The following is a 144,179-nucleotide window of genomic DNA, read 5'->3' as shown; positions in this document are numbered from 1 at the left end:
ACTATGGGTTAGATTATTGTCTTTATTCCGACACCATGCAAAATACACGAGCAAAGCCATGGGAAACCACTAGTAAGGTAATAAAGGGGGGAAAATGACTTCTGATTTCTTATGGTGGCTGCCTCACCTGGTGCACTTTTGGGTGGGATGAAGTAATGACTCTGCGGTTATCGATTATTTATCATTTCCTTTTTTTTATATTGAGTAGTGCACCAATGTGTATCGTATCCAGGTATTGCTTATCCTACCATCTTAACCTATGTATTGCGTATAAGACTTCTGCTGGGGTATGGGTAAAATCCGGAATCGGAAAAGACACCGGAATGCCGGACTGGACATCAAACTCTGCATTCCGGAGCTTGTAGTATCCGGTCCGGGGGTGTCCTGTCCGGGGGTGCTCCATCTGATGGGACTGCTCTCGCACCTGTCACCTGGGAGAGGAGAGGGGGGAGAATACAGCCTCACCGCATGGTCCGGGGGTATAATAAAAACTGGAACGGTCCAGACCACACGGGGAGGCTGTAATCTCCCCTTCCCCATTTCCCTGGTGTAAGCAATCACAGGCATCCCCCCGGACAAGACACCCCCCGGATGGGACACCCCTCGGACCAGACACTATAAGCTCCGGAATGCAGAGTTTGATGTATGGTCCGGCGTTCCGGTGTCTTATCCGGGTCCGGTTTTTACTTAGTCCCCTTCTGCTGTCAATTAACACCCCCGTGCTGTTGGATGGGCTTTATCACACAGCGCTCTATATGAACAAGGTGCCCGCTGCTATACACTAACTGCCCCTATGTACGATCCCGTGTAGAGGGTGGGGATGCCCGGAGAGCAGGCTGGCTGTACATAAGAGGAAGGTAGCCCCGACCTGAGCGAAAGCCCTGGCTCTCACCTTGTCCCTGTCCGCGCAATGCCAAGCTCAGGTCACCAGCTGCAGCTGCGTCTCTTCCTGTTCCGCTGCCCGCACATCATTTCCTGCTTACAAGTACAATCCGTCTCTCTGACCTGCAGCGCCCCCTGCTGCCCGCCTGCCAGAAGCGCAGCAGCAGAACTCATGCTCATCTGCTGCAGTGCACATCCCCGAGAAACCAGCTGATACATAATGGGGCCTACACACATTAGGAGTGTGCTGAGCGGTTCTGAGCTATGCTAGATTGCTTAGCACACAGCGCTGCTCAGCACACACACACAGCGATGTGTAGTGCTGCGTGCTGAACGAGCTGTCAGCGCCAGTGTTGCCTACCCTCCCGGAATGACCGGAGGCTCCCGAAAATCGGATCCCCCTACCAGCCCCCCGGGAAGGTGGTCAAGTCTTCCACTTGCTCCTCAAAGCCCCCTCCTCCCCCCAGACTCGCTGAAACAAATTTGCAGGACCACAGGAGGGGGTGGGACTAAAATAATACGAGTTGCGTCACTTCCCATCATTTTAGCTCCACCCCCCCTCACGGAGATTGTGTGGATGGGGGGCAGGGCTTTATAATGCCAGCCTTGTCCCTGCCTCCGAGGTGCAGATTTGGGTCTCCTCTCCGGGCTTCTCCTGGAGAGGCAACTTCAATAGTCAGCAAGTATGGTTTTGGGGGAGAGCAAGCAGCTTCCCCACTCAGCGCTGCTGCTGGTGCAGGGGGAAGGGGGACAGAGCTTGATCGCGCAGGCTTGGTGGGGAGAAGAGCAGCAGCAGCGGGTTATCAAAATAGAGGGAGAGTCAGACTTTGTGGTGGCTGTCTGTTTCGCCCCCAGGAGACCTGCGCTTTGTGCAAGTGCTAGTTATGGTCCTGCATGCAAGTACGTACAAGTCCGAATAGCGACAGAAATTGCCTATGTACCATAAACACAATGTTTCCGGAGGTTTTTGGGGATGGTAGCTGCCCGTTTTCTGGTAGTGTCCGAAAGAAACACAAGAGTCCCACGCATTTCAAGGGATGGTCTGTGATGTCAGCTTCGGTCTCCACTAGCCTGTCTCTGGTGTAGATGATGATAAAGTCAGACTTACTCAGATTTGTACAGACTGGAAAAATCATTAGATGAACAGCGATCCATTTAAAATCTGTCTTGAAAATTTGCACAGGGCAGGTTTTCTTTATGTCTGGGTGGTGGCTATCTACTCGCAGTCATCAGCAATCTGAATTAGGCCCATGTTTCAATGCATTGCTTTTTGCCTGCATCTCAGTGTTATTAGCAGTCAGAAGGTGCAATAAGATAAAGTAAAATTTATAAAACTGATCTCTTAATAGTGTTGGATAGGCCTAATGGTGTACCAGAGCTAGGGTATTATTGGAAACAATACATTTAAATTCAACCAGTCTTCAAATAGGGACACATTCTAATATTATTTATATCCTAGAAATACAGTAAGGGACTCAAAAAAGTTATGCTATCTATCTATCTATCTATCTATCTATCTATCCAAGGCTAACTACTCACTTCTATGAGGTGAAGTACCACAAGTGACCACTAGAGGACTGGGGGTGGATGGAGATTTTGTGGCCTAAAAACTGTCACAGCTCAAAGTGAAAGTACATTGCAAAAGCCATCATTTTTACATGATTTTTATAAGATGGGCACACTGTGGGTTTGATGCATCGTGAGTACTACTCCATTTCGGTTAGTGCGTCGGTACTCTTTACCTAGCACGGCGCCCACGATTTTGATCGTGGGCATCGCAGGTAAAAAAATCGCAGGCATCGCAGGCATTGAATGCACTAAAAATCGGGTGCGACGCGACCGACGTGATGCCCGCGATTTCCCATAGGGAACAATGTTAAATGTCTCAATTGACCCGATTTTCATGTTCAATGCCTCAATTGACCCGATTTTTCCATAGGAAACAATGTTAAATGGCCCACAGAGGCCAAATAGGCACCCTGAAGTGTGAAATGGCCCCCACAATTGTTAACGGCACCCCACGATCAACGTGAACCCGAAGCATGGCGAGCGCAGCGTGGCGAGCGCAGCGTGCCCGCGAGGGGCGGCGGTACGCGTCCTACGACCTTTTCATACCCCCACTATCCACGTTGGCGTGGAGTTGAGAATAGAATAGTGTGGCAAGCGCAACGAACCACCGAGCCCGAAGCGTGGCGAGCGCAGCAAGCCCCGCGAGGGGACGCGGATACCTTCACAGGTAAACGCGTCCCCTCGCGGGCTTTACAGGTAACCGCGTCCGCTCGCCACGCTTCGGGCTCGGTGGCTCGCTGCGCTCGCCACACTATTCTCAACTCCGCGCCGACGTGGATAGTGGGGGTATGAAAAGGTCGTACGACGCGTACCGCTGCGCTCGCCACGCTTCGGGTTCACGTTGATCGTGGGGTGGCGTTAACAATTGTGGGGGCCATTTTACACTTCAGGCAGGGTGCCTATTTGGCCTCTGTGGGCCATTTAACATTGTTTCCTACGGAAAAATCGGGTCAATTGAGGCATTGAACAGGAAAATCGGGTCAATTGAGACATTTAACATTGTTCCCTATGGGAAATCGCGGGCATCGCGTCGCACCCGATTTTTTAGTGCATTTAATGCCCGCGATGGGCGCCGTGATAAGTAAAGAGTACCTGAAATCAAATTGTGCGTAATTAGGGTGTGCAGTCCCCTTTTCCCATATACTGAAATTGTACTGACTAACAAGAAAGCACACGCATATGCTCACTGGCATGGCTGTAGCCCCCACCCCAGTAAAATCTGCCCCTTTCAGGTATTGACTAACCATAGCAAAATGACCATTGATAGTGCTCCCTTCTAATCACATGATGATAAGATCTGTAACATCTAGATCTATATTTTCACGTCAAAATTTAGTTTGATACTGTATATCAAATTGTATTAAAATTTGTTAAAAATATATATATTTTGATCAATTTTAGAATGTATTAACTATATGTCTGTAAAAGAATGTAAGGTGTAAGTTATACTACTGTGTGAAACGACATCTTTTCTGTCAATAAAAACTATTTAAAAAAATATATATATATATAATCAGCCTGCCACCCACAGCCCAGAGGTGGTGGGGACAGCTTGAGCTGAATACCCCTTTATTAGGGGGATCCCCACTCCCCCAAGGCTGACCAGCCAGGGTGTTAATGTTTTGGCCAAGGTACCTTGCATCATACCAGTGTCCCCCAGCTGTAGCATTACACAGCTGGCTGTTGGAGCCCGGTGCTGGTTCCAAAATATGGGGGTACCTATTATTATTATTTGTCCCCCATAATTTTGGAAATTAGCCCTGGTCAGGTTATGCTGGGGAGGACACAGACATCTCTGTAGTGTCATTAGTCATTCTGCAATGGCATGGGAGGAGCTACTGCAATTGGTTCAACAGCTCACCCTCTGTTATTAACAGCTGACACACAGAGAGCTTTGCCAAGCAATCAGAGTTCTCCGAGGGGCTGCCGCACATACACAGTGGCTCTGATTCAAGGAAAAACTATGCTTCTGTTTAAAATTAAAAACAGTTTTTGATCCATAAAGGGGTGTTTCTGGGTACTAATGCTCTTTGATCCTTGCTTGCAATAGAAAACATTTATTTTTGCTATAGCTCGTGGTAAAATTATTTATGAGATTTTACATTGTAGCCTAATATGACTGATGCAAACAGTAGGGTGGATTTGCCATTTGGCACATCCTTGTGAAGTTGTTACACCCGTTGCTAGGCAACCATTTCCTGGTTACTATGATTAATGCACTTTGTCAGCAAAGTGGCTGCCATGGCTGTTGCTTGGCAACATTTTCTGGTCACCAAACTAAATTCACATTGTCAGCAAAATGGCTAACATTGCCATGGTTATGCCCCACCATATACTTTTTAACTGCGGATAATTGTAATATATTGGTTTCACCGAGCTTTGCTATAAGTACCAAACTGACCACTGGACATACTGCAGATGAGAAAGACACAGAGGTAATTTGCTGCAAGCACAATTCCACACCTGCCTAGATTTGAAATTGAAAAGGTGCCTATTGTGTGTCAATAAAGGGGGTGTCACTAGTGAAGGGGTGGGGCATGGTCAATGGTGTGGGAGTGGCCTGCATCATCTGCTGGGACAACTACCATCAATCCCAGTTGCCCTCCCCACTTCACTTATATCAATATCTATGTCATGTGAAAGTCAACCAAGGAAGGAAACACCCTGTTAGTGTTGGTTTAGTGATCATGTGAATGTGAAACCTCTCTAATAAAGAACATGAGTCACTTCTAGGTGTCATGAATGTAACAGCTGTATATGCAGTATATAAAATAAGAGACTTAGGGGCCCATTTATGAAGGATCACTGAGTAGAATATTAGCAGAATGTCAGGACTCAATTCACGTTGACTCGCTAAGCAGCATAAATTCGCTGCTTAGTGAGTGTGTAAGCGCCGCCATTCGGCACTGTGAACGGCCACCCCTTCCTCAAACGTACTGCCGCATTTGCATGTGTGTGTAGGACTAAAAAATCATTTGAAGGTCGCCGACCATATAATGATGGTGCCATCCGTTTGCTAATAAGACTGATTTAAATTTGCGAGTACCTGGTTGAAGACAGGGTGGGTAGCTGTTTTGTCAGCCGCTAGCAGGCTTCTACCCCCCAGTGGAAGAAGCTGGATGCCCTGGTGGGTTGGCATACAGAGGAGCTATATAGTAATCAGCCACAAGGTGAAGCTGCTGCTAAATAAATTATATAAAAAGCCAGTGTTGTGTTTCTATTTTAATATTTCCTTTACAGGGGGACTATAAGTACCTAAAAGGCCTTGCATGCTGGTACTTGTGGTTCTCTGAGTACCACTAGGAGTTGAAGACTTGCTGGAACTTGTAGTCCAACTGTAAATGAGAATATTACTTTATACACTAGTCAACCTTCAGGGATAGCCCTGGGTTCTGGCAAAGGCCTGGGGTACGCTGGAGAGCGAGGACCTCTTTATTGGGGGGTCCCAACTTCCCTCAGAAACCCCAGCCTAGGTTGACTACTTAGTGGGGGAATGAAAGCTTTGGCCACAGGACCCAGTGAAATGTGTCCCCTGCCTGTGGCATTACCCCTTCCTAGGTAGAGCTTGGAGCTGGTTCATAAAATATGGGGGGACCCATCCAATTCCACCCCCCCCCCCCCCCATATTTTTAGAACTAGGCTGGCTCCTAAAGCCTGATGTTGGTTTATTAAATAGGGGGGACACCTATACATTTTGCTTACCTTTTTAAAAAAAAAAATTATATAGTTTTAACCTCCACCAGCTCAAAAATACCAGGGGAAAATGCTGGATTTTTAAGGGGCGACTTCACTCTGTGGGCGGGATGTACTAAGAGGAAAATGCCATCAGAAGACCTGCGCCACAACCTCAAAATGGATCAGGATGCCAACACCGGAATCCCAACTGCTGGCATCCTGATTGGTGAGAATGCGGGCGCAGTAGTATGTAATCTGTACTGAGCCCCACAATTTCTGACACTAGCCCCGGCTTCTTCGTACCGTCCTGAACACTGCCTCCTATTCTAGAATCTTTATTCAGCTTTCTAACTGCTCATTCGCTGACTGTTATTGTGATATGCGCAAGCTGGAACCATGGGGGTAGGGGCACCACCTTGTATTTCACCTCCGAGTCTTGACAAAGGTCCCAGAGGAGGACCGAAACGTAGATCCCGTGCACCTCCTGCCTGAAATTAAACCCTGTTGATTGAGTAAAACAGACTGGTGAGAGACGCCAATTTATTTGAAATAAATCAGTGGCGTAAATACTGTAAGGCAGCTCCAGCTGCTGCTTGGGGGAGCAAGCCGCAGCGAGTTCTGTGTGGGCGCCAGCACCCGCTCGACGCACTGACATGCTGCTGCCTGCCTGCTGGCTGAGCACTAGAGGCGAATCAGCCGCAGCGCGGCCATGAAAGGGACGACAAATCCCCCCACTGATTCAATTGACTGTACACAGAGCCGGCTATTGGCTACTGTGTACAGGGCGGGTGGGTGGGTGTGATGGGTGGCCTGGGACATGTCGGAGCCAGGGGCATCAGCAGTGTCTGCTGGTCTTTCTGCCTCTCTCCTGCTTCAGCTTCTCCGTTATGCATGTGATGTCTTTTGGTTTATAGTTACGCCACTGAAATTAATATATTTCACTGCTCAAAAAGGGAACACTTAAACAACACAATGTAACTCCAAGTCAATAACTTCTGTAAAAACAAACTGTCCACTTAGGAAGCAACACTAATTGACAATCAATGTCACATGCTGTTGTGCAAATGGAATAGACAGCAGGTGGAAATTATAGGCATTAGCAAGACACCCCAATAAAGGAGTTGTTCTGCAAGTGGGGACCACAGACCACTTCTCAGCTCCTATGATTTCTGGCTGATGTTTGGTCGCTTTTGAAAGCTGGCGGTGCTTTTACTCTAGTGGTAGCATGAGACGGAGTCTACAACCCACACAAGTGGCTCAGGTAGTGCAGCTCATTCAGGATGGCACATCAATGCAAGCTGTGACAAGGTTTGCTGTGTCTGTCAGTGTCCAGAGCATGGAGGCGCTACCAGGAGACAGGACAGTACATTAGGAGACGTGGAGGAGGCCATAGGAGGGCAACAACCCAGCAGCAGGACCGCTACCTCTGCCTTTGTGCAAGGAGGAACAGGAGGAGCACTGCCAGAGCCCTGCAAAATGACCTCAAGCAGGCCACAAATGTGCATGTGTCTACTCAAATGGTCAGAAACAGACTCCATGAGGGTGGTATGAGGGCCCGACGTCCACAGGTGGGGGTTGTGCTTACAGCCCAACACCGTGCAGGCATTTTCCAGAGAACACCAAGATTGGAAAATTCACCACTGGCACCCTGTGCTCTTCACAGATGAAAGCAGGTTCACACTGAGCACGTGACAGACGTGACAGAGTCTGGAGACGCCAAGGAGAACGTTCTGCTCCCTGCAACATCCTCCAGCATGACCGGCTTGGCAGTGGGTCAGTAATGGTGTGGGGTGGCATTTCTTTGGGGGGCCACACAGCCCTCCATGTGCTTGCCAGAGTTAGCCTGACTGCCATTAGGCACCAAGATGAGATCCTCAGACCCTTTGTGAGACCATATGCTGGTGTGGTTGGCCCTGAATTCCTCCTAATGCAAGACCTCATGTGGCTGGAGTATGTCAGCAGTTCCTGCAAAGGCATTGATGCTATGGACTGGCCCATCCGTTCCCCAGACCTGAATCCAATTGAGCACACCTGGGACATCATGTCTAGTCTATCCACTAACGCAGTGGTTCCCAAACTTGGTCCTCAAGTACCCCCAACAGTGCACGTTTTCCAGGTCACCCGGCAGGTGCACTGATTATTCAGGCACATTTGAAAAGATCCACAGGTGGAGATAATTATAGCACTTGTGATTCTGTGTGGAGACCTGCAAAACGTGCACTGTTGGGGGTACTTGAGGACCAGAGTTGGGAACCACTGCACTAACGCATCGTTGCACCACAGACTGTCCAGGAGTTGGCGGATGCTTTAGTCCAGGTCTGGGGGGAGATATTTCAGGACACCATCCGCTACCTCATCAGGAGCATGCCCAGGCATTGTAGGGAGGTCATACAGGCACGTGGAGGCCACACACACACACACACACACACACACACACACACACACACACACACTACTGAGCCTCATTTTGACTTGTTTTAAGGACATTACATCAAAGTTGGATCAACCTGTAGTGTTTTTCCACTTTAATTTTGAGTGGGACTCCAAATCCAGACCTCCATTGACCATTTGTGTGTGATTTTGTTATCAGCACATTCAACTATCTATTTAGTACACATAACATTGTAACTAGTGACTAGTTCTACATGTGTTTCACAGGGACAGGCTGCTTCATCAGGACCGCAAGCCGATTGTCTCCTCATATTTATTCATTCATGCTGGCCAATCATTTGGCCGCTTGGCGTCATGTGATCTAAACTAGCGACTGGGCTTCAGCCTCACTTGCCCTTTCCAGGCGGCACGCCGGAGGACAGGGCACAAACAGCCTCACTTGAAAAGGGCAAGTGAGGCTGAAGCCCATTCACTAGCTTAGATCAAATGACGCAAAGCGGCCAAATGATTCTGACGACGCAGCCTGTGCCTGTGAAACACATGTAGACCTAATAACTTGCTACAATGTTGAAACAATGTTTAAATAGTGCATTTGCATGTCACTTTCGAGGTTATGTCTATGTATGTCTAATTTTTTTAACCTCTTAAAAAATGTTCACAAGCAACAGAAAGGGGTCATCCTGTGTGGTCCTATATGCTAAAAGAGCACACAGGACAGTGTCCTCTTCTTTTTACCTCAATAAATTAATAAAAGTATAAGTTTTAAAGAAAATTAATAAAAAAATAAATAAACAAACAATGTCTTTGGTGTGCATCCATCACGCAAAATCTTTCTCTCTCTCTTTCAAGTAACCAGTTCTGACATCAAGCTGAAATTTGGTATGTATTTACATGCCAATCGACAGAAAGGTCCGGAATCCACTGTTCTAGTGTGTACCCAGTATAAAAACAAACCACACCACCACACACATACACACCACTCTAAATAAGTAATAGACAGGTTTGCGTTTCTCCTTTTAATTTTGTGTACAGTGACTTAGTATTTCTTGGTTAGAAAAAGCGAAATATTAAGTATTGTGCCATTAGTGCCCGATGGTCAGATTTTAGCAGATTCACCAGTAACATCAGAGGAGGGAAGCAGATCATTGCTGACTGCTCACAGGAAACAAGCCATGTGCTCTTACAATATATATATTTCTACTGACATACAAAAGACATTTTAAGAGAAAGGGTGTCATTTAAATCGCAGCGCAACAGGAAGGATTAAAGTGCTAGTATATAAACACACTTACAAAATTACTAATGTGCAGGGGGAACCCTTCCAGCTAAAGAGAAAGGAAGCCCACTAAGACATCTATTCCTAAATGGAGATGTTAAAAGAGCCATTTCCATTAGGAGAGCACCAGTCTTTAAGTTAACAAGGAGTCACCATCTGCTAAATGAGCTGGAGATGTGACCATAAAGATGTGCAAACAAGCATTTCTACACAGCTGAAGAGTTCTTCAGCATGTGATTCTGCTCATTTGTAGATGCCAAGAACAAGAGGTTTAATAAAAAAAGAAAAAGAAAAAAAAAAATCTATACAGTAAAGACAGTTTTGCAGAATGAAAACGTTACTTAGATTTTCATCTTTGTGTAGCAAGTTCCTGCAGAATAATAGCACTTTGTATTACAATGATCTAGCCACATATGTTTTGCATCATTTCTGCAAGACATCGCCAGACAGTGTCAGTGACAATTCGCTTAAGACAAGAGTTTTTACAGTATTGCATATAGGAGGTTGTCTTTAGGCTTCAGACAACTTTGTTCTCAGATACCTTGGATGAAGGAGGGCGGTTGTCCCTTGGACAACCATTTGATCCGTTCTTTAAAATAAAAAAACAAAACCAAAAGGAACCCCTAAACATTTTAAAAAAGTGGCTTCAGCTATCTTAAAACCTCCTTCTTGGCATCTAGAGACCTATTGGTATTTAAAACTACAACTCCGCAGCATTAAAATATCTTTTAAAGTGAGAAACAAATGGCTTATTGCTTCGAACCTCCTCACTACGTATGCTCGGTGGTTGATTCATGGCAGACAAGAGCTTGGTTTAGGCCTATGGCAAAAAGTGGAGGGTTTCATTTTGTAGGTTTTAAGCACATTTTTCAAATATGGATAGAATTACACCCACAAAAGAGAAATAATTAGGTCAATGGCTTAGTGTATTTTTTAACATTGTAGCATATGAATGATTCTCTGTGTGATAGTCATTATCAGGAAAACAGGAAGCCTGAAGCCTGGAGTAAGATACAGTTGGATACTCGAACAAAGACTGCTTAAGGGCAAGCTAACGGCAGGTACATTTGGTTGCAATCATATCTTGATATTCTTTATAAGCAATAGAATTATCTGGTTCGATGGTAAGAACACTCATGGGCCGGTACTCAGATGGGACACAAGATGGTCGAGGAATCGAGGAGTCCAGTTTTTCATAGATTATATTCTGAACCATGGTATGCACTAGTGAACCATACTTATGACCAACAACCCTAGGGCAGTCTCCTTTACAGTAATCTGGATTGTACCTTTGTGGCACAATGATCCATTTATCCCAGTTCAGCTGGCTGAAACTAAGTCGAAATTGATGAAGTTCACATTCATTTTCATGGTATGCAAATTTCTTGAAAAGCTCACTGAAGTTATAAGAGATTGGCCCAGTAGTTGTGTTCTCCGCTTTATCGTCTTCACCTCTACGTATGCGAGATCTTCTATGTGCACGCAAGTTCTCTTTTAGTTTCAGATCATTTAAATTAGAATTAATGAGTCTTCGAGACCATTTAGAAGCTTCCACATGAATTTTGCTTCGATGGTACGCTTTATTGCTTGTGTCATTTAAATACAGCAGCAGATATGGCAAGGATCGAATCATTTGTAAAGGTCCATTACTTCCAGAATTGGAGTGCTGATTGTTCCTCAGACAAGTGAGGTTAAAGGACAATTGAATCTTCTGTCGGTTTGAAACAAATGGTTGGAGGAAAGAGGTAACGTCAATCTCAACCCACCGTTTCCTGTTCTGGAGCTGCAATTTGAATGTGTGAGGTAATTTAGGACAGACAGAGCTTACAAGTTGATCATCAAGGATCTCCAAGTCACACGTGCAGGTCATGTTGAAAGAAGTGTATTGTTTATGAATGGAGAAAAGCAAGATAGACCGAAGATTTTGCTCCAAAGCAGAGACGCTATCAGCGTTGAACGTCAAATCCAGGGAATTGAAGTGTCCTGATATATAAAAGAGAAAGAGGGGAAGAAAACCAACACAATTAGCACTATATTTACAAGATGGGGATTTATTCTGGTATACTACTAAATCTCTTGTATGCAGTGTCATCAAAACAATCACACATATGCCATTAACACTTGGCAACATTACAATGAGCAAAAAAAAAAAAACCTATTCAACAATACATTTTATAGTTTATTCAGGGAATTGGCCAATTTCTAAAGTAATGTAAGAAAACTATGCCGACTTTTATTTATGACTGTAATGCTAAGACTGGAAAACTCAATCCAAAGCCTGTATGTAGCAATTCAATTGTTTTGTGGCCACCTAAACATAATTTGTTCCCATCTGAGCAATTCAACTGTTCCTTCAAATGGCCCAGAGTACCATACACTCATGCCCATTAGTACCAGGTTTAGCCAAGCAAAGTAGCTAAACCCATCTAAACTCCCGCTTAGGCACCTAACATTCCAATTTATCGCACATTTCAGATGGCCATATTAGGAGGCTGAGAACTGAAATTCTGTCAACCTAGAACAGGGCTGGTCAAACCAGTCTTCAATATCTGCCAGTGGCGTAGCTACATATGTGGCAGACCCTGCAGCGTCTTGGGGGGGAGGGGGGGGGGAGTCTGTGGTGGGTGCTGCTGGCTGAGCTGCAGGCGACTCAGGCAGCAGTGAGTGCTGAGCTGGTCCTGCCCTGTACATATCTAATGAGCGGGGACCCAGTGCAGTGCATATTAAATGATCGGGTCCAAGCCCCGTGCATATGTAATGAGTGGGGACCTGCTCTTTAAATATGCACTGTGCTGGGTCCCGGCTCATTAGATATGTACAGAGCGGGACCAGCTCAGCACTCACAGCTGCCTGGGTCACCTGTCAGCTCAGCCAGTGGCGCCCGTAGTCCATCACCTCGCCCCTTCTTTTTTTTTTTGCCAAGGGGGAGGGGGGGGGGGATTTCTAGCTACGCCACTGAGATCTACCAAAGGTCCACATGTTCCAAATAGCCTAGCTGGTGCACAGCTGTAGTCATTACTAACTGCCACATTTGCAAACCTGCTGAATTCATTCCTACTATACAGTAGATCCACAGGTTGTCTGAAAAACACAAACGGATGGTAGATCATGAGGACAGGTTTGTCTTATCACAAGAGCTGCCCTTTGCAATACTAATCACATATATGTTAGTACATATCATCATCATCATCAACAGTTTCTTACATAGCGCATACATACATATTCCGCTGTGCTTTTACAGAGTATAGTCGAACATTCACATCAGTCCCTGCCCCAGTGGAGCTTACAATCTATATTCTATACACGCACACACAGACATTCTAGGGTTAATTGCAAATGTGTAAAACTACACATATGCAATTAGTACGATTGCGATGTGTGGTGGGATGCACCGCAACTGCTTTTTTTTTTTTGCTCCTACGCTATTAACCCTTAATATAATTAATTTCCACTCATTCCCAGTCTATTCTGAACATCTCACAATATTGTTTTTAGGGCAAAAGGTTGCACCGAGGTAGCTGGATAACTATGCTAATGTGGGGTACACACTAGGACGACCCGCTCACGATGTGCACCGTGAGCGGGTCCGATCCGATGGTGACCCGCACCCGGGAGTATGGTCATTCTTCAAATCCTACCTGCAGCAGGTAGGATCTGAAGAACGACCGACCGACCTGCGGGACCGCGCATCGGATTGGTATCTGTCCACACCAGGACAGAAAAGGGCCCAATCACCACACAATCTACATCCAATCGGTCGGAATTGGATCTAGATTGATGGGATCGGAGCCTTGCCGTCCTGGTGTCTACCCAGCATAAGCCACACAATTGTGCGGCATATAAAAAACCTAGCTCATCAAGGAGTGGCACTCCCACCCACCCTTATGTTGCGTAAATAGGACATGCACACTTTAACAAACCAATCATTTCAGTGAATTGATTATTTTGCAGCACCCTTGTGCACACAGGTGAGGTGAGACTTTTAGTACCCTGTACCAGCTTACAGTCACACAGCAGCAGAAACAGAAAAAAAATAATGGTACTTGTGTATTATCACGGCGCCCAGTTTTGCTATGTATGGCACTGTAGAGAAATTGCATCGCATGCGATTTTATAGGGTGTGCGATGCCATTATATTAGCTATACAATAATATGATTGTATGTCCCCAAAATAGGTTTAACGCATCCCCCCCACACTATCCACGCCACCCCAAAGCGTGGAGAGCGCAGCGTGGGGCTGCGGAACGGAAAAATAATTTAAAGGGATTATTAAATATTAATCTATTGCTGCTTTCACACCGCAAAACCTGCTTAGACCCAGTATTTAAATCGGGTCTTAAAACCGGTCAAAGCAGGCCTAATGCCCCTTTCAGACTGCACATAAACCCGGTCTTAAACCGGGTCTAAACAGGTTTTCTGGTGTGAAAGAGGCATACATAACTCTGATGTCAGGGGTGTCTGAAAAGAACCTGCGCGGCTAAATTACAGCAATATATGATAAATAGCCTGGAGGATGGCAACCACACGCCCCCACCAGTGCCTCCCACCCCTGTCTTAGCAGAACAGATACATACATGGGTAATGTATAGGGAATCAACTGCAAGCCCCAGCACAGCATGCTCAGCACAGGAGTCACCGGCGCTATGACTCCCATCGGGGATAAGCATCTGCATTTATTGCGCCTCTACAACAAACAAGGCATTAGCAAGATCCTGGAGCGGGACTCCACCCTGCACATCTCCCTCCCCCACCCTCTTACCTGGGCAGCGCAGGGAAGGGAGTGATCGCGCTGGTGGGCAGGGGGTCCCTGCAGCTTAGATCAGTGGTGGGGTCCCTGCTAGGTCCCACTCTCTGCAGGGACCCCGCCATTGATCTAACGCTGCAGGTCCCCACTCACTCATTAAATATTCACTGCACTGGGTCCGCTCATTAAATATGCACAGAGCGTGACCACCATTGGCTGTGTCCTAAATACCGGTTCAGACTGCAAATAAAATGGGTCTGAAAGGGTAGGACCCTGCTTTTTTTTACGGTTTCCAAAAAACAGACAGACAGACAGTCACAGGACTGGACTACAGAAGAAGTGTACTGTACAGTAAACTGTATGTGCCACCTGGTAGTTCAAAGTTACTAGTTGGTGGTAGGGACTGGGGGACAGGTAAATCAATCTATATGAGGCACAGGGACAGGCACAGACTACAGGGATACTAGGCGTACCTAGACATTCGTAGGCCCCATAGCAAAAGTTTTTAAGGGCCCCCTATTTAGCAACTGATGGTGATAAATGTATGTAAAACATTACTTGAACAGTGAAGATGGGCCCCCTTCAGCTCTGGGCCCCACAGCAGCTGCACCCCTTGCACCTATGGTAGTTACGCCCTTGGGGATACATAATATACACCACAGACTCTGTCAGGGTACCACCACACTACACTAACACAGTCAGACTCAGCAGTGTAGTAGTTAAAAGTTGAAACTACTACACCACACAGGTGGAAGCGGGGCAGGAAAGGTGAGCAAGCGGGCGGGCGCCAGGGAAGACTGCCAGACACATGTACACTGTTCAATCTCCTAGACCAGTGGTTCCCAACCCTGGTCCTCAAGTACCCCCAACAGTACATGTTTTTCAGGTCACCCAGCAGGTGCACAGATTATTCAGGCACATTTTAAAAGATCCACAGGTGGAGCTAATTATGTCACTTGTGATTCTGTGTGGAGACCTGCAAAACATGCACTGTTGAGCTGTGTACACACGGGGACATAGGGGCTGAAATCGCTGAAAATATGGTCGCAGGTGACCGTATTGCCAGTGATGGGAGTGTGCCCCTGCGATAAATCGCCGGGTGCGCGCTCCCGTTTTCAGCCCCATTCTAATCGCTGGTCGCAGGAGCTTGCCCGGCAGAGGTTCCCTTTCATCAGCGACCATTTCTGGTCGCTGATGAAAAGGAGAAACTGAGAAATATATTGCTCAGCCATATATTGCTAGCAATATATGGCTGAGCAATATATCTCTCCCGTGTGTACGGGGCTTTGGGGGTACTTGAGGACCAGGGTTGGGAACCATTGTCCTAGACTGTAGTGAACATGGCGCCCACCCTTATAGAAACATAGAATTTGACGGCAGATAAGAACCACTTGGCCCATCTAGTCTGCCCCTTTTTTTAAACATGTTACCTCAAACCATATTTGATCCTTATTTTTTTGTAAGGATATCAATATGCTTATCCCAAGCATGTTTAAATTGTACTACTGTATTTGCGTCTACCACCTCTGTTGGGAGGCTATTCCACTTATCTACTACTCTTTCTGTGAAAAAATTCTTCCTCACATTTCCCCTGAATCTTCCTCCCTCCCTCTTCCTCCCAACATGACCCTCTCTTATATAGTGATAGTGTCAGCGCTCCAGGCCTGGGCGGAAATACCCGAACAGTCTCTCTCTAATTTTCATAGAGGCCATTTGGGCAGCATTTTTAATAGCATGCCAAATTTATGTTGTTCCCATCTTTTGGAAAACATTATTAATATATAAATTATTAACGATATGCCTGATAGTGGTCTATTGTGCATATAGTCTAGCACAGTGGTAGCCAACCCTAGCCCTCGAGAGCTACCAACAGTTCACATTTTACAGACAACCTAGCTGCTGCACAGCTGCACTCATTAATCACTGACACATTTTAAAAGATCCACAGATGGAGCTAATTAGCTGACTTGTGATTCTGTGAGGAGACCTGCAAACAGGGCCGGCGCCACCACTAGGCAGGACTAGGCATTTGCCTAGGGCGCCGGCCACTGGAGGGCGGTACTGAGCCGCCGAGGTACCAGAAAGCATAACATTCCATCCCGCCCGGCGAGGCTGCCCCCCGCGCACGCCGCCCGCTGTCTGCTGGAGGATTTGAGAGAGGATGGAGACGCTGCCCCCCCGCACACGCCGCCCGCTGTCTGCTGGGGGATTTCAGTGAAGATGGAGACGCTGCCCCCCGTGCACGCCGCCCGGTGTCTGCTGGAGGATTTGAGAGAGGATGGAAACGCTGCCCCCCGCGCACGCCGCCCGCTGTCTGCTGGGGGATTTCAGTGAAGATGGAGACGCTGCCCCCCGCGCACGCCGCCCGGTGTCTGCTGGAGGATTTGAGAGAGGATGGAAACGCTGCCCCCCGCGCACGCCGCCCGCTGAGGGATTTCAGTGAAGATGGAGACGCTGCCCCCCCGCGCGAGCCTGAAGCTGCATATCAGTTCAGCAGGTACAGCGCTCTGGGGGGTGCGGGCGCCCGCCGCAGTATCGCCCGCACCCCCCCCCCTGCCGTTTGCGGGCGGCGCAGGGGGGGTTTTGCCTGGGGCGGGCGGGGGGCTTGCACCGGCCCTGCCTGCAAAACATGCACTGTTGGTAGCTCTCGAGGACTAGGGTTGGCTACCCCAGGTCTAGCGTGTACACACTATATCATTAACTATATGCACTCCCTCTGGTCACTAAGAACCCCCCGGGTCATCTGAATATGCGGTCACATATATGACTACTGTATATAACCAATGACTGCATGTTCGCCGGGGACCAGGTGAAGTCACTGAACGATATTGTTATGTGTGTATGCACTTAATCGTTTACCCAGAAGTCCAAGCTATATCGTTCACTAACAATATTGCATAGTGTCTACCCAGCTTAAACCTCTGAATGCCAACGTTGTTGTGAGATCCTCAAAATATCCACATTGCTCACAGCAAGTGTTCTCTAAAGGTGCGTACACACGGGGGCGATTTAGGGCAAAATCGCGGGAAATATGGTCACTGAGCGACCATATTGCCCGCAATGGGAGTGTGCACCGGCGATATATCACCGGGTGCGCGCTCCCGTTTTTGCCCCTGTGGTGATCGCTGGTCGCAGGAACATGCTCCTGCGACCAGCTGATTTACACTGCCGGGCTCCCCCTGGCAGTTTCTTTTACATCAGCGACCATCTCTGGTCGCTGATGTAAAGGAGAAACTGAGCAATATATGGCTCAGCCATATATGGCTCAGCCATATATGGCTGAGCCATATATCTCCCCCATGTGTAAACAGCATTAGTATAAATAAATACAGCCAAGTCAATTCATTGAAGTTAAATATTGCACCCAAAAAAAATAACAGTCGCTGTGAGCGGCGCTGGCATTTTTAGCAGATATATGGAGGATCGCTCACAGCACTCAAAGGGTTAAGTATTTATGGATACATGGATTATGGATAGTTCTGATTCACTTCTGTGCTCATCAGCCATGTTATTAGCTCCAGCAGTCTATTTTAGTGCTATCGGTTACAACACAAAGTTGGTTTTGAGATCTAATGCACACATTCTCAAATTCGGTCCTCAGGACCCTGCACAATGCATGTTTTGCAGGTCTCCTCACAGACTCACAAGTGTAATAATTAACTCCACCTGTGGATCTTTTAAAATGTGTCAGTGAGTAATAAGTACACCTGTGCACCTGCCAGGTGACCTGGAAACCGTGAACTGTCTGGGGTCCTGAGGACCGAGTTTGAGAACCCCTGATCTAATGAATCAAATAACGGTAATTATTAAAAGAGACCTTCACCTGAGGATAGAACACATGATTGAAATATTCAAAAGAAAAATAGGTTTATTTTACAAAGCTTTAAAGTTCAACAGCAAAGCAAACCAATAAAACCAACACCATATTATGGAAGAGAGACACTTAAATAATAATAAAGTGAGCAGACATATTGTCTGGACCAGTGGTAGCCAACTCCAGTCCTTGAGAGCTACAAACAGTTCACATTTTCTAGATCACCTAGCTGGGGCACAGGTGCACTCATTACTCACCTACACATTATCAATGATCCACAGGTGGAGCTAATTACTTCACCTGTGATTTTGTGAGGAGATCTGGAAAATGTGCACTGTTGGTAGCTCTCGAGGACTGGAGTTGGCTACCCCTGGTCTGGACTAACACGGTTCTTTCAAAACAATTTTGAAGACATTTCTCATACTCAAAAGATGTGCAGTATGTACCAGAACAAAACCAGCTGCTGATAACATACCTCCCAACATGACCCTCTCCAGGAGGGACACATTGCTCTGCTCCTGGGCTCTCCTCTATGATTGCCATCACCTGTGTGGAAATACCTTTCTTATCCATGACCCAGTTTGGCACAGGTTAAAGCAATCATACATTAAGAGGGAAGTCCAGAAACAGAGCGTGGTGTCCCTCCTGGAGAGGATAATGTTGGGAGGTATGTGATAAGTGTTTAGAGCAGGCATGTCCAAACTGTGGTCCTCCAGTGGTTGTGAAGCTACACATCCCAGCATGCCTTGCCATAGTAATAGCAAACCATGATGGGACTTGTAGTTTCACAACACCTGGAGGACCGTAGTTAGCCAGGCCTGGTTAGACATTTGTGTACAGACACACACAGGTTGAGTGTCCCTTATCCAAAATGCTCAGGACCAGAAGAATTTGGGAAAACGGATTATTACGAATTTCAGAATATTTTTATATTTCAATTAGGTATTTTGCATTTATGTTGTATAAAACACATGAAATACACACAAATATATTTTATTTGTGCATGAAACAAGGTTTCAAAACATGAAACAAAAATTTGTGGACCATCTCAGTCACTGAATTTGAATGCCAAGCAAATCATATTCTTGCACATGTTAAGTGCCAGGTACAGATGTCCACAATAGTGTTTTTAGCCAAAAAAATAAAATAAAGTACATTCTGGAAACGATGGTTTTCAGTATAATTTTGATAAGTGATACTTAACCTGTATAAAGATCATACATACAAGATGGAAAAAAATATATAATGATTTGAGTGGGAACCCATGTTCATACTGACTTTTAATCTTGGTTCCTCGCTTGCACTCGGTCTTTGGAGGGATGAGTCTGACTGTATTATATTCTGCATTTTTGTGAATCCGAGGAAAACCCTCCTTGGTGGCTGATATTTTGTATAGCCTCTTCATGTACTTGATGGCTACTGTTTGGGGTCCTGGTGTGCCTTCCTTCCAGCCTGGGCGCTCTGACAGCTCCTTCAGCAATGGAGGTAGCAGATTATATTCTTGGCTGTCATAAACCAGTCCAGGGACACCTGAAGAGATAGAGAGCAGCCATATGGAATAGTAAAAGCACACAAAGAGTGTTTCAGCCATTCCTTGGAGGTGAGTTGATGTAACTATCCAAATCCCTCCATGTTAATTCACCCCCACACACAGCTCCAGCCAGGTTCCCTGCAAGTCACTCCTTTAATTAGCGTCAGCTGCTTTTCCACAGTAGCAATCTTAACCCTTCAACTTCTGGAGAGACTGTTTAATTAGCAGGTAAGGAAAACAACATCTATTTATTGAATCCAAAGCATTTACATCCGATCAACACTCCACCAAAATAATCAGGTTTTCTCTCTCAGATGGTACTCAGGTTATTGATACCTTATATTTGGCATACTTTTTCTATTCTTGTCAATAGTTCAGAAACAGGAACATATCCGTGAAATCATGTCACAATTGAATAAAATAAGCATCCGATAACTTATCCACAGTATGGACACTGCAATAAATGTTATTATTTTTTTAATTTTAGATTAATACTGGTAACTTTGTAGTACTGTCACCTGAAAAAAAAACAACAACATTGGTCCAAATCTGGGCTGGGCAATTGCGGCCCTCCAGGTGTTGATGAACTACACATCCCAGGATGCTTTGCATTAGTTTTGCTATGTGGCCATGCTGAAACTGATGCAAGGCATGCTGGGATGTGTAGTTCATCAACATCTGCAGGGCCGCAATTGCCCAGCCCTGGTCCAAATGCTTACCTACTCTCCTGGATGTTGTGGTAGACTTTTTGGGGAGTCCTCCTACCACCAGAGAGTGCTCCTCTTCTTGCATTGCAACTTCTTCCCATTGAAACAGTCTTATGCTGGCCACACATCAGACCAACTTTCCTCCAACCATCCAACTAGTTGGTTGGTTGGACTGAAAATCTGGAAATGCCAATAAGCAATTTGCTCAGAAACTCAGGAGATTGGACAAGAACATTAAGTGAAATTGTTTAAATCAAATAGGTCCAACTACAGTACATTGTCTGAGTGACAGTTGTTGTCCATTTTCCGATTTGGGAAACAAATGACTTAAATACAAATTACCTTTGCTCCTATCCATTACAAGGTTTTTATTCCATCCAACCAACTAGTTGGATGGTTGGAGGAAAGTTGGTCTGATGTGTGGCCAGCATTAGCGTTTTCCAGCCTCTCTCGTCACTGTTTCCAAAGGGTGTGCATCATAGGGTTGACATGACATGAAATATGTTGACAAAAACAAAATGTCAAAACTGAAAAGGCCAACATGCATTTTCAAAAACATTTGTAGCAATTAGTGTACCGTGTGCCCCGCATGTCTCCCTTCACTGGCCCAATTTACTGTTTACAATCATGGTCCACCTGGATGATAAAGTTAAAAAAATATGAATTAAAAATTGGGAAAAACTCATGACGACCTTTTAATTTGCTGACCATTATCAACATTTTGCTTGTCGTTCATGTTGACCAATAGTGGTCCACTTATTGACCTATACACATCAACAGAAAGTCTGGATCCAGTTTCCAGAGCAGCAGATGAGAGAGACATCCACCCAACCACCACTCCCCATTCCGGCGGAACATTGTTGACTGTAGGTGGAATATAAAGAAAGTGCTTGAAAAGCAGGGCATTTTTAGGTGTATTTTGACTGTGTTATAAAAACACAAGAGTAAATCATGTAATTAGACCATCATCCCCAGTATGGCATGACTACACCCTTTTTAGTATCATCACTGAATGGCAGCACACTATCTATAGAGGGAGCCCAATATTCAGGGCATGATCAAATATCCATACACTTAAGGCCCCATACATTAGGCACTTGATGTGCCCAGTTTTGGATGTGATAAACCACAAGCAACTGCTGGAGAGGTGCAGGTGGAGGGAGCCGGTAGCTGGGCGTGCGGGGTGGGGTGGGGGGCATGTTGGTGTGTGGTGTAATGGGCATGATGGTGGTGGGCATAATGTGTAATGGGCATGATGGTGGGGGGCATAATGTGTAATGGGCATGACAGTGGCAGGCATAATGTGTAATGGGCATGTTGGTGTGAGGCATAATGTGTAATGAGCATGATGATGGTGGGCATAATGTGTAATGAGCATGATGGTGGTGGGCATAATGTGTAATGGGCATGAGGGTGTGAGGCATAATGTGTTATGGGCATGACAGTGCCAGGCATAATGTGTAATGGGCATGAAGGTGTGAGGCATAATGTGTAATGGGCATGATGGTATGAGGCATAATGTGTAATGGGCATGACAATGGCAGGCATAATGTGTAATGGACATGACAGTGGTGGGCATAATGTGTAATGGGCATGACAGTGATGGGCATAATGTGTAATGGACATGACAGTGGTGGGCATAATGTGTAATGGCAATGACAGTGGCGGGCATAATATGTAATGGACATGACAGTGGTGGGCATAATGTGTAATGAGCATGACAGTGGCGGACATAATGTGTAATGGGCATGATAGTAGAGGCAGGGGGCGTACGGCTCACTGACTCACCTGCTCCCTGCTGGACTGAGTTCATGGGTTAGTACCATACTTGGCAGCTGCTGCAGCTTTCTTCCTGCTCTCCTCCAGTGGCCGGCGCCCTAGGCAAATGCCTAAAGCATAATGTGTAATGGGCATGATGGTGCGAGGCATGGCAGTTTTCTAGTTACGCCACTGCCCCAAGTTCCTTTGATGGGATACAAATTATTGGATCACACAAAATGCTTTCATCCACTGTATGTTTGCAGTCTGTTAACTGTAAATGTGACACAGGAATTAAGCCTTCTTCCAAAAGGCCTAGAGCCTGTTTCAGATTTGTACGCAATGCCAATGTTCACACAGCTAAGCATTTATTGGTAGACTGAGTATGCGCCAAGGTAGTCTATTGATGCCACTCATGGCCGGTGCCACCACTAGGCAGCTTTAGGCATTTGCCTAGGGCGCCAGCCACTGTAGGCCCTCTGTGGCCCGCCCGTGGATGATTATTATCGGCGGGTGGCATCCCACCCCCCCCAGCTAGTCAGCGGCAATTCCCGTGCCACAGAGAGGCCCACCAGATTTGTACGCAATGCCAATGTTCACACAGCTAAGCATTTATTGGTAGACTGAGTATGCGCCAAGGTAGTCTATTGATGCCACTCATGGCCGGTGCCACCACTAGGCAGCTTTAGGCATTTGCCTAGGGCGCCAGCCACTGTAGGCCCTCTGTGGCCCGCCCGTGGATGATTATTATCGGCGGGTGGCATCCCACCCCCCCCAGCTAGTCAGCGGCAATTCCCGTGCCACAGAGAGGCCCACCTGGAGCGCGGTAATCCACGAGTAGTGCCCGCTGCAATCCCCCCTGTGAGCCAGGCGATCGGTGCCTGCACCTCTCCCTAAAAAACGCTTTATTTTCAAAGAACACATTCCAGTTCACCAAAAAAAGATGACAATGTAAAATGGAGAATCCGGGGGAAAATCACTGGAGAAAGCAGTTCTCCACTTCAGCATTGAATACACTCTCGGCGAATTCCACTAAAAACCCCATTGAAAACCACTGGCGAATCCCGGAGAATCACAAACAGAGAATCGCCAGACATTCGCTCTTCATTTGCAGCGAATTGTGCCCATTGAATAGGGCAAATTGTTTTTTTTAGAGAAAATTTGCTGTAAACCCGGCGAATTGCCTGATTCCCCAGAAAATATGGCGAATCAGAGGCATTGAATACTGGCCTATGTTTCTGTATGTGTGAAAAAGAAAGAGATATGGGGTAAAATTAAATAGGATGAGAGATGCAGAAAATGAGAGATTTGGTAAGAAATCTCCAGGGTTTTTTGAAGCGGCAATCATTTACACTGCAAAATCTAACTGGTTTTGCAGTTAGATTATTACTGTTATACAAAATATATATAATGTTAACTTCTGTTGTGATGCTGAAAGTTTTTTTTGGATTGCAGATTCTAGATAGAATAAACTAAGAAAGGTGAATCATCCTGGTGGTCTAAAAGGATCTGGATCTATAGCAATTGCTTGAGTACCACTTTACGTCAGGGACAAGTGACAGACACTAAGTGCATTTATTGCAACACACTATTCATGTATACTACTGGTATAAAATAAATCAGAATATTGTAGAAGGTAATTTACAAGGCACAAAACCACTTACATACAACAGCAAATTCACAATGAGGGAAATTTACTAAAATATGAATGCCTATTCGTACCTGTATGCAGTTGTAAATTTGTATTTGTGAATTTACAAAGGCCTGTATATGGCTATTAGTATTCTTTTTATAGGTGTATTTGTATTCAGGAATATGCATGCATACGCCATTGAAAGAATACAAAATGGACATTCATTTGAATGGTGATTCCAAATTTACTACCAGGTCGCATGTAAATTACGGCCAGTGTTTGACTCGAAAATACGCATGGAAAATACTCCTCAGTTTCCAGGCATAGTTGGCTGAAGCCTCCTTGGATCAGTTAGATCCATGCAAACTTTTAAGTGTAAAAATAGAAAAATACACAAATTTAGAGAGTGTGGTCGCCCCGCCCAACAATTACCAGCCCTGAACTCATAGAGACTGGTCCTGGTTGTAGAAATACAGAGGATAAACAAGTTGGGTCCCCCCGTATTTCCATAACCAGCACCAGGCTCAAGGGCCAGTTCTGGTTCCCAAAATATGGGGGACAAAATGACTAGGGATCACCCGTATTTTGACAACTAGCACCAGGCCTAAAGAGCCAGCAGGGAAGTGTCACAGCCGGGGGAAACTTTTTATACAAGTTCCCCTTGGCTGAAGCATTAATCCATGGCTGGTGAGCCCAGACAGGGACCCTGGGGGAGTGGGGATCCCCCAATAAAGGGGTCCCCTCCCTCCAGGATACCCCCTGCCCTGGCTGAAGCACGGGGCTGTCCCCAGTGCCCCAGGACGGTGGGCATCGGCCAGATATTCTGGTGTAAAAACAGACTAATAAACTATTGGGTTAAGCTGTGGAACAACAAGTCCCAGCAAGCATCCCCGGCATGCAAGGACTTGGCGAACCACAAGTCCCAGCATGTGGGGCATTAAAGGGCCCACTGGTACTTCCACAGCTTAACCAATAGTGAAATAACAGACAGACACATTAGAAAAATAAAACTTGAATTCATTCTACAATCACTCATACATACTTACCTATGGCTTCCAATGTAGGCCCCTCCTCTTCTCCAGTAGAATTCATTGGTTTACCTGTGGAAGGAAATTATACTCACCAAGCAACATGGCGTAAGAACTTCTATCCATGTAGCATCCCAGCAGGGGATAAAATAACAACCGGAAATCCTGTAATCATGTCGAACTGGAAGATTCACACTTGGGGCTCCTCCCCTCAACTGATGTCAGGCATCGGGTCCTCCCTCAGCGACCGGCTTTGGAGGCGTCTATGGGCAGTTCCCATCATAGACACCTATGTTAATTATTTAGCATAGTTGTATTTGACAACATTTTCTTCAGACAATCCTATTAGGATGCCCAAACAATTTTGCCCGGAAATTATTGTGGCTAATTGGATACTGCCAATGGACAAGCCATCTGGTGATATTTAAGAACATTAAACATCACAGTATAAAATAAAACAATATAAATAAATTAAATGAATGTACCCTCAATTGCATAGACAGTCCTGGCCAAGGCCGTAATGGAGTATGCAGGCAGCAAGATGGCACTATTCAACATACTAATGTAGTCCTAGAGCCAAGCTTGTCAAGGTTTAATTAGAGATTACACAAGAATTTCACAAGCAGAACAGCAGCTGTTTACTTTCATATATTGCTACCTTGGTTAATCATTCCAATTTCACTTATCTGCTGAACCAACTAGCATTCCAATTCAAGGCTTTGGAGAACATCCTGTTAACCTTTTACGAGCCTGACTATTTCTGGTATTTATTGCACAAACTAGTGACAAATGCTAAATGTGTACAATGTATACATTTATGCATACTTGCCTACTTCTGAAAACTAGTTTCAGGTAGATTATAGTTGGTAAAAAAAATTGTGCAGTACCCCATTGAGGGGGTGTGTCATGCTCCACCAAAAGGGCGTGTCTAGTTCCATATATGGAAAGATTGTGAAAAGAGATTGTGAACGTGACACCTAGAAGCGTGGGTGTGTACTGTATATCTGAGAGGAATCTTGCTACTTGTGTATTAGCATGGCGCCCACTAAGCAATTTGCTTAGTGGGCTATTCTGCGTAGGAAAATCGCATCGCATGGGCCATTTTAGTGTCATGCGATGTGCGATGCGATTTTCCAATGTAATTTATTCACTGCTCTCTCAGCCCCGGGCCATCGCATCTCATTGCATCGCATCTCCCGCAAAATCGCATGCGGTTTTATAGGGTGTGCGATGCCATTACATTAGCTATACAATCATATGATTGTATGTCCCAAAAATAGGTTTAACGGACCCCTCCCTTTCCACGCCACCCCGAAGTGTGGCGAGTGGCGGCGGAACGCGTCCTCCGACCTTTTCATTCCCCCACTATCCACATCGGCGCGGAGTTGAATTTATATAGTGTGGCCAGCGAGCCACCGGGCCCGAAGTGTGGCGAGGGGCCGCAGAATACATATAAAGTTATCCGCGTCCACTCGCGGGGCTCGCTGCGCTCGCCACACTTCGGGCTCGGTGGGTCGCTGCGCTCGCCACACTGTATAAATTCAACTCCACGCCGGTGTGGATAGTGGGGGAATGAAAAGGTCAGAGGATGCGTTCCGCCGCCCCTTACGGGGCTCGCTGCGCTCGCCACGCTTCGGGGTGGCGTGGATAGTGGACCTATTTTCTAGACATACAATCATATGATGGTATAGCTAATGTAATGGCATCGCACACCCTATAATTTTGCAGGACATGCGATGTGATACGATGGCCCGGGACTGACAGAGCAGTGAATAAATTACACTTAAAAATCGCATCGCATCGCATGACCCTTAAATGGTCCATGCAATGCGATTTCCCTATGGTGCCATACGCAAATAGGGCGCTGTGATAATACACAAGTATAGGAATCTTTTAAAATGATTTATATCCAAATGTAGATGATCCCCAAATTAGTTAGTAAGAGCTACTATACTTGCTAAAGTGCTGGGAAATGGTGCTGATGATTCAATGTAAATGTATCTGTTTCTCTTTCCTTTTTTCCCTCAATATGTAACAGTGTAACGTGGGCTAGGTGAAATGAGGGAGATTGCTAGACTAATGAGGGAGGGAGGGAGATTGCTGTTAATTCAGGGAGTCTCCTGCAGAATGCAGGAGGGTAGGGAACTATGCATTTATGTGACGGAACACAGAATACAAATAATAAGCGTGTGGCATGACATTAAACAACAGTCCGGCAATAGTCCTGCTGTTCTGTAGTGTTATTTGCAATTTTTATGCTACAAAAGTGTCCATCCATTTCTATAGTTTAATGCACAATTCCCAATGCACAGAGCTCCCTCCAGGAGACACTGATGAGTCTGCTGTCCAAGTCTCACTTCAGCCAGTATGTGGCCAGCTGGTTGGGAGACCAGGAAAGCTAGCAATTTTTTTTTTTTTTTATTTCATTTTTCAATTCACATACAAAAAGGCAAGGTTGAAGCGGACTCATATAAATCATTTGCAACATAGACAGTTTACAATACAAACATATTTCATGGTCCGTATTAAAACACAAGTAAGAAGGCAGTTAGACTAGCTGGGCAGCCTGTAAAAGTTACCGTAATATATGTTTTTTTTTTTTTTTGTTCTGATGGCCAGGGGGGAAGGTCGAGTACAGGACTTCTCAATCGTGTTGAGATAGATTGGGACACCCTAAGATGTATAGGAGACTTACTATTCCAGACAATACATAACATCTTTATCTATTCCAGTTGACTGTACTCTTTTAATTAGGTATATTATTATTTCCATTCTAAGTGACCGATGTATATGCTAGGTAGGGATTGACCTTAGACTTATCTCTTCTACACATACAGTTAAATACCAATTTAAACTCACATCTTTTATATTTTAAGTTTAAATATGTTCATGATAAGTGAGAAGGAGGTAGGGCAGGTGATTAAGCCAAGGTAGAAAAGAGGCTCACCAACAGGGTCGCCTATACAAGGATTCAGGTGATACCAATACTAATACCTTTAACAAATTTGCATGTGGTGTCCTAGCTTAGTCCTCTCTATCTTCTCAACCTCCACACTGATTAGACCCTCACATCTTAGTGATCAAGTTTAGAATTCATAAGCGCTTATCCTGTGTTATTTAAACAAGTGTATTTATAATATATATAGCATAATATAGATACCCGGTGAAGAAAAATTTATAAAGGATGACCTATACTCCTTAACATGGGGCCTCTAATTTAGCCCATTTTAATCAATCTTATTTTAGTTATTTGTGCAGAAAATTAATTATTATACACACATTTTTACGTTTTCTATATAAGGAAAAAAAAGGGATAGCGAGATATTAAGCCAGTGAAGAAATGACAGCACACCGTAATATAAAAAAATATAAAAAGAAAAATCAAAAAGAGATAGCGAGGATTTTAAGACGGAGGTGAGAGAGAGGAACATGCTTCTTTTATTCAGGTTCAGTATATATTTATAGCTATAGGCATTAGGTTGTGTCAAAGGACCAGTATTTTGAGGCTCTCCATATACCCCAGATTTTCCCATACTTATCTAAGGTATTCCTACCAATATGTAGGCATTTCTCCTGGCGGGCTGTAAAGTTAACAAGTGCTTTCCACTCCTCTATTGGTGGGCCCGTTTTTGCCATCCAATATCTGGCTATTACCACCTTAGCAAGTGCACATAATATAGTAACATACATTTTTTGGCCCCAATCCCAACGATACCCAGTCAGGGTGCTAAGTATGCAGTTTTTGGTGGATAACATATCGGCATGAATGCCGGTTTCTATCATAATTTCCCTAACTTCTTCCCAGAACTTTGCCACAGGGTAACATTCTGATAATAGATGAAAAAAGGTACCCTCTTGATTATTGCATCTTTTACATATCGACGAGGCTGAAGCATCATATTTAATCATCCTTATATTTGTCAAATAGGATCTATGGAGTATGTAAAATTGTACTTGCTGTACGCGTAGGGAATTGGAGGCTTCCGTTATACAAGATATTGCTCTTTGCCATTCATCCTCTTGTAGAGGCCCCAGATCAAGCTCCCACTTGCCCTTAAGAGTAATTAAATACCCCAGGGCAGGTTCATTAGTTAAGGATCTATAGATCTTGGATGTGGGTTTTTTTTTACCGGAGGTTATTATTTTCCTTATAGGAGAAATACCAAAACTCAAGGTGCTATATTCCGATAGGTGTTCGAGCGCACTTCTCAGTTGAAGATAACGAAAAAAATAGGCTTGTGGGATATTAAATTCCAACTTCATTTGTTCAAATGATTTAAAGCCATTTCTTGTATACAGTTGGTTTAAGTAGGAAATTGAGAAGGGGCTCCAGACCTCACGAATCTGGAGTTCCTTCAAGTTACCCACCATTTTTTTATCTTCTATAGGATGGTATGGATCAATACTTTCATGGTTTATTATTTTGTTGGCCTCCCTCCAGATCTTTATCGCCTGAGCTAGTAGGGGGGGATCCCGTGCTGTTACATAGCCCTGAAGTAGTCTAGATAGGGGGGTGATCCCAGGAGTTGACAGATTGACCAAATCCTGAATTAAGTTCCCCCCTAATTTATCTACCTGCCAATCATTTAATTGTGCTAGTTGTGCAGCAAAATAGTAATATCTTAGGTTGGGTAAGCTCATACCTCCCTGATCCTTTTCCCTCATTAAAACTTCTAATCTCACCTTAGGTCTAGAGTTTTTCCATATAAAGGAGGATATCAAGCTGTTGATTTTCCTAAACAGGGAGGGAGGGATATATACAGGCGATTGTTGTAATACATATAGCATTTTTGGCAGGGCAATCATTTTAACTAAATTTATACGCCCTGTTGGAGTGAGGGGGAGTCTTTTCCAGGCTTTAAATTTAGTCTCAAGATAAAGCATTAGCGGATCGATGTTTAACGGTATGTATTCTTTTGGATCCATGGAGATCCAAACTCCTAAATATTTAAATTTGGATACCCATTCCAACGGAAAAGAGTTTTGAGAAGGAAGAGTTTGTGTTTGTTGCATTGGCATCATGCTCGATTTACTCCAGTTATTTTTAACCCCTGATATCTCTCCAAAGCGGTCGATTGCTTGCAGGATATCTGGCATTTCTATTTTGTAGTCTGCAATATATATCAGTAGATCATCTGCATATAGAGATGTTATATCTCTATTTGGGCCAGCTCTAAATCCCTTAAGTTCGGTGTGTTTTCTCAGCATGCAGGCCAGTGGTTCTATCGCCAGGGCAAACAAGACAGGGGACAACGGGCACCCCTGTCCTGTCCCCCTCGCCAATTCAATAGATGCTGAGGTCCAGCCATTAACAGAGACCCTGGCTACAGGGTTTGTATATAAAAGCTGGATCCACTTTATAAATCTTGGACCAATACCAAAATGCCTAAGCACTGTCCATAGATATGGCCACTCAATCACATCGAAGGCTTTGGTGGCATCAAGCGATGCCACCGCGGCCCTCGAGTTCCCTTCTTTAGGGATCTGCAGGTGGATGTATAATTTACGCAGGTTAAGGGAGGTGGTTTTACCCGGCATAAACCCATTTTGATCTGGATGGATAATATTTAAGATAAATCTATTGATACGATTCGCCAATATCTTAGCGAGAATCTTGGCCTCAACCGTTAAAACTGATATTGGCCTATATGATTCCACTTTAGTAGGATCCTTATCTGGCTTTAAAATGACTGATATTTTAGCCTCAACCAAGGAGGGGGGTAATTTGCCCCTTTCAAAACATGAGGAGAAAGTATCCAAAAGAAGTGGAGAGATTTTATCTATATATTTTTTATAAAATTCTACTGGCAGTCCATCTAAGCCAGGAGCTTTTTTCCCTGGTAGTTCATTAATGGCCTTTTTTATCTCTTGTAATGTCAGGGGGGCCTCCAGATCTATTCTCTGTTGTGGATCCAAAGATGGAATGCCAGTTCTAGTGATGTATTCTTCCAAATAATCCTGCGAGCAACCAAGGGCTGATGCGTATAGGGAAGAAAAATATTTCATAAATTCTCCTGCTATTTCTGCGGTGGTGTATACAGTAGACCCATCTGGTCTTTCTATACCTAAGATATTACCGGCTGGTGCATCTACGTTTGATATATAAGCAAGATATCTACCCACTCGATCCGCATTTTGATACCCTCTACGCACCCTGCCCTGCATTAACTTAACATTTTGCTCTAGCAATGACTCCACCCATTCTTGTTGGGCCTTTTCCCATTCTAGTCTAGAAGTCTCCCCCCTGTCTAGAAGATGTTTTATTTCTCGCCTTTTACATTCTTTCTCCAGGTTGGATATTCTATTTCTGCTTTTATTTATTTTTTTCCGCTATTTTCTTTTTATACACACCTCTTACAAAGGCCTTGAATGCATCCCAAGTGACAGCAGGTGAAGCTGTGCCCTTATTCTGATCCCAAAATTCCTCCCACTGGGAGAGTATCAATTCTTCCTGGTCTAAATCCTGCAACCAATATGGATCCAACTTCCAGAATAGATACCCTCCTTCTCTCATCTCCAAAAGTTCTAGAGCCATGGGGGAGTGATCAGAGATACCCCTTGCCATATAATAGGTATTAGAGATTTGGGGCATCAATTCACGAGAAACTAGGGCGAGATCGATTCTGGAGAACATCTGATGAGTTGCCGAGTAGTAAGAGTACTGGGCACAAGACGGATTCCTATGTCTCCAGATATCAATCCACCCCAGGCCATGAACGAAATCCGCAAACCCCTTATTCCACTCCCTCTTAACATTTGGGATTCGCCTCCACTTATCAATTGAGGGGTCCATAATGTTATTAAAGTCACCCATACAGATTGATGGAATTTGAGGGAACTTTGCCAGGTATTCTGCCACCTTAAGTAATACCTCCATGGAGAACGGAGGAGGGATATATATAAACAGTATCAATAAACATATATTATTTATCTTGCAATTTAGAAAAATATATCGCCCACCAGGGTCAACTTGAACATTCTGACATTCAAATGGAAGATTTTTACGAATTAAAACTGATATCCCTCTAGAGGAAGTTGTGAATGGGGCATGGTAGATCGCTCCGACCCAGGGCCTTTTTAGTGATAGTAGTTTCCCACCAGTCAAATGAGTTTCTACCATACACATGATGTCTGCTTTAGATTTTTTAAGTTGGTCCATCACTAAGGATCGTTTGACCTTGTCATTTATACCACGTACGTTCCAGGTTATTAATTTCACCATGATGTTTTTTTCCCCTTTTTTTTCCCTTTAAGGACAGTAACAAGGAGCGGTCTACCAGACCCCAACCATTCACAACTCGTCTCCCCCTGCCACATCAGAACAAAATCAGGCTGCCTCTTCTTACTAGTACATTGAAACTTCCGACAAACAACAAACTCCATCCCTAATCCCCCCTCCCCCCACCCTGTATACCTTCCCCTTGTTGGCATACTTCAATTACCTAGGACCCCGTAGACAACACAAAAATTAAATGGAGAAAAAAAAAAAAAGGGATTTGTAAAAAGAAAAGTTGTAAAAAAAGAAAGGGGCTTAATGAAAAAGATCCCCTTGACCACCAAGGTATAGGGAAGCTCTCTGACCTTTTTATACAATATCAATACACAAAAAAGAATACATATTATCGGCTAGCCATTTGGTGTAGGCCTGGAACGTTCTTGTCCAGCCAGGATGCCGCCTCCTTGGGAGCTGAAAAAAAGAGGGTTTCGCCATTGCTAATTATCTTGAGTTTTGCAGGGAAGATCATCGCATATTTGATGTTACATTCTCTCAGCCGCCTCTTAATATCCAAAAATTTTGCACGTTTTTTTTGCACATCGAGCGCAAAGTCAGGAAAAAACGATACTTTGTGTCCATCATACTCCAATTGTCCTTTTGTACGGGTCAGTCTGAGAATAGCATCCCTGTCACGAAAATTCAAAAATTTAGCAATAAATGTACGGGGAAATGCTCCCGGATGGGGGGGTTTTGAGGGGACTCGATGGGCCCGTTCCACTGCAAACTGTGGCGTTAGCTCTGTTTTGCCGAGTGTTGTTAAAAGCCATTTCTCCAAGAAGGCCGAGGGCTCATTCCCCTCTACATGTTCAGGTAATCCTACGAAGCGCAGGTTATTCCTACGGAGCCTTCCCTCCATCTCAGCCATTTTTGTTCTTATTTCTGAAACTTGTTTGCCAAGATTGCTCATTTTTATTGCCCAAGAATTAGTGGAATCCTCTAGGGCAGAAATCCGTGTCTCGGCCTCCTGGACTCTCTCATTGATAATTTTCAAGTCTGCTTTAATAGACAAGGTTTCATTCTGAACTACTTGAATATTTTCAGTGAGGCGTTGCTCACTGGCCGTGATGGCCTCTAATATTTGCTGCAAGGTAATTTCCAGGGGCCCCGGAGGGGTACTGCTTTTATCTTTAGAGGGGGTTGTATGGGGGGTAGAGCTTGGGGTATGAGTGGAATTTGTTTGTGTGCGGGCAAAACGCTCCAGGCGAGCGGCCGCGGTGGCATTATTTGATTTGCCCATATTTGCAGTTTTTCTGACCGTCCACTGCGTGCCGTTAAGGCGAGTCTCCAACAGCCAGGCAAGACGGAGAATAAAAGAGTGTCTTAGAAGCAGCAACCCCTGCCTCCAGTTATTGCAGGCTACCAATCATATTTGCAGAGTAGAACACTTTCCATGAACAGTCATTCCCCCAATAGTAAAAAGTATCTGGCTCTTCCACCCTCATACAGTAACCCCAGCGAAATAGAATACCTTATCGCAGCTGCGGGGACCCTCTCACGGTGTCATTTCCATCAGGCTGTTGCTGTATACCAGGGACCTCTCTTTTAGTTCATCACAGGCCACGTGTGTAGTAACTTGACCTCCGCGTCGCAGCGACTGTAATTAGCACCCAGCAGGCAGGCAGGTAGGTCCAGAACACGCCACCTGCCCAATGCTGGGGAAATATACCACCAGGCTTGCTCACTGGGGAGACAGAGCCAAATGCCGTTGAGGCTGTGCCGCTTGCCACGCCGGACCGCCGCTGCAGAGTGTCACAGTGAGCCGGCGTCTAACAGTGGGCGTCCTCGTGCTCCTGCTCCGGCTATCACCGCCCGCCTCTCCACGCACACTGTCCGGATAGGGAGGTGCCTTTCCCGGGACTGGAGTCGCAATGCTGCCGCTGCCGGATGAAGGTCAGAGAGCTCGTTCACACACCTCACTCCCTACCCGCCGTGGTCACGCCCCTACCCCTTTCGGCGGAAAGCTAGCAAGTTTAATGTATGTCTTAGGACATCAATTGAGGTGAATGAAGAAATACTATACCCTCCAATATTTCATGCATAAAAATTGGTACAAACAGTGGAAGGGGGCATGGCTGCTGGTAAATGGGGAGTGGTCACAGTTGACCAGATCCATCAGCAGCTCCTATGAAGGCAGCACCCAGTTGGCAGCTGTGGCTCTGTGTCTTCCTGCTACACACACTGCACATACACAAGGCCGCGTTGCCCCCCCCTGCTGGGCTGTACTGCTGTGAGCGCTGCCTTCCGATGGAGCTGTGGCTGGGGAGCAAGCGGTGACTTAGCTGAAAGAAAACTGGTACAAAATTGTAAATTGGTTTCAGCCAGACCATAAAAATACGTTTCTGTACTGGCTAAAATGGTAGATGCATTCTATCAGCTATCCTAGGAGGAGATAGAGCACTCTATCACTCTACTCAGAAGGAGATTTTGTTTACTGGCATCAATTCGGGAGCTTTGACTACCATCTCGATACCATTGTTCCAGTTAAAGGATTCCCGAGATAGCTAAGAGGATTTACTTTCTACCTTGTACCCATAGGGTTTGGTTTTTACACTGTATATTAACCTTATAATAGAGCAATCAGATGTGATTCTACCACTAATGAGGTTTTAGGGATAATGATAACTCACCTTATGAAGAGGAACACTATAAATTGACCATCGGGAAGTCATTTTTTCTTCCACTTTTAAGAAGATTGTTAAATGTACCCTAATGAATTCTTTTTAGATGAAACGCGTTGGCTCGTTTGCCATTTCTCTGAAGATTTTAATAAAAACTTGGAAGATCCTTGCTGTATGAATCATTGAAAAACTTTGGAGTAAATGGACTGGTTCAATTGACTGGCGCTTTTACCACTATTGGGGATGATATATATATAATATAATGTGAGTGTAAGTGTGAAAATGTGTGAGTCAAACACTAGTTAATACAAACAAATTGTCCAGGTGGTTTTAACATAGTGATAATAATCAGTGATTTATATATCCCCAGGGAGAGAACAATGAGATTGTGCTTTTTCCAGGTGTGGTATGCTGGGATAACAGTCGGAATCCCGACCGCTGGTACTCCAACAAGGGGAAGAGCGCAATGAAGCCCCTTGCAGCCGGTGGCTTGCTGCATTCACCACAGGTGGTTCTATTCTCCCTCTGTGGGGGTTGTGGACCCCCCACAAGGGAGAATAGCCCCTGCTAGGCGGAATCCCGACTGTCGGGCATTTTACAATAGGAATCCGATGTCCGTATACTAACCTTCGGGATCCCGACTGTTGCTTTGCCTATGGCAACCTAGCTGCAAAGCCAGACACAGACCAGCTGTGTTTCCGGTCGCAGCAGGCAGGGCTGTCTTTTCGTTTGGGCTTATAATGGCCCTATTCTGATAGCTGAGGATCCCCTTTTTCCAGGGATACCAAAATTTTGAAAATCGGCCATGGGAAACTGGAGATATCCAACTTCAAAGCAGCAGTCCACATCCAACCTGTTAATTGCAATTCTCAGTCATATTTCTCAGGTTTTCTCTGACTTACAGTTTTTCTGAGATTCCAAAAGGTATATTCCAAAAGGTGGGACTCTCCCCTTTCTGTCAACACTAGCAGCTTGTCTCTGTCATGCCCAGAACCAGAGATATCAGCCTTCCAGCAGCCGGTCCCTGCTCCAGCTCCAAACGTCTTGTGTACAGTTTTATATTTTTGTCAATGGATTGCTCTGGCTCCTGATCTCTGATCCCCAAGTTACCAACACCTGAAAGTTGGGACTCCAACTATTGAAGGCTAAGAAATCTATTTCCAGATAATGGCGATATTTGCAGTCACACAAGCTGCCCTTCCACCGGAAATGACAAATATTAGGCCCACTCCATTATCCAACCCTCCCCTGCATATAAACCACCCCCTACCTCCCTGGAAGTCATTTACAAGGGACCCTTCTTTCAGCTCAGTACCCCCTTTCACACGTTAGTGTTCTCCCTCCCACCACCTGTGCAGTAAAGGAGTAATTAGCAGAAGTTACTGCTCCAGGTCCTACATGTTGAATGGAAGATAGAGCACCCCCTGCCACCTGTGGTGTGGGACATTAAAGCTGCTACTGATAGCACCCCCCACCCCTAGGAGGGGAGAATGGGTAAGGGCCCCAGTGCATTGCTTTGCCCAGGGGCCCACACTGCTGTTAAGATGGCCCTAGCAGCAGCTCCATGTAATATTACCAAGCCGCCACCGCCGTCACCTCACCTCCATGAGTGGCCCGCACACACCGCGCACACCTGCATTGTCTGGGCCGCTCACGCCCTACACAATTCAAAACTTAAACTGCATGCAAAGATGTCCAAAGATTCTGTTTTCGGACATTTGCGATCAACTCTGAGTATCTCAGTAACTCAGTTAATATTCAGTTACTGTACATAGAATTTTTGTAGCACTTTATTATACAAGAGTATTACAGAAGATACAGCAAGTTCTGCTGAGTTTTGTGATAAGCAATGATGCTGCCAGAATATTGTCTGATGACACTGACTCACTGGAAATTCTAGTAAACACTACATCAGCAATCTATACAACGCTGTATTTGCACTGGCTCATTTTGTCCTCGCCCATAAAGAAGACTACATTCTGAGGTATTAAATTGTAAACACTGCTGCAGATAGCATATCAAAACTGCAACCAGCGATGGCACATTACTGGAGAAATGTTACAAAATGTAAAGTACAGTATAAAAAATGTAAATTAGGCATAAATAAGGCTCTCCAAGTTTGTTTCACTGCAAGATTCTGACATTCTCAGACATAATGGGCAATGCCCTGGTCAGATGAAGATGCGTCATCAGTTATATACAGTATAACGGATAGTAACAGTCAATTTTAGTCTTCTCAGACACTGACAATGAATACATCCTGTAACAGGGCTGGTCTTTCAGGGGTAAATGTATTAAGTTAATTGTGGGGGAGAGCACGTGGGTATGTCAAGGGGTGGGCCATTGAGCGGGAATCACTCAACTCAAAGGTGGTAACCCTAAATACACAACCCATGGAGGTTATTACCCAATGGGGGAAATTGACTAAGATGGGAATTAGAATTCACATGTGATGTCGCTATGGACAACCAACCAGAATCTTCTTATTTATTTAGCACTCTCTAGAAGATAGTAGACAGAATCTGATTGGTTGCCCATAGCAACATCACATGTGTAGTCTAATTCACATCTTAGTAAATTTCCCCCAATATGTCAACTCCAATCCTGCATTATACTTACTCCGGTATTCTTTTTATGTCTGTGTGGCTTGCCTTTTGCTACAGTATATTAATTAAATCCTATGTACAGATGTAGCGCCGCTCATTCAATCCCGGTGCCCGCCAGATCCCTTTCACTGGCGAGCGCCGGCAATAGGGAATGGAACACGCGTGCATCTCACGCGCACGCGTGTCCCAGTATCATGGCGGCTGGGCAGCATCTCCCTGCCCATCTCCTCTTCAGGGTGATGCTGCCCAGTTCGGGGGGTTTGGGGTGGCGAGGGGGACTGGCGGCGACGGCGGGGGAGGCGGTGGGGACCGGCGGCAGGCTCTGTTGCCAAGGGGCGCGCGGGGCTGGCGATAAAATCGCCAGCCCTTGCAAAGATGACCCCCGCTACATCTGTATTATGTGAATTGTTTTTGATGCCTGTAAAACAAGTCCTGTTGGAGAAAGAGCATTGGTACTTGTTTCCTAGCACAGCGCCCGTCGTTACAGGTCGTGTACCTTAAGTTAAGGTACACGACCAACGCGATGGACCCGATTTCCTTTGACATCAGGTCCATTTTGCCGGCAAAGGCAAAATCGCGTTGATCGCGTCGGTCGCGTGCATTAACATGGCACACGACGCGATCAACACAATTTTGCCATAGGGTTCAATGTTAAATTATTTTTAACGTTGTAATCGCGTTGATCGTGTCGGTCGTGTGCCATTATAATGGCACAAGATGCGATGGACGCGATTAACCATATTTTACATAGGAAACAATGGGAAATGGGCCAATATGGCCCATTTCTCATTGTATATGCCCCCGTCATGGGTATTAATTAATGCCCCCCATTGTGAACGCCACCCCACTATTGACGCCAACCCGAAGCGTAGCGAGCCCGCGAGGGGCGGCAGTACACGTCCTCCGACCTTTTCATACCCCCACTATCCACGTCAGCGTGGAGAATAGATTAGTGTGGCGAGCGCAGCGAGCCACCGAGCCCGAAGCGTGGCGAGCGGACGCGTATACCTGTGAAGTTATGCGCGTCCGCTCGCCACGCTTCGGGCTCGGTGGCTCGCTGCGTTCGCCACACTAATCTATTCTCAACTCCGCACCGACGTGGATAGTGGGGGTATGAAATGGTCGGAGGACGCGTACCGCCGCCCCTCGCGGGCTCGCTACGCTCCCCACACTGCGGGTTGGCGTCAATCATGGGATGCCGTTCACAATGGGGGCATTTGACCCATCAGGGGGGTTCAAATTGGGGTCTGGGGACAATTTTACATTGAATCCAATGTAAAATAGGGTCCCAGGGACCATTTCACATTGGATCCAATGTAAAAATCGGGTCGGGCGCGTCGGTCACATCGCATGCGATGCGACCGACCAGATTTTTCCGACCCGATCAAAATCGGTGGCGCCGTGCTAGGAAACAAGTACCAGAGCATTATATAAATAAAGGTTACAATGTTTTCGATCCTCAGTGCAACAACTGCTCTATAACAACATTTATGTGATTGGTTAAGAGAAAAATTAAATTTTCCATTAGTGGCTGTACAACGGTTGGGTTCTTGTCTAGTTTCACGGCACCAGCATGCGGGGCTCGCTTCGTTTGCCCACGCTGCGGGCTCGCTGCGCTCGCAACACTATCTAAAATCAACTCTATGCCAACGTGGATAGTAGGGGTATGAACTATCTACGTTGGCATAGAGTTAATTTCCTTTATTTTAGATAGTTTGGTGAGCGCCGCACCCGGAAGTTCACGGCGGCCATGCTGCCGACGTGAAACTAAAGTACCAAATCAACTTTAGATATGTTTATATTTTATATATTTGTTACCAGTCATTTATATAGCGCAGATATATTCTGTGAGAATTAGATTTGGGTGGGGTTTTACTTTCGTTCGCCGTAGGAGCTTATATTCGCCGGTCAGGGGCAGCGAGCCCCTGACTCGTTGAATACCGGAGCCGGCGAGGCTCCGGAACGTGGCGAATGTGCAGCGAATCCTAAAAAGGATTCGCTGCACCTCGCAGGTATTCACATTGAATACCGCCCAATGTGTGCTACATAAAGTTCATAGCAGATATGAAAGTGCATAATGTATGTTCTTGGGAAAAAAATACAGATTGTGTGCAAAATAGTGGCCATGGCCTTAGGACATTGCTCCACCATTGCAAGTAGAAATTGAGTCCAAAAACATCATTGTTGCTCTTAAACGTGGTTTATGTGTCTTTTTCATAATAAAAAACTGGTATGTTTGTGTTACAGTGAAAAAGTTGACACATGTCGACTCCTGTGAATTGAGTGTCCTGCTTTTTAAAGTAGAAAAAAAACACTTTCTGAATGGGTGTAGATGGTTATAAATACCTACCTGGACCAGGGCCGGCGCCACCACTAGGCAGAGCTAGGCATTTGCCTAGGGAGGGCGGTAATGAGCCGCCTAGGAGAGGTACCATATAGTTACCATAGAAAGCTGGGAGCAGGACAGGTAAGACAGTGGGCTTCCCTCTCCCTTCCCCCATCCCGCCCATGAATCAACGCTATCCTCCCCCTGGACACGGAGGCTGCGGGCACCCATCGCAGTATAGCCCGCACACCCCCCGGAGCACAGGCGCCCGCTGCAGTATCGCCTGCAAAGCAACCTCCCCCCCCTCCGAAGCGCCGGCTGCAATATCGCCCGGACCCCCCCTCCTCCCGGAGCGTGGCCGCCCGCCGCAGTATAGCTCGCTCGGGTGCATTGGGCGGCGGGCGGAGGATTTGCCTGGGGGGGGGGGGGGCTTTGAGGCTTGCACCGGCCCTGTCTTGGACATATATAACCAGGTATTAGAATGAATATTACCTAAAATGAAACCAACCTTTACATGTTGAGAAGTGTAGAAAGATAAGCTTCCAATGTGTTTGAGGGCTGTGTGTGGCTTGCAGGTAGTAAAATCATGGTTTTCACTTAATAGGTTGCAGCATTGCTTATTACATTCAGGTGTATGTGTTTGACTAGTAATCAGCATTAATTAGCAGACCCAGGCGTCCGCTCTCTTGCGGTATCTCTAGGGGTGGTCAGGAGCACTCTTTGGCGTCCGCCTGTTTTTGGGCCAAAATGCACGGTACGTTAGCCGATCGAGGCTGTTGTGGCACCGTGCATTTTGTGTGCACACCCCCGTGTACGTCCATGTTTACGCCCAGTTTTCCTCATTATTCCGGCCGCTCCCATAAAAACGCCCACATGCCGCCCACAATGACCGTTCATTTGCGGACAGGTCTTTTTGCATGGAGAGACCCGTCCGTGAGCGATGTGAGGTCGCTGCACCTGCGCATTGCGAAAGCTGCGCATGCGCAGATGAAAAAGCCCGATCCGACCGTATACGGTCCCACCGTACCAAACAGAATAACCCCCATAGTCCCATCAAGCTTAAATAGCGCAAAGAAATATGTACTAAACCAAATAATTAGCGCTTAAATAACTGTGATTGCTCAATTATGGAGACAAGAACAGATCCCAACCTTTCAGAGGGTAATAAATAAAGTAGACTTTAACTACAAGATGTAAACCCTAGGGAAAAATGGCAACTCCAAGATAGTCAAGCTATGGAGAGAGTGGGAGGTATATCGAGAAGGAATAGATATAGAATGACTTAAGGTGCCAAAAGGGGGAAACTGTTAAGAAGGGAGACCAGGTAACCCTCGGGAAAGAGCTGTAAGGGCCCTGATACCCGCCCTACTGATTAACCTACCCACCAATATAGATATAGATTTAAAAAAAATAAAAAAAATATGAAAACATTGATTAAGATGATATTACGTCTTGTCTTGTCTTGTCACTGTTAAGTCTTGGTGTGTTTTTGTACTGTATTTTTCTGTATGTTTTAAATGTTTTTAAGGGGATTGTGTATCCCTTTGGATTGTTATATGAAAACCTGATATAATAAAGAAATGTAAAAAAAAAATAACTATCCTATCCTATATCCTTGCATGGTGTTGATTGATATGTTGATGTCATAAGTGTCCGAGAACACACATTCAACATTTACACTGTATACAAAGTTATTTGGCGAGAACAGAAACCTGTGTATCAGGTCATAGCACTAGAAGGCTGCCATCAGAGCCACACAAAGCAGTCTTTGAAGATGGAAGTTTATTTGATGAGACAGATTTGCATTATTTTGGACTTGTCTTGCAACATTCAGCTACTACCTTATATTTTATTTGACTCTTTGAAGCAACATATAATTGGTTTTCATGCAACAGAATTTTTAGATGTGCCCCCAACAAAAAACAGGGGTATCAGGGGCTTTTTAAAAAAACATGTTTCCCCCAATAATGATATGGAAACTGGTTATACCCCTTTCAGATACCCTCCATAATCCTGGGTTTTTGCACCTGAACACGTGTCAACCTGGTATTTTTTTACTGTATGTCTTAAAGACACCAACCCAGGACTGTGTTCCCGGGTCCCCGGCACCTGCAAATTAACTGGGTTTTACCAGGTCTTTCTTCCGGGTTGGTGACCCGGGTTAAGTGTGAATTACTTCAGCAGCATGGATGGTGCAATGATTAACATTACTGCCTCACAGCGCTGAGGTCATGGGTTCGATACCCACCATGGCCCTAACTGTGCAGAGTTTGTATATGCTCCCCGTGCTTGTGTCGGTTCCCTCTGGGTTCCTCCCTTAATCCAAAAATATACTGGTAGCCTAATTAGCTCCCCACAAAATGAACCCTAGAATGTCTGTGTGTGTACTTGTGGTAGGGAATATAGATTGTAAGCTCCACTGGGGCAGGGACTGATGTACATCTTCAAATATTCCCTGTAAAGCTCTGCGGAATCTGTGTGCGCTATATAAATAATGTAATAATAAATAATAAATGACGTAACCCGGGAATTTGCTATCTAGCTGCTTGAAAACTGTTTTAATTGGCCAGAAAGGGCCACATGATGCCTGCTGATATCACCAGTGGCAGCTGGAGAGGGACGGCATAGGTCGTTATGGACACCGTTTTAGTGTACCACATCCTTTTGCATGGCTCTCTGCAATTCCCATGCTTTTATATTCTCCCTCTAGGCCCACTGGGATGGTAAAGTATGAATAAGTTTTATTTTTTATTTTTTAAATCATGAAAAACTTATGTCAACATTTTCCCATGCCAACCTTTTCCATGTAGACCTCTTGCTTGTGTTGACCTTTTGGTAGCCTAATGTATGTTGACCCTTTTTATGTGTCGACATTCTGCATGTCGACCAACATACCCTGCTGCTTATCAGAGAAATTGTCAAAGCATGATTTATTTACACACTAGTCCGTCACTTGTGTGTACTATTGTAGTATCAGGGCGAGATCATTGTTACTAGCCTACAAATGGTATTACTGACAGGTGTACGTGTCGCCGCCTGTATTTCATGGGTCTTCTCAGTGCTGTCATTGTAGTAAAATGAATCAGTGCTGAATTAGTAATTACCAGTAACAGCAATGAGAGATCAATAAACACACTGAATTACACACAATCACAGTCATTTGTATTTATATAAACTTTATATTGCTCATAAAGTACACGAACCCCCTAATAAAATCTATTTACTATCCAACAGTGTGAAAGAATAAAACAAAACTAATTTAAATCTCAGAACTGGTTCATCTATATATAATGCCCATATGTGGGTGTGTGTGTGTGTGTGTGTGTATATATATATATATATATATATATATATATATAAATAAATATATATATGGGTAATAAGATATAGAGAGCGCTGAGTTATATTCCACCACCTGGTTTACATGTGATTATACACAGCATAAAATAAAGTGTACAACTTTAGATTGAACAACAAGTTTTTATTAAAAAATCATTTTCTTAAAATTTTGTATAGAAGTATTCGTTCCTTCAAGATGTCAAACACAACCCAACGCGTTTCGCCCCTTACAGAGGCTTCATCAGGGTTTTTTTTATTACAAAAGAGGTGTACACGGAACGAACAGTACCAGTATAAAATTAATCACTGCTGAGAGTGACGACTTCAGGAAAAACTACCCCATTAATGGTTAGGGGGATCCGGTGGCATAAGCCCAGGGGATGTATCTTTTAAATCCTCCGCAATGAGTATATCAAAAAATGGCAAAAGGCCATATGTAGAAAAGGACCTATCACACGGTTCGGTGGAAGGGTCTTAAATGTTTGTAGGGATTTGATGTCAGGATGACAGGTACAAACACCTTGAGGAGACTTCTAACCAGCAAGACTTCCAAGCAGTCTCTAGCATACAGAAAAGAAGTCCATGACATTTCAAATGTTTATTAAAAAAAGTCTAGTTACATAGAAACATAGAATTTGACGGCAGATAAGAACCATTTGGCATAGGTGCCAATTCTGTGGCTGCTCAAGGGCCCAAGCACCCACAAAAAACTATGAGCACCCACTGGCCCACACCGTCGACCCTGATACGCCAGGCAGTATACCAGGAGTAGTGTATTGCTCAGCAGTGTTGCCCCATGTGTGGCCCTTTCCTTAACCGAGACCCAGCAACTGGAGCATGCACACTCACACATCATAAAGTTGCTGCTCTGGTGAGTAACTGCTGGGCAGAATGCAGTGTGTGTGCTGCCTAATTTTGTATACGCACTGCCCTTTTTGTGTAGTATGTGTGCTTACAGTGGGCAGTATTATTCAGTGTTATGTGTTGTGTATACAGTGTGCAGTATTAGCTATTGCTTATTGTGTGTTTATTGTGATTCAGGACCGTTCAGGTCAGCATATTGCAGGGCCACACCCCCTCCCCAAATTACATGCCCCTTTTCATGAGGCCACACCTCCTTGAGCACCCTCCAGCAAAAACATAAATCGGCACCCCTGCCAATTGGCCCATCTAGTCTGCCCCTTTTTTTCCCTTCAGGTAATCTCAACCCTTTTTAATCCTTATTTCTTTGTAAGGATATTCATATGCCTAGCCCAAGCATGTTTAAATTGTTCTACTGTCTTAGGGGCCCATTTATCAACTAATATTTGTGGCTAAATCCCCGAAAACACCCGTTTTCGGAGGTTAACCACACATTTTTTTGGAGCCCTGTCCCTGCGCCTGCCAGATGATACATCCCGGCGGAATTGCAGGGTACCGCAATGCGATGTCGGGCGATGTCACTGCCCCGGCATCGCATTCCAATGATAAATGCGCCCCTTAGCCTCTACCACCTCTGATGGTAGGCTATTCCACTTATCCACTACGCTTTCTGTGAAGTAATTTTTTCTAACATTTCCCATGAACCTACCTCCCTCCAGTTTCAGTGCATGTCCTCATGTTCTATTACTTCTTTTCCTTTGAAGAAAATTTCCCTCCTGTACTATGTTAAAACCCTTGATATATTTGAAGATTTCTATCATGTCCCCCCTTCCCCTTCTCTGCTCCAAACTATACATGTTAAGATCTTTCAGTCTTTCCAGGTAAGTTTTGTGATGTAGACATGCACCATTTTAGTTGCCCTTCTTTGTACACTCTCTAATGTATTTATATCCTTCTGAAGATATGGTCTCCAGAACTGGACACAGTATTCCAGATGAGACCATACCAAGTGGCATTATTACGTCTTTTAGTTATATATATAAATATAAAGTTTATTTTATATAAGTTTATTTTATATATATATATATATATATACATATATATATATATATGTCGCCGATGCCGTACTCCTATAAGGTAACAGAAACTGCTCCATATATAACAGTCCACAGGACCACTCAGGTCAAATTAAGAGCACTCACCAATTTTTCAAAAGAATAAAAAAAAAAATCACCTTGTGGCCTCCTCTAGCATCCTCAAAAATGGTCTGCTGTTAGATGGAGGACATTTTGTGATGCGCATGGGGCTGTGCATCAGACCCGAGAGAAACATCGAAAACATCCGAATTGGGTCGACTTCTTGGCCCGGTCCCCCAGGTTTGCCCCACATTGTACTAGTGTATGGGGACCTTTGGGGCCTACTTCAGAGATGGACATAGTTCATACAGCTGTTGTGTCTTTGGACGCAGCTGTGCAATAATATGCAAATGCCACAGGAGTCATCTTGCATTAATAGACACCTCATGCTGTCTTCTCTGATGCAATGCTATATCCGAAGACTCATATTATATGCATGACATTAACGATGATTCATGTCTTCCAAACATGCTGGTCAACTTGGCAATACAGCCAAACCACCTGCATGTTTAGCGGCCCGCGGTGAGGACTGATATCGTTTAGTGTGTACAGACAATATTGTCCGTCTGCGATATGGTTAACTACAATATATCATCCGTAGCCCCTGTCATGTAGTGTGTATGGGGCTTTAAGCCCCACATACACTAGGTGATTTTTTAAAATCTTGCACAGAAGAGCCAATTTGAGTAATATCTTTTATAAAAACATGAAGCGTGTATGCTCAATATTGTTAAAGATGTGCGCTCCCGCTCATCGTTAACGACCCATTGTCAGCTATACATGAAGGCCAATTTTGCCTATGTAGCCAACGACATGCATACGGAGTTGGGTTGAGTGATGTCATTGAACAATACCAGTAACCAATATTGTTTAGTGTTTGTGCACTATCTAGTTCAACCAGCAGCACCGCCGATATAGTAAACTATTTTGGCGGTGCCCCTAGTAGGCACCGCCAAAATAGTTGTGTATGGGGCTTTATCCTCAGAGCCCAGCAAACCTGTGTTGGAAGACCTTGGCAAGCCTACAAAATTGGGGCTACAACCCCTACCCCTCCCCCAAACAGTTCTGGCATGTAAATCATGCTGCGACTCAGAGGACCCGATTAGATCATCCCAGAAAAATGTTTTCCCCAAAACACACAGGTTCAGTGATAGCTACATGTTTTCGCCATCCGCCTTTTCAGTTTTGTTATAAAATGGATCTGCTTTTGGGGGATTTCGTTTTGTCTGACTGAGGCAGGTGAAACAAAATCTATATGCTGGGGCATGCATGGTCTTATCGGGCTAATTGGATTGCCCCAGGTGAAAAAATATCTGCGCTAAATGATCATACCCCTGTGTCTGTTTTTCATGCACTTTGAACAGAAAGATTCTGGCTAATTTAGATTGTGCACATATCACCGTAAGCTAAACATCTCAATGTATTTCCTCTGCACTTCTGTGGAGTCTTATTAGAAACGATTAATGTTGCTGATGGTGAAGTGCCATTGTAGAACAGCATATAGATGAGCCCCTGTCATCTTTGCTCGTTGCCCGCCAGAGCCTCCACTCTGGCGAGCGCCGGCAGACAGGGACTACACTGAACTGGGACGCGTGTGCCTCTCACGCACACGCGCGTCCCAATCCTTCGGTGGCGGGGCAGCGGCATCCTGCCCGTCTCCACTTCAGGGTTGGGGGGGGGGTCGTGCGGCGAGGGGGACTGGCAGTGAGGACCCGGGGGAGCTCCGTTGCCACAGGGCGTGCGGGCGTCTCGTGCGTGCGCACCCCCTGGCGGGAGCTGGGGGCTGGCGGGGGCTGCCGAATTTCGCCAGCCCCTGCCTGGAAGAAGAAGGCTCCATCTGTATTTGTGGCAGAACAAGTACTTGAATTACCCCCATCAATTACTTTTCTTTGACTTGCCTGTACTTTACAACTATTTATTTTTTTCAGATCTAGGGCAGGTAAGGGCACCTTTGAAAACAAACAATATATCCTCATACCTCCCAACTTTTGAAGTTGGGAGGTCGGGACGTTCGCGCGGCAAAGCCGCGCGCGCTCCCGAAAAGGGGCGCGGCCTCGAGAAAATGGGGCGTGGCCTCACGGTGTGACACGAACTCCGGCCACGCCCCCGTTTTCGCCGCTCGTCGGCGCTGAATAGACGTTGTGCGCATGCGCACAGCGTCTATTCTCGGCAAGCTGGGGGGGCTCCCAACTGTCCCCCCCCACCGCGGGACAATGGCGGCCCCGGGCGGCACGCGGGAATGTCCCCGAATATCGGGACGTTCCCGCGGTAAGCGTGACAGTTGGGAGGTATGTATCCTATGTAACAGAGAAATGTAATGTAATTTCTTATACAAATACAGCAAACAAAATACTATTGGTAATATTTGTATAGTCATGTGACTGAAACCGTAGCAGTCACATGACTCCCCTCTCGACACAGATCAGCAACAGGCATTGTATCACATTCTTGTGTAAAGGTCAGCAGCTACTGTCCAGCTCTCTAGTCCATTCTGAGATCCTGCTTATAAATTCCAAAGTACAATAACCCTCTTGTCTTGCATAATCAGTGGTTAGAGTTTGTGCTTTTATTTTTATTCGTTTTAAGCAGGAGTAAGCTTAGTAAATTGTGTTACAGAAGGATACAGCTATGTCGCAGATTCTCTGTAGATTGCTGATTTACCTAACTTTCCATCTGATTGTTATGTAATGGAAACCGGTGTATAGCAATCACATGGTGATAAAAATGCATTGTATATCGTATGTGTGCACAGGCCAGCAAATTATGTGGTGGTGGTGGTCAGTGCTTAAAGTGGTCCAGGAGAGGTGGTGGAAATCCAGGCACCCACTACCACTGCCTGCCGAAGGCACACAGTGCAAATAAGGGGTGTGGCCTCACAAGAAAGCGCCGTGGTCACAAAGTATCGAGGACCGTGCCCAAAGCATGGCGGGCACAGCGAGCCATGTGTGGGGACGTGGTGCACTTTTTTAGTGTCCATGTCGACTGTGTCAACATTCAGGACAAAAAGTGAAAAACCCCATGTCGACCTTTTGATTGTTGACCTTCCCCATGTCAACCTAATAACCCTGTCGACATAATGACCCTGTTGACCTTACCCCATGTCTACCTTCAGTCATGTCAACCTTCATGCATGTCGACCTAGTGGTGTCGACCTAATGCTTATGGACCTAGTTTATGTCTATCCAATGAATGATCCATACCCCCGCAGTGTGATGTCCTTTAATCACCAGAGAATCCCCTGTGTTAAATACCAGTAGCCCCTGTGGCTGCTCCTGATTGGCTGCCGGTCTGCAAGCTCCAATTGGCTAGCAGCTGGAGCCACATTGCAAATGCTGCCAGTACTGTCGCCATGGCTTCCTGCTGGCTTTACAGCACCCTGCTTGGTAGGTAGGAAGGAGGGCAGGTGGAGGCGGAACGGTTCCGCCTCCAAATTGAATTGACAGAACAGGTCCGCCCAGGGGCGTAGCTAATGGTTCATGGGCCCTGGTGCGAAAGGTCAGCTTGGGGCCCCCCTACATACAACAAAATTAAAATCTTGGTCTGTTTATATTTTAATGTAGACACATAATATGCCCCCACAGTGCCAGATATTCCCCCACAGTGCCAAATACACATATGCCCCCACAGTGCCAGAAATGCCCCCACAGTGCCAAATAAACATATGCCCCCACAGTGCCAGAAATGCCCCCACAGTGCCAAATAAACATATGCCCCCACAGTGCCAGAATTTCCCACCAGCAACTCACGATTGTTGCTGCAATGCTGCCTCTCCATCTGCTGCTGCTGGGCGAGGGGGTATCCGGTGGGGTCAGACAGCCTCCTGCTCTCCCTGGCCGCTTAGCCAGTCACTGGCTGCGGCCAGGCAGCCTCCTGCGCTGGCCACGGCTTCCAGAGCACGGCCGCGGCTACAGGAAAATGGCCGCCGGCATGTCCTCAGTGCAGGAGGCCGGCAGCCATTTTCCTGTAGCCGCGGCCGTGTTCTGGAAGCCGCGGCCAGCGCAGGAGGGCAGCGTGTGACTGGCTAAGCGGGCCGGGGGGACCTGCTGCCATCGGCACCCCTGGCTCAGGGGCCCGGTCGCAGGTGCGACCACTGCGACCCCTGTAGCTACGCCACTGGGTCCGCCTTGTTCCGGACAACTTTAACCCTTGGTGGGGCTGGATTGGTGCACCACAACATTTCCTGTGGTGTCCTGTTCTGGGTACCCAGACAAAATCATTGTCTGCGGAGCCCAGTGCATTCTATGATAATTCAGGTTCTAACTGCTTAAAGCTGGGTACACACTACCATACGCTCATCAGCGATATCCTTAATGATTAATTTCATGGAACTCCCAGGCAAACAATATAGTGCATACACACTGAGCGATATTGTTACAGATGGCACCAGGGCCTTGATCAGAACATGTGATTGTTTATGATATAGTCAACACTGAGCAGCATTTACAGACGATGGAGGGTTAACGATATGGTGCACACTGTACACACATTATATGGTGCAGAAAAACGATACGATATGCACATATTATAATAACAATATTATTATTGTGCATATGGTTAAAAGATTGTCATATAGTGTGTATGCACCAAGGGCTGTGCAGGCACAGATATGTAGTGTAATATTCAGTGGCAGCTCTTAACATTTAGGAGGAGAGGTGCTGCTGCAATGCGGGCCCCCCTCCTTCGCTGCTGCTTCCAATTCCCCTGCTGCAATCCCCACGCTGTCCTCTGCACGGGCAGGGCCGGTGCAAGGCACCGGAGCGCCCCAGGCGAGTCGGGGTGGGGGCGCCCCAGTGCCGGGGGGGGGGGGGGAAGGTTGGTACCTGTGTAAAAAAACTTCCGTCCCCGGCGTCCCTGCTGAGTGCTGGTGCGTGCAGGGGTGTCCGTGGGAGCCTGCTGCGCTGTTATTGTGTATACGCTTGTCACGCCCGACTGGGTCCATACAGTGAATAGAAAATAACTAGCGCTTCCCGCGCCGCCGCGCGCATAGCGCTAGTTATTTTCTATGCACTGTAGGGACCCCGCCGGGCGCGACAAGCATATACACAATAACAGCGCCGCAGGCTCCCCCGGCGGCACGGACACCCCTGCACGCACCAGCACTCAGCAGGGACGCCGGGGACGGAAGTTTTTTTTTACACAGGTACCACAGTGCTGGGGGTGAGGGGCGAACTGCCGCCCTCCAGGTGCCGGCGCCCTAGGCAAATGCCTAGAGCTCAACATTTTTATTGGTAAGCTGCTCAATCAGAGGTCTGTCATTCAGGTGCCAACAGGGAGGGGTAAATCTGGTTAGGAAAGAAAAACAGTTTGTATCCCTATTGCACACTGAATGAGAAATATACATATAATAATCAGACAATACAGAGATCTTGGTTGCATATATCTGCAGATATAGGGTTAAGCCCCCAGGCCGTACGTCAAGGCGTCTCTGTCACTGGGGGTCCCTAACACTAACACTAATGCCTAGAGCTGCCTAGTGGTGGCGCCGGCCCTGTGCACGGGGCCAGAACATGCACAGTAACTTCATACATGCCGCGCATGCACTGGTCCAAGCTTTCAAGGGCTGCCTTTGCAGCAGCACCCGGAGGCTTAATGTGGTTCTTGGGCATAGGCGAATCTAGACTGCCCGGCGTAGAGCGCTGTCTGTGCGTTCTGTGGCTGGATCATCTCTACCTTTTAAATCAGCAGCAGCAGCCTGGTGACCGTGCCCTGCTCCATCACTATTATCATTTCTCCCTAGTCAGGACGGCCGTGAACCAATAGGAGCTCGCGGTCCGGCAGCAAATCAGGTGCGGCTGCCGGATCACGAGCTCCTATTGGCTTGTGGCTGTCCAGACTAGGGAGAATTGAAATTGAATACACCCCTGTACTGCCGCCTGCCCGCGGAGCCCTCTCGCCTGCTGCTGCCCTGTGACGCCAGGAGCCCCGGGCTGCTCTGTGGCTCTCTGGGGACCTTGCGACGGGCGGTATCCAGCCAGTGCCTCCATCCAGCCCCTGCTCCCGCTGCTGCCCTCCTGTGACTTGGTGAGTGGCCTCCAAGCCTGTCAGCCCTGCAATATCCTCAGCATGTCTAAAAATAGTGACGGACCAGGCTGCTGCTGCTTTTACTATAAAGCCGGGCAGCTGTTATCACATTATTATTATTATTATTAGTCTTATTTTGCCCCTATTAAGCCACACCCCTGAAATTAGGCCACGCCCTTTTTTGCGCACACGGCTTTGCCGCGAGAAAAAACATAGTATATATTCTGGGACCACCCATTAGCATTTTTCTAGATTCGCCTATGTTCCCGGGTATGGCGCATGCACAGTATCGGCTGCGGTACTGCGCGTGCGCAGAACCAGATTTGGGGACTGCCGTGCATTTGCGCAGAGAGAGGCATCTTGGAGGGAGGGAACACCTCCCAATGGGACTGCCTTGAGTGAATGGCAGGTCGGACTTGTCACTGCCATTCACATTGAAGCCAGAGCGGTCTCACAGACTGCATCTGGCTTCACTTTAGGCAGAGACAGTGGTGGACTTTACCTGGGGGCCCATAGGTAAAAACCGCCACTGGTAATATTCCTCATCCATAGATATTTACTTCTATAGAGCCAGCGTATTCCATTGTGCTTTACAGCGGAGATCAGTGATGGTACATTTCCGTTCCTAGACAGAATGTTTGGATTGAGTATAATCTGCAGAACCACAATTTCCTTTGGGTGTGGATCATTAGGTCGACCAAACTAAGGTTGACATGCATTAGGTCGACCTATGAAGGTCGACAGTCCTTAGGTTGACTCGTGAAAAAGGTTGACGTGGCTTCAGGTCGACAGGGTCATTAGGTCGACACCAGCATAATGGTCGACATTGGGAAGGTCGACAGGCAAAATGTCGACATGTTTTGTTTTTTACCTTTTCTTTCACCGGAATGTCGACACATTATGACCTCGCATGGCTCTATTCGCTCGCCCTGATTCCAGTGTGGGGCCACATTACACTCGGCACACTATTCTATTCTCCCTCCACGCCCTAGTGGATGGTAGTGCATGAAATACCGCCTGTCGGCACTTGTCGGCTTAAAAAAATAAATAAAAAGGGGGAAAACCCCATGCCGACCATTTGACTGTTGACCATCCCAAGGTCTACCTGATGCTTGTGTCAACCTAATGATCCTGTCGACATTGTTCACGTGTTGACCTTTTGACTGTCGACCTAGTGACTCTATACCCTTCAAGTGACCTTAATAAGATAAAAATAACAGCAGCAAATGAAAACTCTGAAATGATCTGGATGTTACATTTTCATTAACTCACTTGTAGCCAGATCAGTTTTATTTCCTTTATACACAATGTTCTCTGACAGCAAAGACATTGACCATTTGTTTGCCAGTCTCCCAGGACCCAGACCTAACAGAAGTGCTTCCCCTTCATTATTTGGCACAGGTTATATTGTTTCCACTGTGACATCAGAGTTTCAGGTTTATGCTCTGAGACCCTCCCCTGCCCTGTGATTGGGTGAGAAACCTAACCCCTGCCAGTTACCTTTATGGTCAGAAAGTAGTGTGTGCAGGATAGGAGGAACTGAGGGCTGGGACTGCAAGTGTTTCCTTTGGACTTAAACCAGATGAAACAATTCCTTTTTGCCAGGCAGTGTATATTTTTGTAAATGCAGCCTCTTCTCCCCACAGTGAAGGCCTGACTTGGTTTCCATGGGATTCTGATGTGATCCAGAGGGATGTTTGCTGAGCCACAATAGATGAGATCAGAAAACCAGGTAAGGGGAAGCTGTTGCTAAGATGTTTTTATCAACAACAGCCAAATATTCTGTGTGCGTGTGTATATGTATGTATGTATGTATGTATGTATGTATGTATGTATGTATGTGTATATATATATATATATATTATACAAATGGTTGATGTTTTGCACTGAAGACAATCTGTTATTGCTTGTGAGTGTACTTAGTAGGTAACAGCCACCTGATGTATGTTGTGTTAGCATGTTGTAATGGACCTGTGCTTCCACGTACTAGATTCCTGCTGTTACTCCTCTGTGTGCTTCGGATTGGTCAGGGTTAATTATGTTATGTTAAAGACTTTCTGTTACGCATTTAATAACTAGATGAAATTGAAATGGATCTTTGTAATAGATTGTGACTCGTCTCCCCATGCTGTTCGGTGATGGGGTTACACTGAGGGCTCAGTAATGCAAGATAAATGTTGTAGTGTAACATATGGAAAGCCAACAACGGTCTTTGACTGCCTTCCACGGTATCCGACGGCTTATTTTGTATAGTGCCAATACGGACTACTGTGAATACTTGTGAATGACAGATATGGAGGCACATACACAGTAATGTGCCTACTGCAAACAGAGACACCCGAAACATAACCTTTTAGCACATGGAGGTGGAAGGGAAACTGATACCCCCTAGTCCTCAACTGTAACAATGGTAGGCTAAACTATTTGGTACCCTGCGCCCTGCTTCATGTGTGGGCACTGGGCACTGGCCTTTCTCACACAGGGGCAGATTTATTAAGCCTGGTGAAGTGATAACGCACCAGCCAATCAGCTCCTAACTGTCTTTTTTCAAACCCAGGCTGTAACTTGACAGATGGGAGCTGATTGGCGGGTAGTAGATTATTGTGTGCAAAATAAATTAAAGGTTCATACACACTGGGTGATTTTGCCCATCATGTATGGACAGCAATGATGAAGAAAATTGCTGGGCTGAAAATCGCTCACTGAGCAATTTTCGCCCCTCTAAATAATTTTTTTTCCCAGGGGTGGATGACGTTTCATAGCAGGACGCTATGAAAATCAGTCTACCCCGTCGTTCATCGCTGCTGCTGATGATGTGGGAGTGCGCATCAGGGTTCACCGCTCATTGGGCGACTATTGAACTGAAACATAGAATTTGACAGCAGATCAGAACCATTTGGCCCATCTAGTCTGCCCCTTATTTACCCTTCAGGTAATCTCAACCCTTTTAATCCTTATTTCTTTGTAAGGATATTCATATGCCTATCCCAAGCATGTTTAAATTGTTCTACTGTCTTAGCCTTTACCACCTCTGATGGGAGGCTATTCCACTTATCCACTACCCTTTCTGTGAAGTAATTCTTTCTAACATTTCCCCTGAACCTACCTCCCTCCAGTTTCAGTGCATGTCCTCGTGTTTTATTACTTGTTTTCCTTTGAAGAAGATTTCCCACCTGTACTATGTTAAAACCCTTGATATATTTGACATATGACAAAACTGAGCTTCTTTCAGCTCAAAATTGCCCAGTGTGTGTGAGCCTTAAGCCTTGACATTTATAAAATGGAGAGTAATAAACAACCAACCAATCAGCTCCTGTTTGACATTTTTCAAACACAGTCTGTGACATAGCAGGTAGGATCTGGTTGTTTATCACTCTCCATTTTATCACTTTGGAAGCTTAGTGTATCTGGCCCAAAGAGAGATAAAGTACCAGCCAATGAGCTCCTAACTCAATTCTCAAACAAATTCTGTAACCTGACATTTAGGAGCTGATTGGCTGGTGCTGTATCTCTCTTTGGACCAGTTGCACTAAGCTTCAAAAGTGATAAACAACTAATCAGCTCCTGCCTGACATTTTTCAAACCCAGCCTGTGACATGGAAGTTGGGAGCTGGACGATATCTTGGACGATGTTGCAATCTGTGATGGATTTCAAGTCCATTGTTTAATGTGTACCCTCAAATCCACCCATGTCATTTTGATAACATGTGGTTGCACCACTCCTGTTAATATTCTTCATGTCCAATAAAGTCATTCCATGGACGATGCAGTATTGTTACAAGAAGCATGTATCTATATATTGCGCCATTGTACGAGGCCCAGTGCAGTATGTATGTTACATCACATTGCTGCATTGTTGGGTTGCGCCGTTGTTTAGGTGTGTACCCAGCTTTAGCTGCATATGGCTCCCCGCACCTTTTTACAGACAAATAATGAGGCTGCCAGTGTGACTAAATAAATGCCACAGCGCCTATGGGAGTAGATGGAGCTTTAAGGCTTGTAAGTTGTAATACTTCAATTACTAGAATGGTTTGTAAAGAGTATTTGAACTGCTTGACACATTGCAAGGTGCTGGGTTTACACCTGCGTATGTGCATTTGCAGGCCTTTTTTTAGCCCTTGTCTGTAAACAAAAATATGGCAGAGGGCTGAAATGATTTACAGTCCTAGGCCTCCATTGTTTGCTGGTGGGAATTCCTTGTAACTTCCGTGTCAAAATTTGCATTAAAAAAGTTATCCAGAACATGGAAGTTAACAATGTGAAGTGCAAAAAAAAACAATGCTTAAAATATTACTTTACCAGAATTAAAGAAAAGTCAGTATCAACTTTCTCTTCTTATTAAAACAAAAATGTTCTGAACTTTTCAATAAAATGTTTTTAAAAAAAAAAGACCAAGTGTAAGCTCCCCACCACAACATGAGACCATTTCTACAGTCCCTTGTCTACTTGACTGCACTCTGACTCATTCATTGCATCAGTCCCCTATAGTCTGACAGTCTTGCCTAAGCAGAGTGATGGCCAGTGACATGAATAAAGACAATGGGAAGGAAAATATGTATACCCTCTAATCCTTTCATATTTCCAGTTGATATATACATGTATTATGTTCTTGTGATGAAACATCATGCTCCATATATTTTTATATGCAGCTAGAATACCAAAAACTGATATATGATTAAATCTATATCTGTGTTCTCTCTGTATTGTATTTTAATCACCAGTATAATTTCTGTAGTGTATAACGGTCACTAGCATGCTCTCTGTATATCGGATACTAGAGTGGTCCCTGTATTGTGTGGTGGCCTCTGCATTGTGCTCAGTATTGCATGGAAGTCTGTGCATTGTTATCTGCATTGTATACTGTTACTTAATGTGTTTACTGTAGCTCCAAATGTAATCTTTGATTATTTGAAGGTGGGATACAAATAGGGATGTGCAGATCTGGATTTAGCCGAATCTCAAAACTGGATCTTATTGGCTAGCCGGCTGTCACATGGGTACTTGTGTAGTTTCACCAGTTACGTAGTCAGCATAGTGTCCCTGTCAGAATTGGCATAGTGTTCCCGCGGCCAGCGTAGTCAGCATCCCTGTCAGTATCAGCGCTACGTTCCCACGCATTCGCTGCCAGCCAGAGCTTACATTGTTAGCGTAGTCAGTCAGCGTTACGCAGTTAGCGTAGTCAGTCAGCTCTTATTACATTGTGTGGGAACCATTGACCATTTTAATCTGCCTGACATGACAGGTGTGAATGTGTTCCTGAAACACCCCCACTATCCACGGCAGCCTTAAGCGTGGCGAGTGGACGCAGTACTCATCCTCTTGACCTTTTCATACCCCCACTATTCTTGTCGGCATGGAGTTGATTTTATAAAGTGTGGTGAACGCACGCGGATTACTTCATGTGTATTTCGTGTGCCCGCGCGGGGCTCGCTGCGCTCACCACACTTTATAAAATCAACTCCACGCCGACGTGGATAGTTGGGGTAGGAAAAGGTCGGGAGGATGCATAGCACGTTCCCTCGCGGGGCTCGCTGCACTCTCCACGCTTCGGTCTGCCGCGGATAGTGGGGGTTTCAAATGGGTGGCATTTGCCAGGATGTAACATGGAGCACTGGCAAATGCCTCCTTTATTGTGCATGAGACGCACTTGCGTCCGCACCCCCTCATTGTGCAGGAGACGTACGCACTACCGAACCCCCAACCTTGTCGGCAGGATTGCTGTACCCTGCCGCAATAGTTACTCAGATGCTCCTGCGTCGCAGACAGATGGAGCGCCTCTCTGCAGGCGCCGGCGCTGTGTGAGAGGCGCTCACTAGGCTTGCCAGGGAAGCCCGGTACAGAGATGCAGTTCCCGACAATAGTATGGTGAGTAGCTGCCTCACGGGGACACTCCGCTGACTATGCAGGGTTGCCGTGGAGTCACTACGCTGACTATGCTAGGCAGCCGTTGGGCTACACTGATAATGTAGCTTTGGCTGTCGCCGTGAAACTACACAAATAAGGCAGCCGTTGGGTTACGCTAAAAACGTAGCTTCAAACGTAGCGTAAGCTGCCGCAGTGAAACTACACAAGTACGTTTTTGAGCCAAAACATGTGACAGCTGCTAGCCAATACAATCCCATTTTTAGATCTGGCTATATCTGCACATCCTTAGTTACAAGTATATTAACCTAAGGCATCCAGAACTAATCAGGTCCTCCATAAAACTACTCAGTGGAATAATCTGGCTATATTATAAGTATGGTATGTAGTCATTATTTCCATATTCGGTATTGCAGCCATACTGCCAACATTGTCTATACAGTAATCTGATATAAAACAGGGGTAGGGCTAGTTTAAGGTTAGGTTTAGGTTGCAATTAGGCTCAGAGTTGGGTTTAGCTAAAAATACCATTGTCGACTTTTTAGCAATGTCAAAAAAAACGGTGTCGGTATTATGCTGTTGACATCCTGAATGTCGACCTAATCTACAACACCCCTTAAGGAGTGGGGATGTAGTAAGAATTAGAATTATGTGCATATATGATGAATACCTACCAGCAGCACAACCCTTCTTGCATACCCCCCCCCCGCTATACTAGGACAGTTGGGAGATTTGTTGCTTTTAGACAAATCTATTAAGCAGGTAAAAATGTTCCTTGTGTCGTTTGCGCCTGCCTTTTTCACTTTTCAATTTTTTTTTCCAGTGATGTTCTTTAGGTGTATTTAGTAAGAAAATCCTCTGTCACGATGAGGCTATTTTATGCTGACCATACACTTGAAGGATTTTGCATGCAATCATTCGATTTAGACAACATCTGGCCGATAAATCGAATGATTGTATTCATTTTTAAGAGACCATTCGACGCACGCCGTTGAATGTCACGTCGATAGATAGTATGTGCTGCACATAATATCAATCCAATTGCAGGAGCATGTGGTTTTTAACCACACGCGATCGATCAAATACAATCCAAGGGTGGGGGGGGGGGGGGGGGGGGATGTGTGGTTGGTAGTGTGGGGTTTGGGAAGAGAGGGCCGGAGGGACCGCTGGTGGCGTGAAAGAGAGCGGGCAGAGGAGTAGCATAGCACTAGAAGTAGTGCTAGCGGGCAGCGGGGGTCAGCAGTGATGGCAGAATTGTTTAAAACACTGGGCAGCCCTCTGATTGGCTGAGCTCTCTCATATCTGGAACCTTCTTATATTGGCTCTGTCCCATCCCCACTTACCATGTGAATCCGTCAAATTGCAGCAAAGGGGCGGCCCCTTGTAATATCATGCAGAATTTTTTTTGCCGGGGATGGGGGGTGGGGAGGGTGGTGTTCTTTATACTGTAGCTGCAATATAAATCCTTATGTATTGCTACAATTTATCACGTTGGAATACCTACGCAAGAATTGTATTTGAAGTGCTGACGATGAAGGGTTAAAGTGATATGTGCATCATCCTTAACATGTACATGCTTAGTGGTTTCACCCAGAAAGTGATTTCAACTACAGAATGTCTAAAATTCTTTGGATGCGGGTGTCACAAAAACTGAGTCTTCTCACCCCCAACATGTCAAAATGAGCAGCCACCAAGACTGTAAACTTTGTAAAGGAACACTTGTTGGAACTGCATGAATCTCCATTCCTTATCTGCCTGTGTCCGTTGGTGGTGAGCACATGTGCTGCTGTGTCTGTTGCTGGTGGTGAGGCTCTAGAACACATGAGAATAAGCTCCTGATGTTTTACTTTTGTCCACTTCTGATTCTGAGCCAATATCTTGTCCTAGGCTTTTCAGAGATCTAAAAATAGACCTCCTAGGATGCAAAATCAGTTAGTAGAGATGTTTTGAGAAATTGGACTACATTCTTGAAATAGTCTTCAACATACATAACTATGTCAGAAGGCACCAGGTGTGGTTTTCTTTTCTCATTCAAAATAAATGTTCTGTAAAATGTGGTAAGACTCTATAGTGAATAGGGAACCTTACTTCTTTGCCTAATTCTACTTACCTTCCTTATCCAGATGGACCCTGGTTATTGGGGTGTGGTATATGGTTAGGACAGTCGGGATCCCAACAGTCATTAGCCCGACGTCGGGATCCTGACTGGCCGGACTCAGATAGCATGGCGAGTGCAACAAAGCCCCTTGCAGGCTCGGTGGCACGCACAGTATTCTCCCTCTATTGGGGTCGTGGATCCCCACAAGGGAGAATAGCCGGTGGCCGTTGGGAACCCGTCTGTCGGTGTTTTAACAGTCAGGATCCTGACGTTGGGTAAATGACTGTCGGGACCCCGTCTGGCACCCGGTTGTACTCCATATCCCATCGATACCCAGGTGGGTAATAGGTACTCCTCTGTAACAATCCCTTACTTTCCTGCCTGTTTTCACAGCCTTCTTTTTTTTTTCTCCCAGTACTGTTAATTGGGTAATGACACCCAACTAGGGAACTAGCCATAATAAAACAATATTTTATTTAAACCAGAAACTACCATAAAGTGCTAAATCATTTAGGGGGTATATTTATCAACCAGTGATAACCCCTATCTCTGGCTTTTTCTTTCACTGAAACTGATCTTAGAACTGCTTCGCCAGAAAGAAGCCCTGTACACACTAGACCACAGGTTCTCAAAGTCGGTCCTCAGGACCCCACACAGTGCCTTTGTGAAATAATTAGCTCCACCTGTGGATCTATAAAAATGTGTCAGTCAGTCGGGTGACTGCTGAGGGAAAGCTGCTGAGGGGGACAGATAACACCCTTTGCAGCATTCAGCATCAGAGATTTTTGAGAGGAGTGGCCCATGCTTCCAGCATTTGGCTACATCCGCTCAGGACACGGGCCGAGTGGATATGTAAAGTGCCCTTCCACTGGAAGAATTGTTATTTGTGTAGTGCTTTATGCTACCTGAGTAAAAGTAATTGCAAATATGTGCAATAAATGGTTTCTTGGTACATACAGTATTGCTGCACAACGTTCAGTCTGCGCAAATGAATACATTTTTTTTTTTTTTTTTAATTTTCAGAAATAAACTCACTTTTTACCTCCAGGCAAATAGAAGTGAAAGTGATGCTACCATGAATTACTTTCTTCCTCACCTAACAGGCCGTGCTGGATCTTCCACAGTGCCAAGCGGTATGAACATAAACGTTCACCCCTGCATTCCAGACATTGGCCCTTATTCTGGTTGGTGCGGCCGGAGCCGCACACGGTGCTCCGGCCGCACAAACCAATCCCCGCCCACGAGACGGATCGCCACGGCCGTCCGTACACGGACGGCTGGCGATCCGCATAAAAATGGTGGGGCGTACGCCTCCACCATGGTGGGAGCTGCCCCCTGCATTCGATGGTCGTCGACCATCGAAGGCAGGGCCGCACGCCACAGCAGCTCCCGCAAGCTGAGACCACACGGACAATCGTCCGTGTGATAGCTTGTATGGGGGCTGAGAGCTGACATCCGGCGACGTCAGCTTTCCGCCCCCATCAGTGGCGTCATACCCTGATTAGCATGCATACGCCCCGCGTTTGCATGGGAACGCCCATGAAACGCGGGGCGTATACATAGGGAAATGAGGGTATGAAGCCCCTCACGCCCCTATACGCCCCCTTTGCGGCGGACGAAATACGTCTGCGGCGAATGGGGCTGCACATGCGCAGATTGACCTCTGCGCATGTGCAGACTAAAAACATCGGCGGTACGGCCGCACGCGGGCCGTACCGTCCGATTCAGAATAAGGGCAATTGTATTCAGTGGTTCACATGAGTTGCAGTATGTTGGAAATGATCATGTCTGCAATAAGGGTATCACTATGAAACAAAATAGGAAGAGGTGACAAAGGGCATAATTTATAAAGTCTCGGAGAAAGATAAAGTATCAAGTGTCCGCAACTGACTGTTGTGTACTTTACCTCTCTCCAAAGCTTGGCGCATCTCTGCAATAGGGGCCCATTTATTTATTTCCATTTCTTATAGCGCAGCATATTCCGTTGCGCTTTACATTTATCATAGATTGCATATTCAATATGATCTGGGTGCGGTCTTGCTGCCCAGGATCGGAATGAAGTATGCAATCACATTGTGCTGATGTATTTATTAGCACCTTCAGGGACAGGGGCTGCGATGTGCTGTGAGGGTGACGCATGGGTCCTACACATGCACGGTCTACACAGGCGCTACTTAGGCAGAGGGTTCCTGGGAAGCTCAGCCAGGACTAGGACCCTGATCTGTAGTCCATAGGCTACAATGTGGTACCACAATATGAATATTAGTAAATCAGGCAGCATTGCATTCCCCATAGAAACCTATTGTGGGGTTACTTATTATGTGCAGCTGTCCTTTCTGGGATATAGCTGCAAATATTGCTTACTAAATGGGCCTCATAGTCTTAACTAGTTGTCTATTAATTTGTCCATTTTGATATTCTCTTTCCTTTACAAAACTTTGATACCGTTGAAATAAGACCCAGAAAGCGTCTGGATAGTTGTTATGTAGTACACACCCTCAGTCTCTCTTTATATTTCTACTGCTTGTTCTCCTGCTAATGAAACCTCTGTTTTATAGCAAGTCCTCAGATTTCATACCCACCCTGGTTTGGCATTCCTGTTCAGGAGCTCCAGCATTCTGGCTTAGAATTCCAGTCTCACAAGAGTTCAGCATTAATATCCTACAAGCATGTCTCACATCGCATAAAGATTTATATGGCAAAAGCTTCTCATAAAACCTTCACTGATGAATTTCTGTTATTTTTCCATCTTATAATGGTGTAAGTAATTACAATTACATTGGGTTTTTAAACTGTAGAGCAACTCTAGGGGATTCAATTGTTTTAGGAGCTGCAATAAGTAATGGACGCCTGACAAAGCAATTCAGTTGTTCCGGACACCCATTACTTATGATGCTTTTCCCACCCAGATGCATGCCCACATTTCACATGTCCCTGAATAGAGCAACAATTGAATTGCTACATTGACCACCATCTAGTGGCATCTACGTGCTAAAACAATTGATTAAGCCAATATTTGTCAGCAATCTGTTTCAAGTTTTAGGGATCTGCTTGGAGAAGATCCCCACTTCTGGCATTAGAATTGCAGGAGACAATCAATCTAAAATTTTAGGACTATTATGGCAAAATAAACCTAAAATTATAATAAAAAAAAATTCATAAACACTTGATTCTAACTGAAAAATTCTAAGTCAATATATTATACCAGTATCTCCATCACTTTACTTCTATGATCATTATTAACATTTCTGGTGTTGTATGGTGGGGAGAGGTTATTACTTTCTTTATTTTATGTATTAATTCTATAAGGTTTCTTTATGTTGCAAAGTTCCCATGTAAAGGCTATGGGAGAAGCATGCTATCAAAATAAAGCCCCATACATACTAGAGGACATTGTGAGCGATATCATTAAAAATATTGTCTAGTGTGTACACTCTATATTGTAAAGATGCGCAATCCCACGTATCTGTAATGATGATTGATGTCTTATGTACATGCAGGTAAATTTGGCTATATAGCCAAATGATCTGCCTCTAATGCTGGTCCTGGGCAATGACACTAAACGATATTGGGGGCCAATATCATTCAGTAAGTACATGCAATATCGTGACCCTTGGCCAACATAATTATATCGTCCATCTCCCCCGCCGTTTAGTGTGTATGGGGCTTAAATCTCTTACCATTTAAATGTGCCATCAGATTGCTATGTGGAGCGGCAAAGTTCCCATGTAAAGTTTATGGGCAAGATGCACTAAGCTTCAAAAGTGATAAAATGGAGAGTGATAAACAGCCAGCCAATCAGCTCCTGCCTGATATTTTTCAAACCTAGTCTGTGACATGGCAGGTAGGAGCTGATTGCCTGGCTCTTTATCACACTCCATTTTATCACTTTTGAAGCTTAGTTCATCTAGCCCAATGTGAGAGACATGCACAGGTAATGTAAACATTTGCTCGTACCTCTACAGCCAAATTATACATTTTATAGGTGTACCTTGTGAAGGGGATCAGTGCCTGTATCCACATAAAGTGCTTAGTTCAGTGTCAGACTTGAACGTGGTATTAAATTTAGTCCGTTTTTGGGGGCTACGCAAAAAAAACACTTCCCTATTCAATTGCGAAACATGACAATAAATTGTCAGTTTTGACAAAAAAAAACATGGATTGGTAAATAATTTGCTGATCCAATTTTTTTTTCGAGAGTTAAAAAATCATTCCTTTCATTGAATAGGACAAATGGGCAAAATGTAGCATTTTTTTTTGTTGAAAAATCCGACACATAATTGAATACCTGCAGCAACCCCAAAACCCTCCCCAAAAATATAAGAGCTTTACTTGAAGGCGTGAGCGATTAATGGGTTGCAGCTATATGTTCCAGACAAGAGAGAATGAAGAGTATATGCAATGCCAAAAACATTTGCAAGCAAACCAAGAGGTGCAGTCTGTCCGGGCCTCAACCTCTAGACAGCCAATCGCAATGGGGGTATTGAGGCAAAAGTAGATTTCCACTAGTACCACTAGTACTCCTTAATTTCCATAAGCTCACACTTTTTTTCACAACATTTGTCACCTACAAATCTCTGTCTATATTAATATTATTGATTTTCTTTATTTTTAAGCATTGAAATGGTAACTGTAATACAGGAGAATAATGACATAATTTTAAGTTATGTAGTCATGTAGCCTTCATCTAGTGCTCCTAGCTATTGAATCAGAAAATGGTTTGGTCTCTGTAGAGAAGGAGAGGTTACTGGGGAGTCTACCAGAGGATGAGCATATGGATTTTTTTTTCTAAAGGAAATGAGCCAGTGCTGATTGAAATGACCAGATATTAGCAGTGCAGAGCGAAATAGAGATTGTGCTGGAATTTGTTGAAAGAATCTGGTGAACCGGTTTCTGCAACGAAGGGAATGATGATGACTGTGAACATGGCAGACAGATGAGAAGTACGTACTCTTGCTTGACTCTGCATGAATACAGATTCATTGGGGTAAGTTTAATAAAATGGCAACAATTCAGATTCTATTATCCTCTAGAAGATAGAATTGAGGATTTATAATGGACACATATCTGTGCTCTTGAGGAAGGTGGTGGGCTCCTTAGAAACGGTTGTTGGGCCACTGATTCACTTTCCTACGTGGCTGTGCTGGGCTATTGCCTGCACAATGCTGCCTAATGAAGGTACATACGCACTAGGCAATAGATGAAACGATATGCACAATAATGATATCTTAAAGAAAAATGTCTTGTATTATCTACTGTGTACGCACTATATCATTAACGATTGACAATGTACCCGCAGGTCGTTACCGACGTCCCCCATCTTCTGTATATGGAGGATATTGCTAGCGAGACCTATGCTGTGGAATGCAGCATGGCTCCCGCCATCTGTTCTATGTACAGGTTTATACCTTCTACCATACTTGCCTACCCTCCCGGAATGGCCGGGAGGGTCCCGCAAATCGGGTCCCCCGGGAAGGGGGGCAAGTCTCCCGCATTTCCCTACAGCCCCGGCTCCCCCTCTCCCCGCAGTCTAAAAACTATGACTTTCGCGGGTCCGCGGGGAGGGGGCGGGGCTAAATGACGCAATTCGCTGCATTTCGCGTCATTTTTAGCCCCTCCCCCGCCCACGGACCCGCAAATTGAGGCTTCAGCCTGTCAAGGGGGCGGGGCTTGATGACATCACTTGTGCCCCGCCCCCAAAACGAAGCCTCTACCCGCCCCCTTTCACTCCTCTCCGAGCTTCTCCCGGAAAGGAGAATGCCAAAGTCGGCAAGTATGCCTTCTACACCCAAATTTGGAATCTGCTCTATGGACCTTATTCAGGTCCATTCGCAGGTCCATGTTTTGTTCGCATGAGGCCAATGGGTACTCTTTACCTAGCACGGCGCCCGCGATTACAATCGCGGGCGTCGGGGGTAAAAAATCGCGGGCATCGCGGGTAAATCAAAAACGGGTGCGACGCGATGCCCGCGATGCCCGCGATTTTCCCATAGGGATCAATGTTAAAAGTCAGATTGGTCGCGATTTTAGCGTTAATTGGGTCAATGCCCGCGATTTTTACATAGGAATCAATGTTAAATGGGCCACAGAGCCCTAATAGTCCCCCTGAAGTGTGAAATGGCCCCCACAATTTTTAACGCCACCCCACGATCAACGTGAACCCGAAGCGTGGCGAGCGCAGCGAGCCCGCGAGGGGCGGCGGTACGCGTCCTCCGACCTTTTCATACCCCCACTATCCACGTCGGCGTGGAGTTGAGAATAGAATAGTGTGGCGAGCGCAGCGAGCCACCGAGCCCGAAGCGTGGCGAGCGCACGCGGATACCTTCACAGTTATACGCGTCCCCTCACGGGCTTCACAGGTGTCCGTGGCGACGCGGACACCTGTGAAGCCCGCGAGGGGACGCGTTTACCTGTGAAGGTATCCGCGTCCCCTCGCGGGGCTCGCTGCGCTCGCCACGCTTCGGGCTCGGTGGCTCGCTGCGCTCGCCACACTATTCTATTCTCGACTCCACGCCGACGTGGATAGTGGGGGTATGAAAAGGTCGGAGGACGCGTACCGCCGCCCCTCGCGGGCTCGCTGCGCTCGCCACGCTTCGGGTTCACGTTGATCGTGGGGTGGCGTTAAAAATTGTGGGGGCCATTTCACACTTCAGGGGGACTATTAGGGCTCTGTGGCCCATTTAACATTGATTCCTATGTAAAAATCGCGGGCATTGAGCCAATTAACGCTAAAATCGCGACCAATCTGATTTTTAACATTGGTCCCTATGGGAAATCGCGGCCATCGCGGGCATCGCATCGCACCCGTTTTTTAGTGCATGCGATGGTCGCGATGGGCGCCGTGCTAGGTAAAGAGTACCGGCCAATGTTTGTTGTTTGCGCATGCGCACTCCTGTGCATGCACTGGTTGTGTGCGGCCACGGAGGACACACTGTTTGCTGGGTGCAATCACCCAACCTTGCGGGCGGTGGGCGGCTATTAGCATATGGGAATGCCCAGCGTTTCATTGGCGTTCCCATGAGAACATTGGGTGTTCTCATGCTAATGTGGCGATAACATAGGTCCGGGGGGCGGGCAGCTGACATCACCAATGTTGGCTGCCCGCCTACTTCCCTCAGAATGTGCACGTAGATCTAAGGTTGCTCTGAGCAACCTTAAATCTGTGTGCACGTTCCACATCATTCGATGGTCGCTGACCATCGATTGATGTGGGTGTTCCCCCACAGCCTGCAAATGGGGGTTTATGTAAAACATCCATTCGCAGCCAGTGCGTGCAAACACATGCTGCGAATGGGTGGCCGCTAAGCCACCATTCTCAAGGCGAGGTTTGGTGGACTCGCAAGGCTGCGAATCAACCAGAATGCCCCCCCTATATGAAGGAGTTTGTGTGTGTGTGTTTGTATCTCCCAGAGCAGCACATAAATCTCAGCCTTCATACAGGAACAGAAGAAATTATCATCCATTCCAACATTATGGGCCAGATATACTAAGCTTGAAAAGTGATAAACAACTAGACAAACGGCTCCTAACTTCCATCTCACAGGTAAGGTTTGAAAAATGACAGGAGCTGATTGGCTGTTTGTTATTACTCTCCATTTTATCACTTTTGAAGGCTTCGTACATATGTGCAGAACATGTGTGTGCAATATAATAAACTGTTAATAATAACAACAACAACAATTCTTCACCTACTGTTAGGAAATGGATGAATCAGAATCACAAGGATGAATCAGAATCATATATTTAGGCAGAGGTATATAAAACAAAACCCGTAGTTGATGAATAGCGCTCTTTTATTACAGCTTTCATGATCTTGTCCTATTTGTGTATAAATGTGCACATTTTTATGAAGAGGGAGGAGATGATGACTATGAATGAAGCCACGTATTAAGAGCAATATGATAGGGAGTTGGTTTATATAGCAATAAGCAGATATTTCAGATTTATTGCAGGATGTTCCAAATGCTTAGGGTGCAGCTATGTTTCATGTCCTATCAAACATACTGCATATAGAACTATAAACTGACTACTGTAGACTATGAGGTTAATCATGTATATGAGTCATGACCTTGGATGCACTTTAAAGAAGCCAAGATTCGCACAAAGGTCCTCGCTTTCCCACAAAGTGGGTTACATTTTCGCCCCCGAATGGTGCGAATTCAGGCACATCTCTCCCTTCGTGTGGAATAGGTCTGACCACTATGCTTTATACTGCTTCAATAACATTTGCCTACATTGGAAATATACAGCGGCCCAGAAAAGAGGGGGGTACTAATCAACCAGGCCCTGGGACAAGCCCGAGCCAGCTGCTGAGAAGGACAATTGCTCCCCCTTTGCAGAGCACAGCACCACTTCCCATCACTGCACATAGGGGGTTATTCAGAACTTATCTCTGGGCTGCTAAATTATAGTGCCCTGCAATCAGGTAAATCACTGCCCATCAAGATCAGCTCTGAATAACTCTCGTAGTATTTGTCCTTAAGGTGCATGGCTGAACCGCTTAAATTTGGCCACACACCTTTCAGTACTTAGGATTCAGCTGTTTCAATGGCCCTGAAAAGAAATAAAATATGGGGCAAAATATGTACTCTAGCATTTGTATTACACTGTTCTGGACATTCCAGCATGTTTAGTGTCTCCTAGACTTGAGAGAGCATATGACTATCTCCCTTATGTACAGTAGGGTGTCCCTTATTTGGGGTACATTTTTAAATTTGAAGGTACGACGTGAGACGCCCTCTACATTTTTTCCTTTTGCTATTCTGAGAGCCTATGAAAAATATGAAGTTAATTGGACAACTGTAACCCGTGCCCCTAGATGCTTAAAAAACAAGAAAATTGCCTTAATTCTCAAGAATTTTATTAGTTTTGAAAAATAACAATTGTCTGAAGTTTGATGATATGGGGTATTAGCCATCCCAAAATGTATCTTATAATATAAAGTTGAAATTCATAGTCAGACTAGAACTATAAAATATTACAATTAAATGCTAATATGTTTGAGCCACGATATGGCAAAAAATCACTTAAACAAGTCTACGCGTCTTTGATATTGGTCTTTTTCACTCGTGTGTATTGGACAAAAAAATGAAGGTCTTGGAAGTCTATATCTTTGTTTACCTGACTGAGGTACTCCTGAGTCAGGGCAACACTCTGCCACGTTATTCACAACAAAGAAGTCTTGGGAAGAAAACTCAAGCTTGTTTGAAGGCCGCAGTCTCATCCCACTTGCTTTGATCGCTGCCCAGAAAGTCCAGTATCAAATCGTACCTTTTGAAAATTTCTTCTGAACTTGAGTCCACAAAATCACTAATGTTTCCAGACAAAACCTAAAGCACATCTTTTGGACCTATCTTTATATGCAATTCCTAGTGATTTTCGCAGAATGGCGAAGGGTCAGTCTTCATCTCTTCACCACATATTGCTGCCACCATTCTTCTTTTCATGTATAGAGGGACAGAATAGTCCAGCAAAGCCAGTGCTGCCCATTCATGCATTAGGTACCAGAAATAATTGCAAACGTTCTTGCTATACTTTCGGGTAAACTACAGCATAAGCATCCAACGTTCGAAAGAACAACAAAAGGGGCAGCGATAGCAGACGGTGCAGTGAACCAGGCTTTTTTATTATTATTGTGAATGGGTGCTGAGTCTGAAAAAGTGATTCTTTTTGGAGCTTGGTCCCAAACGTTACCGACCTCTGTCTCTGATGGTGTTAGTCGCTTTATGCCTATGGAGGCATTGTCAGAGGTGAAGGCTAATATGATTTCGCTCCTGCGGTCTTTGTCCAGCACTGAGGAGATGCACATGGCACAGTGTCAGTCACTGTACGGGATACTGTCGTATTGTCGACAGCACTTAGGTCGACAGGTGGCAAGGTCGACAGGGTTGTAGGTCGACATGGGTGCAGGTCGACAGGTGTCTAGGTCAACATGGGTTTAGGTCGACAAATGCGTTAGGTCAACAGGTCACTAGGTTGACATGGGTTTTTTTACAGGTTTTTTTTGAGCCGATAGGCGGTATTTCATGCACTACCATCCACTAGGGCTTGGTGTGAGAATAAAATAGTGTGCCGAGCACGAAGCATAGCGAGTGAAGCGAGGGGCTGCGGTTAACTTCCAACTGTGTCCATGTCGACTGTGTCGACATTCGGGTAAAAAACAGCTGAAAACCCCATGTCGAACTTCATCAATGTCGACCTTGCCACATGTTGACCCAACGGTGTCGACCTAATGACTGTCGACCAAAAAGTGTGGTCGGTAAAACGATCCACACCCCACTGTACAGGAGTCTTGCTGAAACATGGCAGACTCTGCCAATGTGTCAAGAAGTATTTCACAGGGACAGTGCTTTATAGAAAGTCTTGTCCCTGTAGAAATTGTTAGTAAATAGTGTGTGTGTGTGTGTGTGTGATCAATTAAATAAAGGATTATTCTCGTTGCAATATTCACTGTACCTCAGTAGAAAAATGATGTGATAACCATTATACCATAATTTCCTTTATTTGTGTGTGTGTGTGTGTGTGTGTGTGTAGATACACTTTAATTAATACCTTATTCCCTGAAATAATTGTAAACTTTTGGTTTCTATCTGAAAAAAATAATGAAACCTAAAGCGAGTAAGTTTACAATTAATTAATTTTATTTATTTTTGATTACTTGCTGTAATTTTTTTTTACTGATAATTCAAATTTTAATATACTACTTCATCATTGGGCATTGTGTGTGTGTGTGTGTGTTTGTTGTTTGTATTCTACAGTATGGCCAGTATTCATTTTTTTTCTGTGAAGGGACATGCTATTTGTATTCATGTGCTTGAAGCACATTAATATATATTAAATTTTTATTTTATTCATTTTTATTTTTTTATTTACATTTATCAGCAGGGGGCCGGGAGCCGCTCATTAAATATTCATATATTCACTTCACACTGGTCCCTGCTTATTACGAGCAGGACCAGTGAAGCGGCTCCATACCCCTGTCCCCTGCCAGCTCTCCCAGGGGGGCAGCTTCTGCTGCCTGTGTCCCCTGGAGCCCTCCTTCTCCCCCACAAATTCTGGGGCAGGCAGGGAGGCTCACATCTTCCTGCCTGACGCTGTCCCCTGGCTCGCCGCAGGGGTTAAAATTCGCCGTCAGGGGCAGTGAGCCCCTGTGGCGTTGAATAGGGTGACAGGGAGTGTTGGCAGCAAATGCCCTCCGGAACCCTGCGAATGTGCAGCGAATCCTAAACAGGGTTCGCTGCACATGGTGAAAAAACACATTGAATACTGCCCTACATGTATATTATACACACAATGTCCAGTGGCAAAGTAATATGTTCAGAGGCCCTGCCACCGACCCCAATTCCCACCTTTGGCACACAAAAAAAACCTTGCACTCCCTTAAAAAGCATTTGAAGCAATTTTAAGAAAAGACCCCTAAAACGCAAAACCCTGTGCCGCTTGGGGCATGGGTTAGAGCTGTCCAATTAACTTCATATTTTGCATGGGCCCTCAGTATAGCAAAAGGGGGGAAAAAATTTCAGACCTTCTATTTTAAAGGAAACCCTAATGTACAGTCTATGTAGGATTGGTGGGTGGGACGTATATTAGCACTGGGTGGTCTGTCCTGATGCATGCAAATGGAGAAAATCTCTATCTCCGGCAAAATAGTGTGGTTTTCCTAGAACAAGGGGTTTACACTTATGATCGCAACACTATAACCCACATTATCAAGATATGTCAATCTCTATGATGATTTAATAAAGACTGTATCCTCCTTCTGTTACTACAATCTCACGATTATTATGTAAATAAAAATAAAGCCTTGCATGAACTATGAACACTATATATATATATATATATATATATATATATATATCTCCTATATATTTGGCTACATCTGTCACTCAAAGTGGGTGTCTGTGTCTATAACGCTCTGTTCCTGGACTTTCCTCTTAATGTGTGATTGCCTTCATCTGTGCTGAACACCTTTCTGAGAAATTATCCTGTTTAAAACAGGTGATGGCAATCATACATTAAGGGGAAGTCTAGAAACAGAGCATTGTGTCCCTCCTGGAGAGGGTCATGTTGGGAGGTATGTGACAGAGAACCAGCCCAGTGAGCCCACAGACAGTGCCAGACACCCACTGCCTTCCCATGTTGCCCAGCACTGCTACTCCACAGCCACCAGGTGAGCGCCCCCCTCCCGCGATTTGCGGCAAAACCTCCCCCCCGTGCGACCCCCCCTCCCGCGATTCGCGGCAAAAACACCCGCTCCCCCGCGACCCCCCCTCCCGCGATTCGCTGCAAAAAGAACCCCCCCACGACCCCTCCCGCAATTCGCGGCATAACCACCACCCCGCGAACCCCCCCCCCCGCGAATCGCGGCAAACCCTCCCCCGTGACCCCCCCCCATTCGCGGAAAAAACACCCCCCCCCCCGCGACCTCCCTCCCGCGATTCGCGGCAAAAAGAACCCCCCCGCGACCCCCCCTTGCACGATTGGCGGCACCCCCCCTGCGACCCCCCTCCCGCGATTCGCGCCACCCCCCCCCCCCCCCCCCGCAATTCGCAGCAGCCCCAGGATTAAATGGCACATGCAAAACACTGACATGGCTATGGTCGACAATGAAAAAGGTTGACATGAGTTTTTGAAGATTTATTTTTAATTTTTTTAATTTTTTCATATTCATTGTCATGTGTCGACATGGACACCAATGAAGTGGCACACTTATGTCAACATTTACATGTGTTGACCTTTCTGTGTTGATTTTTTCTTGTGGCGATTCGCGTCACACCCCCCCCGCAACCCCCCCTCCCGCGATTCGCGGCACCCCCCTGCGACCCCCCCCCCCCCCCCGCAATTCGCGGCAACCCCCCACCGGAACCCCCATGAACCCCGCTCTCCCGCGATTCGCGGCACCCACCCCCCGCAACCCCCCCCTCCCGCAAATCGCGGCACCCCCCGCAATTCGCAGCAGCCCCAGGATTAAATGGCACATGCAAAACACTGGCACGGCTATGGTCGACAATGAAAAAGGTTGACATGAGTTTTTGAAGATTTATTTCATTTTTTGAATGTTTTCATATTCATTGTCATGTGTCAACATGGACACCAATGAAGTGGCACACTTATGTCAACATTTACATGTGTTGACCTTTCTGTGTTGATTTTTTCTTGTGGCGATTCGCATCACACCCCCCCGTAACCCCCCCCCCCCCGCGATTCGCGGCACCCCCCGTGACCCCCCACCTCCCGCAATTCGCGGCAACCCCCCACCGGAACCCCTGTGAACCCCGCCCTCCCGCGATTCGCGGCACCCAACCCCGCGACCCCCCCCCTCCCGCAATTCGCGGCACCCCCCGTGATTCGCGGCAGCTCCAGAATTAAATTGCACATGGAAAACACTGACATGGCTATGGTCGACAATGAAAAAGGTTGACATGAGTTTTTGAAGTTTTTTTTTTCATTTTTTGAATATTTTCATATTCATTCTCATGTGTCGACATGGACACCAATGAAGTGCCACACTTATGTCAACATTTACATGTGTTGACCTTTCTGTGTTGATTTTTTCTTGTGGCGATTTGCGTCACACCCCCCCCCCCCCCCCCCCACAACCCCCACTCCCGCGATTCACGGCACACACACACACACCTCCCCCGCGATTCTCGGCACCCCACCCCGTGACCCCCCCTCCCGTGATTCACGGCACACCCCCGCGACCCCCCTCCCATGATTCGCCGCAACCCCCGCCTGTAACCCCCCCTCCTGCGATTCGCGGCACCCACCCCCGCGACCCCCCCTCCCGCAATTCGCGGCACCCCCCTACGATTCGCGGCAGCTCCAGAATTAAATTGCACATGGAAAACACTGACATGGCTATGGTCGACAATGAAAAAGGTTGACATGAGTTTTTGAAGTTTTTTTTTTTCATTTTTTGAATGTTTTCATATTCATTCTCATGTGTCGACATGGACACCAATGAAGTGTCACACTTATGTCAACATTTACATGTGTTGACCTTTCTGTGTTGATTTTTTCTTGTGGCGATTCGCGTCACACCCCCCCACCCCCCCCCCCCCCCCGCAACCCCCACTCCCGCGATTCACGGCACACACACCCCCCCGCGATTCTCGGCACCCCACCCCGTGACCCCCCCTCCCGTGATTCACGGCACACCCCCCGCGACCCCCCCTACCATGATTCGCCGCAACCCCCGCCCCCGTAACCCCCCTCCCGCGATTTGCGGCAACCCACCCCGCGACCCCCCTCCCGCGATTCTCTGCAATCCCTCCCCTCCCGCGATTAGCAGCATCCACCCCCCCAACAACCCCCCCTCCTGTAATTCGCGGCACCCCCCGCGACCCCCCCTCCTGCAATTCGCGGCACCCTCCGCGACCCCCCCTCCCGCGATTCGCGGACACCTAAGTTGCAATACAGGGCATCTTTCATACAATTCTAACCATATTTCTCATATACAAACGTTCACAAATTAAGGGGGCGCAGCCCCTTACGACGGTGTGAAGAGCGCCCGTAGGGCGCGATGAATCACCTAGTATATATATATTCTCCTGAAGACGGTGAATAAATACCGAAGTGTTGATAACTTATACAGTGTTATATTTTTTGTAAGAGACGTGAGTGCCACTACTGGAGGACAGATCTATAAAACCATGTTTCTATTTCTGAATGATAGAGTAGGACTTTGGGGTGCCATGACAGGAGCTGCTTCTGAAATGTATTGATACAGTATGAACTCACCATTATTTATTATGGTGAGTTAATAGCCTCTGTTATTATATACAATATATAAATATTGTGGCAAGCAGGCCATGGTGTAACCTGGGTGTATGTATGACTCCATTTTCATCACGAGGTATGATGATTTAAGTCTTGGAAATAGGAGGAGACTACTGTATGCTGTGTGCATGCCAAAATTCTCTGGTAGTAACATCACTGAGACTTGTGGGAGGGGTCAAAGTTCATACCAGCTGTCATTAAATTCTGTAGTAAATATATAATTGTTCAGGTATGTCGGTGTGTGTGTATATGTGTAGGTGTGTATGCAGAGGCGTAAGTTCATTCCAGATGCCTGGAGGCAATTTTATACCCCCCTCTCCTTTAAAAAAAAAAAGGTGTGACAATGGTCGGTGGATAAGTGTCAGACTTAGAATATTCGGTGGACTGCAGCATGAATAAGCATTCATCTATGGGTCCCATCTAACAGTCCATCAGCAGCGGCAGGTACACCATTAACTGCTGCAGTGTAGACTTAGCTGTACCAGGCAGGAGTTGTCTTGTCCCTTATTGCAGGTGTTAGCAGGACTCCTGATACAAAGCTGATTAATTCTGTAGCAACAGTGGGTGCGCCGCAAAGCTCCAATGGAAGAGCAGCAATCACACTTGGATCCCACTGTGAACCAGCAGGTGCACCTTTAGGGCTATTTTACACGCTTCGGCTCCTGCCGGGCAGCAAAATCCCGCACGGCCAGGAAGCCGTGCCGCACACAGTAGTTTAAAATGAAGGGGATGGCCACAGCCCGGAGCCGTCCCTTCCAGTGGTGGATCCGGCTGCAACCGGGCGGACGGGCCGTGGCCGTCGCGTGTGAATGGACACATTTGTGTCCATTATTAACTGCTGTGTGCAGCACGGCTTCCTGGCCGTGCGGGATTTCGCAGCCCAGCACGAGCCGGAGCATGTGAAATAGCCCTTAGAGCTTGGAGCTCGGAGTCTTCATTCCCTGTATATATAATTAGCAGGGGACTTAAGGTACACTAGGCAATATTTTACATGTTATACAGTCTAGTCATAATGACATTTTCATTACTGACTATATCATCGACGACAGCTATACTCCTGGATGTGACCACTCTTGTAAAATCGCTCGTTGTGTACGCACGATATCATTGAAAACTCATGAGCTGTATTGTATCATTTTCAATGTCGTCTGGCGTCTACCCAGCTTTAAGGTTTAGTTTGGGGTGGTGCTGGTAAGGTTAGGTAGTTGAAATGGGGATGCTAGGGTTAGGCTGCATGGTGGGAGGATTAGTTTATGCTGCGTGGTAGGAGGGTTAGGCTTCAGGGGAGGGAGTTAAGCTTGTAGGAAGGGAGAGTTACAATGGGGCAGGGCTAAGGTAAGTATACTTACTGGAGCCGTGTCTGGATTTCCTCCATTGGGAGGCCAGCATTGGTATTGTGTGTGCCGTCATCCGTATGTATTCCAAAAGACTCTGTGGCTCTTGTCAAAACTATGACCGCTACCTACCGTATACGTAGATGCAAAGAAGCTGCATCCTGCCTGTACAATCAACTAATAATAACCAATCTTTCAATCCAGTTTTACAACATGCATTATGCTGTTATAGCCTTGTATTCTCTTTGATATGGAAACATTTGCTTTTCTGTTTTTATTTTATTTTGAGTATTCTAAAGAGCCTCCTTTTGTAGAATGAGTGACTGTAATGACAATGTTACCATCAGCTGTTCTTGTGGCGGCATCCTTGCTTGTCTTCCTTTGCCATGTTGGGAAACAGATGCCGAGTGTGTGCAGGGTTTTCTGTTTCATACGCAGCCAGTAAGCTGATCACTATGCAGCTTCATATCGTCACCCAGCTGCTGAGGAGATTCTCTGGCTAAGCAAATTGTTCTTACATTATTCAGAATGTATTAATATGCTGGAATGAAGGAGAGGAAAAAAAAACTAATATCCTAGAACAGGGGTGGCCAGACTTTTGTAACCCAGGATCTACTTTTTATTCACTTATTTACCGGCGATCTGCCGGTGTCTCCCCCTGTGCAAAATATTCCCCTCTCAGTGCTATATGCCCCTTACACATTATGCTTCACAAAATGAGCCACAATTCACATTATGCCACACTGAATGAGCCAACATTCTGGGACAGAGAGAGGGACAAAGGGAAAAAGGAACAGAGAGATAGTGACAGTAATATACGGTTGTTAGGTCGACACTAGTGAGGTCAACATACATTGGGTCGACCACTGAAGGTGACAGGCCTTAGGCTGACACAGACAAAAGGTTGACATTGTTAAAAGGTTGACTCAAGCAATAGTTCGATATTGGGAAGGTTGACAGTCAAAAGGTCTACCTGGGTTTTTTACGTATTTTTCTTTTAGCCGACGTTCCCAAAGGCCATATTTCATGCCCTACCACCCACTAGGGCCTGGGGGGAGAATATAATGGTGTGCCGAGCATAGCGACGCACCATGCCTGAGGCACGGGACGAGGTGCAATGACTATGCAGACATTGGGGGGAAAAAGGAAAACCACTTGTCGATCTTTTGACTGTCGACCTAATGATTGTGTCAACCATTTTTTCTGTGTCGACCTATGGCCTGTTGACCTTCAGCAGTCAACCCACACCCAAGACAGGGAGAGTGACCGCAGGGACATAGGGACAGAAAGAGTGACAGTAGGGACAAAGACAGTGACAGCAGGGACAGAGGGACTGGTGGGACATAGGGACAGAGAGAATGACAGAAGGAGTAACAGCATGGACAAAGAGTGTGACAGAATGGAAAGCAACACATAACAGCATATAAAAAATATTATTTATGATATATAAAACTTCATTACAGGCAGCAACCTGATAGTGAAGTGGGCCACTTCTGAAACCTACCTCACTATCAGCTAAGCCATTTTGAAACCTCCTATTTATACTGATGATTATATGCTCTCTTATGATTTTGACTATACTATGATTTATACTACCATTTTAATAGTTTTTTATTGTTAGAATGTATTATTTTTTTCCTTTTAAAAGCTATTTGTTACCTTTCTTTTAGTGTATATAATAAATATATTTTTATGCTTCTATACCCTTAATCTGTCTCGTTAACCTACACAAGTACTGTATGCTCCTCTGTCCAGCAACACGCTAGCTGGTAGGACTATACTATATACATAATCAACATATAACTCTGTGTTTAATATCATTTTTTAAATTTTTTTTAAGGGAGCACAAATCTCCATCCCATTTACCTGGGATGAACTAACACTTTTGTTTTAAAGAAACCAATACTCCCATATTAAGGGGAGAAATTTACTAAGATGGGAATTCTACTTCACATGTGATGTTGCTATGGGCAACCAATCAGAATCTACTTATTTATTTAGAACCCTCTAGATAGAAGATAGTATACAGGATCTAATTAGTTGCCCACTCAGATGTGTAAAGTAGAATACACATCTTAGGAAATGTCCCCCTAAATGATACAGGGAGTTGACTGTTACGATCCCTGCTGTGTTCCGACTGATCATTTTTACGCTGCTCCCAATGAACCTCACCACACGCCGACTGGCTTAAACTGGTTCAGGCAATTTCCTCACTAGGGGTCCGTGGGTGTGCGGTGCTGTCATCTGTGCACCAGCCTCAATGGATCCCTTCGGTTTCAGAAGTCGGTTGTGATTTTCCGGCGGGAGGTCCGCGATTGACAAGTAGATTGTGATTAATGTTCTGGCCAGGTCTGTCATACAATGTTTTGTTTTATTGCATTGGTAGGTAATATGTGGAGAATCTACACGTGTCATTGTTGCCTTATTCTGGATTTTACTTTTATTAAAGCCGTGAAGTGTCTACTTCTCTTGGCTAATCGTCAGTCTGTGCAGTTGTGCTTGGTAAAAAGACTCCTTCGACTTATTTCACATTATTTATAATTAGTCATTTTAGATCAATTTCAACTCATGTACCTATTTCTCGCGGTCTCCCATCGTTCTTTATATATCTGATTCTACTCTCGGCTGACATGTCTGCATCACTGACGGTGACCAGTGGCAATGTCTGCTTCCACTCCTCAAAAGAATGCAGAATAGGGTTGGCCATCAAAACAGCAATTGTGATGGTTTTATGAACCATTGATGGTGACATCTCTTAAAAAATTTTTTTTTCCAATGTGCGTTATTGTTCAGCAATGATCACATTGAAAAATTGGAAACAATTTTCCAATTGGCACATTGGAAAATACATATACCATAATTAGGAGCGCGGGTTCAATTCCCCCTTTTTTTTAGATTTACTTTTTTGTAGGAGGTGTAACTACAGGGACCCAGCTGCGCCTTTAGTGGAACACAGTTGCTTTCTCTCCATTTAACACATTGATGGTGACATTTGTACCATCAATGGTTTTAGCCATTCATGGTACATGCATGTGCAAAAAGAAGTCCTGTCCAGCTCCGTTTTAATGAAGTTAGTTATGGTATTTGGAATGGGATTGGGCCCATGGATGGAGTCTACTTTGTGGCACACTGTATGCGTATTGAAAGGTGCCCATACGATGCATAGTATGCAGTCATTTTGCATACAATGTATTGTATGCAATTCCAGCCAGGAATACTGAAATTCGTGGGGACATGATAAATCTATTGTGCAGTAGGTGCACTCTTCCGGCTCCAATGGGATGCATCGGACCTCTTGTCAAATACATGCAATTTGGTCAATTTTCATCTGATTATTTTTGCCGGAATCAGATAAAAAGTGACCAAATCGCTATGGAGTCACTATAATGTATGGGCACCTTTAGACCCAGGGAAGCTGCAGAGCTGGTGACTGAGCCTGCCTGTTAGCTATAGCGTAAAACAGGCCATTGGCAACCCTGCACACGTTATAATAGCATTGCACAAAGCACTTAAGTCAGGAGATGACGTTTACAGTGACTAATGCCCAAAACTTAGTTGCTGCAAACTGCATAATCCTGGGCGTGACATCGCCGCAAGTAAAATCTGATTTCTGCGCACACTCTTAGGAGGAACTTGCTAGTCAGTCATAGTACTTCATCCAGGAGCTACATTGCCATGCTGAGAATTACATTTCTCCCTATGAGTGGTCCTTCTGCTGCTCCACTCTGTCAGCCCCTGTATCCTCTAAACAAATATTTGATATGAAAGTTAGACTGTATGGAAAATATACACTAGTGTGACTTGTCCTGAAGACAAAGTGGACCAATTTTCTCTTGAGCTCCCCGGGAGGCTTGCTTACGATTTGGCTCTTGATGTGCCATTTTTACATGCAATAAATAAACTCCTGTGATTTGCAGGGCAGGCAGCTGTTAGCGGCAGGGTCAGGGCAAAGGTTTGGAGCTGGTAGCGCAAAGTGGTGGGGGCTGAAAGGTGCAGCTGAATTTTCAAAAGACTGGCTGCCGCTTCCTGCCCGGCCGCCCTCACTTGCCGCTCCGAGTCCTCACCACTGGCCGGACCCTGCCGCTGTCCACCACTGCACATAGGTGTGTGCCAGCGGTGGTTCACACATCACAGATCAGACCTAACGCATCATGGGTGCTAAAGAGCACCCTCAATGTGCCGCTGATGAGTCTGATCCGATACATTGAACCGACACATCCGATTTGGGCACATTTCTCGGCCCGATCCATTGGGATCGGGTGAAATTGGCCTAAATCTTACTAGTGTAAGACCCAGAAATGGTGACCCTGTAACTATGGCTTTCAGTGATCTAAAACATGTAAACATGCCATTATAATAAATGTTAGGAAACCTCTTTTAACTTAACTATATGTTTAGCTTATAATAAATGTTTCCATGTTCTTCAGACTAATAAAACTAAATTGCTAAGTTTTATATATCCCTTCTCATTGTACTGTTGAAGGGTTTAGCAAAACAAAACAACAGTCACCTGTTATTTCCGCCTTCCTGCTTTTTTGTACTACTTGGTAATTTAACTCTTCTTCACTTGTATAATTTATTTAAAATGAGGTCACAAAGCTCCCTTTGTGTAATTTGCAACCAGATCTTGGAGTGCTCTCTGGTTAGGAAATGTAACTCAGAAATGGAGAGGAGTGCGCGATCTGAAGAGTAAGTTAGCTACTAATTGCAATATACATAGCTTCTTAAAACAACAGCCATTCACAGCTTTTATTACATGCTGGGCATATTATGCCCCTTTCAGACAGCACTTAAAAACTGGTATTTTGCCGATTTTTAACCGTTTTAAAACGGTAATCTGTGCGGTCTGAAAGGTGCAGGACCACTTTACCATTTTACAAAAGCCGTTTTTGTAAAATGGAGGGTCCTACCCGTTTCAGACCCGGTATTTTGGCATCAAAATCGGGTCTGAAACGGTATTTAGGACCCAGCCAATGAGCTGGGTCCTAAATTCAGCGCAGTGAATATTTAATGAGTGCTCATTAAATATTCACAGCACTGGAGCCGCCCCCCGCCGCCCCGCCGCGTGTGGGTTAACATCCCCCGACTCCCACACCCCCCCCCCCCCCCGTGCAGCCGGTACCTCCGTAATTGCGGATCCCGGCAGTATGGACGGCTGCGCTTGTAAAAAAAAATGTGACTTTCGGAAAATGGCTGCCCCATAGGAAAACCTGTTTTAAAAAACTGTCTTTCGTATGGGGGCAGCCATTTTTTCTTATAAGTTTTCACCTCGTTTTTAGGCCAAAAGGTTGCACCAAGGTAGCTGGATGACTTTAATAAGCCACACATGTGGGCACCCCTGGTCTGATACGGGACACATTGGGGGCACCCCTGGAATTACACGGCACACATGCGGGCACCCCTGGACTGATATGGGACACATGGGGGCACCCATAGAATTATACAGCACACCTGGACTGATACGTTATACATGGGGGCTCCCATATAATTATACAGCACACATAGGGGCACACCTGGACTGATAACGGGACACATGGTGGCACCCATATAATTATACGGCACACATGCTGTCACCCCTGGACTGATATGGGACACATGCGGGCACTCCTGGACTGATACGGGACACTGGGCAACACAGCTGGACTATAACCGGGCAGCCCTGCAGTAAAAAAATTTTTTTTTCAGAGAGCCCCTTATCCCCCACAGCAGTCCCATATAGCAGCCCCCCTAGTAGTGCTACAGAATAGTACCTTTTAGTAGTTCTCCCATAGTAGTTATTCCCTGGCTGCTCAGTAGTTCCCCCTTAGTAGTTGTACCTGGCCGCTCAGTAGTTCCCCCTTAACAGTTGGACCCTGGCCGCTCAGTAGTTCCCCCTTTAGTTTCTCCCTCCTCCAGCAGCCCCTTTAGTCCTTTAGTTCCCCCTTTAGTGTGTCAACCCCCCCACCCTGCAGCCCCCATGAGTCCCCCCCCCTCTGCAGACAGCACGGGCACATCAGTGCTGTCTGACATTCACTCGCCGAATGAAGATTGCGCTGGAGCCGGGACTTGTATAGCGATCCGGTCTCGTGAGAATCCGACACGAGATGATGACGTTTTAGCCTCATTTTGGACTCGGAAAGATGTATGTAGGGCGAACCGGCAAACTCCTCGGATCCGGCCTCGTTTAAGGTAAGTTCGGGGGGGGGGGGGGGAGGATCCGAACCCGCTCATCTCTAGTTTCAATTACTAACTTCTTGTCTTCCAATGATGATGAAAAAGTTCTGTACCACATAGAGATACCCTTTAGGTTGCCAGATGTATCAAGCTTCAAAAAGTGGTAAAGTGGAGAGTTGTAAACATTCAGCCAATCAGCTTCTGCTTGTAATTTTTAAACCCAGCCTGTAACGTGGCAGTTAGAAGCTGTTTGGCTGGCTGTTTATCACTTTTTGAAGCTTGATACATCTGGCCCTTATGTTTCAACAAAGAGCATTTGGAGGCTTCACAAGGAGGAGGAGATGAGCTGTGAGCCAGCAGATTTAGGCAATATGCAATCTCTAATTTGGAGATACTTGGAACAATTATTTGAGGGGACAGAATCTTGTTCCCAAAGGCAGAAAAATGATTTATGTTGCTGGTTGTCATACAGATCCTGCACAATCAATATACCTCATAAAGACAATTTGGGGATCAATTTTGAGACTGCTATTATAGTGATAGGATATGATCAAAGAAAATTCATCCTAAAGTTAAATCAACTTGTCCTGGACAAAATAACGTAATCCTAAATACATTTTTAATACTTTGTCCTGAATCCTTAGCAGGCAATGAATGACTAAAGCCTGCAACCTATGGACATCACCAAATGCTGGGGTTCCAACTTTGCTATACTTTGCCAGGCCTTTAATTTGTCTTCAGTTTAGATCGGGTGATTGACCCGGTCATAGCAGAAGAATCCAATTCTTTGGCTGCTGAATCCTGATGAGTTTTGTCAAACTATATAATCTCTTTATGCACTTCAGAAGTCATCCAGCTGCTTCTGTCTTTTGTCATATCATAAATAAATACCAATGACACCGTCACATTGAAAGCCACACAGGAACATGCCATCACCCTGTCCCCACTGCAGTGGTGGAACTTGAACGTTTGTAGGCCCAGGTGTAAAAGTATGCTTTGGGCCCCCTTCCTCCTCCCCATTGCGAGAGGCAGCGGGTAACACCAGCTGCACCACCGGTAGTGCCGCTGTCAGTGGTGCTCAGTACAAGAACATGATCAGAGGGTTACATTTACTAAGATGGGAGTTCTATTGAAGATGGGATGTTGCCCATAGCAACCAATCAGATTCTACTTCTTATTTATTTAGAACTTTTTACAAGATAATAGATGAAATCTTATTGGTTGCTTGGTATCTTCAATAGAACTCCCATCTTAGTACATTTACCCCACAGTTTTCATATGCATACAGTATGTAAAGCAGAGTGGTCAGCTTTCACAGGTTCCTTCAAGCTTCAGTGTGGTATCGCATTGTTCTTGTTTTATCTGGAACCTCTTTGGCTGTGTCTATTCTAGAATGAAAAGAACAAAACTAAACTGCAAAGGCAGGTCTCAAAGTGATACTATTAAAATTGTAGCTAGTAGATTCTGGTTGCTGGGAGGACCTTGTCATGACGGCTGATGAGCAACGTTGTCATCTATTGGGTATAGTAACCTTTGGCAAGCAGAGCAGAGCCAGTTACCAAGCCTGGAGCGAGTCTACAAGGGTACAAGTTTGTTCTGTTGTCTGTTGGAGGCCAGTGAGATGGGGGGACATTGGGCTGGGGAGATGGGAGCACTGCCCTTTGCTTCTGCATGCCTACTTAGAAGCCCCTCAGACTCAGTCTCTCTGCTGTGGCTACTAGTACTGGTGCTTGCTGCAGTAGTTATGAATATCTTCTTTGGAGGATCTGCTACCCTGACTACACATCACTGGTTTTAATAGCTTTTGTCATAAATATAAATATGGTTTGTTCAATAAAATGGACCAAAATAACCTACAGCGTGGTGAGTGTGAAAGTCTGGTGTTCAGCATCTAGATGGTCAGAAGGCCAACAATCACCAGCATGCCGCGGTTGGTCCTCTGACTGCATTGATAGTAAGTGCTGGGATCCCAGTACCATCCTGTATAGCATTCTAGACCATATTTAGCTTTTGTGTATTGCAATAATCTTTTTATGTCTTTATCTCTCTATTTTGCCACCTGTCTCTTCCAATCTGCCCAATCTTTACCCTATATCTCCTGTCTTCCATTATTTCCACCACCCCCTCTCCATATTACCTGTCTCCACCTATTCTCTCTGTTGCACCTTTTATTAGTGCTTGTAATTGCTGAATTAATGTGCCTGATCTGAGATGGATCTGCACAGGTCTGGAATGATTTTTACCTGTGGTATAGAGATATGTATTGTGTGCGAAGGAATAATTCATGGTGATCTGCTAGGCTATCCAGTCCTACCTCTGGCCTCAATGTACACTACCCACCCTAACCACCACCCCCTCCTCCAAAAATAACATATCCGTAACCTTCCCTCTCCCCATCTCCCCCCCACCTGTCTCATACCCTATTCTTGGACCCCAACACATGCAATCGCCCCCCCCCCCCCCCCCTCCAGACAAGGAGGCCCTATTAGGAGGGATCCGCGCCCCCCCCCCCCCCAAAGGATAGAGACCCGCTAGAGCTGCTTCCATAAATTTCTTAGGCTGTTTTTTCCACCCCAACCTGCCCCATTTATAGCACATGCCTTTATATGCATCTCTGTACAAGATCTGACCTCAGAATAGAGCTGTAAATTTAAACTGCATTTAAAGCTAAATCCAGTAGACAGCCAAATACTGTTCTACTACGATTCTGGTTATACTTTAACCAGACAATTCTTGTTTCTGCTGTTGACTGAGTGTACATTTAGTGGCTGTGGGAAAAATACACATTTTGCAAGGATAAAATGCTGACACATTCCTGGAAAATAAATGCAATTTAATGTTATAATCTATACACGTTACCACTGTGAGCCTAGTTCAGCATGGATCACTAAATTGCGAGTACGCAATCCGGTCAATTATTGAATGACTGCGCGTGTGCAGAACTTGCATTGCATTCTGCTTCAATGCAATTGCATTCGCAAAAATGTAAAAGCATTTGACTGGTGCAGATTAAAAGTACTCTTCAATGTTCTGTTTTTTTTTTTTCTGGCTGGGAACTATTTAATTGCAGCAACTGGCCTCTAGTTGAATAAGCCGCGGGTCTCTAGTTGAATAAGAGACAGACTCCTATTTATGAAACCTTTATTTCCCGATATTTATGCAGACCTGGGTGTTCTGTACACATATATCACATTTAAGTGTGTCACTGAATGCTGCCACCACCTCCTCGATAGTCCTATATGAGTTTCCAATCTAACTCTTTTAGAAGTACAGTATATGTTTCTGACGGGCAATGCTATCTTCAGATGGCTTAAACTGCTCTTTTCTTGGGGATGTGAAGAATAATTTCTTCGGGCCCTTTGTAGAACCTACAGTAAAACTTTTGCTAGCACTTGGGGCCTGATTCAGACCTGTGTGCTAGGCTATGTATACTGTATAAACCGGTAACTGACGAAAAGGGAGTTACCGGGTATAAAGGGAGTTTGCTGCTGCTGGCAGGAGCGATACGCAAATTATTTGCTTTGTTGTGTATGGGTAAGTATTCGACAAGCATCGTGTAGCAGAAATCACTTTGAAAGTGTTGCGGCAGTCCTTTACTCGGTGATCTAGATACAGTATGTGCAGTAGAGATTTGTCCCTGTGAACATGGTGGGTTCCATGTTTTCAGAGACCTGCACAGAGTCTACTGTGCTACAGAGAGGAGGAAGCCTTATAACTGATACCAGTGTAATCCTATCAATGTCATCCCTGAGTAGAATACTTTTCCTGTCTCTCACATTGCAGTGAGCAGACTCTGTTACAGGCTTTGCTAATAACTGGCATCTGAAAAATGTGTGCCAGTATTTACCTGTGCTGTTTGCACTTTGATAAAGAATATGTTACTCATGACCATGACATAATGTACCGGAGCATGTAACACTGTTTGCTTTGTTCTTCACGTCATCGTAAATCAGATTCCAATAACTGAGAGAGCTCCAACGTGGATTCTTCAGAAATTTCTTACAATTAAATATTTCCCACAGGTCCGACCCAATGTAGTTGCACTTCTTCGTACTATTAATAATCTTGGTTATGTTTTAATGTAAAATATTTTTCGTATGTAACAGAGACACAATTACCATGTGAGGACGTGATTAATTTGAGAAGGCACATAAGACGGGTGTGGATTGTTATGTCAACAGTCGACATGCCAACTTCGCATTTTTTCACCATTTAAGCCAAAGTTTTAAATCTAGCACTAAAACGTACTGTCGACATGCACAATGTCCACACAATAAACATGTAGATATGTTACATGCTGATATTCCGATTGTGTACATTCAAAATCTTTGCAAGATGACTGTATAAGGCAGTGGTCCCAGCTTTATCTATAAAACACACATATGGCAAACTCCACAAACAAAACGTGTCTTTTGGTGCAGGACAGGAGTAATTTTACATATCAAAATAATAGCATAGGCTTAAAGTTGTCATACACTAGACACCACTTTCAGAATTAAGATTCCGATGTTCGTATACTGACCGGAATCACGACTGTCGGCCCGCTGCATTTATGTAATAATGGGGTTGATGCATTTATAAGCAGTGATAAGAGTAGAGAAGTTGCCCATAACAGCCAATCAGCTGCTACCTATGATTTACTATAATGTTTTTGATAAAAACAACCTTAGAACTGATTGGTTGCTATGGGCAACTTTTCCACTGGTCCATTTTCCATTCTTTGCACTGATTGATACATCAGCCCCAATATTCCTAATCTATCCACATAGTTACCTACTAAATCTGAGACTGGCACCATGTTCCTGAAGTAGAGATATGTTTTGGTTCTAATCTGATCATCTTGTTATGGTTTTATAACCACCCTCAAGTACTTTGCTTAGGAATTTGGATTTAAAATCCAAATCTTGGGTTTTGGATTTCTTAAAAGTGGAGAACCACTAAAATCATGTCATTTTGGCAATCCAAAACTATGAATTCGGATTTAAAATGTAAATTCCGAACCAAGGGACAATAAGAATCAATCTGATGGTTTAGATCAGGGGTCCTCAAACTATTTTGCTCTGGGACCCCATCAGACAATAAAAATAATTATGGGACCCCAGAAAGTTACTGCAGAAGATCACATAACATGTGTAGTCATCAGAGAGCACCTGCATGGCAGCATTGTGGAGGCATAACCTGATGGGAAGAGTCTAAAATAAACAATTCAACAGATTTTTGAATAGTTGCAACCCCATACTGAGAAGGTCGGGACCAGGGCCGGTGCAAGGCACCGGAGCGCCCCAGGCGAGTCAGGGTGGGGGCGCCCCGGTGCCGGGGGGGGGGTACCTGTCCTGCGGCGCTGTGTATTTAAATCTGGCGGCGGAGGCAGCGGGGCTCCCTGCAGTCCATTAGAAATCACAAGCGCTATCTGCCGGGCTATGCGGAAGCGCTTCTAGTGTGAAAACACTGGCAGCACGCTGATTGGCTGAGATCAGCGTGCGCCGTGCTGCCAGAGTTTTCACACTAGAAGCGCTTCTGCATAGCCCGGCGGATAGCGCTCGTGATTTCTAATGGACTGCAGGGACCCCCGCTGCCTCCGCCGCCAGATTTAAATACACAGCGCCGCAGGACAGGTAACCGGGCGGCACAAAATGCCGCCCTCCAGTGGCCGGCGCCCTAGGCAAATGCCTAGATTTGCCTAGTGGTGGCGCCGGCCCTGGTCCGGACCCACTTGGGGGTCAGGACCCACAGTTTGAGAACCGCTGGTTTAGATCATCAACATTCATGTGGATTCGAGTTTCTAAAGAACTAAACCGCACATAAAGGTTTCGTTTGTCCATCCACTATACCTACTGATTCAAAGATAAATGCCACAGGGATAGATGCAGTGTGCTCTGCTATTAGTAGTAGTAGTAGTAGTACGTTTATTTATAGGGCGCCGCAAAGTGTCCGCAGCGCCGTACATAGCAAACAAAAAAACAAAACAAAAATGACGAGGTAACGTACAGGGTGTGTAGAAAAATACAGTATAAATGGGGGTATAGCTGGTAGAACTAAAATCAGCATCAGTTCAGAAGTAGGTGTCAAAATTGTCAAGGAGACTAAAGATGAAGTAGAGGAAGGGAAGAACAGGACAGGAGCACAGGTGAGGTAAAGAGGTAGGGTGAGTACGTGAGGAAGGAGGGCCCTACTCATAAGAGTTAACATACTAAAAATAGGTGGGTGGACGAACGAAAAACAATAGGATAAGTAGGAACGGAGGGGGACGGAGGCAGGATAAGAGGATCAAAAGAGGTTAGGAGGAGGGATAGGCTAGTCGAAAAAAGTGGGTTTTGAGGGAGCGCTTGAAGGAGGTAAGGGAATCAGAAAGCCTGATGGGTGACGGGAGGTTGTTCCAGTGCAGGGGGGCAGCGCGAGAGAAGTCTTGGACACGGGAGTGGGAGGAGGTGATTAGGTGAGAGGTCAGTCGGCGGTCAGCGATGGAGCGAAGAGGACGGGAGGGAGTGTGGATAGAGATCAGTGAAGAGAGGTAAGGAGCGGTGGAGGAGGAGAGAGCTTTGTAGGTGGTGGTGAGGAGTTTAAAGAGAACTCGGAAAGGAATGGGGAGCCAGTGAAGAGATAGACAGAGGGGGGAGGCGGAGGTAGAGCGGCGGGAGAGGAAGATGAGCCTAGCAGCAGCGTTAAGAATGGATTGGAGAGGTGCGAGGCGGGTGAGAGGTAGCCCGGAGAGAAGGATGTTGCAGTAGTCAAGGCGGGAGATGACAAGAGAGTGAATGAGAATTTTGGTCGCGTCAGTGGAGAGGAATGGTCTGATGCGTGAGATGTTGCGTAGGTGAAAGCGGCAAGACTGTGAGAGAGCACGAATGTGGGGGGTGAAAGAGAGGGAGGAGTCAATGATGACACCAAGGCAGCGCGTTTGGTCGGTGGAGGTGATCTCGGTATTATTGACCTTTTATGTACTAGAAGGTCAGAAACTAGACACACAGACAAAATAGTTCTTTTGTCCTGATAGTGGATGCAGGTTGGTAAGGCCTGACAAAAGTCACCATGATCCAGCCAGCACTGCATTGTAAGGAATGACAATGATTGTTTTGTCAAGCTCTTAATGATTAATTCTCAGAGTCTGTTTACCAACAAGTGCATACAATACACTTGTTAATCTTTACTTAAAGATAGAGGTAGATGTTTCGCTAAATTGTGAGCTCACATTTCCTTCCATTCTCCATTCCATCCACCCATCACGGAAATGTAACATGCCAAGGACTACCCTATACCATTCTTCGTCCTGAAGAGACGGATTGGCTCCACGTGCTGCAAGAAAATTTTTTAATTATATGAATATAAAAAAATAAAATAAAAACCTTGCAACATATAGGGGCGGGGGAGTTTCCTACCTGGGCCGTAACTAGGGTGGTACGAATTGTGTCAATGTACACCGCGCTGCAATGAAGGGGGTGATGTTGGTGCCACTTGTCAATTTTGTGGTTTGATTATTTTCACTTGTAGCTTTCCTCCACTTTGAGTCCCAGAATCTCCTGACTGCCCCTGCCTCCATCCTCCATCCTCTAGCCCTTCTGTCACTAATATCTTTACAACTTTCATGAACTTAACTTTAGAGCTCCGTGTTATTTAGTGACACTGTCCTTTATTATATTTATTATATACTGACATACCCGAGATTCGAACCCATCGCATGTTGCATTGCAGACTGAATAAAAAAAGCGATCAAGTTAAGCGCATAAATACAGTATAAAAAAGAAATGTTGTTTCCATATCTGTTTTCGTTCTGTGTTCTATAAGTGTGTGTGTATATGTCTTTGATTATCCGGCACTCACGCTTTGATCATTTCAAACTGCCAGGTGCCTTCAGTTGCAGATGAGTAGAAGGTGAAGGAATAAGCGGCACTCATGGACTTGCGGTATAAAGAAATGTTCTTTATTTGCAGAGTATTCTATGTTTCGGTTTGCTAATACAGTATATGGGGGAAATTTACTAAAGGAAATTTGTAAAAAATAGGTGTATTTGTATCCAGAAATACACTTATTTTTGACATTTACTCTCCCGAAAATACGACAATTCGTAGTCGTATTGATGTAAGTGTATTTCTGGATACAAATACACCTATTTTTTACAAATTTCCTTTAGTAAATTTCCCCCTATGTGTCTAGTGTTCGTGTGTCAAGGAAACACTGCCATCTCTTGGCATCAACTGAAACTACATCTCTTTCTCACACATGCAGAAACACAGAAGCTAGCAGACTAGCTTTCAAAGCTTTTACTTTGATTGGGCTTACTAGTATATGTATGTATGTATGTATGTATGTATGTATGTATGTATGTATGTATGTATAAATGTGTTTTTTTTAGAGACTGCGTGTGTACATAAGTATTTATGCGCATGTGCAGCCTCTGTGTGCGAGTGGGCATGCAAATTGGTTATTTGCCGGCCACTCTCACACAGCAGTGTGGGTGGGGGGTGAGGGGTGACGGACGGCCGTTGTGTTCATGGGAACGCCCATATTATGTGCGTTCCCATGAAAACACTGGGCGTTCCCATGGAAATTTGCTCGTGACGTGGGTGGGCAAAATTATTTCATGGTCGGCGACCATCAAATGATTTTGACCCCGCATGCAAGCTGCGAATGGTTGTTCATGCAAAACATCCATAAATGTTTATGGATTTTTATCCATTCACATGCGTGCGGGTGCAGTTTGCGTGCAGGAGGCGGGCAGCGTTTAAATGACCCGCAAAGCTGGGAATTTCACAGCTTTGCAGGTCAACCTGAAATGAGTGTGAAAATAGGGGTGGGGGTAACCAAAAAGTGGAGTTACGGCTCAGGTACCTGCAATTATAAAGAGAAATTGCTTTGGGGAACCAGTATTTTTATTTCAGTGACTACACCAAGCTTTGTATATCATTTGCTTATTAAACACGTGCCTCACATGCCCAGCAGGCAGGAATGCCTACTTTTCCCACGTTAAGGACTGGCTTGGAATGTCTGAGTGGTCCCTGATCTGTGCACGGTGACATTGCCAGGACATTTCTGACATTTTTGAGTGATGGATTTTTACAAGTCTACTAAATCACTCAGCAGATTAGGATAACAATGCTATCATTTTATAGAATTGGGGTCTAAGAGGAAATTACTGAGAAATCCGCTATCCTGGCACCACACAACAGCTTGCACTGTTTCACAAACATTTCAGCTGTCTCTATGAGGACATTTCATTTAAGACTTCTTAAATTCTCTCCAAAACCTGTACAGACTTTCTCTCTCTCACTCTCTCTTTTTTAATGCTCAGTCGTGATTAAGTAATTACGTTTTTGGGCGATTTTAACTTAATAAATCTCTAAAAGTCAGCAAAACTACCACAACCAAAGACAAATATCTCTCTGTCTCTCTCTCACTCACTCACTCACTCACTCACTCACTCACTCACACACACACACACACACACACACACACACAAACACAGAAAACGACTCCTACATAAAGTAATATACATATTTTTTTTTTATATGCAAGTAGCATGAATTTAAAATCCTTATACTTGGAAGTAGTAATTTCACACTGTCAGATGAGTAAATGCTCTGTAAAGGATTCCAGGTAAGTAAACATGTACATGTGCAGATCTCCAAACCAGAAGGAATGTGGCACACTTGAAACTGTGTAAAGATAAATAAATGACTGGTTTGTACAGCTACTTAAATTCTAATCGTACTAAATAAATGAATAACCACACCACCGGCAGGAATTATGTAAATATTAGGCAGCTTTAGATAAAACTTGCAGTCACTCTAACGTCCTTAAATACAAATATTTTATATATTAATCCTCATACAGACATAGCTGCTTACTTGACGCGCACAGATAGCGCACCCTTCTACATAGGAATCCAGGTAGAGGAGAGGTGGGCACCAGGCCATCTTTCACCATGAAGAGGCAGACTGCATTGACGTGCCCCTGCCTTCACGACTTGGATCCAATTAGGTAAAAATTGATGTAACCATTAGATTATATATACTGTACGTATGTGTGTGTGTGTATATATCAATGTTCGCGAAAACCACCCAAAAAAGTGGGTCCCGGGGACCCTTCACTTCTAAAAATTGGGGTCCTACCGGACATTTTCTGGGTCCCAACGGAATAAATCCTCCTCTCCCCTTCTCCCTAGCATGGCACATGTGGGTCAGGGGGGGGGGGAGAGTATCAATTGGCCCACTCGCATAAAGGTACATATATACTAGAAACTAACTAAACCTGAAAACAGTGAGAGTGCGCGCCGAAGGCGCGCGCTAAAAATTTATGGCATGTTTTTTGGGGGGGAAGTGGTGTCACATAGTAGTACACATTACAGCACACCCCGTAATGCCCAGTACACATTACAGCACACCCCGTAATGCCCAGTACACATTACAGCACACCCCGTTATGCCCAGTACACATTACAGCACACCCCGTAATGCCCAGTACACATTACAGCACACCCCGTAATGCCCAGTACACATTACAGCACACCCCGTAATGCCCAGTACACATTACAGCACACCCCGTAATGCCCAGTACACATTACAGCACACCCCGTAATGCCCAGTACACATTAAAGCACACACCCCGTAATGCCCAGTACACATTAAAGCACAGGTACTTGTTTCCTAGAACGGCCACAACGATTTAGATCGTTGTGGTCGTAAGATAAAAAATCGGATCGATCGCATCGCATGCGATTTGGTCGCATACGATGCGACCGATCCGATCGACCGATTTTTCACCCGATTTTTTTTTTTTTTTCACCAGATTTGTTTCAATTGCCCCCCCAAATGTTAATAAGTGTGCTAGACCCCACGATAGACGTGAACCCGAAGCGTGGCGAGCGCAGCGAGCCCGCGAGGGGCGGCGGTGCACGTCCTCCGACCTTTTCATTCCCCTACTATCCACTAGGGCGTGGAGTGAGAATATAATAGTGTGGCGAGCGCAGCGAGCCACCGAGCCCGAAGCGTGGCGAGCGCAGCGAGCCCCGCGAGGGGACGCGTCTAACTTCACAGGTATACGCGTCCCCTCGCGGGGCTCGCTGCGCTCGCCACGCTTCGGGCTCGGTGGCTCGCTGCGCTCGCCACACTATTATATTCTCACTCCACGCCCTAGTGGATAGTAGGGGAATGAAAAGGTCGGAGGACGCGCACCGCCGCCCCTCGCGGGCTCGCTGCGCTCGCCACGCTTCGGGTTCACGTCTATCGTGGGGTCATGGCGGGCACATAAAAAATGTGAAATGGGTCATATTGGCCCATTTCACCTTTTTTATCATTTTTCCCTATGTGAGATGGACTTAATCAAGTCCATCTCATCTTGTGCCATTATAATGGCACAAGACCGACCGATTTCAATGTTAAAAGATTTTTTAACATTGAAGTCTATGGAAAAATCGGGTCAATCGGTCGGTCGCATCGCGGCCGATTTTAATTGGTCGCGACCGACCGATTGACCCGATTTCTGTCAATCAAAGTGAAAAAATTGTAAAAAATCGGCCACATCGTGAGGATCGTGTCCCTTAATTAAGAGCCACGATCACTCACGATTGTGGCCGTTCTAGGAAACAAGTACCAAAGCACACACCCCGTAATGCCCAGTACACATTAAAGCACACACCCCGTAATGCCCAGTACACATTAAAGCACACACCCCGTAATGCCCAGTACACATTAAAGCACACACCCCGTAATGCCCAGTACACATTAAAGCACACACCCCGTAATGCCCAGTACACATTAAAGCACACACCCCGTAAGGCCCAGTACACATTAAAGCACACACCCGGTAAGGCCCAGTACACATTACAGCACACGCCGTAAGGCCCAGTACACATTACAGCACACGCCGTAATGCCCAGTACACATGTCAGCACACGCCGTTATGCCCAGTACACATTACAGCACACGCCGTTATGCCCAGTACACATTACAGCACACACCGATATGCCCAGTACACATTATAGCACACACTGTAATGCCCAGTATATATTATAGCACACACCAATATGCCCAGTACACATCATAGCACACACTGTAATGCCCAGTATATATTATAGCACATAAGTGCTGCTTACTTACATGCTTGTTGCTAGGGGTTACATGCTCCTTGCAGGGGTCACATGCTGGGGGGGATGGTTGCCACAGGGGAGGGGACGTTTTATGCTGGTTGCCATTGGGGGGGGCGCATATTAGGTTCGTTGCCACAGTGGGGGGGGGGGGGGGCTGGAAAACATGCCGACATGCTGCTCAGCAGAGTAGGTGAGCGGGCTATCAGCGCGGCGGGGGACTGGATGTGGCTGGAATAGCTGACACGCTGCTCTGAGTTGCATTAGCCACATCCAGTCCCCCGCCACCCTGACAGCGCGCTCATCTACTCTGCTGACAGCCGCATCCCATCCTGCCCCCCCCCGCTCTCAGCAGCGGAGTGGACGTAGGATGCAGAGTTACTTTGAAACGGTAACCTGCTCTTATGCAGGGTGCGTGGCTGTAAGGTGCGCAGCGGCAGCAAACTGTATAAAACCTACAGTGATTGGCTGCCGGCTGCCACTGTTCAGTGATTGGGTCCCGGCGGCCGCTGCAGTCACAGTGATTGGCTCGCAGCGGCGGCTGACAGGTTTAGTACAGCGCGTCCTCGGGGACCCCTTTAGTTTTAAAAACTGAGTCCCCGGGGACCGTTTTAGGGTAAAATACGCGCTATAGCGCGTTTTTGCGAACCCTGAATATGAATATATATATATATAATATATATCGTCACAGGATTTCACACACCCGGCGGGCAGAGAATCAGCACGGCACTGCAGCAGTTTTTAAATGCTTTATTTCCCTCTACGTTTCGAAGCTGTACGCTCCGTCTTCAGGAGGACATATTATATATGTGCGGCACACTGGAAATCAAAAGCAGGTTGAGAAACAGCTGGTTTGCAACGTTTCGATGTTTATTTACATCGTCATCAATTACATGTAGACCGGCACTCAGTACTGCAGACACCCCCCCCCCCCCCCACTGGTGTTGGTTGATGGGGCCGGGGTGCCTTCCCGAATGGATTTCATAGGCAACAATTCTTCCTGTGTAGTAAAAAAGGCGGCACTCCACAGACTTTTTCAGGGCAAAAATGTGCTGTTTATTATCAATGTTTCAAAGCCTGGACGGATTTTTTATCAGGATGAAAAAGCCGTCTCTCTTAAATTCAATAAATCAATAATTGGTAAAAACAAATGGATATTTATTAGATAAGTGTAAATTCATCAGCATTTTCCAAGGTGTCACATAAAAGGTCAATCCGCAGCCCAATGCGTTTCGTCCTTCAGGACTTCATCAGGGGCAAAGCATACAACTCTAGAGGCAATAGATCCTTTAGTAGGAGTGGAGATGGTATGTCCTTTAGAGCAAAATATTTGGTATTGCAGTTTTAAGTGCAGTAATGAAGGACGTTTTTGGGCCACCTATTTTACAAATGATAAAATTAATCATAAAACTTCAGCAAGACGGTGGTTGGCTATATCACCAATATGTTGGCTATAAATCACTTCTGTCACCAATACATCTTCTCAAGTGGGAAAACACTGTGTAGCACAGGTACTCAGAGAGCCACCAACTGGCTCTCTGAGAACCTAGCCAACCACCGTCTTGCTGAAGTTTTACTGCAATACCAAATATTTATTATATATAAAGTAGAAATCTGATCGGCACTCTCCTGGTGTTGTATAATACAGCAGCCTCAGTGCTCTGCTATGTGCCATGTAGACAGGATCAAACGGAACAGGCACTCGTCGGTCTTAGCAGCAAAAAAAAAATACAAAGACACCAATGTCTTATGGGCCCTACACACATGCCGATGTGTGTAGAGCGACCTAGCTGTGCTATGTCGGGCCATTCTGCTCCAAGTCGCTCCGCACACAGAGCTGACAGCTCTGTGTGCTAAGCGAGCAGACAGCGCCAGTGTTATCCGGTGAGAGAACCCTGCCGATGCCAATATTGATGGACACTGTCCATCAATCTCGGCCAGCGACAGCGACGCGTGGGGACGTGCATTGCTGTCGATATAGCCCACACACACCGATGTAGGGGCATTTTCTAAGCGACTTTGCCAAACTAAGCAAAGTCGCTTAGAAAATGCCTTAATATCGACGTGTGTGTAGGCCGTATTAAGCAACGTTTCGGTATGTTATTCCAACCGTTATCAAGCTCAGCAATACAAATACAAGCAACAAATATATATACCCTCTCACCTACATCCATGTGACGGCCGCCAGCTTCCACCCATCGGTCCAAATCTTCTGACATCACATTCCTGAGACGCGCACCAGCTGGTGCGTCCAGACCTTGGAATCAGTTTCTAGGCGACCTAACTAACAAAAAGTGAAACAAAATGATTCAAATACATTGGCACCCTCACTATCCATATGCTGCAACTGTGCGCTATCATAGGAGAATAAACTTTGAAATAATGATTAGATGGGGCTGGTTTTAAGTTCAGTCATTAACATGATAATTAATTTATGATTCACTTCTGATTTATTAATTAATGATTCATTCAAGACCGTGGTATACACAGTATTAAGTCTGTGTATCCACTTGGTTTCTCTTTGAAGTAGCAATTTGTCTCGATTTCCCCACTGTCTCAAGCTGGGAGGAATGTGATCTACAGATGGAGCTTCTCTTGTCCATGCCAGGTGCCCGCCAGAACGCCCCCTCTGGCAAGCGCCAGCGGACAGGGATGCCATTAAACTGGGATGCACGTGCGTCCCAGTCTCTCGCCCGTCTCCACTTCAGGGAGATGGGCAGGGTTAGGGGGGTGCGGGGAGGTTGGGGTAAAGGGTCATTGCAAGGCGGCAGGAGCGTTTGCCCCCTGGCGAGAGTTGGGGGCTGGCGAAAGTTTTGCCAGCCCCTGCCTGAATGATGGGCGCTACATCTGTATTATCTTGTATTACAAGGTAGCCAAACTGTGTTTCAGTTCTCTAGTGTCTCGGGACTGGTTGCTCTGAGGGACCGCTTTTACCCTCCAAGGCTGCTCTAATGTGAGATCTGTGGCCAGCCATAAGTGTTTTAAATTGGCAGGTGGTCTTGAGCACTTATAGCAAGCCACACGGGCACCTGATAATATAGATGACATGTGTCGATGTACAGGTTAGTACATGATTGATGGGTATCCTCACACCTGTGTGTGGATGTGCAAAGCTATCCCCAGTCTCGAGATAGCTACAGGTTGTACAATTTGTACATCTGTAGCAACCGGGTTTATGCTGCAGAAAGCCTCTGGAAATAGGGGCAGAGATATTAGAAATATCATTATGCACTAGATAATCCCTCAGATTGCGCTGTCTCGTATAACTTGGTAACCGGTCATGATGGGCAAACATTTTAAAAGTCTGAATCAGAGGTGACCATGGGCCATAATATTTTGGCAGCATTGGTAATGGCCTGAGATGCATTATTAAAAGTTTGCACAAGCGGGATTTTTTTGCAGATCTTCGGGATTGTAGCCTCTACAGATAAATTTCTCAATCATCTTGTCGATTTCTAACACTGTTTCCTCACGGTCCTCATAGATGCCGCGCACTCTGAAGGAATTGAGAAAAAAGAAGTACTCGTTTAGAGGCTTCAGGATGTGCACTAGAGCAGTGCAACAATGTATTCCTGTCTGTAGGCTTTTTAAAGTGGCTGGTGGTAATTTTGTTATTAAGAAGGGAGACACGTACATCAAGATAATGTACCAGGGTATCACTAATTTTGTAAGTTTCGTACGCACACAGATCGCTGTGCAGCACTGTGTGCTGAGCGATCAATATTAAGTTTACTTACGAAATTAGTGATACCACGGTACATTATTTTGAGCCCAACTCTGATCACATTAGTTTCCTTCTAAGAAGGACAGACTGATGCCTTTATACTGCTACACCCCATCCTTCCTATCTTGATCTGACCCTCTGTGTATCTCCTAGGGGATGGTTCATAAAGTTGTTCTTCCAAACTTGTATCTGCCATTTTCAACTCCATATTGTAAAAACACCTTTCCCCCACTTGTCGGGATTCCGGCGGTCGGGATTCCGGCGTCGGGATTCTGAACGCCGGGATCCCGACCGCCGGGATTCAGTACTGAATCCCTGCAGACAATGGTGATGCATGGGATCACACATCGCCATCACTATCCCCTGTACACACGGAGCAATCAGGGCTTCATTTCTAAGCAATCTAGTCGGATCGCTTAGAAATTAGCCCAAAATCGTTCCATGTGTACGGGCGTTTACTCTTTTTATTTTAGGTAATATTTTAAATATATTTACTGGTGTATGATATAGAAAAAAACATATAGCTAAATGTATTAAGGTGAAAGTGAGAGATTTTGGGAGAGTTTTCCCATTTTTCTAAAGCTGCAATCATTTACATTTCAACAATCTACCTGGTATTTCAGTGTAAATCATTGCCGCTTTAAAAAAATGGGAAAACTCTCAAAATCTCTCACTTTCTTATTATCACACACTCTTACATTTGACTCATTGTTTATATGTCTGCATTATAATAGAAACTGAATGATAAATGAATAAACACTAAAGGCTTCTCTGCAAGTTGGTTGACCCCATTTGTAAACATGTTCGGTTTCCTTAAATAAAAAATAACATTGAGCTACAGATTTTGAAATAATGTCTTCTTCAATTTGACTTCAGTGTGTTTGAAAATGATTACAGAGCTTTCCACAAAACCAGTATGATAAAGGTTGTACTCCTTCTACAACATTTAAAGGGAAAATCTCTGTATTTTTTACATTTACTTATAAGAGACTTTGCTGTAACTAGAACTGAGCAGAAATTCTGCTCAAAAAGCAGTTTGACTGTCTACAGATTATAAGTTTGGTTTTATAGAATGCATACAGTAGAACTTGAGGGATTTTCGTGTTCCAGGCGGCTGACAGAAATGTGTAAGCAGAGAGTCATTAGGCCAACACCAAAATTTAGACCAGGGTTGCCGACCCTCCTGGAATTTCCAGGAGTCTCCCGAAAATCGGGTGCCCCTCCCGGTACCCTGGAAGGGTGGGCAACCCTCCTGGATTCAGGGTGACCCCCACTGTCCCCCAGATCGCGGCATTAAAATGCCGCAATACTTGGGTCTCAGAGGAGGGGGCGGAGCTAAAATGACACAATCGCGTCATTTTAGCCCCGCCCCCTCCACGGAGATCCATGAATGCGCTGGTTTACCATCATGGGATGGGGCTTAGTGATGCCACGCTCAAGTCCCACCCCCTGAGAGGCTGCTGAAACTCTCCTCTCCGGGCTTCTCCCGGAGAGGAGAATAATAAAGTCGGCAAACCTGAGTTAGACTTGCATTAGTTCGACATTTACAAAAGTTAGACATGCGTTAGTTTGACATTTATAAAAGTTAGATATGCGATAGTTCGACTTGTTCATACTTTACCATCCCAGTGGGCATAGAGGGAGAACATGACAGTGTGCCAAGCGCAGTGAGGCACCGTGCCGAAGCATGGCGAGCGCAGGGAAACTTGTGAGAGCACGCGGTACACTTATAGTGTCTACGTACACATATTGATTTTCCATGTCGACATTTGTGTTGTTACTTTTGTCACTGACAAAAGTTAGACATGCATTAGTCTGACACTGTCTAAGTAATGCATCTAACTTTTGTCAATGTCTAACTAAAGCTATGTTCACACGGTACACTTATCACTGGCAATATGGTCGCTGAGCGACCATATTGCCAGCGATTGGAGTGTGCACCAGCGATAAATCGCCGGGTGCGCGCTCCAATTTTCATTCCCTGAATGGTCGCTGGTCGGAGGAGCATGCTTCCCAGACCAGCTACTTCCACTGCCTCTTCTACAGGCAGTGTGTCATTTTCATCAGCGACCATCCCTGGTCGCAGATGAAAACGGGACACTGAGCAATATGATTGCTGAGCAATATATTGCCAGCGATCATATTGCCCCATGTGTACGCACCTTTATGCATATCTAACTTTTCTCAGTGTCTAACTAATGCATGATTAACATAATGGCTGTCTAACTAGACATTGTCAGTGAGCTATACCACACCTAGGACTTTAACATTGAATCATCAGATTTGTTTCAAGTAAATATGTTAAGAGTTTTGTTTGAAATGTTATTTACTGCTTATCAATTTGTAATGCTATACACCTAATACAATAGTGATGTCATTATTCTTCTTTTTTCTTCTTCAGGATTTTTCACTAGTAGACTAACCAGAAGTCACCAATGGTCAATGAAGACTCTTCATGAATTTTAAATTAAAAAAGCAGATCCCCTCTTAGTGATGTCTTCTCTTGGCAATGCAATAGACAGATGGAGTATAAGAAGCACAAGTGGCAATTTAGATCTCAGACACCAGCTCATCTCAGATGACTGCCCGAGCAGATCATCGGCAGTAAAATCTATGGCTGTCATAGTGGACTCTGCATATAGTTCATTTTCTGGTAGTTCCTATGTTACGGATTATCAGTCTTCATTCCAACATGGCAGTTGTCATATGACCGAGGAACAGGTTTCTTACATGGACTCTGAGTATGTCAAAGCTATTTATAATCCCATTGCAATAGACCAAAGTAATATGCAACAGAACGTGTATAGTGAGGATGGGTCTTCTAAGGAGAATTTGTCTGGGAGACTTACTAGTTTGAGAACTAGTAACTCACAGCTCACTTCTAATGAGCGGTACTCGCCACCAATGAGGCTGGAGCATCATACCACTTTTCAGCCCATCGACCAGTCTACTATTAAGAATGGCTCTGCAGATCATTTGAGTCACAAGACTAAAAGGAGTCCCACAAGCAGTAGCAACCTTTCTTCACCTGACCATAAACTAAGTCGCCAGTATGGTCAAGGCCACAGCCCTACGTGGGTTCGGGATTCAGTACATGAAGAATGGGAGCAATCATGTATTACACCTTGTAAATTGGAAATGGAGGACAGAACTAATTTTTCAAGTGCATTTTTTCTGCCTCTTGCTGAAGATGTGACTACAATGTATGAAGCTAGTATTGATGAAAACATTCCCCTTTCCCAAATGAACAAATTAAATAAAGACCATTATAAGCAAACCGATTTCCAAACAAGAAACCAACTCACTCTGAAAAGAGAAGAGCAGAATTCAAAGGATCAATTCACTTATTTTACTGATAATTACCTAACTGAAGGTGCAACCAACAAAAGTACAGGACACTCTCTGACAGAGTTTGTGTCAGAGAGACTCCGTGTTTATGAGATTGAAAGTAATTCTTGGAAGCCAGCTAAGGAAACAAATTGTCATGATTATGAAGAAACAAATGAAGTAGTAGAGAAGCTGGCACTAAATGAACAGCACAAAGAACAATACCCATCACTGCTCCAGAACACGGCTGACACAGATGACAAGCTTGGACAATGGGATAGCAAATACAAACGTCCTCATACAAGAACCAGCCAAACAATATACAGTAGGGCCAGTGAGGATTGTTGTGAACAGTCTTCAAAAGCAATGAATTATGATGACCATCATGAAGTTCCTAAATCTCACAACCTCAGAAAAGATGCAACCATAAAGCCTATCGCACTGCTGTCCCATCAACAAGAGCAAACTCTACCCAAAAGTTCTAACCTTTGTGAACTAATTAGTGATAAGATTACCAAAGCATCAACCCCAATGCTTTATCATCTGGCTGGTGGAAGGAATAACTCGTTTGTTACAATGAACAGTAAAAATCACGCTAAAGACCTAGACGCAAATAACGAACCAAAAACATTTCAGAGAACAAGCCACTTTTCTGTTCCACAGGCAGATGAGACCCTTATATCTCTTCATAAAACTAAAAGCCAGTCCGATCTGGCTGAAAAGTGTGTCAATGACTGTAGTGATGGTGAGATGCCAGAGAGCCTAACTTCCTCAGCTGAGGAGAGTTTTATGCATGATTATAGGGAAAAACTTAAGGTTGCCCAGAAAAAAGTCTTGCGAGAAACCTCTTTTAAACGAAAGGACTTGCAGATGAGTTTGCCTGTTAAGTTAAAATTAAATCCCACTAAAAGGCCTTCGATTGATCATATAAGATCATATTCTTTATCTGGTGCACATGAAGATGCTACATTTGTCCAACCAAAAGTTTTAGTAGACAATAGCTTTAAAAAGGAGGAGCCCGAAAAACCCACCATTTCCCGAATAGGCGGAAGAAAAAGATTGTCAAAGGAGCAAAGGAAGTTATGTTATTCAGAACCAGAGAAGCTTGACCATCTTGGTGTTCGTAACGCTGGTTTTGCATGGAACAATGAGGGGTCAGGTCATAAAAAATCTGATCACTATAGGATCAAGTCATTAGACAAAGAACGAACTCTTTCATCTTCAAACCTTTCAAAGACCGAGCTAAAGCAAATCCAACACAATGCACTTGTTGAGTATATGGAGCGAAAAGCGAGCCAAAGGCCCACTAGTATTTACCAGGCTCAAGTGCAGAACCCATCCGGAATACATTCCTTTCCAGAGTGGAAATGTATAACAAATGAAACCGTATGCAACAATGTTACCCAAACATATCACCATAGGAGATCGGCTGGAGCCTCCTCTTCTTATGATGCTACAGTTACTTGGAATGACAGAGCGCTAAAGAGTTCTGCATTAGGGGATTCGGCAATGTCAGTGGACAAAACTGTGAATGGCGAATATAAAACTCACTTTGACCAATGTACATTAGAGAACAGTAAATGTTACTCTCAAGACACTTACACATCTGTTTGCAAAAAACGATCGAAGTCGATGAACCATCCACAGGTAATGCTGGCTGTAACCATAGGTGTGTCAGATGCACCCATGTTTCGTATTTTAAATTGCAAAAAAATGTTGTATTGTTTATCCTGTTGTCCAGCCATGTTTTAAATCATCTTTTTAACTCTTTATTTCTACTATTAATACAGTGCTTCATCTTACATGCAAATAATGAAAGAACTATAAATCCTACCTCAGCTTCAAACAATCCATCAGGCCTAATTCTACCATGGATTGTGTATATTCTCTCTTCGCATTCAAGTAGATTTTCAGTGTTGTCCAGCATCAAGTTCCTTTTCTTTGAACCTTCCATTATTTATTTATATATATATATATATATATATATATATATATATATATATATATATATATATATGTGTGTGTATATGTGTATGTATAGTGTGTGTGTCTCTGAAACACTGCCATCTGTTGGCAGCAAGTTAACTACATTTCTTTCTCACACAGAGGCAATCACAAGTTAGCAGACTACCTTTCGAAGCATTTGCTTCGAGCAGGCTTACTGTATATGTTTTATGAGCAACTCACTGCTTTTTTAGAACACTATTTCCGTACATGTTCATTCTGTGGTGGATGAGAAGATACAGTATAACATTGACATTAATGGGGAACTGCAATTTGCTATATGCCGCAGTACATATTTTACATATATCTTGTAGCACTCTCGGCACCAGGAATTATGCATTCAGAGACAGCTGCTTTTGTTAGTCATAAATAGCACAGAAGATGGCAAATAAATAGGTACATCTTTGCTGGGCGGCTGTCTGTGCTTCAAGCTGAAGGCTTCTAACTATGTGTGATGTCACTGTGATTACAGCTGTTCCGAGATCCGCTGTGTGCCAAATTGCAGATTACTGCCTTTGATAGCTTTGCTATCTACACCATTTTTAAAAATAAATCCAATGTATGCAATTACTAGCACATAGTTGGCACTAGATAAGCATAGCTTTGTAATATATATTCTTGTCCTCCCCCCTTAAGATTTTTTATTTTTAGTAAAAAAAAAAAAAATATTCACAATAATAACTTACAGAATAGTAAGGTGGTTCTCGTGGAAAATTTGCCACTCTGAAAATTGAAAAGCATACATAAATTTAGTTAAAAGCACCACATTTTGGGTCATTTTTTTTCTTTATTGTGTGGGTAAGTATGATGCTTTTTAAAGCTTTTCCCACCGTACTGGAACTCATATTATATAGCCATGGTCACTGTTCCGCAGAGCCAGCTTTGCTCTATCAATATACAGTGCCACCAATTTGCAGTGTTGCACCATTAACTAGTAATTAGCCAATCCCCACAACACAACCAAACGGCTCACTTCTGTTATAGATGCTTCACAGTGAGGTCACTGTGCTTGTATATACAATTTTCCTGTAGTGTCTTTGTTGTAATACAAACCAAGAACGGGCACCCAACAGAGAAATTCAATTGATTTGGGCGTCCTAGTTATGTTGCTCAAACCTAGACTCTTCACACATTTCTTTTCTCTACCGCAAGAGGCTGCAAGAAGAAATGTACTTATGCGTTTCTTGACTCTATTTTATTTAATCCGAGAAGACTCTACATATTATTTCATCAGAGAGCAAAGTCCTGCATAAGCTTGGCAGCGAGCTGTGGATTCTGGGAAAACGGCATTTGATATACAAGCTGAAATGATTGCAGAGCATAAGATAAAAACTCAAACTTAATTATTCACCCTTTGAATAATGGAAGATTAAACATAAACAAAGGAGGAAATTGAAGACCATTGTTGATCTAATGGATGTTCTGCTTAGTGTTAATTGAGATATAGGTTAGCAGGATGTTGGATTCTGTTGTAGAAATTTTAAAAGAAGTGTAGGTAGAGAGTAGAAGCCTATATTTTCCATTATTATTGACCTTTTTTATTGTTCTTTTTTTGGAGATCCCAGAGAATAACGTCTCGCTGGGAGGAGCGTCAATGCCTATCCCTACTGTACAATGGCATAATTGTAATCTATGTGCACCAGAGGGCATGTCAAGATGAAGTGATTACCCATGGATCACGGAGCTGGTCCCTGGACTTCTCACTTCACTAAGGATCCATTAAGGCTTGCCTATTAAGCTCCACAAAAATTGTTAATCTGCCAGACACTCTAGAGAGGAAATATATATAATATATAATATATATATATATATATATATATATATATATATATATATATATATTTCCCAGACTAAATCCCCCCGAAACCATAAATCCAGGGGAATTTGTCAAAATAGGTGTGAAAATATTTTATTTGAATGTATATAACAAATGTGAGCAATGCTGGCATTTTTAGCAGATGTTTTGTGCATCTCTCAAAGAGTGTTGGCACTCAAAGGGTTAATGTCCCTCTACACACACACACACGCGCGCGCGCACACACACACACACACACACACATACACTCTTATTTCCTCATATACAAGCAGTGGTTAGAGCAAGGGCTATCCGCGAGCATAACATATTGTGCTGCTGCTGCTCTACATCAGTAATTAGCTGTGGGCACAGAGTTCCAGTGACAGCATTTTGAGCATTTTAAAGGCATAGTAATGACCCTAGACTAGAGCATTCCTGCTGTTTGATTAGTAAGTAATTAGCAGGATCAGGAAGGAGGACATCATTTTTTTATTGCTTTACTTGAACTTTGAGGTACAATAATACATTACAGAAACCAAGAATTGTAATTACAATAACAAGTAATACATGGAAAATTAATAATTAAACAATAGGAGGAATTAGATGGGGGAAGGGCTGTGTGGAGAAATATATTATACGTATTGGAGTTGTCAATTAAGGACAGACAAGGTGGAGACTGCTGTAAGGGAAAACCTCTGTTCTAGATTAGATTTGCGTTTCAGCAACTGTCAGAGGTTATCTAAAGTGGACATTAGAATGTTAATATCAACTACATTTATGTTTCTGATTTTAGCTGCAATGTACTATAAGGTATGTGCGATTTAGTCCTTTCAGGTCCAACGTCTAGTCAGGCTCAACAGCCCTAGCGCTAATAGCAGATCCACTGGTGATCTGCTTTAATATAAGTACATTCAATGTTGACAATTTTGGAATAAAAAAAATCAAATAAAAATGACAATTTCTTTAAACCAGACTTCTTGAATTGCAAAAAAAAATGTGCACTGCAAAGGTTTGAAGTCAGTGCCCATTTTTTTTATTTTATGGAAAAAGATTTGTTTGATTAGTCCAAATATGGGCCATAGACATCCGAGACAGTTCCTAAAATTAAATACTCAACCACCTAATAAGTAATAATACTCAACCATGTAATAAGTAAAATAATGTACTATTTTGTGTTTATTCAGTAGATACTAGACCACTAAACAAAGGACAGCAGCATTTTGCCCATAATATTTATAGAGAGAGAGATACCTATATCATATAATACCACCATTATCACAACAGCCAGCTTTTTTTACATTAGCAAAATAAGTAACCCAGACAATTTTAATGTAGTCAAATCAGCGGTGAGAAAACGGGAGAGACCAGTTTAGTTGCCAGTGTGTTTCTCAGAGCCATTAAGCAGTGGTGAAGTTAGACTTTCTGTCACCCAGGGCAAAGACTGAGACCTCCTCCCTTCCCATGTCCAGCATTGTATCTTTCATTACCAGGTTGATAACATACACCTCCTTCCTTCTCAAGTCCAGCACTGTATCTTTGCAGTGAATGCAGGCATATTAAATCCAAGGCTTTCTTTTTCTAGGAGTGAGCAAAATCATCTTGAATGGACAAACGTTTAGACAGAGATACATTAAGCAAGAGTGCCTCCGCTTTGGTATAGTTTAATTGATAGTAGGATGCCAATTTTTTGCTCATCAAGCAGATGGAGAGTAACCATTGAGGTCTCTGGTTGCATTCTATATATTAAAATGCTAATGCTGCTCCTTAACTCTATGGTGAGAACTCAAGCGTTTTATTGTGGCCACTAGATCGTGCCCAGTGAAGTGAGTGTTGCTCCGTTCGACAATGAGCCGCCACCAGCACTGACATTGCTGTTATGTTATTCTGTTATTTTGACAGGCTGGTAACTAGTAATAAATAATCTGAAATAAGAAATTTAGCAATTTCCATGAGCCCACCAGATACAGAAATGCAGAAAAGTTGCAAATCTGTTGAGCCAAGGGTTCCATTGATAAAACAAATATACGAGGGGATAAAGGCAGCTCTCTCTTGAATCATTGGAGATGTCCAAAGGAACAGATTGTAATCTGCTGCTGTCATTGGCCAAATATCTACTTCTAATAAGTCATCCAAAATGCCCCCCCCCAAAAAAAAAAGATGACCAAAGTGCTTAAATATGGCTCTAGTACAGGTGGTCAAAGTCTTTCCAGGTATCAAGTACAAAAAAGACAAATCCCTTCCTGCTATTCAACTTAACCAAACCCTGTTCGTATTATCTGAGTCCTGACGCCTGCCTACTTGATCCCAATCGACTAGTTGTGGTAAAAAAAGGTCTCTCATGGGAGGCAATGAGCTTGGCAAATATCTTTATATCTGTATTTAATACAGCTGTAAGCCTATAATTCGTACAGCTAGCTGGTTCATACATAACATAGTAGGTAAGATTGAGTAAAGATGTTCATCCATCAAGTTCAACCTGTTTCAACTAGACTCATCAGAGGAAGTCCTAGATATGATATCCTCCCCCAAGATTATACATTTTGATTCCATCGTTGGCAAAACTTGTTAGTCGGATATTGCCTCACATAACCCCCTGATCCTTATACTAGACCATAACTTGTCGATTCTAGCCATGAATATTATTATCCAACCTTATCTTAAATGTATTTAATGTATCTGCCATCACCAGCTCCGCATGCAGTGAGTTCCACACCTTTAATGCTCTCACCGTAAAGAACCCCTTCCTGCTAGCCCTCCTTTCCTCTAGTTTAAGTAGCTGCCCTCTTGTCTTGCGCACAGACCTTAAGGTTAAAAGGGTGCTTGATAGTTTGGCTAATCTGTCTTTGTAACACATGTTTTCCATCCCTTCCAGGCTTGGGAGTAGTCACAATTTTGGCCACTAGGGAAAGGTCCCTTGCAGAGACTGGTCGGACCAGAATCACCAATCCCCACCAGCAGCCACATGAGCTGCTCCAGTGGTATATTAAAACAATAATCTGGCTTTGGAAGAAAAATGTGTTTTAACTTTGTCATCCATGGAACATGGTACAACAAGCAGCTGTGCCTGATCTCTTATGTCATGCTGCATCTCTGACACATGGAACATCTACACATCTGCTGTGAATGATAATGTCCTTTTATCCCATTCAGGTTCCAGGAGGGTACTTGACTGTGTCTACATCAGCACTTTCAAACAACTACAATGGATACAACCGCAGGTTAGAACAATAATCCTATTCTATAATCCATAAAACGAATTGTGCAGGATACATGGTGTGTAGGGATGGCCATTGGTATAGTCACGATTAATGGTTGTCATTGATGAAGATGGTGCAATCAGCCATCGATGGTAGCATACTATATGTTAGATGGCCATCAATGGTTTCAACTATCTCTAATGGCCATCCCTAATGGAGGGTCTGTAGCACAAACCTGTATGCAAAACAATATTAAATTGACAAAAACCGTACAAAACCTTAATGTATCTGTTGTAGTACTGTACATAACACTTGCAATAATCCTCAGCTATTAATACCTTCTGTTTCCATCGCTGTATGTTCTATTTCTGTATTATGATCACCTCCATGAACAGCTCGGTGTGTACTATGGCACTTTAGAGAAATAGGATAGTAATACAGTATATATAAAACCATGACAAAATAATGTTTAACTTGTAAGTGGTTCACAAGTTTGTTATGAATACATCTGTGGAAGTCAGACCCATAGTCAGTTCATTATGATAATTTTTTTAATTTCCCAAATAACAGCCATGTTTCAGAAGGAAGATCTTTCTCCTTCTTTTGTAACTCTTCTGTAACTACAATGTTCAAGAGCATCTATCTATCTATCTATCTATCTATCTATCTGTCATTATAAATAATTTCCCGTTACTGTTTTCCTTTTTTCATAGACATAATATTGATGTAAGTTTGCGAGCAGGGACCTCCTACTTCTAAGTCGGTCTGTTACAACCCAGTTGGTTTTATCACTGTTTCCATTTGTAAAGCGCAACAGAATATGCTGCACTTTATAAGAAACTGTAAATAAATAAATGTAAAAACTATATAACAGCAGGTGTTAGATTAAAGCAGCAATTGCTTGTCACTAATCCCTGAACCTCATTTCTATTACATTCATTGGGCTAGATTCTCTAAGCTTGAAAAGTGATAAAATGGAGAGTGATAAACAACCAGCCAATCAGCTCCTACCTGCCATGTCACATAATGGGTTTGAAACATGTCAGACAGGAGCTGGTTGGCTGGCTGTTTATCACTCTGCATTTTATCACTTTTGAAGCTTAGAGAATCTGGCCCCCTATTTCTTATAGTGGTAGCGCCACCTATTGTTTGGTATCTGCTAAATCATTGTTATTAACAAAACAAAATACAGTACAGACAGCAGCCTCAATAATTCTGCTGCCTGATGTTGCAACTAGCACTATAATTTACCCAACCCCCCCCCCCCCCACCTCTCCAATAATGTCTGCAGCCATAGGATAGGAGGCCCTGCTGTGCTTACTGATCAGCAGTGATTGGCAGTACGGCCGACACTTGGGGAGGGTGCAGGGAAGCCGAGGGAACAGGAGGTCCTTCTGAGAGAAGCATCTGTGATCAGTTAACGCTTGTGCATGCTGATCTGAAGATATCGTTAATGATTTTGAGTCCACTAGTGTGTACCCATACGTACATATATACCTGTTACAGGTCGAGTATCCCGTATCCGAATATCCGTTATCCGAATTATTCCGAAAACCAGACATTCCAGAAAGTGAAAAAAATTTTTTTTTTTGCTAAAAACTCACTGGGGACATTTGTAACAGCATCACTGGGGACATGATATGTAACTGGCACTATATATGTGCAAGACAATGATTGCTTGGCATTCAAATTCAGTGCTGAGATAGTACACACATTTTGTTTCACGTTTTGAAACCTTGTTTTTTGAACAAATAAAATATATTTGTGTGTATTTTATGTGGTAATAAAATATATTTGTGTGTATATTATGTGTTTATACAGCATAAATGCAAGATACTTCAAAATACATCATTGAAATATTAAAATATTCCGAAATACAGAATAATCCGTTATCCAAAATTCTCCTGGTCCCGAGCATTTTGGATAAGGGATACTCAACCTGTATAAATCGAGAACAACCAAATGCCCAAACAGCGCAAGATATATCCGTCAGTTGTTTGAAAGATGTGCACCCAGCTTAAGCCTTTGCCTAAAGTGCAGTTTTTAGCAATGAGCTTCTGCACTAGAAACAATGTTCATTTTATTAGGGCACTCTGAGCCCAACTCTTATGGCTAAGCATTACCTTGAATCCTCCCTAAACCAATGCCCTGTCTGATAGGTGTCCAATTGGGAAGGATGTGAGAGACCATGCAATGTTCAGCAGATACTAATCATAGTGCCACCAGTTTTCCTTTCTAAAACTTAAAGGACAAAGACAGTGTCTAGTAAAAAACCATTATTATTTCACTTAAATTTGACAAATTTGGCTTAATATAAAGAAATCCTTGGAAAACAAAACTTGGGAAGGTAGGATGACACATCAGTGATAATATCACCTTTTGAAGCCATAGAAGGCCTACAAAAGTCCTGTTTGTTTCAGTAGGTATATATATATATATATATATATATATATATATATCATAGGCGAAGAAGCAGACAGCGGCACTCTGGGAAATTTTCAAAAGCGTGTATTAAAGCAAAAATAGCATTCCAACGTTTCGGGGTATAAGTCACCCCTTTGTCAAGGTGAATGGTGCACTATTCACCTTAACAAAGGGGTGACTTATACCCCGAAACGTTGGAATGCTATTTTTGCTTTAATACACGCTTTTGAAAATTTCCCAGAGTGCCGCTGTCTGCTTCTTCGCCTATGGTACACTACTGTTCCGGAGGGCACCTGGGTCTGTGACTAGCTGGGGGAGTGCTAGGTCTACATACAACTATATATATATATATATATATCCCTTTTGTAGAAGACCTCTTAGAAGTGCATCCATGTTAGACGATATGCATAAACATATTGTTACCAATATCATGATCGTGCATATGTATATGCATTATATTGGTAATGATGGGCGCTCCTGTGGGTCATTATCGACCCCCTCTGTTGTCTGTACATACAGTCAAATCCAGGCTTTATTGACGACGGTTGGTCCTGGATGTAGCCACTGAACGATGTCCTGTACTGTGTATGCACTATATCGTTTGTCCAGTACTTTCAGGCAGTTCAAGGGAAATCAATAGCGATATTGTATCATTTGCACTATTGGCTAATAGGTACCTGGTTTTAGGATAGGGGACATATAAAACCAAGGCAGTTCTACAGCTACTGTACATGTATAATACCAATTTCATTTTCTCATTTAAATTTACCTGGCTCAGTGATCATAAAGAGACTTGATTTCCTCAGAAATACCTTTAATAGTAAAGAATAAATAAAAATATAAAATAATGTTTGGGAGGAAATAGTAGTGTATACACTATACACTATGAAAATAGATAAATATATATAGTATCTGGTGTGTTTGTATGAATATATGCATGCATATATGTGTGTATATATGTGGGTGTACACACACCCACATATATATATATATATCGAGCCTGACGATAATGCACTCGCATTGAAACGTTGCCATCTTGAATAAAACTTTATACGTTTGAAGATCTACGTGTCTGGAGTGCTGTGTCCACCCCAAGAAGTCTACATACCCCTTTGACACCGGCACCCGACCAAGCAACGATTGAAGGGAAGCTGTGCCCGGCATACAAAAAGTCTATATATATATATATATATATATATATATATATATATATATATATATATATATATATATATATATATATATATATATATATATATATATATATATATATATATATCCGTATGCTAGACTGTAGATCACTTAAGTACACTGGGGCAGATGGATTAAGCCTGGAGAAGAGATAAACGAGACAAAGTGGAGAAAAGGATAAAGCACCAGCCAATCAACGCCCAACTGTCATTTTCAAACACCCTGTTCATTGGCTGTTGCTTTATCTCCTTTTACCTTATCTCCAATTTATCTTCAGTTTATCTCTTCTCCAGGCTTAGGGGCAGATTTATTAAGCTTGGAGAAGAGATAAACTGGAGATAAAGCGGAGAAAAGGTAAAAGGAGATAAAGCACCAGCCAACTGTGTTTGAAAAAGACAGTTGGGAGTTGATTGGCTGGTGCTTTATCTCCTTTTACCTTTTCTCTGCTTTATCTCCAGTTTATCTCTTCTCCAAGCTTAATAAATCTGCCCCTTTATGTTAAGTCTTGGCTCATCTTTAACTGTACATTTCCCTTGAAGAACAACTGTGTATTGTATTATAGATGGAACCTGCACATTAGTTTGTATAAAAATTTAATTTGTGTAAAGGAATAAAAACCTGTTTTTCTCCTGCAGATCCCCTATCACAGTGGATAGTGCTACAATTGAGGCTGACAAAGGATGTAATGCCAGAGGGAGAGGAAAGTCTATGGAAGAGATAGGCACTTCAGACAAAGTAAGGCTGTCCGTGCTGAGTCAAAGCACAGATCAGCTATACTACATTACAGGACCTGCACTAGTACCACGGCTAGAAACTACAAGCGCCACAGCTGTGGTCCATCAAGACAAGCTGAAGACAAACGCTGACAATGAGTCCAGAAAGGATCCCAGAAAAACAAGTAAAGAGGATTTTCTGATTCCTCCTAGATTAGATGGTGCAAAATTTGAGCAAGAGAGACATTCCAGGTCCCAGGGAGCAAGTCCTTCCTCACACTCAGATTATTCCGGCTCCTCTTGTCCATCCCAGCTTCACTCTAGTGCTGATGAGCAACCACACACTTTGCAAACAGCTGATGAGGTTTTCTCACAGCCCATCAGCATGGAAGATGCTTCTAGAATGGAGCAGGAGAATATCAGAAACTTTTTATCTAATGCTGAGGAGGCTCTAAAATCTCATCATACGTTTCCTGGGCACTCTCATCTAGAACAGCAAGTCCTGGTTGTGCATACACCAAGGTAACAATTGAAGCAATGACACTATGTATATCATACCCTCCAACTGTACTGTTTTTGCCGGTACAGTACCGTTTTCTAATGGTCTGTACCGGCAAAAAAACAAAGTGTACCGATGTACCGATTTTCCGTCTTCCAGCCTGGTTCCAGGCAGTGCTCCTTCTTTAAAGAAGCTGCGCTATTATTTAATGTGATAATTTACCGCGTGACTGTATAGTGCTCTGCAGACTACCTGTTTGCAGTTCGCACTGACAGCCGGAAGTACCTGTCTGAGCTGCGCCGGGTGCCTGGAAGCGGGACATACAGTAGGAAGGGAGTGCAGCGGCAGGGGGTGAGCCGGGATGGCACCCCCACCGCAGCCTGCCAGCGTCTGCAACGTAGAGGAAGAGGAAGCATTGCCCTGCTGTTCTCAGGTAGTGGTGGCAGACAGGCTCTGGTGACCCAATAGGAGCTTGACTGCATAGACCATTTACGTAGACTGCTATAAGCTTTGGCCACTCCCTCTTTCTCAATGACCACACCCCCTTTTCAATTGTGTACCAGTTTCTGCCCTCCAAATGTTGGAAGGTATGTGTATATTTGCTGTGTGTGTGTATGTGTGTATAGAATACTTACAGAGGGGGTGACTCTGGTTTAATTGGTCCCCTGTGCGTTTGCACGGGGGACAGATTTTTCGCGACTGCGTGTAATTAGATATTCGCATGTGCAGCCGCTGTTTCTGAGCAGCCACGGCAAATAGATTATTCACCCAGCGCTCTAACGCATGCTGGATATTAATCACAGTGCGATAGTGACTCGCGGGGCGGCACATCGCTATCGCAATGGTCCCTACGCATGTAGGGGCATTTTTGCTTAGAAAATGTCCTGAATTTGTCCCATTAGTTGTGTAAAACATAAGGTGGCCTTGGAATAGTTTCAATTTAATGTATTTGAAAATATTTATAAATGAAAATGAGAACCGTAATTTATATTGGTGAAGAACTAGTGACATTTGTTTCCTGTGACCTATATCATTCTATGTAAACTCACAAACTGATATGCTTCTGTCAGAGATAGTTAGCTGTAATGGCTGTGGCCAACTTGTTTGTTCCTAGCAGGCTGTAAAAAATTTGCAGTATTAGCACAAGCTTAGAAGGAATACAGAAATGTGTTAAAAAGTGGGAAAAATACATCGACAAAAATACATTTATAAACTTTTTGAATCAACCGCATGGTTTTCAATCAGATAATTATCAAGAACCCCAGACGAAAATATCTTCAGCCTTTATTTTAATTATTTATAATATAAATAATATATTTAGACCCTAAAAAATGTAAAGGTTTTTAAAATCTTGTCCTGTCTTCTCCCCATCCTAATACACCCTTCCCCTTTTTCTCCTTTATGTTTAATAGCTTATAGGAATAATATTTAATGAATTAAGTTACATTAAGATAAAGATACATCAAGTAAAACAGAAATATACATACTGTAAAAATCTGTACATGTATCTCACTGTCACTTACAATTTATTTATTGTATACTGCAACTGTACTTCTTAATTATTCTGTAATTGTACTTCTTAATTTTGCATAATTTTGTAAAATAAATTTTGTTAGATTGAAAATTCTTAATCCCCTTACACCAATGTTCCCTCTAATTTTACGAAGGCTGTGTGCGGCTAAAGATTTTGGCTGTGCAACTTTGGAATGAAATTTACAGTTTTGTACGTCACTTATATATAACTGGAAAATGACATTCAGCATTTGTGTTAACTTTACTTCAAAATTATATTAAACATTTAAACATTCAAAATACAGTACACAATGTAGTTAATGGGGGAAACACACATTAATTGAGTCCACAACTGCAAAAAGGGACCACTGCTGCTTTGTGCGCTCAGTTGTAATGTCTGTGCGCATGCTCGTCAAGGTGTGTGCGCGCGCACGTGCGCACAGCTTAGAGGGAACACTGCCTTACACACTAGATGACCCACGCCATGGCCGATATAGTAAACAATATCTGGTGAGCAAATTGAGAATATAAACTGAATTATATTGGTAAACGATAACATTCAGTGACGTCACCGGGATAATCAGAACATGCAGATCATTGGCTATATATACATGTACAGCCATTGGGGGGGTCATCAACAATGAGCAGGAGCGTATCGTTAGCGATATTGAGTATACGCAAAACTTTAAAGGACATCGATCGGAAGGGCTTTCTGAGCGATATGTTTTAATAGTCGCTAGTGTGTATGGGGCGTCATTTCAAGCTGCTCTGATACTACAAGCTTGCATAGTTTACACAGTCTATGTATAGTAAGTTTACATTATACTATGTTGTCTTTAGTATTGTTATTGTCCTATGTTATACTGATGGTTTGTCGACTCGTACTTGATTGTATCATTTCTAACTTGCCTCTATATTGATTTGTTATTGTTTCTTTAAGCTTGAATGCCAATGGGACAGATCTTCCAGGATGTGATAATGACACAAGAGCTGAGACAGACGACCTTTCTGAAGCTTCAGCAGTCAGCAAGCCCCATGTTCCTACAGGAGAAAATGGAGATTTTGGTGCAACAAGTGAGCAACAAGTATCTTCAGAAGTTGAGTTAACGAGTATTCCTTGGCATGAACAGTTCGGCCATATCCCGGGTGATGAGCTGAATGGCACACAAATAGTCAGCTCTGGTAAGCACAATGGGACCGATGTAGATTCCGGACAGGAACTGGAGGCCTGCGTGGAGAAACAAGGTGACCCAGCCAGGGAAGACCTGAGCTTACTGAAATCATCCGCAGAGGAAAGACACATGGAGCTAGTTAGAGAGATCACTTCCAATGACAAGTCTCTGGCTGATGTTCTGAAACCTCTTCCTGTTAGGGAGTCCGCCATCAGTCTTATGAGAAGCCTCTTCCCTGTGCACATTCCAACAATGAAGAGGTGCAGAAACAGAGCACTAACTAAAGACAAGTGAGTAGATTAACAAATACATCTTTGCGAATTGTTTTATTTATACAAACCCTATTTTTTAGTCAATGGCATGAAAACAGACAGATATTCCATGTATAAAATTATGCTTGGAATAAGGGTAGAACAAATATGAAAGGTTTCCCCTGATATTATTCCTTTCTTCTCTGTGTCTCTTACAGAGAATATTTTAGAATTGGTTTTAGTCATTTGTAGATTGTGGAGTGTATCCTATGGAATACTGTACCACCTACTGTACATGATAAAGCTAAAGTTATTACAGGTGGAGTATCCCTTATACCCCTTTTCCATCTACAAGCCGGGTCGCACCCGGGATTTTGTACCCAGCTACAACCTGGGTGTGACCCAGCTTATGAACCCATTCACACTAGAGTCCCCACCCGGCATAATTCCGGGTGGGTGACGTCATCGGGAGGTGGGGTCAGGGAGGCACTGGGAGATCAGAGCATCTCCCAGCGCCGGCTTTTGCACTGTAGTGAACGAGACCTGGGTCGCATCGACCCCGGTTACCCGTTTACACTACACAGTGACCCAGGTTGAACCCGTGTTCAACCCTGGTTGCTACCTGGGTAGAAATGCCGGGTCTCACAACCTGGGTTATTTCAACAGGGAGCGTTTCCACCTGCCTAAAATCCTGGGTTTGGCACGCTCCCGTGCAAAAACCCGGGATATTTAGGCTAGTGGAAAAGGGGTATTATCCGAATATCCGTTATCCCAATTTTTTTTTGCTAAAACCATTGCTGGGGACATCTGTAACTGCACTACTGGGGACATGAGATGTAACTGGCACTACTGGGGACATGATACATAACTGGTACTACTGGGGACATCTGTAACTGCACTACTGGGGACATGATATGTAACTGGCACTAAATATGTGCAAGAAAATGATTGCTTGGCTTTTAAATTCAGTACCTGATATATGGCCTTATTCTAGTTCACTCTTTCTGACAAAATCCTTCTTAGATGGACAAAACCAAGTGCACTGCAGGGGGGGCAGATGTAACTTGTGCAGAGATTTGGGTGGGGTTTTACTTCAAAGTGAGCTCTATATTGCAGTGTAAAAATAAAGAAGCCAGTATTTACCCTGCACAGAAACAAAATACCATATATACTTGAGTATAAGTCGACCCGTATATAAGCCAAGGCACCTAATTTTACAACAAAAAAACTGGGAAAACGTATTGACACAAGTGGGACCCTCACTCGAGTATAAGCCGAGGGGGGCTTTTTCAGCATAAAAAATGTTTTGAAAAAGTAGGCTTATACTCGAGTATATATGGTAACTCACCCAAATCTAATTCTCTCAGCACATTTTACAGCTGCCCACTGCAGTGCACATGGTTTTGTCCATCTAAGAAGGATTTTGTCAGAAAGAGTGAACTAGAATAAGGCCCATAGCACACAAACTGTTTAATGCACAAATAAAATATATTTGTGTGTATTTCATGTGTTTGTACAACATAAATGCAAGATACCTCAAGATACATAATTGAAATATAAATATATTCAGCAATATGGAATATTGAGAGGGAGGCTTGCAGACTAAAGTGAAGCTTGATTACTTAAGTGACTTGTGAGTTGGAAACTGAAGCAGTTCCTAGCCTGTTACCTTCTCTCTCACTCTGTTTTCTACCACATCCTCGCAAATCTACTACAGACGCTGTCTGTCCCCCCAAATCCCTCTGTCTGCTTTCACTAACCTACCCTCTCACCTCTGGAACTCATGGCTGTTAATCTCTCAACTTCATTTTCTCCAACCGCTCCTCCCCCCTCCCATCCCATACCTATCCTGACCACTCGCCCCCGCACCCCCACCCTCCCAACGACCCCCCCCTCGCTTCTGCAATCCCAAAAACCTTATCCACATAAATACACAACCCGACCCCCCCTCTTTCCTGTGCACTATGAAATGCCAGATCCATCTGCAACAAACTCCCTGCCATCCATGACCTATTCATCTCTAGAGCATTCCACCTCCTTGCTATCACCGAGACCTGGCTCTCCACCTCTGATTCTGTCTCTCCAGCTGCTCTCTCCCACGGTGGCCTCTCATTCTCTCACACTCCCAGGTCTGACGGTCGCCAAGGTGGCGACGTGGGTTTTCTCCTCTCAGCCTCATGCACCTACAGTGTCATTCACCCTGAACCCTCTCTCCTTTTCTCCTCCTTTGAGTCTCACTCTATCCGTCTATACTACCCCTACCACCTCCATGTCGCTGCAATCTACCGCCCCCCTAGCCCTATCTCCCAATTTCTTGACAACTTTGCCGCCTGGCTTCCACACTTCCTCTCCCCTGACCAGCCATCTGTCATTCTTGGTGACTTTAACATCCCCTTGGATAACCCCGCTGATCCTGGCACCTCCAAACTCCTCTCTCTCTGCTCCTCTCTTGGCCTATATCAGTGGACTACCTCTCCCACCCACATCCAAGGACACTCCCTCGATCTCGTCTTCTCTCGCTCTTGTTCCCTTACTGACTACACTATCTCGGCTTTTCCTCTTTCTGACCATCACCTCATCTCCTACTCCCTCACTGCTTCCCCCTCTCCCACCCCCCTCCCAAGCGCATTGTCTCACGGCATAAAGTCAACATACTTGATCTTGCTGCCTTCTCAAACACGCTGTGTCCTCTTCTCGCCCCAATCGCCCTCATGTCCTGCCCGAACCTCGCCGCCTCCCTCTATAATGACACCCTATCTTCGGCATTGGACTATGCCTGCCCTCCCTCCTCTATCCCCCTTCGATGCTCCAACCCCCAACCGTGGCACTCGCCTATCACCCGATTTCTTAAAAAGTGCTCTCGCACTGCTGAGCGCTTCTGGAAGAAATCACGCTCCCTTGCGGATTATCTCCATTTCAAATTCATTCTTTCCTCCTTCAGCTCTGCCCTTGCTCTGGCCAAGGAATCCTACTTTAAGTCCCTCATCCTTTCCCAATCATCCAATCCCCGCAGGCTCTTCGCCACCTTCAACTCCTTGCTATCCCCCCCTCCTCCAGCTCTTCCGTCCTCCATCGTAGCTGCTGATTTTGCTACCTACTTTTCAACCAAAATCTCCTCTCTCAGGACTGCCATCACTGCTGCCATGACCTCACCCTCTCCCTCCTCCCCTCCTACAACTCCACTCCCCTCCTTCCAACCCCTGTCCTCATTTTACCCCACCACTGCTGCTGAACTCCACTCTATCCTTCAATCCACTTCTCCCTCCACCTGCCCGCTCGATCCTATCCCCTCCAATATTATCCTTCGTCTCAGTCCGTCAGTCTGCTCTCACCTGGCTCACCTCTTTAATCTTTCCCTATCCTCTGGGATCTTCCCTTCCTCCTTCAAACACGCTCTTGTCTCCCCAATTCTCAAAAAAACAAATCTGGACCCCAACTCTCCATCCAACTACAGGCCCATCTCCCTCCTCCCTTTTGCCTCCAAGCTCCTTGAACGTCTGACCTATAATCGTCTCCTAAGCCATCTTACTGCTAACTCCATTCTAGACCCCCTCCAATCCGGGTTCCGCCCTTTACATTCCACTGAAACTGCCCTGACCAAAGTCACTAACGATTTACTATCGGCTAAATCCAAAGGCCTCTTCTCTATCCTCATCCAGCTTGATCTGTCGGCTGCCTTTAACACTGTTGACCACCCTCTCCTGCTCAACACCCTCCGCTCCTTTGGCATCACTGGCACGGTCTTCTCCTGGTTCACCTCATACCTCTCCGATCGCTCCTTCTCCGTCTCCACTCCGAGCTCCTCCTCTCCTACTACCCCGCAGCCAGTCGGTGTTCCCCAAGGGTCAGTCCTTGGCCCTCTCCTCTTCTCCCTCTACACCACCTCTCTGGGCACCCTCATCAGCTCCTATGGTTTTCATTACCACCTTTATGCTGATGATACCCTAATCTATCTCTCCTCCCCCGACCTATCCCCATCACTCCTGTCCAAGGTCTCCGAATGCCTCACGGCCATCTCAGCCTGGATGACCCAACGCTTCCTGAAACTAAACATGGCTAAATCTGAACTTCTAATCTTCCATCCCCCGAACATCCCCTCTTCTCCCACTATCTCCATCAGCATTGGTGAAACCGAGATCACCTCCACCGACCAAACGCGCTGCCTCGGTGTCATCATTGACTCCTCCCTCTCTTTCACCCCCCACATTCGTGCTCTCTCAGTCTTGCCGCTTTCACCTACGCAACATCTCACGCATCAGACCATTCCTCTCCACTGACGCGACCAAAATTCTCATTCACTCTCTTGTCATCTCCCGCCTTGACTAATGCAACATCCTTCTCTCTGGGCTACCTCTCACCCGCCTCGCACCTCTCCAAACCATTCTTAACGCTGCCGCTAGGCTCATCTTCCTCTCCCGCCGCTCTACCTCCGCCTCCCCCTCTGTCTATCTCTTCACTGGCTCCCCATTCCTTTCCGAGTTCTCTTTAAACTCCTCACCACCACCTACAAGGCTCTCTCCTCCTCCACCGCTCCTTACCTCTCTTCACTGATCTCTATCCACACTCCCTCCCGTCCTCTTCGCTCCATCGCTGACCGCCGACTGACCTCTCACCTAATCACCTCCTCCCACTCCCGTGTCCAAGACTTCTCTCGCGCTGCCCCCCTGCACTGGACAACCTCCCGCCACCCATCAGGCTTTCTGATTCCCTTACCTCCTTCAAGCGCTCCCTCAAAACCCACTTTTTTCGACTAGCCTATCCCTCCTCCTCCTAACCTCTTTTGATCCTCCTATCCTGCCTCCGTTCCCCTCCGTTCCCACTTATCCTGTTGTTTTTCGTTCGTCCACCCACCTATTTTTAGTATGTTAACTCTTATGAGTAGGGTCTTTCTGCCTCACGTACTCACCCTACCTCTTTACCTCACCTGTCCTCCTGTCCTGTTCTTCCCTTCCTCTACTTCATCTTCAGTCTCCTCGACAATTTTGACACCTACTTCTGAACTGATGCTGATTTTATTTCTACCAGCTATACCCCTATTTATACTGTATTTTTTAACACACCCTGTACGTTACCTTGTCATTTGTTTTTTGTTTGCTATGTACGGCGCTGCGGACACTTTGCGGCGCCTTATAAATAAACGTACTACTACTACTACATGGAATAATCCGTTATCCAAAATTCTTCCGGTTCCGAGCATTTTGGATAAGGTATACTCAACCTGTTACAGGAATTCTGCGTCCATATTAAAAACCTGATGTTACAGGCTTAAGTGGGTGTAATAATTTAAAGTAGGGCTAGATATGCCACCCTATATTTTCTATTTCAGCAGTGCCAGTAGATGGGAAATACCATCATTCTAACGTTGTACCTACTAATTACTGTCTTATGATTACTGTAAAAAGCATTACAAGGTTCAAACCTCCCTCATCCGGGCATCCATATACGCAATGATGGTGGCCTATCCATGTGAGGGACCCCTCCGATGCCTCATGTCCTCCCGGTGCGGAGTTCCATGCTGGTCCCTGAGTGAGGAGGCAATGGAGAGCCCCAGGGAGGAGATCAGGCACAGTTTACAAAATCAGGCTTTACAGTGCCAAGTGTGTGTGTGTGTGTGTTTGCCATAAATCAGCCACCCCATTCTTCTCTCGGCAGCCCTGGCCATCATGGAGATGAGAAAGGCTATCCAAAGTTCTAATCTGAACAATATGCCCTCATATTGGGGCTGTACCTGGTCGCACGCAATTCAGCCACATCTCCATCCGAATTATCTGTTTTAAAAACAGTTGTTTTTGTCAATTATTACCAGGGTTTTTGTTATTTATTTTGTTTTAATTATGCTAGTAATTAAGTATTCAAGCTAATTTGTGAACTACTAAGTAATGATAACTATTAGTGGTACCTAGTGCACTGCATTATATTAACTTATTTGGTTCATTTGTGTGCGATTACAAGCTCAATGGTGCCATACATACAGATCAAGGTAAAATTAGGTAGGTAATTGAGCATTTAGGTTGGCACATTTGGGAATACAATTTCACAATATCAGGATCTATTGTGAGATTTTATGACAGTTTTGTCAGTGAAATTTGATATATAAAAAAAAAATCACAATTTTTACTGATATACAGTTAATTTCAATATTGTTTAATTAGCAGTTATTCCTTGTAGGTGCCTTTTTAATATGCCCTACCTAGTACCTTACATACAGTAGTCTAGATACAGAGTTCCATTACCTGCAAAAAGAACATTGATATTGCGTAGTTACTACCCTCGGGCATGCACGCGGAACCATACTTCCCACTGCCTATGTATAGCGGTCACACATGCGCTGATCAGAACCATACTTCCCACTGCCTATGTATAGCAGTCACACATGCGCTGATCAGAACCATACTGCTCCCTGCCATGACAGTGCGTAGAGGTCACACATGCGCTGATCGGAACCATACTGTCCCCTGCCTATGTATAGCGGTTACCAGGGGCGTAGCTAAAGGTTCATGGGCCCTGGTGCGAAAGGTCAGCTTGGGGCCCCCCTACATACAACAAAATTAAAATCTTGGTCTGTTTATATTTTAATGTAGACACATAATATGCCCCCACAGTGCCAAATACACATATGCCCCCACAGTGCCAGAAATGCCCCCACAGTGCCAAATAAACATATGCCCCAACAGTGCCAGATATTCCCCCACAGTGCCAAATACACATATGCCCCCACAGCGCCAGAAATGCCCCCACAGTGCCAAATAAACATATGCCCCCACAGTGCCAGAAATGCCCCCACAGTGCCAAACAAACATATGCCCCCAGTGCCAGAAATGCCCCCACAGTGCCAAATAATCATATGCCCCCACAGTGCCAGAATTTCCCGCCAGCAACTCACGATTGTTGCTGCAATGCTGCCTCTCCATCTGCTGCTGCTGCTGGGCGAGGGGGGGGGGGGGGGATCCGGTGGGGTCAGACAGCCTCCTGCTCTCCCTGGCCGCTTTGCCAGTCACTGGCTGCGGCCAGGCAGCCTCCTGCGCTGGCCACGGCTTCCAGAACACTGCCGCGGCTACAGGAAAATGGCCGCGGCCATTTTCCTGTAGCCGCGGCCGTGTTCTGGAAGCCGCGGCCAGCGCAGGAGGGCAACCTGTGACTGGCTAAGCGGGCCGGGGGGACCTGCTGCCATCGGCCCCCCTGGCTCAGGGGCCCGGTCGCAGGTGCGACCGCTGCGACCCCTGTAGCTACGCCACTGGCGGTTACACATGCGCTGATCAGAACCATACTGCTCCCTGTCCTGACTGTGTGTAGTTGTCACACATGCGCTGATCGGAACCATACTGCTCCCTGCCCTGACAGTGTGTAGCAGTCACACATGCGCTGATCGGAACCATACTGCTCTTTGCCCTGACAGTGTGTAGTGGTCACACATGCGCTGATCGGAACCATACTGTCCCCTGCCTATGTATAGTTGTCACACATGCGCTGATCGGAACCATACTTCTCTCTGCCCTGAAAGTGTGTAGCAGTCACACATGCGCTGATCGGAAACCATACTGTCCCCTGCCTATGTATAGTTGTCACACATACGCTGATCGGAACCATACTGCTCCTTGCCCTGACAGTGTGTAGTGGTCACACATGCGCTGATCGGAAACCATACTGTCCCCTGACTGTATAGCGGTCACACACTTGCTGCATTGTAACCATACTGCTCCCTGCTCTGAGTGGGTGTAGTGGTCACACATGCGCTGATCGGAAACCATACTGTCCCCTGCCTATGTATAGTTGTCACACATACGCTGATCGGAACCATACTGCTCCTTGCCCTGACAGTGTGTAGTGGTCACACATGCGCTGATCGGAAACCATACTGTCCCCTGACTGTATAGCGGTCACACACTTGCTGCATTGTAACCATACTGCTCCCTGCTCTGAGTGGGTGTAGTGGTCACACATGCGCTGATCGGAAACCATACTGTCCCCTGCCTATGTATAGTTGTCACACATACGCTGATCGGAACCATACTGCTCCTTGCCCTGACAGTGTGTAGTGGTCACACATGCGCTGATCGGAAACCATACTGTCCCCTGACTGTATAGCGGTCACACACTTGCTGCATTGTAACCATACTGCTCCCTGCTCTGACTGGGTGTAGTAGTCACACATGCGCTGATTTGTACCATTTGTTCTAATTTAAATATGATTTGTTTTCAATAGGATAAGGGCTCATCCTGAGGATATGTCAAAGTTACAGTCAAAAAGCATGTTACTGCTTGAGAAGAGACATAGCCAGAGGCTAGAAAGAGAATGTCTGGATGACAACACTTTAAAAAAGGTAATTCATGGTATGGCCTGTGATTCTGGGAATCATTAAGTGCTGACATAAGTACAATACACTAGAGAAATGTGTCCGTGGCGGGCTACACTTTTACACAGACACCATCAGCCAAATAATTATTTAAACCTATGCCACCATTCATAGGTAGTGACCATTAATGATGTTTCAAATCAAATCAAAATCAAATCAAATTTTTATTTGTCACATACAAGTCATACATTGTACAATATGTAGTGAAATGCTTATACAACTGTCCTACTTTACGTTAGAATAAGTAGATCGGCTGAGGAAGAGTGTAGATAGAGAGATTGTGTGGGGTATGTCTAGAAAGAAGCAAGGAAAGTCCTGGTACTAGGAGGTCTGGTTGAGGGCTCTAATGGCCTGCGGGGTCTGGTTGAGGGCTCTAATGGCCTGCGGGAAGAAGCTCCTTCTCATTCGCTCTGTGTTTGCCTTCAATGAGCGGTAGCGTTTCCCTGATCGCAATAGGGAGAAGAGTCCATTGTTGGGATGGCTGAGGTCCTTTATTATCTTCCTGGCTTGCTGTGTATCGCTTGCTGTATATCGTGTTCAGATCTGGAAGCTCGATACCATACTATGTGTGTTTTACTTATTTTCTTAACCTTTTCACAGATGGAACTTATTTCCAACATAAATTCACTAGTGGAGGAGCTTTGTATTGACAGGCAGCTGCTACTTTCCGAGATTGCTGCAAACACAACTCACGGGACAAAGCTGGAAGCCATAGTGCAAGAACTCTGCAAGCCCAATGAATATGAGCGCTATATGATGTTTATTGGAGATCTGGAGAAAGTGGTGAGCCTTCTCTTCTGCCTGTCCATGAGGTTGGCTCGGGTTGAAAATGCTTTGAGTAAAATCAATGATAATACAGATGCAGATGAAATGGTAAGTTTATTTTATTTACAAAATGTTCTTTTACAAAAAGTTTACACTTAGAAGTACTGCCTGTGTGTCATAGAGTATCAACATAGAGCAAAACATAAAGCCTCATGTTGGTCACCCACACTGTAATATCCTTCAGCTGGCTCAGTATGGGTGTGGTACAGCTCACAGACAACATCTAGGTCAACAGCAAACGAACGACATTGACAAAAAACCAACCCAAGTAATAGGTTGAGATAAGTTTTCCAATCGGAATCCACGTGGATATTAAAGTTAAAAAATTTGTAAAAGTCCACAAAACGTCATGTCGACATATTTTCACGTCAATCTTTTCCATATCAACCTATCAAAATATTTGTCAATGTTGACCTTTTGACTGTAAACCTAGACTTTCTCTGTCAGCAATCCGTATACCCTCAAGATCACAGTGTGTGTCACATAACCTGATATGTTGGAAAATGAGATTGTGACGATAAATCACGGCTATTGGCTCTTGTGTCCGGCCATTTTCCAATTGCACGAACAGGTCCCAGTGATCTTGGAAGAGGACCTACTGATTGGTGAAACTACCTACTGGCTCTGATTTGATATAATTAACCTGGGCACCATTTCTACATAAAATAAGCTTGGATATATATATATATATATATATATATATATATAGCACTTACCCAACCTCATAAGGAAAGGACCAGACCAGCACTCAGTTCGTGAGAAAAAGTGTGTATTCAGGTAAATTACAACATAGTCATAGACAGACAGCAGGGCTGACCCGACAGCCGTTTCAACCGGAACCCTGTCACCCCTGATGAAAACCGGACAGGGTTCCGGTTGAAACGGCTGTCAGGTCAGCCCTGCTGTCTGTCTATGACTATGTTGTAATTTACCTGAATACACACTTTTTCTCACGAACTGAGTGCTGGTCTGGTCCTTTCCTTATGAGGTTGGGTAAGTGCTGTATCTTAAATTGTATGGACCTTGCACCGCTGCTTTTGCTTATTTTTCTGAGTGCCGTTCTGAGACTCACTATATATATATATATATATATATATATATATATATATATATATATATATATATATATATATATATATATATATATATATATATATATATATATATATATATATATATATATATATATATATATATATATATATGTTGAGTATCCCGTATCTAAATATCCGTTATCCGAATTATTCCAAAAACCATACATTCCAGAAAGTGGGAAAAAAAATTTTTTTGCTAAAAACTCACTGGGGACATTTGTAACAGCACTACTGAGGACATGCTATGTAACTGGCACTATATATGTGCAAGAAAATGATTGCTTGGCATTCAAATTCAATATCTGAGATAGTACACAAATTTAGTTTCCTGTTTTGAAACCTTGATTTTTGAACAAATAAAATATATTTGTTTGTATTTCATGTGTTTGATGTGTCTATACAGCATAAATGCAAGATACTTCAAAATCCATCATTGAAATATTAAAGTATTCCGAAATACGGAATAATCCGTTATCCAAAATTCTCCTGGTCCCGAGCATTTTGGATACGGGATACTCAACCTGTGTATATATATATATATATATATATATATATATATATATATATTATCTATCTGGCTGGTTCCCTCATTTAAACAATGCTTAATTCCTGAAGTGCTGAAAATAAAAGATATTCTAAAATGGACTGGTCAAATTTTTTTGGTATAGATTTTAGTGACCTTTAAAACTAAATGGCTTCACTGACGCGCTATCTCCTTTCCCCCGGCCAGCTGAACTGGGCGTGCACGGCATCTCACTACTCACGCGATATCTCCAGCGCAGCCCAGAGCCAACTGCAGGGACAGCGCTGTCCCTGCTGCTGAGATAGGGTTACGCCAGCATGCTGCTAGCGAAATAGTTAGCAGCACCATTTATACATTTGGCCTGCTATCATTTAGATAGCAGCATTGATACGGACAGGTGCACATAGCCCCCCTGTCATTTAACACACACTGGATGCTTCATACATGGGGGAGAAGTGGTGTCAGTGCACATAACATGCGCTGATACCCCTTCTTCCCCATAACGCACCATCATACATCTGCCCCACTGTTTGGTATAATCATGTGCACCACACTAAACATGGACTATAGAAAGCAAGAGAGTTGACAGAGGAATCAGAAATAAAATTATAGACAAGCATGTTAAAGGTAAAGCCTATAAGACAATGTCCAAGCAGTTTGATGTTTCTGATTAGAGTTGTCTTCAGTTTTGGATCTACCAGAGTTCAGGTTACCTCTGTCTACACTCCATGTCTCACCATTGATTCAGTCTTCTCTTGGATTGTTATCACCCAACCTGCATTCCATGGTTCCTATCACAACTCTTCCAGGCCATTCCAAATTTGCCCTCTTTTCCTTATCTATAACAGAGCTACTTAGTTAGAGATAAGCTTGTTATACGAATGATGACAGAGACAAACAGTCCTGATAGTAAAAGACTTCCATCTTATGTGTCTATTTTTAATGAATAAAATTGATGAATTCAGATTTATGAGAGGAGCATAGTTATCTAAACACAGTTGCCATTCCGAAGAGAGTTTTGGGCCAACACATTTAATAACATAATTGTCTGTAATGAAGTTTAACAAATTACTCCCACACTGATGTCTCCTGGGATGATAAATCCACAGTTTTCAGGTTTGATCAAAAATACGTCTGATGGTATTTGGGAGGTGCACATATTTATTTTTCGCTCCTGGAAAGCTTTTAGGTTTAGCTGTGTAGACAATGGGGGAAATTTACTAAGATGTGAAATACACTTCACAGGTCATGTTGCTATCGGCAACCAATCAGATCCTGTCTACTATCTTTTAGAGGGTGAAAAAGAAATAAGAAGTAGCTTCTGATTGCTTGCCCATAGCAACATGACCTGTGAAGTATGTTTCACATCTTAGTAAATTTCCCCCATGACTACACAGAAGGTTTTATTTACTAAGATGGGAGTTCTGTTTCAGATGAGATGTTGCTATGTGCAACCAATCAGATTCTAGTACTTCTTTATTTAGCACCTTCTAGAAGATACTAGATAGAATCTGACTGGTTGTCCTTCGTGTCATCCATTTCAATAGAATTCCCATATGTCTAAATAAACCCCAAAGAGTCTAGATGAACATCTTTTTTCAAGCGATGTTCATCTGGCCCACAGAGACGACCATCAAGGTGGTGTTGTGGGCACAGCTGTCGCAGGCCCGGACACACTGACAGAGGGGGAGGGGCCCAGGCCAGTAATTCCGCACCTCCCACTGCACGCCAAACTGCATCCGCTGAGCTGCCCCTGCTGAAGCTCACTGCTCCTGGAGAGCAAGCTTCTCCGTCACCTCTGGACACTGGCGGCCATTTAAAATGCAGCCAATCAGAGCTTGCGTTAGAGTGACCAACTCATCCCTTTAATCTGGGACACATATTAATTACACAGGTTCTGTGGCAGTTTAAAACCAGGTGAAATGGAGTCTTGAGGTGTGGCAGTTTAAATCCAGGTGAAAGCCAGCCACAGAACCTGTGTAATTAATATGTGTCCTGGATTAAAGAGATGAGTTGGTCACCCTAGCTTGTGTATCAGCTGCCGAGCCACAAACTCTTATTGGCTTGCATGTCAGTGTCATCGTCCAAAGGTGGAGGAGACGTCTGCTCTCTGTTAGCAGTGGGATTCAGCTGGGGCAGCACAGCGGAAGGGGAAATGGGGGACCCTGTGCTTCGCTTTATTTCACTCTGCTCTTCCCCAAGTGACCAGCAGAGCTGAGCGGTAAGTGGGGGGACGAACTACAAATCAGTCCCGGGCCTGACAATTTCTAGTGGCCCACATGCTTTAAAGAGGAAAAACGATCTAGCATTAAAACACTGACACAACAATATTGTTTATTGATATCACCCCCCTCCCCTGCCCTGCTGACCATACAGTCATTGACAATGTAGTCAGATCGGACTGCATGTGCAGACAACCATGGGATCATTAATGAACCACTGGAACGTGCATCATTAATGATATAATGGATGCACACTACACTTTGGGCCTTATTCTGGTTCACTTTTAGAGGCAAATTCCTTCTCAAATGGACAAAACCATGTGCACTGCAGGTGGGGGAGATGTAACATGTGCAGAGAGAATTAGATTTGGGTGAGTTATTTTGTTTCTGTGCAGGGAAACTACTGACTGCTTTATTTTTACACTGCAATATACAGTAGATCTCACTTTGAAGAAAAACCCTACCCAAATCTAATTCTCTCTGCAAATGTTACATCTGCCCCCCTGCAGTGCGCATGGTTTTGTCCATTTGAGAAGGAATTTGCCTCTTAGAGTGAACCAGAATAACGCCCTATATGCACTAAAATATCGTTAATGATACCATGCAGATCGTCTGCAAATATCACATAGTGTTTACCTAGCTTAAGCGATATTTGTTAATGACTGGGGCAGGCAGTTGGGAGCGCCTCTGGATGTACAGGGGGAGACGTATCAAACCTTATAAAGAGTGGAGAATTAAAAAAGTTACCTATAGTAACCAAATAAAATGTACAGTAGTTTGCACTGATCAAGTACATTGTATAAAATGATAGTGGATTGATTGTTATGGTCAACCTTTCTCCTTGTCTACTTTCCCATTCTTTAGAAGACTTGATACATCTACTCCTGCACATCCAGGGTGGGATGTATAAATTTTTTTTTAATCTTAAATATAATTATATGTGATTATTATAGTCTCACCCATGCACTTCCCTCCCTTCCCCAGCTATGTTTGTGGGAGGATTTCTCCTGGATTTTTATTCATGGTTATTCACGGTTGCAATTCCAAAGTTATACACAAGTGGGCAGTGTTTCACAACAGGACTCTGAATTCCACTCTTGTGATCTGATGTAATTAGTTAGCATAAACATACATCTGTAATGAGGCATTACCCTTTCGTTTCTTGCCAGACTTATAGAATATATTGACTCGCTGCCTGGATTGGCTCAATGGTTTGGCAGAAGAACAGAAATTCTTTGTGGGAAAACAGGGGCAATTATTTGAAAAATATTTCATGTAAATTCCAACCATTTTTTCTTTTCTTTTAGTTTTAATTTAAAACAGAGGGTACCCACAGCAGCACTTCTCCACCCACAGCAGCGCTTCTCCTTGGTTTTTACAAGATATTTACATTTGTAATTACTTTTGAAGAAAGATTCCACAGTACTTACATATTATTGTTTTAATTGCTTCATTTGCCATCAAGGGTCAATTTACCGACAGTCATTCAAGTTATCAAAATATTGACATACATTATGCCGACATGTTCAATTGACCAACAGTCAAAATACCGACATTTAACATGCCAAAGTGTTGACATGAGTTTTCAAGATATTTAGCCCCAAAACAGGACCTGGAGGGGGGATACAATAGTGTGCCAAACCTAGCGAGTCCCTGTGCCCGAAGTATGGGGAATGCAGTGAGCCATGTGAGGGGACGCGGTACACTTAGAAAGTTTCCATGTTGACATGGACACGAATAATCCCACAAAAACACGTGTCGGCATGTTAAATGACGGTATTTTGACTAGGTCATTGGTTGAACATGTTGGCATAATGAATGTCGGTATTTTGACTGTGTTTGACTGTCTGACATTTGTCGAGAAATCATACTGAACCCACCTCCAGTCCTTGTATTGGAGTGTCTATATGGCACCTTTCCATAACACAGGGCACATGCACTTTTTCCCAGCATGCAGCATTTTTATAAAAACAAGATACAACAGCCACTCTGCCCATTTTTAATACAGTGGCCACTGGCCAGCAATATACACAACAGCCACCATTGGGGGGAGCACCATTGTACAAAAACCTCTACTAATCACATAAAGCACATATAAACAGCATCTAATATGACTGCAAATTATCAACACACCGCACATGCCACATTTCTAAATGTTTCTCAACGCCACAGTTGCCATGTTACTTAACATATCTCGTTCTGCCAACATTGCCTAGCATGAAGAACTTCTACAAAAGTGGGTTACTGTCCTTAAGCGTTAAGCACCCATTCATGGTTGCTGTGCTGTAGAGTTTAAGAGGAGATAGAAAAAATGGGGGGTCAGTTACCTAGGTAACTGTAGGGGCGCCTGTATGAGTGGCTTCTGCTAGCGGCTGTCAAAAAAAGGGGGTGTCAATCCCTATGGAAAATATACAGAAAAAAGGTGGTAGACTGCGCTCATTGATGACAGACTGAGGAATTAAAATTGTAATTTTTAATTATACAAAATAGCATGCTGTAGTAAACATATAAAAATACGAGGTACAAAGTACACAATATAAAAGAAGGGGAGGGGAAAGGGTAGGAATAATTGAAAATAGCTGCGTCCACTGTTAGAGTGATATCACCTTAGTTTGAGTCCACAGTCCAGTGGGTAACCGTTGAAATAAGGAGCAAGTGGATATGTCAAGAAAGCTGGCTGCGGCGGTACTCAAATGTGGTTTTTCTTCCGATTGTAGTAGGGGGTAGCGATCCTCCCAACTTGGATAAGAAATAACGGTTGAGTGTCCGCTGGAAGACCCTGGGTGGGTATTAGACAGGCGGCTTGCCTTCAAGAGGTGAGTGCCTCACTCCAGGTCGAGGCCAGTGATGGTAAACAGGTGAAAATCTCCAAACGGTTTTCATTAATATAAAATATATTAATATATATACATTAATATATGTTTAACTCTACCTGAGCAGGCAGTCAGTCAGTCATGTATAGTTCTCTTCCACAGATACATGCAACTTTCTCTCTAGTATGTAGAAACTCCAGCGGTTTGAACTTTCCAAATAACTCTCTTCTATTCAAAGCACTGCTTGCTGATAAAGAGTGCACTGCTGTGCAGAAGCACTATGGACTTGCATGTACAATCCTGGAGAGCTTACTTGTGTTCAAAATGTAACTCCATAAGGTCTGTTTTACAGGCTACGGGTAGTTGATAGCAGGCCTGGACAGCAGTTGAAACAGCAGCACAGATGCAGATGTGCATGACAATGGGGTGTATTCAATGTGGCGGCGAGGAAGGGGGGGGTCTTTATGGTGAGGATGGCTCATTTTCAGCGAGGAAAAGCCATCCTCGCCATCCAACCCATCGATCCCCTTTAACAGTGAGTCAGCTGTATTTTGTGGCGAGCCCCACAGTTTTAATGGCCATACTCACCATTTCCACCTCACAGAAAACAACCAGCGAGGTGGAAACGGCGAGTGAAGGGGAGTTGAAAACTCTAATGGCAAGCTATTGAATACCTCCCAATATATGATGCATGTTCAACGGGTTAACATGTATCTAGGAACCTAGGGCCTAATTTACTGTTCTGAATAAATTCACTTAAAGGGTGCATACAGGTATTTGCACCACTAGTAACACATGTTTTTTCCTAGATAAACATGCAATATTTTTTGCATTTATACTAGCGAATCAGTACAGCCTCTCCTGGCTGCTGTGGAACTACACACTCCAGCATGCCCTGCCATGGTTTTGCTGTTAGGACATCTATAGCGGGATGTTGTAACATCCGCGCCCATTATCGCCGGCTACCGCATTATTAATAACGGCATATGCTGTAACATATGCTGTTATTAACGCAAGGGACAGCTCTTGCGATGAGAGCTGTCCCTTGTGATGCGGTGCCGGTGCTGGACTTCCGGGTATGTGACCCGGGAGTCCATCTGCGCATGCGCAGAGTGACGTGCCGGCCGCAGGGCATGCTGGGAGAGATCCGTGACGGATCCCTCAAACAGCGCTGCGGTAAGAAGCCCATAGGTTTCTGCAGGGAATTGCCATCTTTTGCTAGCGATTCCCTCCGCAGCGCTGGCAGTGCGGAGGCGCCATATAGCATATAGAAATGCAGTAAAAACCCCGAAAACTGAGATTTTACCGCATTTGTGCTTTACAGAATCTCCCCCATAATCTGTGAGTGCATTCTGGGATGCAGCTGGCTCATTTATTTGTTTTATTTATTAACAGTTTCTTATGTCGTGCAGCAAATTCTATTGTGCTTTACAATTGGAAACAATGATGAAACAAATTGGGTAGTTACAGACAAGGTAGGAGGGCCCTGCTCACAAGCTTACAATATTGTTGCCTACTTCTGGCCTTATCTAACGCCTAGAAATGTGGGAGTGTTTCTAGTAGGTATGTTTATATAAAAAAAATTATTAAACGGTGACGTTTGCAGTGGGCTATATAAATTAGGGGTATGGATCCTTAGGTCACCAGCTGTATGGTCGACAAACATTAGGTTGACACGAGTTAAGGTCCACATGCAGGAAGGTAAACAGGGTCATTAGGTCGACATGGGTACGGTCGACATTGAAAAAGCCAACTTTAATTTTTTTTTTACCGGAATGTCAACACAGTCAACATAAACACTAAAATTTACCACCGCGTCTCCTCGCATGGCTCACTGCACTCACCATGCTTCGGGCACGGTGCCCCGCTGCTCTCGGCATACTATTTTATTCTCCCACCATGCCCTAGTGGATGGTAGGGCATGAAATACCGCCTGTCGGCTAAAAAAACAGTAAAAATAAAATATGTCGACCTAGTGACCCCGTCGACCTAATCAATGTCGACTGTCCTGCATGTCGACCTTGATTCATGTGGACCTAATGGTGTCGACCTAATGCTTGTCGACCATCATGCTGGTGACCCAATGACCGTATCCCATAAATTAGCATCTCTGGTGTCTGTTTAAGTTATGTTATAGGAAATGGACACTATACTGCTACTTTTGTCACTGTGGATTTCATTAACCCTGCGTTGTACTTATTACTTTTCAGCAATCCCTGAAGGAACGTCACAGCCTCCTGTCCAGGCAGAGAGAGGATGCAAAAGATTTAAAAGACAACCTGGACCGCAGAGAACAAGTGGTCATTGGGATACTGGCCAAATACCTAAGCGAGGCCCAACTGGAGGATTACAAGCACTTTGTTAGGCTGAAGACATCATTCTTGATTGAGTTGAAAGACCTGGAAGAGAAGATTAAATTTCACGAGGAACAGTTGGAAAGTCTGTATAACAGCATTCCTCCTTAATTAGCCCAGTAGAGGGCAAAGCCACATTCTTACTGTTGTCCCATGCCATGACGGCAGAGTCCTCTGGGCTTTGAGATTTTAAAAATGTGTTTCTGTTGATTATGCTGCTGCTAAGACATAACAGGAATAATTTCCATGATCCCGTACGTAGGTGGTCCTTACTGATAGCCTTTGTGACAGTGTTAATCGTACAAGAAAAAAAATCTATTGGACTGGTAGAACGAGGAGGGGGAAATTTCCATTAATAAAACTGTGTGCCTTTTTTTTTGGATAAGTTATCAATGTTTTGTCCTTTTATCAATGTTATTATAAATGATAGTGTCCATGTCATTTGGTTTCCTGGTTGAAATAATTATTTCAATAAAAAAATATATATATTTATTTCTGAGCATGTTGTTTTGGCAATGGTTTGTGCTGTTTGAACGTAAGATTTTTTTTTCCATTTAACTGAAATCTTACGCATATGTTTTTGAATGGTATTAACTAGTAGGCAACCTGTATTTTAGTCTTACATGTAACATGTTACAGTGCAATGTGGCTGGTCATGTGACACATTTAGTATGAAATATTTGCTGCTTATTCCCTGGAAACACCCAATCAGGCAGCATTGCATCAAGTCACTGGTCTACCGCCATTCTGAGATGCGGAAGCCCAATGTAGCATATGGGCTACAGATCGCACTGCCCCTTTAGGAGCCCCTGGCCCAGCATCTGCAAGGACTTACATTGGCCTGAAAGGATCCCGCCCACATTGCATTGCATATGCGATGCAATAATAAATGGGCCCCTTAAGGGTCTATGTTCTATGCCTTGAGGCTAAATAGCCTCTGAATTGAAAAGTAGGTTCATTAACAAAATCTGCATACAAAAAGCACAGTATTAAACGATCCTGGGCTTTATATTGTATATTAGATTATAAAAGGAAAGTGTGTAAATTTATTTGGTCATACATTATTGTGATACTTAAGCTAATGTACTATTTCTGCAAGCATTACCTCTAAATAAGGATATGAAGTGAGAGGGAACTGTTCTAGGTGGCCTGTGTATATCACTGTATTTTCCATAAAAAGGAAGTGACTGCCTCAACAATAGTCAACCCCAATGGAATGCAAAAGCTCTTACTGTAACCTTGTTCCCATGGCCTGACTGACTCTATGTAGTCGGTAGCTCCTGCCTCAGTAAGGCATATTCTCTGGATGAATTAGTGAGGTCTGGCTGAGCTATTATGAGCTCTTCCCACAGCGATCCAGTTAACCCCTTCAACTCTACATATGCCAATTGGACAGTGAAATGGTTTTCTGGGAAAAAGAACAAGATGTCAGGCCCGTGTTATAAAAAGCCTGCAGTTGACCCATTTGGCTTTAATGAGAAAATGATTCTGCAGCCAAAAACAAATTAAGCAGCTATGCACATCATGAGGATCGGATGTCACGGTCTCTCAGACTTCGTCAGAATACCATATTAGATCATCCTATTTCTGCAGACAATTTTTTTCTGAAAATTTACTTTTCTTCACAGTTTAACCACATAAATCAATTACATTTAGATATTTCACTGAAGAAGCTCAGCAGCGCTCACTAATCCTGCACTGCGTAATCAGAGTTAGCCTTTTCGTGAGGAAATCCTCAATGAACCAGTGGTTTGGCATACGCTTCAGTCATCCAATGTGTAAAAACAAAAGGAGGAGTGCATGGTGTGACCTAATGACTGTCGAGATAGACACTGTTGACGCATTGCACCATACCCAGCAAACAAGTCTTTCTTTATCAGTGTATTGAGAAAGTGTTGTATTAATGTCAGCCAGTTGGCCAAAACTACAGGCACTAACATAACCATTTTACTTAAACTGCAGTAATTGCATATATAGCAGTCAGAAAAGTAAGTCAAACATTCACCACTCTTAGTAAAATAAAAAGCTAGTTATGTCAGAAAAAATGGATCTGATATGTAGCAGAGGGCCATTTCTCTAGTGTGGTGCCATTTCTCTAGTACCATTTCAGTGCTCCATTCAATAAACATGAACAAGTCTCTCTCCTCTGAAGAAAACATTGTCGGTATCTCAATACATCTGGAATGGTGACAAGGGGCATACACACAGAGCAATTTTGTGCTATTTTTTAAGCAATCTGACTAGATTGTTTAGAAATTAAGCATGGTACTTATATGTTAGTTGGGCGCCCATTATAGTTACTATGCTCATACCCCCACTATCCATATCGGCATGGAGTTGATTTTATATAGTGTGGTGAGCCACCGTTCCCGAAGCGTGGCATGCGGACGCGGAAAACTAAGCAAATAACATATAAGTACCGTAAGCACAGATATCTCCATGTGTATGCTCCAAGAGATTAATTATCTCTTGCTAACGAAGTCAGTGCATGCAGTCAAAATCTAGTCAGATTTCTTAGCAGGTGACTGCAAATCTCTCTGTGTGTACAGAATGAGAGATACTGATCGCAATCTCTCATTCTGAACCAGTATCCTGCCTTTTTTTGCTTAAGCAAAATTGCTTAGCACACATCTCTGCATGTGTATGGGCTCCCCATGGGAGATCTGGACACAGGGAAATCGCCTACCCTAAATAGCTTAGCACACATCTCTATGTATGTATACCTTACAGATTTTTTTTTTTTTTATATATATTCCTGTATATTGAATTTTATTCATGATGGTTAATATTTTGTAGATATATTTTACATATTAGCCAAGAGTGGTACAGCATTTACTTTGTATTTCAGATATAAATCAGCAGCAGAGGTTTTGGTTGCTTAGAGCAATATACTTACCCAGTTGCCCTGTCATGCTTGTATCACCCTCCAAGTGGCAACACCAAAATACCAACTCCTCCTTAGTGACAGAAGCCAGGTTCTATACTGTGACATTACGTGCAGCACTCGGCTCCTTTCACAGCCTAGGAGCCAGCAGTGTAGCCAGACTGGCTATGCTGGGCACACCACCGGTGTTGGGCCACAAGGTCACACCCATTCAATGAGGTCATGCCTCCTTTTGTGTGAGAGGCTTGTCTGTGCACCGTGTCCCAAATACCCCAGTTATATCCCTGCTTATACTAACATCTCCACCACACTAGAGAAATGGCAAGTCTCTGCGCTAAACCTTAGCTGCTAAATGTATAGGTCAAATCAATAGATATGTACACTTATATGTAAAATCCATAAATGTTTATTGGAAAAGTGTGCACAGTATTAATCTTCAAAAGTGTGCTCCAATCATGATGGCAACAATAAAAAAGGGGGAGGGAGATACCTAATACCAGTATACAGACATGACAGACAAACATATATACAAAATTATGATACTGTAAAAATGGACCAGAATCGATCAGGTCAGAGGTTACAAAAGACCCGGGTTAGTACCCTGAAAACAATGTCCAAAGCAATTGCAAGTATCCAAGGGGGCCACTGTGATGGGAGGGGATCACCTGATAATAGTAGAGATCAGTGCCTTCCAAAGACCGAATTCCGTCTGCCGGCAGACTAAGTACTCCTGTGTCTCACTGTGCGTGTAGTCCGTCAGGGAGGTCGGTGGACTCCTCTCAGCTCTGGGCCCCATAGCAGTTGCTCTTCATAGACCTATGGTATCTATGCCCATTATCATATATACATATTGTTTCAAAATATCTTACAAATATGTAAAAGTAATATGACTTTTTAATGGGCCCATACATCAGCAAAGCTTTGGGAAAAATCCCCATTCTCCCAGATCAGATAAATGTTAAAAAAATAGAAATCCTTTATTCATCAGTTCTGACCAAAAAGTGTTAAAGATTGGTGATTTTTGTCATGCTGGATTTTGCAGATTCCCTAACAGACCACCCGTCATTGATGTCCACCAATCAGTGTTTTTGATTGCCGTTTGACATATCGGTGTTGGCGAATGCATGGCATAGTTAGTCATCTACTGTATCTTTATAATTTCCATCCAATTTGTAAACTATTAATTAAGCATAAATCATGGGGATTAGTTAATTAATTCTACCATTCCTCCCTTGTGGACTAATACAGCAATTAGCAATAATTGCCTGCAGTATGTTTAATAATTTCACATACTTTAGTTTTCTATTCCCTTTTTCTATACTTTAGTTTTCTAAAGTTGGATGGGGTAATCCCTTGACAAAGAGCAGATACCAGGCAATAGCCCCCGCAGAACCACAGTACCCACAAGCCACCCAATCGCCTCCAAGCCCCTGAGGGGTCTGTGGGGATATGTCCCTGCAGCACTGTCCTGATCCAGCCACGAGTGAGAAGCATCTGAGATGGCAGTGGCGGATTCAGGGGGGGGGCACCCGGGCACGTGCCCCCTGTAATTTTGTAGCTGAGGACCAGGGCTTTGCAACGAGCCCAGCCCCGTGTCTCTAGCCCACCGGGAACCGGAGATATCGCCTGGCAAGCTGTAACATTTTTTCCCCATAGGATAATATAGGACCCATCAATTCCAACCCCCACCCGGTTCCGACGGCTACCAGTTCCCCTCTTGGCATCCCATAAGCTTGATCTCATTCAATTCCAAATTGCTGGGCCTTCAATATGATACCAGGCTGGTCCATATCGGTCAATCGGTTCCAGAGATATTGCGTGTTAACCAAGTTTATATTTTTGAAATGTAATTTCATGGCTGTTCATGTTCTTTGAGGGCAGATTACTCTGGAACCAAACCTTTCAGTTTCACTGGACCAAAATCATTCAAAGCCCACTCAAAAGTTCTTCAATATGATACTTGTCTCATGTAAATGGGTCAGTTGGTTCCGAAGATCTAGCTGGTTAAATGAGATAACTGGTTAAAGGGGGGAGGGGTGGTTTTCTCTCCCCCTCACACCAGAAAATGCAGGGACTAGGCTGGTGTAAAAGGGGCAAACCTGGGAATGCATTTTCTGGTGTGAAAGGGGTATTATTTCAAATAGCCGGGACCTGCAGTGCTCTGAATACAGCCAGGCTCTGCCACTGTCAGTGGCTATCACTTCTGCCTGGCGGCGGCTGTCCCCATTTACCGTGAGCATGTATTCTTCCTTGGCAATGAGCATGTAATCCCACATGGCAACAAGCATGGAACCTCTGGCAATGAGCATGGAACCCTTGGCAATGAGCATGTAGATAAGCAGCACTTATGAAGCATAATTTTAATAGGCATTATGGTGTTTGGCATAATACAAAATGGACATAATGGCGTGTAACTTAACATGTAATGGACATGGTGTAAATGTTTAATGTGCGCCTTTGGTGGACAATGTCCATGTTTATGAAGCGTATTGTGAATTTTGGCTTAATCTGTGTGGCATTATGTGAATTCTGGCTCAATCCGTGTGGCATTATGTGAATTTTGGCTCAATCCGTGTGGCATTATGTGAATTTTGGCTCAATCCATTTGGCATTATGTGAATTTTGGCTCAATCCATGTGGCCTTATGTGAATTTTGACACAATCCGTGTGGCATTATGTGAATTTTGACTCAATACATTTGGCATTATGTGAATTTTGGCTCAATCCATGTGGCCTTATGTGAATTTTGACACAATCCGTGTGGCATTATGTGAATTTTGACTCAATACATTTGGCATTATGTGAATGTTGGCTCATTCCATTTGGCACCATGTGTAAGGGGCAAGTATAATGGGATCTAGTAATTTGTTGCATAATGTGTAGAAGTTGTATATGGTGTTGTACACTACACTCAAGGACATGCCCCTGTTGAGTGGCCACACCCCCTATTTCCGGAGCGCACCTTCGGCGCTCTCACAACTACATCCTTCACTTTTGTTGCCATGGTGGGCCTGCGTACTTTAAATGCCAGGGCCTATTTTTAATCCCATTCCCACCCTCTCTCTGCCGCTCTCTTAGCATGTACACTGGCACCACTAACACCGGCCCTCCCCCACCTAAACCCTCTTTTATCATGGTGCCCCCCCTGTCATTTTATCCTGGATCCGCCCCTGTGAGCTGGCTACAACTCCGAACTGCTCATAAGTACTTCAGAATACAGCTGCCGCCCACCACAAATTTGCTGTTTGATAAAGGATTCTCGGTACTTATGTAATATCTGGGCTCCCGGTTTTCTTATGAGACCGTGTCCGCTCGCCACGCTTCGGGCACGGTGGCTCGCTGCGCTCACCACACTATATAAAATCAACTCCATGCGTAGTTGGATAGTAGGGGTATGAAAAAATGGGATGCATTTAACATGGGAGCCCAGATAATACATAAGTACCGGATTCTCAATCCATCTGCATTCAGAATTGCGTTCACCTCAGAATCAGCCCTACCCAGAAATAGGCTCTCGACATCCAGACGGTGCGAAGTCATACCATTTTCCAGGACTTACGTCAGTGTGAGGACACAGAAACTATAAGGATTTCCCTCATGTTTCCTTGTCTTTTCAGCTAATCACGCGTTTATGCTTCATGTACTGTAGTCTAAATATAGAAGCAGGCGTGTCAGGGAGCAGGTATTTATAGGGCATTACCTGTGGCTTTCAGCCACAATCAACAACTTAGTTTTCTTTTACATTTACAGATAACTAATATTGCCAACTGGGGAGTCAAATGGAGGACACAGTAGGATTAGTCTCCTGCTCTCACATTAACAGCACTATGCTCAAATAAACTCTTGTAAAAAATGATGAGGAACGTCTGAATATCATTTTGAATGGTTTTATGTATTGAAGGCTAAACCTCTTCATAGTTGCAAATAACAACAGTAATACATGTCATTTGCATAAAGATATTAAACAAAATAACTGAGCGTAAATAAAGCACTATTTTTAAAAACAATATTTTAAAAAAGAATTATTTAAACATATTTAATATAATAATTAGGTACTTTATAACTTATTGAAACCTTAAAATCTACTGTTTAAGTGGACCTGCCACCTACACATAGGGGGTTATTCTGGTTTACTCGCAAAGGCAAATTCATTCTCTAATGGACAAAACCATATGCACTGCAGGTGGGGCTGATGTAACATGTGCAGAGAGAGTTAGATTTGGGTGTTATTTTGTTTCTGTGCAGGGTAAATACTGGCTGCATTATTTTTACACTGCAATATAGATATTAGTTTGAAGTACACACCTCACCCAAATCTATCTCTCTCTGCACATGTTACATCTGCCCCACCTGCAGTGCACATGGTTTTGTCCATTAGAGAGTGAATTGCCTTTGCGAGTTAACCAAAATATCCCCCATAGTCAAGTCAGAGCTGGACTTGGGCATAGGCCATAAAGGCAAATTACCTTGGTGCCATTGTTGCAGTGAGGTTGACCAGAAGGCCCGGTTGCCCGCTCCCATGTAGGCCAGCACATACTGACGTAGGAGCCTGCAGCAGATGTAACCTACCAGCAGCAGAGCCACAGTCATGTTTTTTTTCAGCATGGATGCCCAGATGGTGCAGCTTTGGTACCAAAAACAGGGTGTTTTGGCTGCTTGAGTGCAGTAGCGGTGATCTGTACAGTATTCCAACTGAAGTCTGGCATTGCGAATGGGGAATGAGTGCAGCTATTCATCCATGAAAATCCAATCCATAAAACCCTTTTGATCAGTTTTTGTTGTGATATTTTAGAGACAATTTCGTACTCAGTGGTGAGTCCTTCAAATGGGGACAGATCATTTTTCCTTGCTATTTGTTATGGTACTTTCTGTGACTACACCTTAATCTCTGTGCTGTTGTGGACATTTCATCTTCACAATAACGACATTTCTGTCCTATTATATAACCACTTCTAGTGACCCATTCTTCTGTTAATGGTTGATTGGCAAGATTAGATGACTGAATACTTGATGTTTGTTAGCAATGGGTATGGCTGAGCACATTTAGACAATAGAGCCACTAAAATGTAATTATATATATGCTTCCCTGATGTTATAAGTTTATATTCTCAAGAACATGTATATTGATTCAGTGTACAATATGCTGATTGTCACTTAGATGAGCCAAGGTATTGTAAGAGGAGGAGGGGATTGTGTGTACCGCCACTCCACCATCCGTACATACCCCCCCCCCCCCATCTTCTGATGGTGGCAATAACTTTCCAGCAATGTAATTGGAAATATGTCACATGCGCAGGATAAAGCATATACTGTGGTATAGTGAAAGATTCTTAAACAGTGCATCAAGTTCCGTTGCACTTTACAATTGTAAATAGGGATAAAAAAAACCTGGGTATTTATTTTACAGACAGTGAAAATGGTAGGAAGCAAACTTACAATCTATAGGGATATAGGCATTGATACACAATGATATTTGTTATCTATTGTATAATGGTCCACCAGATTGCAAAGGTTTTTGGGCTGAATGATAGTGACCCAGCAATGTTGGCCTAGCGTCAGGAATATGTTAACCTTTTCCCGACGGGGCGTTTTTTGTTAACTTTTTTTTTTTTTTTCCTCCTCGCGTTCAAATAAGCGTAACTTTTGTAATTTTCCGGCTATATAGACACATGAGGGCTTTTTTTTTGCGGGACAAGTTGTACTTTCCACAATTTTGCGCTGGTTACGGTTTTTTTGGAGTTCATAGTTCGTTTAAAATGATGGGTTATCTTTATTCTATGGGTCGTTACGATTCCGGTGATACCAAACTTATATAGTTTTCGTTACGTTTTACCACTAAAAAAAAAAATAGAAAATTTTACGGTTTTTCTAATTTGCGTCGCGTCGCCATGTTCTGCGGCTTATAACTTTTTTATTTTTCCACCTACGGACCTGGGTGAGGGCTCATTTTTTGCGGGCTGAAGTGTACTTAATACCATTATGGGATATGTGCGACTTTCTGATCTCTTTTATTTACATTTTTTTGGGTAGGCGATGCGACCAAAAAACGTAGTTTTGGCGTTGGGAATTTTTTTCCGTTTACGCCTTTAACCGTGCGGGATAACTAATGTTATATTTTAATAGATCGGACTTTTAGGAACGCGGCGATACCAAATATGTTTATTTTTTTTTATTTGTGAAATGGGGAAAGGGGGGTGATTTTAACTTTTAATATTTTTTTATTTTTTTTTTTATTTAAAAAATTTTTTTTTTTTACTTTTACTACAAGGCCCCCTAGTGTACTTGACCACTAGGGGGCGCGATCGCCTGTACTAGGTTCAGCCATAGAGCTCTATGGCTGAACATAGTGATTTTCAGCACTTCCTATTACATCCTGCCTCAGGCAGGATGTAATAGGAATGCTGACATGGCCAGCACAGGGGTCTACATTAGACCCCTGGCTGCCATGGCAACCGATCGGCACCCTCCGATCTCGCCGCGGGGGGCCCCGATCGGCGCCGGAGGGGGGCGCCCCCCCTCCGATCAGCTATTTAAGCACTGCGGGCGCTTTGCCCGCGGTGCTTAAAGGGTTAAACGGCCACGATCGGCGAACTCGCCGCTCGTGGCCATGAGAGCAGGTACCTGGCTGTAATATACAGCCATTACCTGCTCTCTTTCAAGCCAGCTCACTCCGTGAGCTGGCTTGATTCCCCCGCAACCGACATATGACGTACATGTACGTCATATGTCGGGAAGGGGTTAAGGTGAGAGAGAAAATAAATGAGGATATGTTTGAACTGTACATTGGGTATGTAATTGGATAGGAAAGGTTTATCAAGGTTATGTGGGCGGTTGTGGAATTTGATAAGCTTGTCTGAAAAGGTGAAATTTCAGAGAACGCTTGAAGAAGTGGAGACTGGAGGAGAGTCTTATTGCACATGGGAGGGCATTCCACAGAGGGGGTGTAGCCTGAAGAAAGCCCATCAATCGTGAATGGGCGCAAATAATGCATGTGGTTGAGAGATGTAGATCTTGTGAAGAGCGAAGAGCTTGAGTTGGGAGAGATGTTGATATAAGAGATGTATGTTTGTCTAGTTTGTTTAATGGTCTTGTGTAAATATACAAACATTTTATATTGAATACGGTAGAATACAGGTAACCAATAGAGCAGTGGCCTAACTACAACTAACTCACCCGCCACCGACGGAAAATGTTCAGTTTTCCCCACCTTACTTGCTCATTGTCAGCAGCCACCACCACTTGCCCACATGACCTGCTTGTTGTTAGTGGATTCCCCCTTCTGGTTGCCGCCGCCACAGTTTTCCTTCTCCGTTCAGGCTCTGGGTGGCAGACATTTAGAATACTTGTATGCCTCCAGTCCCAATGAAAATATTCCTCCCAAAATAACCACTGCCATCTAGCATACTTAATAATAGTCTCCTGTGAGGTGGTGGCCATTTTAGGAGGGACATTTTCAATTGTACAGACAAATTATTTGCCTGTCCCGCTCTAGCAACAGCCCTTGCAGAATCCCCGGAGCCCACATGCCCCCCAGTGCCTCCAAGCCCCCGCACGGTCTGCACAGGGATATTTTGCAGACAATTATTGTCTGGAGAGGAAGATTAACCCCGCAGCTGCAGTCATAATGGATGGTGAGAGCACCTAAGGAAGACCAGTATATCCATGTCAACAAGTACAGTTTAAATAATGACATGAATTGGTACAGATCTTGGGAGAAATTTAATAGGATGAGATATTCAGAAAGTGAGAGATTTGGTAAGAAATCTCCAATTTTTTAAATCGGCAATCATTTACACTGCAAAAC

The 144,179-nt window shown here is 44.4% G+C and overlaps 3 protein-coding genes across 4 annotated transcripts in view; 1 reads left to right on the top strand and 2 right to left on the bottom strand.

Annotated features, from left to right (window-relative positions):
• UQCRQ (ubiquinol-cytochrome c reductase complex III subunit VII) overlaps positions 1 to 1,050 on the bottom strand; it is a 5,629-nt gene extending 4,579 nt beyond the window's left edge. Inside the window, exon 1 of the mRNA XM_083181950.1 lies at positions 893 to 1,050. The gene's annotated coding sequence lies outside the window, so the exon portion shown is untranslated. The remainder of the gene's footprint in view (positions 1 to 892) is intronic.
• Positions 1,051 to 9,518: 8,468 nt separating this feature from the next.
• GDF9 (growth differentiation factor 9) lies at positions 9,519 to 20,054 on the bottom strand. The gene is made up of 2 exons (XM_083181948.1): positions 19,630 to 20,054; positions 9,519 to 11,776 (listed from the first exon to the last, which is right to left on the bottom strand). Exons 1-2 carry the CDS (start codon positions 19,940 to 19,942, stop codon positions 10,845 to 10,847), a joined length of 1,245 nt encoding a protein of 414 aa, XP_083038074.1. The 5' UTR covers positions 19,943 to 20,054; the 3' UTR covers positions 9,519 to 10,844.
• Positions 20,055 to 52,690: 32,636 nt separating this feature from the next.
• Positions 52,691 to 133,990, top strand: SHROOM1 (shroom family member 1). 2 transcript variants are annotated; one of them, XM_083181947.1, is made up of 9 exons: positions 52,691 to 52,923; positions 63,946 to 64,138; positions 99,623 to 102,195; positions 107,498 to 107,565; positions 111,795 to 112,394; positions 114,824 to 115,345; positions 123,510 to 123,627; positions 124,261 to 124,533; positions 133,348 to 133,990. In XM_083181947.1, the coding sequence occupies exons 3-9, from the start codon at positions 99,715 to 99,717 to the stop codon at positions 133,600 to 133,602; spliced, it is 4,317 nt and encodes a 1,438-aa protein (XP_083038073.1). In that variant the 5' UTR covers positions 52,691 to 52,923; positions 63,946 to 64,138; positions 99,623 to 99,714; the 3' UTR covers positions 133,603 to 133,990. The 2 variants fall into 2 exon arrangements, with proteins under 2 accessions (XP_083038073.1, XP_083038072.1); XM_083181946.1 differs by lacking the exon at positions 63,946 to 64,138.
• The last annotated feature ends 10,189 nt before the right edge of the window (positions 133,991 to 144,179 follow it).

Source organism: Crinia signifera, chromosome 4, assembly GCF_055691185.1.
Source record: "Crinia signifera chromosome 4, ASM5569118v1, whole genome shotgun sequence".
Lineage (NCBI taxonomy): Eukaryota > Metazoa > Chordata > Amphibia > Anura > Myobatrachidae > Crinia > Crinia signifera.
This window is presented reverse-complemented; position numbering and strand designations above follow the sequence as displayed.

What these genes read in the sequence shown, in the direction of transcription:
- GDF9 (XM_083181948.1), bottom strand. Translation starts at nt 19,942, where the DNA reads ATGGCTGAAACACTCTTTGTGTGCTTTTACTATTCCATATGGCTGCTC. An exon ending in GCGAGGAACCAAGATTAAAA is followed by an intron (nt 11,777 to 19,629) that starts GTCAGTATGAAC and finishes TTTATATATCAG; the next exon opens with GACACTTCAATTCCCTGGAT.
- SHROOM1 (XM_083181946.1), top strand. Translation starts at nt 99,715, where the DNA reads ATGTCTTCTCTTGGCAATGCAATAGACAGATGGAGTATAAGAAGCACA. An exon ending in TACAATGGATACAACCGCAG is followed by an intron (nt 107,566 to 111,794) that starts GTTAGAACAATA and finishes TTTCTCCTGCAG; the next exon opens with ATCCCCTATCACAGTGGATA. An exon ending in AGAGCACTAACTAAAGACAA is followed by an intron (nt 115,346 to 123,509) that starts GTGAGTAGATTA and finishes TGTTTTCAATAG; the next exon opens with GATAAGGGCTCATCCTGAGG.